General features: G+C 45.9%; 8 protein-coding genes and 2 long non-coding RNA genes across 22 annotated transcripts; 6 read left to right on the top strand and 4 right to left on the bottom strand.

Annotated features, from left to right (window-relative positions):
* The first annotated feature begins 4,285 nt into the window (after positions 1–4,285).
* On the top strand, positions 4,286–13,380 carry LOC148162566 (GTPase IMAP family member 7-like). Its single transcript, XM_088018371.1, has 2 exons — positions 4,286–4,393; positions 11,901–13,380. Exon 2 carries the CDS (start codon positions 11,941–11,943, stop codon positions 12,814–12,816), a length of 876 nt encoding a protein of 291 aa, XP_087874497.1. The 5' UTR covers positions 4,286–4,393; positions 11,901–11,940; the 3' UTR covers positions 12,817–13,380.
* A 98-nt stretch (positions 13,381–13,478) lies between these two features.
* Positions 13,479–25,341, top strand: LOC148162565 (GTPase IMAP family member 4-like). 2 transcript variants are annotated; one of them, XM_088018366.1, is made up of 3 exons: positions 13,479–16,880; positions 21,523–21,585; positions 23,568–25,341. In XM_088018366.1, the coding sequence occupies exons 2-3, from the start codon at positions 21,537–21,539 to the stop codon at positions 24,497–24,499; spliced, it is 981 nt and encodes a 326-aa protein (XP_087874492.1). In that variant the 5' UTR covers positions 13,479–16,880; positions 21,523–21,536; the 3' UTR covers positions 24,500–25,341. The 2 variants fall into 2 exon arrangements, with proteins under 2 accessions (XP_087874492.1, XP_087874491.1); XM_088018365.1 differs by lacking the exon at positions 13,479–16,880 and adding an exon at positions 17,104–18,923.
* Positions 25,342–36,970: 11,629 nt separating this feature from the next.
* On the bottom strand, positions 36,971–43,082 carry LOC114202943 (GTPase IMAP family member 6). 2 transcript variants are annotated; one of them, XM_028096333.2, is made up of 3 exons: positions 42,779–43,082; positions 41,015–41,099; positions 36,971–38,951 (listed from the first exon to the last, which is right to left on the bottom strand). In XM_028096333.2, the coding sequence occupies exons 1-3, from the start codon at positions 42,950–42,952 to the stop codon at positions 38,158–38,160; spliced, it is 1,053 nt and encodes a 350-aa protein (XP_027952134.2). In that variant the 5' UTR covers positions 42,953–43,082; the 3' UTR covers positions 36,971–38,157. The 2 variants fall into 2 exon arrangements, with proteins under 2 accessions (XP_027952134.2, XP_027952135.1); XM_028096334.2 differs by lacking the exons at positions 41,015–41,099; positions 42,779–43,082 and adding an exon at positions 39,945–40,331.
* Positions 43,083–51,569: 8,487 nt separating this feature from the next.
* LOC114204224 (GTPase IMAP family member 2-like) lies at positions 51,570–63,366 on the top strand. 4 transcript variants are annotated; one of them, XM_088018352.1, is made up of 4 exons: positions 51,570–51,672; positions 58,224–58,384; positions 59,727–59,762; positions 60,627–63,366. In XM_088018352.1, the coding sequence occupies exons 2-4, from the start codon at positions 58,348–58,350 to the stop codon at positions 61,691–61,693; spliced, it is 1,140 nt and encodes a 379-aa protein (XP_087874478.1). In that variant the 5' UTR covers positions 51,570–51,672; positions 58,224–58,347; the 3' UTR covers positions 61,694–63,366. The 4 variants fall into 4 exon arrangements, with proteins under 4 accessions (XP_087874478.1, XP_087874479.1, XP_087874480.1 ...); XM_088018354.1 differs by lacking the exons at positions 51,570–51,672; positions 58,224–58,384 and adding an exon at positions 58,014–58,188; XM_088018351.1 differs by lacking the exon at positions 51,570–51,672 and having other exon boundaries at positions 58,015–58,384.
* A 10,204-nt stretch (positions 63,367–73,570) lies between these two features.
* On the bottom strand, positions 73,571–80,511 carry LOC148162564 (GTPase IMAP family member 5-like). 3 transcript variants are annotated; one of them, XM_088018358.1, is made up of 3 exons: positions 80,350–80,511; positions 76,083–76,128; positions 73,571–74,629 (listed from the first exon to the last, which is right to left on the bottom strand). In XM_088018358.1, exons 2-3 carry the CDS (start codon positions 76,123–76,125, stop codon positions 73,743–73,745), a joined length of 930 nt encoding a protein of 309 aa, XP_087874484.1. In that variant the 5' UTR covers positions 76,126–76,128; positions 80,350–80,511; the 3' UTR covers positions 73,571–73,742. The 3 variants fall into 3 exon arrangements, with proteins under 3 accessions (XP_087874484.1, XP_087874483.1, XP_087874485.1); XM_088018357.1 differs by having other exon boundaries at positions 76,083–76,131; positions 80,350–80,510; XM_088018359.1 differs by lacking the exon at positions 80,350–80,511 and adding an exon at positions 80,109–80,172 and having other exon boundaries at positions 76,083–76,131.
* Positions 80,512–80,554: 43 nt separating this feature from the next.
* On the top strand, positions 80,555–118,119 carry LOC148162560 (uncharacterized). 2 transcript variants are annotated; one of them, XR_015766725.1, is made up of 4 exons: positions 80,555–80,868; positions 81,309–81,454; positions 82,092–82,232; positions 117,896–118,119. It is a non-coding gene; the product is annotated as an uncharacterized LOC148162560 (long non-coding RNA). The 2 variants fall into 2 exon arrangements; XR_015766724.1 differs by lacking the exon at positions 117,896–118,119 and having other exon boundaries at positions 80,556–80,868; positions 82,092–84,414.
* On the bottom strand, positions 86,399–91,188 carry LOC148162563 (GTPase IMAP family member 1-like). Its single transcript, XM_088018355.1, has 3 exons — positions 90,744–91,188; positions 89,834–89,880; positions 86,399–88,823 (listed from the first exon to the last, which is right to left on the bottom strand). Exons 1-3 carry the CDS (start codon positions 90,812–90,814, stop codon positions 87,955–87,957), a joined length of 987 nt encoding a protein of 328 aa, XP_087874481.1. The 5' UTR covers positions 90,815–91,188; the 3' UTR covers positions 86,399–87,954.
* On the top strand, positions 100,053–107,809 carry LOC148162562 (uncharacterized). Its single transcript, XR_015766711.1, has 2 exons — positions 100,053–104,454; positions 107,246–107,809. It is a non-coding gene; the product is annotated as an uncharacterized LOC148162562 (long non-coding RNA).
* LOC148162561 (GTPase IMAP family member 2-like) lies at positions 100,444–110,852 on the bottom strand. Of its 4 annotated transcripts, XM_088018234.1 has the most exons (4): positions 110,749–110,852; positions 104,042–104,202; positions 102,664–102,699; positions 100,444–101,799 (listed from the first exon to the last, which is right to left on the bottom strand). In XM_088018234.1, the coding sequence occupies exons 2-4, from the start codon at positions 104,076–104,078 to the stop codon at positions 100,733–100,735; spliced, it is 1,140 nt and encodes a 379-aa protein (XP_087874360.1). In that variant the 5' UTR covers positions 104,079–104,202; positions 110,749–110,852; the 3' UTR covers positions 100,444–100,732. The 4 variants fall into 4 exon arrangements, with proteins under 4 accessions (XP_087874360.1, XP_087874362.1, XP_087874359.1 ...); XM_088018236.1 differs by lacking the exons at positions 104,042–104,202; positions 110,749–110,852 and adding an exon at positions 104,238–104,418; XM_088018233.1 differs by lacking the exon at positions 110,749–110,852 and having other exon boundaries at positions 104,042–104,417.
* Positions 118,120–119,312: 1,193 nt separating the features above from the next.
* On the top strand, positions 119,313–125,423 carry LOC148162559 (GTPase IMAP family member 6-like). 2 transcript variants are annotated; one of them, XM_088018349.1, is made up of 3 exons: positions 119,313–119,615; positions 121,295–121,379; positions 123,443–125,423. In XM_088018349.1, exons 1-3 carry the CDS (start codon positions 119,442–119,444, stop codon positions 124,234–124,236), a joined length of 1,053 nt encoding a protein of 350 aa, XP_087874475.1. In that variant the 5' UTR covers positions 119,313–119,441; the 3' UTR covers positions 124,237–125,423. The 2 variants fall into 2 exon arrangements, with proteins under 2 accessions (XP_087874475.1, XP_087874476.1); XM_088018350.1 differs by lacking the exons at positions 119,313–119,615; positions 121,295–121,379 and adding an exon at positions 121,386–122,449.
* Positions 125,424–127,748: the final 2,325 nt, after the last annotated feature.

Here is a 127,748-nt window from a genome sequence, read left to right as displayed (position 1 = left end):
ACTGCCAGGGAGTGGACTTTATTTCCTGAGAGACAGGGATCCTGGAAGTCAGATGTCATGTTTTCTTGGGAAGGTTTTGTAGGCATTTGCTCCGTATACAACACCAACCATTGCTCCTTAGTAGTGGTCTGGTTGTCCTTGGTTAAATAAAAATCACTCTCAGATATCACACTTGTAGGGGTCCCTGGGTGGCTCAGTCAGTTAAGCATCTGACTCTTGATTTCGGCTCAGGTCATGATCTCTGGGGTCTTGAGATTGAGCCCCACAACGGGCTCCACCCTGGATGTGGAGTCTGCTTAGGATTCTCTCTCTCCCCCTCCCTCTGCCCCTCCTCCACTTAAAAAAAAAACCACACTGTACATATGATCTTCATGCAGAATTGGTTTTTCCAATTGTATCTTTGTAAAATGAGAGATTTTTACTGACTCTATACAAATGATTCTATCATCATCAAAGTGAACGAGTCTCAGCAGAAGCATTTGTTTGGGAAATGCTGAGGGTAAGTGAAGATCAGATAACATTTTAAAACGGTTGGGGGGGGGTGAGGCGATTGGGTGGCTGGGTGATGGACATTGGGGAGGGTATGTAGTTTGGTGAGCGCTGTGTATTGTGTAAGACTAAGGAATCACATACCTATATCCCTGAAACAAATAATACATTATATGTTAATAATAATAAAATAGTAAAAATAAAAATAAATCACTAATTTAATAGGCAAAAAAACCAAAAATAAAAACAAAATAGTCCCTTAATGTTAGTCTTGTGACTAGGTGGATTTTGCCTTGATTTTATTATTTTAATAACTTTATGTTTTCGGGCGCCTGGGTGGCTCAGATGGTTAAGCGTCTGCCTTCGGCTCAGGTCACGATCCCAGAGTCCTGGGATCGAGTCCCACATCGGGCTCCCTGCTCCTTGGGAGCCTGCTTCTCCCTCTGCCTCTCTGTCTCTCATGAATAAATAAATACAATCTTTAAAAAAAATAACTTTATGTTTTCTAAATTCACTTTTTACAATTAAAACGATTTTTCACTCATTTGGTTTGGTATAAAAAAGTTTGAAAAAAAATGGTTGATATCAGTTGACAAATTCATAGTCTACTAAATTGTGGATTAGATGTAGTTTAAGGAGAAAGAAATCAGGTTTCCTCGTATATCCATACAAGTAGAACATTGAAAATAATGCCATCAATATTCAAAACAAATAACCACAATGAATTTCCTTAATCCATTCGTTCAGTCCTACGTAATTAATTCTCACTCTGCTGGATCTTGAGTCAGTCGTCTGATTTCATGAGGGACATATGCTTCCAGAGTGAGAGTCTCAGCAGTCCTGGTTCTGCTCACTGGCCCAGTCTGAGCGTTGACTAAGTGCTGCCATCTTGGAAACCTGCTCTGAAGAGTCTACTTGGAGTAACAATAGTTGGGAGTACCTCCTACAGTCCTCCCCTCCCCAGAAGCTCTGAGGCTGTGTTTCTCTTTTGAAGATACAAATTCTGAACAGTAGCTTTGGGCAGAGCCTTCAGGCAAGGCTTAGAAGGAAATGGAGACCTGTTTGATAGCAGGACTGAGTGGTCATGGTTAGTTTATTAGAATAACCGAATATATCAGAGTGGAAGAGAGCAAAAGTTTCTAGGGGGCTGGTCTGTATTTCACCAGGCTTTGATCAGTGTTTCCTTTGAGGGATCCAGCCCCAAGCACACTGGCACACCTAACACCTGTATGTCTTTTGTGACAAGGCTGACCTCAGACTGCCGGAGGCAGCTCTTCTTGCCAGTCCTTGGAGCCGGAAGACCATTTCCTTAAAGACGTATAAGTGCAGGGATAGAGATAGTCCAGGTCCCTCGCCCCGGTAGACAGGCTGTGGAGGTGCTGAGTCTTCTTTCTCAGGCAGTGCCCTTTGGGGGAGGAGTGAGTGGGGAGAACCCAGAAAGCTTGAGAGATAGCTAACAATTCACTTAAAGGGGATTCTTAGAAAGGGGAGTTAACTAATTTTATTTGGTGACAAGATAGCTGGCTCCAATATCCCCGGCCGCTTTCCTCACCCATGATCTGTTTGACCTTCTTGCTAAATGACAAACTGGATCAAGCCCTGTGTCTGTCCCCAGATTGATCTCTGGCCAAAGGAAGTGGTGTTCCTGGCAGAAGTTTGTGATTTTTATTTCTTGAAGATGTAGGAAGGAAGTACTTTCAGATGTATAGACAGAGGATGAGAAGCTGGGCCAGAAGTCAGTAGAATCCTAGAACTTTCATATCTGCCATTCTCCGGGTGTGAGGACAGGCCCTCTGCAGGGACAGAAAACATGAAGTAAGGATCTGCCAAGCTCTCCTCTCCCTGAAGGGTCTTCAGTTCTGTTCATGTATTCGGGTACTGTTGTGGACTAAATTGTGTCCCTGTCCCCCATTCATATGTTGAATCCCTAACCCTCAAGGTGACGGTATTTGGGATAAGGAGTTTTGGAGGTAATTAGGTGTCCATGAGGTCATGACTGTGGGGTCCTCATGATGGGATCCTTGTAGGAAGGGATAGCAGAGAGCCGACTCCTCATGCCACCCGGTGTGCACACAGTGAGAAGGGGCCGCCTGCAAGCCAGGAAGTGGATCCTCCCCAGGGAAACGGCTTGGCTGGCGCATTGACCTTGGGCTTCCTAGACTCCAGAACTGTGGGAGATAAATGCCTGTTGCTTAAGGCCCCAGGCTGTGGTGTTACGGCAGCCCAAGCTGACGGATGCAGACCCCTACGATGTGAAATCCTACCGTAAGCCAGCTGTTGGAGGATAATCGCGGACCCGGGACTAGCATCAGGGCTTTTGTCCCTACTTTTACTTAACACTTAGTGATCACTGTGATCCAAGTGCCGATCTAACAGTACCACATGTACTAGTTTATTTAGTTTCAAACAACGCCCTGAAGTAGGTGCTCCATTTTATTTATTTATTTTTTAAATTTTATTTTATTATGTTATGTTAGTCACCGTACATAACATCATTAGTTTTTGATGTCGTGTTCCATGATTCATTGTCTGCTATAACACCCAGTGCTCCATTCACGACATGCTCTCCTTCATACCCATCACCGGGCTAACCCATCTCCCCACTCCCTCCCCTCTAGAACCCTAAGTTTGTGTCTCAGAGCCCATAGTCTCTCATGGCTTGTCTCCCCCTCCGATTTCACCCCCCTTCATTTTTCCCTTCCTACTATCTTCTTCTTTTTTTTTTTTTTAAATATATAACGTATTATTTGTTTCAGAGGTACAGGTCTGTGATTCATCAGTGTTATATGCTTCACAGCACTCACCATAGCACATACCCTCCCCAATGTCCATCACCCAGCCACCCCAACCCTCCCACCCCCCACCCCTCAGTTTGTTTCCTGAGATTAGGATTTCCTCATATCCGTGAGATCATATGATAATTGTCTTTCTCTGATTGACTTATTTCGCTTAGCATAATACCCTCTAGTTCCATCCACGTCATTGCAAATGGCAAGATTTCAGTGCTTTTTTGATGGTTGCATAATATTCCATTGTATATATACACCACATCTTTATCCACTCATCTGTCGATGGACATCTTGGCTCTTTCCATAGTTTGGCTATTGTGGACATTGCTGTTATAAACATTGGGGTGCGTGTACCCCTTCAGATCACTACATTTGTATCTTTGGGGTAAATACCGAGCAGTGCAATTGCTGGGTCGTAGGGTAGCTCTGTTTTCAACTGTTTGAGGAACCTCCATACTGTTTTCCAGAGGGGTTGCTCCAGCTTGCATTCCCACCAACAGTGTAGGAGGGGTCCCCTTTCTCCGCATCCCCGCCAACATCTGTCGTTTCCTGACTTGTTAAATTTTAGCCATTCTGACGGGTGTGAGGTGGTATCCCATTGAATGAGTAACTTGAGACCTTCATGAAAGACTATAATAAAAACCCATATCAGACAATCCCTGGGTAGTATCCCCAGGCTCTAAATTTGGAAACACAAAGCCGCATATATGAGTTCCTTCTTCCCAGAATCACCCGAAAGTCTCCCACTCTATCTGGGGAAGATGATCAGACACTGTGGCTGGCTGTGTGTGCATGATTTGGGTCATTTAATAAGGGCCTTTTGATCCACCACTATAACCCCACACAACAAATATAGCTTTGGAAATTTTGGTGTGAAAACAGGCACACGGAGAAAAAGGTTTCAACTTGGCAAAACTAAAGCAGCCCCCAAATTATGGGGCAATATTTCTGTCTCTTTAAAGGCAAACTCTTCCTTCACTAGCTCCACCCAATCAGAACTTCCTGGCTCAGAGGTTTCAAAGGGTACAAACACTTTTTCCTTACAGTTACAGCAAAAGCACCAGCTCAAACAGCTTCTTTGGAAAAAACCTGAGAACTCATCAGCTCTTCCAAAGGTGAGCCTGGCCTCAGAGCAATGGAGCTGTGAGATGCAGCGGGACACAGGGCTATGCATGGGGGTGGACTCTGGTCTGAGAGGGGACCAGGTACTGTGCCAAGCAGCCCAGCAAGGAGGATGCTGCCAGAGGGGTAGTGGTGGAGGGTAGGGTGGGAATAAAGAGACTGATTTGCCCAATGTCGCCCTGTCTCGTATTTACGGGACAAACTTGCTGAATAACACACGTTCCAGCAGTTGCTGTTGTGACAGACATTGAGTGCTGCCTGATGAGCCATCCATTTCCCTTAGTGGGAAATTAGTGTCCTCAAAGTAGGTCTTTAGGGCCGGAAGGCAATGTAAAGACCACTGGGTCCGAATCCCTCTTTTTCCTGAAAAAGGGTCTGAATCCCAGCCTTGTGTGAATGTGGTTTCATTAATCTCCCAGGGGTACCTTAGTCACTAATGGCACAGGAAGCCAAAATCAGTTTACTGAGGAAGGACTCAGCAACATTTAAGGGGCGCAGCTGTGTGACTGGCAGTGTAGCAGATGAGGTGAGGAGGGAGTGCCATGGGGGTGGAGAGGTAGCTATTCTACAGACACAGTGTGCCTGAAACCCTTTTGTTACCTTCCCTAATTCCAGGCTTGCTACCACTTCAGTGTTTCTGAAAAGAGTGTGTGCTATCTCCCTTGGTCTCCCCCGATCTATTTCTGATTCAATGTAAGTGGAAATGTAGAATCAAGGACCAGGAGCGAACCAGGAGGAGGCCATAGTGTGCAGTGGTTATTACGCATGAACATGGTGGTCAGACAGACTTTGAATTGGATCCCTCCTCTGCCCAATGCCTATTAGCACTGTGACCTTGGCAAGTCTCTGAGCATTTCTGAGCCACATCAATTTCCTCATTTAAACAATTAGAATAGGGGTGCCTGTCTGGCTCAGTCAGAAGAGCCTGTGTGTGACTTTTGATCTCGGGGATCGTGAGTTCGTGCCCCACGTTGGGTGTAGAGATTACTTAAATAAAAAATAAATAAACTTTTAAAAATTAGAATAAGAAAACTGGCTTCCTTGCAGGTAATTTTGGGGAGTAAAGAAGAGAATGTACAAAACCTATTTACCGGGGTGCTTGGTATAGAGTATACATTCGGTAGTTGCTAAACTACGAAGAAGTTAAATTTTTTATTGTGGGAAAATTTTTTTTACTTCTTTTTTTTTTAAGATTTTATTTATGTATTTGATAGAGCACAAGCAGGTGGAGGGGCAAACAGAAGGAGAGGGAGAGGGGAGGGAGAGGGAGAAGCAGGTTCCCCGCTGAGCAAGGAGCAGAAGGTGGGGCTCAAACCCAGGCCCTGGGGTCCTGACCTGAGCGGAAGGCAGACGCTTAAACGGACTGAGCCACCCAGGCATCCCCAGTTGTGGGAGATTTTTAACTCATTCAAAGATAACGAGAACTTCCATGTGCCTTCAACAATTACCAATTTGTGTAAATCTTGTTTCATCTATAAGCCCCTCCCACCCATCCCAGATTATTTTGAAGCAAATGTCAGACGCTCTATCACTTTATCAGTAAAAATTTGAGTATGTATGTCTGAAAGATAAAGTCCATTAAAAATGTGACTTTTTCAGACTTTGAAAAGGAATTAGAAACTTAAAAAAAATTACCAGATGTATTCAGATTCCCCAATGGTCTCATAATTTTAAAAATTGTTTGGAAATCAGATCCTAATAAGGTTCAGAAATTGCAATTATTTGATATCTCTTGAGTTTCGCTTAATGTGAAAGTTTCCACCTTCCTGTTTCTGTCTGGGAAATTTTTGTTGTTGTTGTTTAAGAAAGGGGCAGTCTTTTGTCCAACAGAGTTGGACAGTATACATTTTTTTGATTAAATCCTCAAGATGTCCTTTAGCATGCTCTTCTACTTTCAATGTTTTGTATGAATTTATATTTAAGGAGAGGCTTGATCAGATTAAGGTTTTCCTCGTTTTTTGGATGGGACTATTTCATAGTAGCCGTTGTAAACATACATCGGAAGGCACATTATGTTCGCTTCTCTCTCTCCCTGTGATTTAGCAGACACTAATGACAGCCTAGAGTAAAATGGTTTCATTAAGGGTCACAAATTATGATATTCTAATTCTATCATTCTTTCTTCATTTATTAGATGGAATAACCCTATAAAAAGAACTTCCCCTCAACAGTTCTTTCATTTCCATGAGGTCCAGTTATGTAACACAAAAGGCATGCTTGATTCTTTCCCTTTATTTGTCTGTGTTCAGAATGATGGACTTATTTCCTAGCATTCCCCAAAAGGCAAAACTGACTTCTTTAAACATGATGATATTGTTATGAATTCGTGGATTTCAACATATTTGATCTATTTCAATCCATTGGAAATATTATTCTATGGATCATCAAATTGCCCCATCTCTGTCAGAGCCTCTTCAAGTTGACTCTTTAGTCCTTTTGATAAGATTTGAGTAATTCTTAATTTTAATATTTTCTTAAAGATTGATTATTTATTTATTTATTTATTTGACAGAGAGAGACACATCGAGAGCGGGAACACAAGCAGGGGGAGTGGGAGAGAGAGAGGCAGGCTTCCCGCCGAGCAGGGAGCCCGATGCGGGGCTCGATCCCAGGACCCTGGGACCATGTCCTGAGCTGAAGGCAGACGCCTAAAGACTGAGCTACACAGGCGCCCCTCGAGTAATTTTTTAAAGTAATCTCTACACCCAGTATGACCCCGAGATCAAAATTGTGTGCTCTGCCAACTGAGCCAACCAGGCGCCCCATGGTCTGAGTAATTTTTGATAGCATCCTTGCTTTATAGTATGACGAGACAGCCTAGGATCCACTTGCACATTTCCTAGCCCAGACCTGCGATCAGTACTTTTTTCCTAAGAGTCCTAATGTTTTTAGTGGGAAATGGCATTTGAAGAGCACAGTGTGGGCACTCAGGATGCTCTTTGCCACTGGGCTTGTCACTGGCCTTCAAAACACACACACACACACACACACACACACACAAACACACACACAAAGCTAAGAACAAGATAGGATTCCTGAAAACAATTTCAGATTATTTTTGGTAGGTTTCTTTCCCTTTTTGGCCTCATGGTATATTCCACTATGGATGGACAATGAAATTACTGCATTCTCAAGTTTCTTTGGCCAATTTTTATGTGGTTTATCCATCACACCAAATACTATATGTGTCATTTGCTTTTTATTTTTACGAGTATTTAAAAATATATATATATTTATTTATTTATTTAAAGTAGGCTCCACGCTGGAGCCTATTGTGGGGCCTGAACTCATGACCCTGAGATTAAGACCTGAGCTGAGATCAAGAGTTGGATGCCTAACCAACTGAGCCACCCAGGTGCCCCTTACTAGTATTTTAAGATAAAGGTTTTGTTGTATAATTATATAAACTATTTACAGGTTTCCCCTACTGTCTGAAAGCAGAATGCTCCTATAAAATCTTTCATAAACCAAAATGCAGAGAAACAATTTCCATTAATTTATATGGAAAAAAATTTTGGGTATTCCCAGATCCCCCCAAGACCACCTCCCTTATGCATTTCTGATGGCTTTAGACACAACTTGCTAACAAATGCACAGAATCAATTGAGGTAAAGCCCACGTGCTCACATGGTTCAAAGCTCTGGCAGCTGGATGCTGAGATGCTGTGTGGGCTTCCTAGGGAAGGGGCTTGGCAGCATCATTCTCACGGCCCAAGATGTGTGCTGCCTCTCAAGTGGTTCATCTAAATGGAAAACAGACGCTGAACACCGTTTTTGCTTTCAGCATTTTTTGTAAAAATGAAAATCCTCTTCGAATTTACTTTGGCTAGCAAAAACAGGTCCACGTGTAGGTGTTTCATAAAAGCAAAGTGATGTAATTCGAACTTTGTTTTTTAAATTTTTAAAAAGATTTATTTATTTATTTATTTGACAGAGAGACAGAGAGCACAAGCAGGGGAAGCAGCAGAGAGAGAGGGAGAAGCAGGCTCCCCCAGAGCAGGGAGCCCAGTATGGGGCCGGAGCCCAGTGTAGGGCCAGAGCCCGATGTGGGGCCTGATTTCAGGACCCTGGGATCATGACCTGAGCTGAAGGCAGATGCTTAACCGACTGAGCCCCCCAGGTATCCAAGTAATTCAAACTTTAAAGAAGCAGGGAATACCTGTACATGCTGCATGGAGCACTGGGTGTTATACACAAACAACGAATCATGGAACACTACATCAAAAACTAATGATGTAATGTATGGTGATTAACGTAACATAAAACAATCAAATCTGTGAAATCTAAGTATATTTAAAGAAGTGTAGTTTCCAGCTTCTACCCATGTCCCCTCCACCCTGCTCTTCCCATCCCCATCAAAGAAGCTTCTTTGTTTACTTTTCAGATTTTCCTGCCATTGCTTTTTCATGTACATGAAATATGTATATTATAGTTTATACATATACTTCATGTTCCTCCTTATTAGAGAAATGGTAGTAAACCGTGCATTTTTTTTTTTTTCTTCGCTTTGCCTGTTTTCCCTAATGAAATATCCTGGAGATCTCTCCATACGGACATATAGAGGTAGTTGTCACTGCCCTCTACACTTCACGGTGTGACTATACCTTAGTTTATTCAACCAGTCCCCTATTTATGGGCATTTGATAGATTTTTGGTCTTTTCTTTTGCTATTATAAATAGTGATGCAGTGAATAGACTTATGCATGTTCTTTTCCCTGTATTTTTGTCAGCGTAGCTTTGGGATGTAGGGAAGGAAAAATTGGTCCTCTACCCTTCAAGGTCCTCCAGCTGGACTAAGAATGACATTTACTTGAGGCAGATTAAGAGGAGAAAAAAAACAGAGTGTGCAAGAAGGCCAGTAAGGAAATTGAGACCAAAAGAAATGACCAAGCCAGGCAGTTTTTATGCTTTTTAGACCAAGAGACAATGAATCTGGGAGGAATTGACAAAACAAAGAAAACTTAACTTTGGGAGCTTCAATTAGTAAGGAATTCTAAATAAACTTTGGGCTGTGGTAGTAAATGAGTAAAAAGTAACAAGAGTTGTCTGTGCAACCTTCTTGGCTCTAAATCTCCCATCTCTGGTCGTAAGGATGTCTCTTTAGCTCCTGGGACAGGGAGGGCATCCTTCACATGGGAGGTTAGTTTCCAACTTGCAGGGGGACAGAGGAGGGTCTGAGTGTCCTTCTTGCACAGGCTGTTTCTTTAGTAACTTCTATTTAAAATAATCAGCATGCCAAAGTGGCACATTTTGGGGAGGCCTGTCCTCATATACAGGCATATATCCTAAAATTGGGACTAATACTCCAAGGATACATGCACATGTACTTTTGCAAGATAATGCTAACTTCTTCTCTGTAGGTTTTGGACTGTTTTTCCATTCCTATTATCCATGGAGAAGAGGACCTACTGGGGCACCTGGGTGGCTCAGTCGTCTGCCTTTGGCTCAGGTCACGATGCCAGGGTCCTGGGATCGAGCCCCACATCGGGCTCCCTGCTCCGCGGGAAGCCCGCTTCTCCCTCTCCCACTCCCCCTGCTTGTGTTCCCTCTCTCGCTGTGTCTCTCTCCGTCAAACGAATTAATAAAAATATATTAAAAAAACAAAGAGGACTCATTTCCTCTAAACCTTTCCCAACAGAGTATACCAGCAAATTTTTCGATTTTTGCCAAACCTGTAGGTGAGAAATAGTATCTCGGTGTAATTTGAATTGTCTTAATTTAGTTATTTTGTTTTTTCTATGTTTGATTTCTTTTTCTCTAGTTTGAGGGAGTGTTAATAATCTTTTAATATATTCAAGGGACATTTACACTTTGTCCTTTGAACTCTTTATTCATATGTCTTACTCCATTTTCTATCAAGCTGTTGGTCTTTTGTTTCTCTACTTTTAGGAATTCTCTGTATAATAGGCTAATTTTCTCTTTTATTCATCATTATTCTTTGTATAGTAGGAAAATTAACCCTCTTTGATATTGGCTGAAAAAATTTTCCCTCAGTTTGACGTTTGTGTTTTAACGTCTGTAGTGTTCTTTGCCTCACATTATCTTTTAGATTTTTATGTAATCAAGTTTATGAGTCTTTTTCCTTACTCTCTTTAAAATCTTAGAAATATTTTATCCAGTCCAGGTTACAAAGAATTTACCCACATTTCTTCTAGTATTTATATGGATTGTTTTTTATATTTAGATTTCTAATCTATTTAGAATTTGAATGGCATAAGAAAGTGGATGCAGTTTTGTGTTTTTCTGTATGGTTTTATAGTTATCTCAGTGCTGGTTATTAGTCTGTCTTCCCCCATCCTCCCGCCATTGATGTGAGATGCTGCCTTATTGAATATAAATGTAACGTAATATAATTGAATTGAATATTCATGAATCTAGTATGATCAATTTGGTCTGTTTCTGAATTTTCTGGTTTGGTTTCACTGTTCTGACTCTCTGTTCATGCACTGACATCATAGCGCCTTAATTATAGAGGCTACAATGCTTTGTCACCTGGTAGAGCCTGTCCTCCCTCATGGTTCTTATCTTTCTTGATTGTCCAGGATAATTTTCTTTTTCATTCATCCAAATGAATTTTGTTTTTTTTCTTAAAGATTTTATTTATTTGACAGAGAGAGAGACAGCTAGAGAGGGAACACAAGCAGGGGGAGTGGGAGAGGGAGAAGCGGGCTTCCCACAGAGCAGGGAGCCCGATGCGGGGCTCGATCCCAGGACCCTGGGATCATGACCTGAGCCGAAAGCAGATGCTTAACGACTGAGCCACCCAGGCGCCCCCCCAAACGAATTTTATAATCAACTCTTCTAGCTGCAGTGGAAAATAAGTGGTGACAAAAAACTTTAAATTTATATGTATATAAAATCACATTAAAGAAGTATCTAATACCTCAAATTATGAAATGCTTTAAACACGAATTAGTATTGCATTTGGCGAAATGTTTTTTCTGCATCTAGGTATTTTTCTTCTTAATCTATTCATGAGAATGTGTCGTAACAACCCATTTTCTCCTACTGAAGCACCCTAGGATTTCTGAAATAAATCACATTTAATCATGGTGTGTTACTTTTTACTGTCTAATAATTTATTTAGGATTTTGTATTAGTATTCACAAATCAGACAGGCCTGTAGCTTTATTTATTGGTGAAATCTGTGTTAGTCTTCGGGATCAGTATCATACCTATGTCATAGAAAGAATCAAAAGTTTTCCTTCTTTTTAAATCATCAGGAATAGCTTAAGATGCACGGAGATTCTTAGATCTTTAAGGGTAGAAGTGAGTTCCCCATGAAACCATCTGGACCTGGTACTCTTTGGTGTGGAAACTCTTTATCTATTTTATTATTGCTTCCATGGTGATTGAACTGTTTCATCTTTCTGTCTTTATGGGATCAACTTGGATAGTAGACTACTACACATTTTCAACGAGGAACAGAAAAGAGAAAAGAGGAGGTAATGTTTTCCACTTACTTCCATTGACCCTTTTTCTTCTCCTTGCCTTCCTTAAGGTCTGCGGATACCTAAGCCCCGGAGCCTCGTGATACTGACATGGCTCACTTGCCCGACAGGACTCTGAGGATTGTTCTGGTAGGGAAAACAGGAAATGGGAAGAGCGCAACAGGAAACACCATCCTTGGGAGAAAAGAATTTGAATCCAGAATTGCTGCTCACGCTGTTACCAAAGAGTGTCAAAAAGCATCCCAGGAATGGAACGGGAGGAATCTTCTTGTTGTTGACACCCCGGGGCTCTTTGACACCAGGGAGACCCTGGAAACCACCTGCAAGGAAATCAGCCTTTGTGTCCTCTACTCCTGCCCCGGGCCGCACGCCATCCTCCTGGTTCTGCAGCTGGGCCGCTATACAGAAGAAGAGCAGAAGACCGTGGCATTGATCAAGGCTGTCTTTGGGAAGGCAGCCTTGAAGCACATGATCATTTTGTTCACTCGCAAAGATAACTTGGAGGGTCAGAGCCTAAGTGACTATATAGCAGGTGCAGATGTAGCCCTCAGGAACATCATCCAGGAATGTGGGAACCGCTACTGTGCCTTCAACAATAAAGCCACGGAAGCCGAGAGGGAAGCTCAAGTGCTGGAGCTGATAGCGCTGATAGAGGACATGGTGTGGAGCAAGGTCGGGGCTTACTTTTCTGATGCCATTTACAGGGATACAGACGAAAAGCTGAAACAAAAGGCAGAAGTCCTGAAGAAAATCTACACTGATCAATTAAGTAATGAAATTAAACTGGTAGAAATGGAATATGCTCATCAATCACAGCAAGAACGGGAGGGAAAAATAAAAGCGCTGAAGATGAAGTATGATGAAAAACTAAAAAATCTAAGGGAAGAAGCTGAGAAGGGTATACTTGCAGAGGTTTTAGATAGGATTATGAAGGTGCTTTCAAAAATATGGCATATGTTTTGGTAGTCATGTCAATTTCACTTTTGCTCCTGAATTTACTATGATTTGTAATAGTGCTAGACTGTATTTTCCAAAGATGGCTTTGACAATAGATTCTATCCTCCTCATTCTTCTTACAATCTGACTTCGTTACTTCTCCCACTAAGTTGCGGGGTCTATGTCCCCTACCTTGGAATTGAAATTGGATGGACTCTGTGACTGTTTTGGTAAATAGCAGATGGCTGAAGCAACCCCTTGGGACTCTAAGGCTAGACGCGGAAAATGCCCCCCTGCCCTGCTGGGGTGCTTGCCCTTGGAAATGGGCCATCATGGTGTGAGAAAGGCCATGTTGCCCATTGAGAGGCCCCCAGCTTGACGTCGCTGGCCAGCTCCCCTTTTATCTTCTTTTATCTTTTATCTTCCAGCTGGACCAACTTGCTAGCCCTACAAGCAAGGTGACTTGGAAGCAGGTTCTCCAGCTGCCCCACCCCCTCGGACAGAGTTGCCAAGAGCAAAGATGAGCAATCCCCACTGAGTCCTGCCCAAACTGCAGATTGATGAGAAAAAAATAAATGATGGTTGCTCTTTTAAGCCACCGAGCTTCAGAATGGTTTGTTATGCAGTGACAGCTAACCAGAATGAGACCTCTTCCCAGCTTGGTCCCCACCACCTCCCATTCCGTGCCCCGCCCCGTCCCTCTTCACAGTGCCGACAAATTTAAGAAGTTACAAAATTGGCATTCTCAGGCAATGATGTATAGACTTGAAGGACTCAGTTTAGGAAAATTCAAATACGAAATCCTGCCTACATTACGTGGGCGCGCCACTGGTGGCATGTGCTGCTGCAGGGCTGGTCTATGAGTAATTTGTTAGTGAAGCATCGGGTTTCTCTAGAAAGCTGCTTCTGTCGTTCACGGAGATCTCGAAGATGGTAGATTCTCTTAATGCTTTTCTCTCTTTTCTTTTTTAGGTCCCATCCTAACTGAAAATGTATCTGACTGTAACTAAAAATCTCTTCTGTGCCAAATATTTTTCACTGGCCTCTGCAGACCCACGCTTCCGCCTTCTTCACCCTAGCTCTCTGCCCCAGGAGGCTGATCTCTATGGACTACATTGGTGGGATGTCTCGCTCTCTGACTTCTGCTTGGCCTGGCCAGTGGGAAGTCCAAGTAGGAGACCCCGGGGGAGTAGAAAAGCAAGACTGGGTCTTCGTTCTCCTGCCTCTCTCCCTGCAGGGCCATCTCTGACCAGCCACAACCCCAAGCCAATGGTGAGAGCTCCTCCTAAGACAGCCTCTCTACCCAACTCACCCTCTGGGTTCCAGTCTTTGTTCACCCCCTTAGGGTTGGGATATCATCTTCTCACCGTTACTAGCACTCCCCCTTGTCATTCCCAAAGCCCTGAATCCAGAGTTTGTAGGAAGTCCCTTCTCTGAACTTTCCCCCTGGGACCCGATGAGAGTAGGCCATCTTTTTGCTGCTAGAGTTCTGATGGATAAATCTTAAGATTCCCACTTTTCTTTCAGAGCATGCCCTGATCTTTATGGCTGTTGTTGGTTTGAAATTCCCTCTAGTCTTTTCTGCCACCAGAAAAAGCTCTTCCTTCCCCTTCCAAGCTGTGACATTGGCAGTGAGTATTTGAAAGGTTGTGTCTTGCTAAAACAATTGAGAAACTTCGAAGTTGGAGGAGTGACTTTCTATCACGTACAGTGATTGCAGACATCCCAAATTCAAATCATTAGAATTTTTTAAAAAAGATTTTATTTATTTATTTGAGAAAGTGAGAGCCAGAGAGCAGAAGTGGGGTGAGAGAGCACGAGCAGGGTGAAGGGCAGAGGGAGACGTGGACTGCCCACTGAGCAGGGAGCCCAGTGTGGGGCTCGATCCTCTGACTCCAGGATTAGGATGTGAGCTGAAGGCGGATGCTTAACGACTGAGCCACCCAGGTGCCCCCAAATCATTGGAATTTTTACAGTCGTCTTTGTTTTGACTATGAACACGACTAAGAGTATTTACTGTATCCATGAATTTTAGGGAGACGGATTAGAGATTACGTCTGGAAAAAATAAGATCCTAAATCTCTGCTCATTCTAAGGTTCATCACAAGTATTAGGAAGGGAGTAAAAACAACACGGAAGAAAAAAACTCTCATAAAGCAAACATATTCATAACATATGTCAAATAACACCGCTGGACCAAACTGCTCTTTGCCTTCATGCGATTCTTATATTCAAAAATACTTCCTTGTGAGCGACTCATCTGTGCAGTAGTATTCATGCCGTGTCCTGATGTTTTTCATTTAAAAACCATTTAAAAGGCATTTTCCCTCCGAGATGTGCAGAAGCATTATGAATTCGATTAACCTGTGTTAAGGCCTATTGAACATGCAACTTCTGTGAGCTGATTTCTTTTCTCTCAGCCCTATATTCTATTTTGGAAGGTAAGACATACTCAGCGGAAAAAAGGAGTAAATCAAATAAATCATTGTCTTTTTACTTGACAAATGAAATATTGCTCACTCATCTGAACATATTTTATATCCGAGTTTTCTGAGTGCTGAGGACTCTGGAAGTTCCAGACTTTAATGTGTGCATGATCCCCGTTATTGAAATATGTGCTAGTCATGATCCATAATGCAGAATTTAAACTAGGATTTATAGAGGAAGACCTGAGGAAGAATTCAGGGCTTGAAGTCTACTGTGAAGGATGTGTGGGATGCGTCCACGTGGGTGATGGGTCCGACGATCATGCTTCTTTTCAGAAATAGGAAAGTTAAGGGTGACAGGTAAGGTTGTCGGGGGAAGGGTAGAGTCAGGAGCAATAGCGTTCAGTTAGGTTTGTGACAAGTTGAATATCATTTGTCAAAGGTAGGGTCCAATGTAAATGATCTGCATTAACTTGAAATTTGGGTCTGAAGATTATGTGAAAGGCTTGGGGTGAATGTGGCAGGATAGCAACATAAATATCTCCCTCAACTGCAGCTGAGTCTTCAATAATTGCCAATATCCCCACCGTCCAAAGCTATAGGCTAGAAGATCCGTACAGGACTTGCAAAGGAAGGAGCGAGAACCAGTTTTGTGAGGTTTAGTTCTTCAACTAATTTGATAGGTATTTGAAGGGGTCAAGAGGAAAAGTTTGTTTGTTTGTTTGTTTGTTTAAAGATTTACTTCATTGAGAGAGAGAGAGAAAGGGAGAGAGAGAGACGGTGTGCGGTGCCCAAGTTGGGGGAGGGGCACCGGGAGAGGGAGAATCCGGAAGCAGTGCCTGCCGAGCAGGGAGCCCGACTTGGGACTTGATCCCAAGACCCTGAGATCACGACCTGAGCCAAAATCAAGAGTCAGACACTCAACTGACTGAATCATCCAGGTGCCCCGGATTTTTTTTTTTTTTTAAGTTTTAAAAAACAGAAAGAGAGAGTGTCTACGGTCTACAATGTCTATGAATCCCCTTTCTACAATGATTAGCCTATGGCCAGTTTGCCATCTTGAATTTGAAATCCCCGGTCTCTTGTTAAATAGAAATAAAATATAGTAAGAATGTGCAAACTACTTTTACATATTTATATTCACACACCATCACTTGTGGCCGTTCACAACTTGTAAAAAGAAATTCTAATTCAAAGTACAAGTTGTTAATACTTCAAATAAGCAATAATAAAATTAATAAAAAAATCAACGTCCGAAGTTTTCTGTAAACAGTCTGGGCTTTTGAAGCTCCACCGTCAGGACTCTGAAGATCAGAGTCAGGCAGGACAGCCTGCGCTGGCCATTTCGCTCAGCTCAGGTCGGAGCTGGGACGGTCCTTCACTAGGCAGCCGTGGCAGGGCTGGGTAGGGGGCATGCACCTTGCACCTTAACCTCATATCCTGTGAAGTGCCCGCAACCCCATGTGACGGGTGAGATGAGAACAGGGCAGGATATGGTTGTGGGGAAGACAGAAAAGAGGTGCGGTCGTGCACAGGTAAATTTACAACAAATTTGTGTTCTTGTGAGAAGTTCTTGTGAGAAGCTTGTGGGTGTTCTTGTGAGAGGCTTCTGAGAACCGGGCTGACATCGACTGTGGACCACACACTTCCTGGGGGCTGTTCTGTGAGGTGTGTAGGAATCATCCTCCGCTCTCTGTCCTATGTAATTTCTCTTTTTCCCCCAATATTTTTGTGCACTCCACCAACTGTGCCGGCCGGGTGCCCACTGATTTCTTTCTTTTCCTTTAAAAATTTTATTTATTTATTTATTTATTTATTTATTTATTTATTTATTTGAGAGAGAGAGAGAGAGAGAGAGAGAGAGAGAGTGCGAGCAGGGGGTGGGGTGCAGGGGCAGATGGAGAAGCAGACTCTCTGCTACGAGCCCAGGGATCCTAACCTGAGCTGAAGGCAGACGCTTAACCGGCTGAACCACACAAGCGTCCGTCCACTGACTTCTTCACAGTCAGGAGGAAGCCAGGAAAACAGTGGAGGCAGATTTTCAGTGTGCTGAGAGAAAAGAACAGCTAGCCTGAAATCCTGCACTCAGGGAAAATAGCCGTCAAAAATGAGAGCAAAGTACACATATTTCAGGGGCGCCTGGGTGGCTCAGCGGGTTAAGCATCTGACTTCGGCTCAGGTCGTGAACCTGGGTGTCGTTAACAAATGTCAGCCATAACAGAGAATTCCCTATGTATGTAGGGAACATATGTAGTGATCCTTGTAACCCCAATAAGGAATCTCTAAGTAATGGCTTGGGGGTTTAATAGTACTTAAAATTTCAATTGGATCATATTGTACATCAATCTCTGCTCTCACTCCCACACTTAAATAAACAATGATACAAACCTTCTGGCTGGGCTTACGCTTAGTAACAAAATATCATCCTACCCGTTCTCTCTTTAAATCACTTCGGAATCACAGACATGTGTTTACACCCTGCCTGTTCTTTTGACTTGCTTTTTTTGCCTATCTCACCCAAGGGCTGAGTCGTCCTTGTTATTTGGGTTATATTGTTCTAGAATGTTCTTTATCCCCACTCCTAGTGCACACTTTATTCCATTGCCCCGTATCCTGTTTAGGAGTAGTTACCCTGTGCTTGTATGCACAAGGCCGACCACATACTATCCTCGGAGATATTTATGTCTTCTATTTTATCTCTTTGGATTTGTTAGCAGTTTGTATAATTACTCAAGTGTTATGCAACTTGAAATAAAGTCTCAGTTATGGGGTATGATTGTAAATTGGCACCTCTTTCATAATGGAATCCATGTCTCTAGAGAACTGGGATCCATGCTGCTCACCACCCCCCTAATAGTCTCACAGTTTACATTTTCATGACAGATAGTGTCAGATGCCAAGGATTAGCCTATTGCAAATGGTCTGAGCACCATCTCGCAGGGTGACTCTGGACCCGTCTCATTAGTTAAAAGCAGATCAGTTACCCTCACTTGCTTCAAGCAGAGGAGACCTTGGAAATTGCAGCTGTCTCTCCCCCAGTGACTGGGAGGGAGGAGAGGAGGTAGGACTGCCTATGCTGATACAGGCCTAAAGCTCCAGGGGCAGGTGTTGGGCTGGAAGGCCTGATGTGCTGAAACGTGGGGTCCGGGACCGCAGGCTTTTCGCAATAGCTGGCAGCCTCTGGTTTCGACTCAGCGGTTTTTCCAGAATGTCACAGCATAACCCATATTTTATCCCTCACGGTAGAGTGTTTGCATGGCAGAATATGGTAGCTAATAGGCAGATGCAGCTATTTAACTTTAAATTAATTCAAATGGGGTGCCTGGCTGATTCCATCAGTGGAGCTTGCAACTCTTGATCTCGGGGTCGTGCGTTTGAGCTCCCCGTTGGGTGTAGAGATTACTTAAAAATAGAATCTTTAAAAAAATTAATTCAAATGAAGTAAAATTAAGAATTCGGTTCTGCAATCACACTTAGATCACATTTCATGTGTCAACAGCCCATGTGGTTAGTGGCTACCCTATTGGACTGCACGAATCAAATCCATGATTGAGAAAGTTCTATTTCCGGGCTAGATGCTGAAGCGGGCAGGTCTCTTACATGAAGATGTTTGAACAGCTCCTCCCCTCACTTCCTCTCTCCTTTTTCTCAACATTGCGGCTTAGCATTGCCTTCAAAGTTAGAGAAGGGAGCAGGACTCAGATTTTCCAGGTAAGAGAAAAGGGGTATTTGGGGGAGGGGACAGAGTGTAACATGTGATTTGGTGGAGAGAGGACCCCTGCCCTGGGTGTAGATCTTAAACCTACCGGCATACTTGTTCTCAGAAAGTATATTTCTTGTTGGTTCCTATTTCCAGTATTTGCTGACGTTAAGCTGTAGATTTGGTGGTTTTTTTTTTTTTTAAGATCTTATTTATTTGCGAGAGAGAGGGAGTGAGCTCATGTGGGCTCGTGAGAGAGCACCAATGGCGGGGAATGGCAGAAATAGAGAGAGAAGCTGGTTCCCCACTGAGCAGGGAGCCCGATGTGGGGCTGGATCCTAGGACCCCGGATCATGACCTGAGCCGAAGGCAGACGCTTAACCAACTGAGGCCCTCAGGAGCCCTGTTTTTTATGTTTTGTTTGGTTTTGTTTTTTTGTTTTTAAAGCAGGAGGGGGCAGGTAGAGACAGAGGGAGAAGGAGAAAGAGAATCAGAACATTAAACAGGCTCCATGTCCAGTGTGGAGCCCAACTGGGCCCTGAGATTATGACCTGAGCCAAAATCAAAGAGTAGGCCACTTAGCCGACTGGCATGAGCCAAGCTACTCATGCTGTTTGACAAAGTCCAAGTATGGGGGACAATCCTGAAAATCAAGAGACTCCACCGCTGGCTCCTGCTACTTCCTTTCATTTTATTTGAGGCAATCTTTATAATCATGGGATTTTTTCTGGGGTTTCATGATAAAATGATTTATAAATTTAGTTATGCCTATGTAAGCAATCACAATGAAACTGATTCCAAAGGGGCTGACGATGGGCCAAGAAGTAAAAATACCCAACGTCCTCTAATCCGTAATTCATCTAACATGAGCAACGCGGAGTTCTTTAATAAGTTTCGCTTAAGGGAGCTGTTGGATCCAGGCCTAGTAAAAGTCCCTATTGATGAGATTCCTCGGGCACCTCTGAAACATCAGAGTTCTAGGAAAGGAAAATCTCATGTCATTCCCACAGCACAGGGACCTCCCTATGTTATTTGATAGGATAGGGTGCACACATTGTAAGTTGCCTTGGGAGCAAGAATAAACTTTAGATAATCTTTAAGCAAGAGTAAAAATATAACTTTTTCCGCATTAGCACACAATAGCAGATAGGTAACGCTTCGCCTCACACGGTCACGCTCTGTCTAGTACCTTTGTTTTTAAATCCAAAATGATTTAAGATGATTGTAATAAGATGTAAAAAATAAAATCACATGTTATGAAAGAATGGAAAAAACAAGGAAATATTCTAATGTATAAATAAAGTCCCTCCGAGGCTATCGGGAGGAGATGCTCGCAGCCTGATCCTGTGTCCGTGTCTCCTCACTCGCCGACGCCGTCCTTTCCTTCAAGGACCCTTTCCCTGCTGGAGCTGGACTCTGGCAGCCGACTGAGCCCCCCAGGGGCCCCTGGATACTTGTTCTTCAGGCAGTGGAAGGACTCAGCCACCAGGGCCAGTACCACAGAAGTGCAGTCCTCTGTTTTTACATCTAAACTGGGAGAAACAGCACATCATTGCAGAATGAAGAGAGGGCCCAGGGGCATCACAGTGGCTCAGTCTGTTGAGTGTCTGACTCTTGACTAGGGCTTGGGTCATGATCTCAGGGTCCTGAGTCTAGCCCCACATCGAGATCTGGGCTGGGCATGAAGCCTGCTTAAGATTCTCTCTCCCTTCCTCTCTGCACCTCCCCCAACTCACTTAAGTAAGATCTTTAAAAAAGAGAGAGAGAGAGAGAAAGCCCACATGCTGGAACAAGGACCTTAAGAAACACCCCAAACCCTTTTGTTTTCCTATTTCTGTTCTCCTACTTACTCCCTAACACCCATCACCAACACCAACTTTGTGGCCAAAGCTGACTTTGAAAAAGTCTGTGATTTCTCTTCTCAGTTTACAAGAAGGTGTTTCTTACTCCCTATGCATAAAGGATAAAGAAATAACTCTTCCTACAAAAGGAGTGTCTGTCTTCCTAATACTGTTTTAAATGTTTTTGGATGGCTTCTTATCAGATGAACCTGTCCCTAACAACTAGTATTTTCAGCCAGTCCTAACCAAAGTCTGCTCCAGTGAGAGTTCTTTGTTAGGAAACAAAATTCAACCAAGCAAATTGGAAGATCCAGTTGGTTTTATGGAGCATTCATGAATCAGGCAGCAGCCCACCCTGCAAGGAGAGGGGCCCTCCACAGAGCCACACAAAAGAAAGGCATAAAGGCACAGAGAGGACATTAAAAAAGAAGAAGCAGAAAGGAATTTATTAGCAAGGAATGCATTGTTTAGGCACACTGGCTTCCATAAGGGGGGCGGGTGTATGGGGTCTGTCAGTAAATCCCTAGGATTGCTGGGGAAGGGTGCCCAGAAGCAGTACCAACAAAGCCCTCCAAGCATCTGTTTGTGTAGAGAAAAAGGAACAATCTGAAGATGAGCCATTCTGGAGAGTGGAGAAGCTTTGGGAAATACGGGAGGAGAAAGCAAGCAGCAAGTTTACAGGAAAAAGCAATTCCTGGCCCCGGAAGGCTGAGGTTTCCACTTACTTTCCATGTCCCTAAAATGACTAGTTGTGTTCCTTTCTGTGCAGGAGTTCCCGCTACAATGTCAGCCCTGAAGTGTGGTGGATACTCCAGCAAACCTGGGAGCCTTGGTGAGAGGATGTTGGGGGGGGCGTTGCCTGTGTGTGTGGGGGGGAAGGAAGGAGAGATAGCAGCCAGCCCTCATCCTTGCTGGAGCAAAATATCCCACCCCCATATCAGATTTCCTTTCCATTTACTTCCTCTAGACCCCCTGCACCTTCTCCTGCTACAGGGCCTTTCTGTGTCTCTTCCCCTGACTTGCTGCTCCCTCTCACTAGGCTTACAGATGCCCTAGGGATGTCCCCAGGTTGGAGTCTTCCATTGTCCTGCTAACTGAATAATCATCTGAACTCCCATCCACATTTTTCCCTTAGATAATCCTCACCATCCTGTATTCAGTGCTCTTGGTTTCTGGAAATCTCCTTCTCTCACCCAGGATTCTGGTGATCAGATGTGAGAAACTGCATCAGGGATGGTTTTGCTAATGCTCAGAAGCGATGGGGGTGATACCTACAGATTTTGTGGAAGGCAGAGTTGGGGGTTCTGCAATAGCTCTCCTCTGTTTGCTCTTTTTAAAAGAATATTCCAATTTACAGAGTAGAACGAAGGGGACAAAATGGAAGCAGAGAGACCAACTGGGAGCCTCCTCCGGAGGCATGGATGCCGATGGTAGCTTGAGCCAGTGTGCTGGGCTTCACAGTGGAGAGAAGCAGACAGATTTGCAGGTGGAGCCAAGAGAGGTTGCTGATGGGCTGGATGGGGAAAGGAAGGGAAAGAGAAGAATCAAGAGCAATGCCTAGATTTTTGGTCTGGGCACCTGGGTAAACGGCGATACCCTCTCTGAGAAATAAAACGGAGTTTATAATAGTGTCTGGAGTTGTGAGTGTGGGAACGTATGCATCACCTTCAAGCCGAAATGGATGGTTGTAATACAGGATTCCTCATGCAGGAACCAGACTCACTCGAGGGCCGGGCCAGCAGGGTCTGCCTTCTCGGAGAAACAGGCTCCCAAATGAAATTGCCCATTGTCTTCCATCCCGGGGTTCCCAGTTCTACGCTTAACAAATCCTGAAGCCCAGGACCCTGTAGACACAGGAAGGAGATATGCAGAGAAATAGTGAAGACAAATGTAGAAGAGCTGTATGGATGATTTGGTGTTTCACTCAAGGCTCGGTCATTCTGAGAACAGAGTTTCTATTGCTAAGCCGTGCTGTGCTGGGATTAGCTGACCACTTTCCTAGGAAGGAGAATGCGCTTCATCTAGTGGAACTAAGAAAGGATAACTCCACCGGCACTAACCTGTATGGGTTTCTTTCTTTCATTTTTTAATGTATCAAGGGATTTTAAAGTCACTTCAGCAAACTGTCAGCATTTTCTGGCTAGCATTCTTTAATGTATTGATTTCGAATGTAAAAAATGTCACCAGATTCGAAGCTAAGGTCTTTAATTTTAAATGGAGGAATGTTGTCCTCTCTCGCGTCACACTCCCTGACAGGGTGGTCCCGCACAGGAACTAGAAAGGGACGCTTGGTCTTTCTGCCCAGGCATCCCTATTGTACCCTGCCAGGATGGGATGGGCTGTAGAACCCCCTACCTGGCTTCTTAACGGGAAGAAGAAAAGTCCCATTTTGACTACAAACTGGGGGAGGAGCGCCCACAGAGACGTCCCAAAGTCGGATTTCGAGTTACTTCCTGCATTGCTCTTATGGGGAAGAGCTACCTGCAGCAGCTCAGAATTCTCCTCTTGAGCTCTTTTGTTTCCTCTTCTGTGGGCTACTTAGCTACAAAAGGTAAGAGTAAGAAGCCCGACGGAATCCTGGAAAGTCCTTGGGCCTTCCCCACGTGCGGCAAGAGGAACATCAGGCTTTCTATAGACTTTCAATAGGGCTTCTGCAGAAGGGCCTTCTGTAGCGTTCCTGCGAGTGCAGAGGTCACTCACGGGCGGGGAGCCTAGGGCAAGAGAGGAGGAGTGTGTGAGTGGAACAGGAGCCCTGCTGGGGAAGGGGCCAGAGGTCCATCCTGATGCCTTGGCTTTTGTTTCCTGATGTCCCAGGGCTTGGAAGCCAAGACCACAGAGATTCACAGCTGAGACTTGTCTTAGTGGGTAAGACTGGAGCAGGAAAAAGTGCAACGGGCAACAGCATCCTTGGAGAGAAAGTGTTTCTTTCCAGCCATGCAACACAATCAGTCACCAAGGTCTGTCAGAAAGGAGCCAGCCGGTGGCAAGGGCGAGAACTTGTCGTCGTGGATACGCCTGGCATTTTCGACACCGAGGTACGGGATGCTGACACTGGCAAGGAGATCGCTCACTGCATCCTCCTGACCTCCCCGGGGCCTCACGTTCTGCTCCTGGTCGTCTCACTGGGCCGGTACACGCTGGAAGAGTACAGGGCCACGAAGAAGGTTCTGGAAATGTTTGGAACCCAAGCTAGGAGATACATGATTCTCTTATTCACCCGGAAAGATGAGTTGGAGGGCATGAGTTTCCATAAATTCTTAGAGGACGCTCCAGACGGCATCCGAGAGCTGGTGGATGAGTTTGGGGATCGCTACTGCCTGTTCAACAATCGGGCGACAGGAGCTGAGCAGGAGGCCCAGAGAACGCAGCTGCTGGCCCTGGTCCAGCGCGTCGTGGTGGAGAACAAAGGAAAATGCTTCACCAATAAGATGTACCGAAAGGCCGAAGAGGAGATTCAGAAACAAGTCCAAGTGACACAAGAATTTTACAGAGCAGAGCTAGAGAGACGGATGGTGCAGATCAGAGAGGAGTTCGAAGAGAAAATCAGAAAGCTGGAGGACAGACTGGAGCAGCGGAAACAAAAGGAAGAAATGGAGCGAGAATTAGCAGAGAAGGAGGCTCTCTATGCTCTAAAGCAGCAAAATGCCAGAGATGAAGTTGAGAGTCAAGCTGGGATACTTGACTTAATCATGCAAGCATTGCAGATTGCTCGATTTGTTTTCTCACTTCTGTTTAAGGAAGATTAAAAGGAATGCAAAGATCTATTTCCTGCATGTTTCCTGGTGATCCTACCCCCACACTCATTCACCAAAGTCAGAGTGCTCTCAGCTGCGTCTCCCAGGCTCTCCCAACTAAGCGATGTAATAAAGTTCACCGTTAGCGATTGGCAGAGGTCTGGTTGACTTAACAGGGGAGGGCCAACTTGTCAATTTGTGGAACTCCAAAGCAGAAAGTATGGATGCTCTCTACCTTGTGAATTCTTCAAAGAAGATGACCCCAAACTTTCTCTTTTGCTCCCTAGTAAAAGTTTCTCCTCTAGATTCTTTTTAGATTGCTGGATCATCTGCCTCTGTGACTTCTACTCTCTTATTTTTGCCTTTAGGACACAGCGATCACCTCACCCATATGGTTTATTAGAAAGATTGGTTTTGTGTTGGGTAATCTATAGATGGAGAGGCTTATAGAATTCTTTCCAGATGATTGGAAATTTGTTTAATTACAATTTTGCAGAAGGACTCAAATTGATCCTTATCGTCTGCGCGTTGAAGAACAAAGGGTCATCTGGAAAATAGATCTCTCGGAACTCAACTAAGTGAAATGCCAGAAAGAGTGGATGACAGACAGAAATTGAACACATAAGGGAACAATGTTTGCTGTGTTCAGACACATCTATAGCAGCTCTTTGACTAAATTCAATGCAATATATTTGCTGAATTAACCAGTTCTCTCCTTTTCTTGTGACACTAACTGTTGCTACCACACCTTGATTACTTGCTGCTTTTTGTAGGTCATCTGCACACTACCACCCCCCACCCAGCTGAATTGCTTGCTTCTTGTTATGAGAATAAAACTTTTCTGTTCTCTCATACTTGTACAGAATTGGAGTCCACTTTTTCTTGGAAAATACCACTGCTCCTTCTTCTAAGAACACAGGGCAAGTTTCACTTTTGGGTAAAAGTTCAAGATGATTTGGGAGCTGGTCTTGGTCAACCCTCAAGACATCTCTCCTCCTTTTCCCGGGAAGATTCTAGCCACATTCCCAACCCCTCCGCCAGTCAACCACCACATCTCCTTGGATTCATTCATTCTGCCCTGATAGAAAGCTTGTGTAACCAAGGTTCCAGAAATCATGTGTAACGAAGGTTTCATGTGTAACCAAGGTTTCATTCTTCACTGATAGAAATCGTGTGACCTTTCTGGTTTTCCCGGGGCAAAAATTCCCCTTTAAGGTATGGGTAACAGTAGGAGGTGTCTCTCTCCCTTTTCTACTGGGTACTTCTCACCTAATCATTTCCAGAGCTTCCCGAAGCACATTTTCATGTTCTACGAACATGCCCTGGTGGTCATATGTGACTTATGCCAACTCTCCTTGCTCTGCCATCTTGAAATGGGCTTCTCCATGCTCCAAGCCATTTTGCCCCAAGGGACATTTATCTCTCCTTCATTTTCCCAAAACGCATATGAGTTTAGACTGTACATTTAAAAAAAAGCTTTTATTTCTTTATTTGAGAGAGAGAGAAAGTGAGAGACGGAGCACGAGTGGAGGGGGAGGGGCAGAAGGAGAGGGAGAAGCAGACGCCCCATTGAGGAAGGAGCCCCATATAGGGCTCCATCCCAGGACCCTGCTATCATGACCTGAGCTGAAGGCACACACTTAACTGACTGAGCCAGCCAGGCCCCCTAGACTGTACATTTAATAAAAGTTAGCAAAGCCTTGAGGATAAGAGAAGCACAGCACAAAAAAGCTGACAATTCCTTTCAAAATCGTCACTCTGAGTGAGGCAGATTTGATTTCACACTCTAGAATGTGGGTGCGCTTTGAATCTACTGTTTTTATCATTGGAGTTTCAGCCAAAATTCCATTATGAATTTAAGATCCTATTGCGTTATGGCTTTCTGTAAGTAAATATTTAATCAAAGAGCCACATCTACCTCCTAAGAAAAAGGAAATACAGGGTCATGACATGGGAGGCCCACATGAAGTACCCTGAGAGCAGCGTTGCCCACTTGTCTCCCAGGGCAGAAGGCAGATAGAAGGTCCTTGATAAATACTACCCATTGTGGTTCATACAACAGGAGGATGAAACATGTGGCATATTCCCATCTCTGGAGGTTTAGGAGCTTATATCTATTCATCCATTCATTAACATTCATAGATTGTTTGACTTCAGGGTAGATTTCATACCATAAGAAAATGCGGAGCATCTAGAGCTAAGTAAAACAAAGTCCCTTTGGAGACTGGTTTCACTCAGTATAAAGATTCTGAGAATCGTCCAAGTGGTGTGTATCCGTAGCTTGTCCTCTTTTACTGCTGGCTAGGATTCCATCTCATGGATGAACCACACTGTCACTTCTTCTGTACTTAGTCTTACGTCCCTAATTGTCTTCTCTCATCTCATTGTATTGGCTCAAACCTCCATCTCGATATTGAATGGTAGTGGATAGACACACTTGCTTGGTTCCCAATATGTCCCAGTGAAGTAAGTGAGATACTCAACTACAGTAGTCTATAATTTGTGTGTGTGTCATTTTCAGCAAGTATTCTCCAGCCACTTTCTTCTCGAGTGAACAGCTATTCTATTATTTATCGTAAATAGCTAATACATTCTGTCAAAGGCTTTCAAAAATCATCTATGGGAATAACCTTATGGTTCCTTTTCCTTCTACCTATGAATAAGGTGAATGATATTAATAGATTTTCTAATAACAAACCGATTTTTCATTTCTGTTTAAATTCTATTTGGTCAGGATGTATCACACTTGACAATGTGGTGCTGGAGTCTATTTGCTAATAATTTATTGGATATTTTTTGTATGGATACTTATGATAGATACTGGTTTATAGTTTTATCCTTTCGTACATTGTTTGTCAGGCTTAGGTATTGATGCTATACTTCCTTTTAAAAAGCAATTAGGGAAATTTCCCTTCATTTCCAATATTCTGGAACAATTTAAAGAGCACTGGGGCTATCTGGACTTAGGAGGTTTGGAAGAATTTCCATGCAAAACCATCTGGCCCTTGTGCTTATGTTTTGGCATGGTTCCTGAATGGCTTTCTCTATTTTTTTCCATGTAAATTGGTCGATTTCAACTTTATCTCTCTGGTGGAGACAGTTTTGGTGATCTGTATTTCTCTAGGAAATTATCCATTTCATCTAGGTCTTCACATTTATTTGCAAAGAGGTCTTAAATTTTATTTTATTTTTTTAAAGATTTATTTTTATTTTGAGAGAGTGAGAATGAGAGAGAGAGAGAGAGAGAGAGTACATGAGAGGGGGGAGGGTTAGAGGGAGAAGCAGGCTCCTCGCTGAGCAGGGAGCCCGATGCGGGACTCGATCCCGGGACTCCAGAATCATGACCTGAGCCGAAGACAGTTGCTTAACCAACCGAGCCACCCAGGCGCCCGAGGTCTTAAATTTTAAAAAATTTTCTCTAATTCAGGGGTCATTATCTCTTATCATTTTGAAAATTTTATTTGTGCCCCTTTCCCTTTTTTTCTCGAAAAAGTAGTTTAATTTTTTTCAACAAACAAGAATTTTAATGTGTTAACTAAATCTAGTGTTTTGTATTCTCTACTATATCAACTCTTGTTTTAATCCTTATTATTTCCATATTTGTGCTTTCCTTTTGGTTTCCTTCATTGTACTTCTCCAGTTTTCTCTTGAGGAGGGATTTGAATTGATTCATTTCCATTATTCTTATTGAAGAAGTCTCAGGTGCTGTGCATTTTCCTTTCCTGGTTTCTTTTTTTTTTTTTTCTTAGATACTCGTTTATTTGAGAGAGCGAGCACAAGTGGGGTGGGGGCAGAGGAAGAGGGAGAGCCAGACTCCCCACTGAGCTTGGAGCTTGACATGGGGCTTGAGCCCACGACCCTGAGATCATGACCTGAGCCGAAATTAAGAGTCGATTGCTTAACCAAGTGCACCCCCAGGAGCCCCAGTGTGCACATTTTCTTAAGCATTATATCTCCGATATAGATTTGTGAGTAGGGACATGAGATAGGGAACTTGTAATTTTATTTTTAATTCCGTTTGAGTTAGTAGTTGCTTTTATAGGAAAGATGCTTGGAGCAAGCTTATGGAAATGAGTCCCCTAAGACTTTAAGTCCATTGGTTCTTGTGGAGTAGTGTGGATAGCATTGGAAACAGCCTACATAGCGAAATTAAATGTAAACTACACTTAATAGAAAGAGAAATTGTAAAAATTTTACTGTTACTTTTAATTTTTCTAGGCTTTCCTAGCTCCTATCCATTACTTCTAGGGAAAGACTATAACTAAATGTTTAATCTTGTTTAAAGCAGTCCAATCTGATCTGTTAAAGAGACCCTTTAGACAGGGTTCAGTCTCTCTATGTAGGTGACTTCAATAACTATCCCCCAGCCACGGTGTTCCTCTCCTTCGGTGGGGGATAGATGCCTACGTGACATTGGAATTTGTTGAGAAATCTGTTGTTTGACAGAATTTGGGACACACCTCTCATTGCTTTATTCCCCTTTCTTCCTCTCTGGTTTCTTTCCCCTGTAAGATGATGGAGTATTCCCAACTCCACTTATCTGGACACCTACTGCATAAAATGTTACTGCACAGCAAATGAGACCTGGACCTTGTCATGCCAGTTGGAGGAGTGATAGAATATAGACAATCCATTCTAAAGAAACACCCTGGATTACGAGGCCGCCACCTTTTAACAAAACCCTATTACTATTTTTTACTATCAGAAGCTGATTCTTCAAAATGGGTGCATTCCTAGAGATGTATCAACTACCAAAATTGAACCAGGAAGAAATAGAAACCTGAACAGGCTATAACCACTAAGGAAATTGAAGGAGTCATCAAAAATCTCCCAACAAACCAAAGCCCAGGGCCAGATGGCTTCCTAGGGGAATTGTACCAAACATTTAAAGAAGAATTTAATACCTATTCTCCTCAAACTGTTCCAAAAAAATAGAAATGGAAGAAAAACTTCCAAACTCATTTTATGAGGCCACCATTACCTTCATCCCAAAACCAGACAAAGACCCCATCAAAAAGGAGAATTACAGACCAATATCCTTGATGAACATGGATGCGAAAATTCTCACCAAAATACTAGCCAATAGGATCCAACAGTACATTAAAAGGATTATTCACCAGGACCAAGTGGGATTTATCCCTGGGCTGCAAGCCTGGTTCAACATCTGCAAATCAATCAACGTGATACAATACATTAACAAAAGAAAGAAGAAGAATCATATGATCCTCTCAATAGATGCAGAAAAAGCATTTGACAAAGTACAGCACCCTTTCTTGATCAAAACTCTTCAGAGTACAGGGATAGAGGGTACGTACCTCAATATCATAAAAGCCATCTACGAAAAACCTACAGCGAATATCATTCTCAATGGGGAAAAGCTGAGAGCTTTGCCCCTAAGGTCAGGAACGCGGCAGGGATGTCCACTCTCACCACTGCTATTCAACATAGTATTAGAAGTCCTAGCCACAGCAATCAGACAACAAAAAGAAATCAAAGGCATCCAAATCGGCAAAGAGGAAGTCAAACTCTCACTCTTTGCAGATGATATGATACTGTATGTGGAAAACCCAAAAGACTCCACCCCAAAACTGCTAGAACTCATCCAGGAGTTCAGTCAAGTAGCAGGCTCTAAAATCAATGCACAGAAATCAGTGGCATTCCTATACACCAACAACAAGACAAAAGAGAGACAAATGAAGGACTCGATCCCATTTACAACTGCACTCAAAACCATAAGATACCTAGGAATGAATTTAACCAAAGAGGCAAAGGATCTGTACTCAGAAAACTATAAAATACTCATGAAAGAAATTGAGGAAGACACAGAGAAATGGAAAAACGTTCCATGCTCATGGATTGGAAGAACAAACATTGTGAAGATGTCAAGGCTACCTAGAGCAGTCTACACATTCAGTGCAATCCCCATCAAAATACCATCCACTTTTTTCAAAGAAATGGAACAAATCATCCTAACATTTGTATGGCACCAAAAGAGACCCCCGAATAGCCAGAGGAATATTGAAAAAGAAAAGCAAAGCTGGCGGCATCACAATTCCAGACTTCCAGCTCTATTACAAAGCTGTCATCATCAAGACAGTATGGTACTGGCACAAAAACAGACACATCGATCAGTGGAACAGAATCGAGAGCCCAGAAATGGACCCTCAACTCTATGGTCAACTCATCTTTGACAAAGCAGGAGAGAATGTCCAATGGAAAAAAGACAGTCTCTTCAACAAATGGTGCTGGGGAAAATTGGACAGCCGCATGCAGAAGAATGAAACTGGACCATTTCCTTACACCACACACAAAAATAGACTCCAAGTGGTTGAAAGACCTAAACGTGAGACAGGAGTCCATCCAAATCCTAAAGGAGAACACAGGTAGCAACCTCTTCGACCTCAGCCGCAGCAACTTCTTTCTAGAAACGTCGCCAAAGGCAAGGGAAGCAAGGACAAAACTGAACTATTGGGATTTCATCAAGATAAAAAGCTTTTGCACAGCAAAAGAAACAGTCCACAAAACCAAAAGAGAACCGACAGAATGGGAGAAAACATTTGCAAATGACATATCAGATAAAGGGCTAGTATCCAAAATCTATAAAGAACTTATCAAACTCAACACCCAAAGAACAAATAATCCAATCAAGAAACGGGCAGAAGACATGAACAGACATTTTTCCAAAGGAGACGTCCAAATGGCCAACAGACACATGAAAAAGTGCTCAACATCGTCCGGCATCAGGGAAATCCGAATCAAAACCTCAATGAGATAGCACCTCACACCAGTCAGAATGGCTAAGATTAACAAGTCAGGAAACGACAGATGTTGGCGGGGATGCGGAGAAAGGGGAACCCTTCTACAGTGTTGGTGGGAATGCAAGCTGGTGCAACCCCTCTGGAAAACAGTATGGAGGTTCCTCCAACAGTTGAAAATAGAGCTACCCTACGATCCAGCAATTGCACTACTGGGTATTTACCACAGAGATACAAAGGTAGGGACCCGAAGGGGTACGTGCACCCCAATGTTTATAGCAGCAATGTCCACAATAGCCAAACTGTGGAAAGAGCCAAGATGTCTGTCGACAGATGAATGGATAAAGAAGATGTGGAATATATACACGAGGGAATATTATGCAGCCATCAAAAGGAATGAGATCTTGCCATTTGCAACGACGTGGATAGAACTGGAGGGTGTTATGCTGAGTGAAATAAGTCAATCAGAGAAAGACATGTATCATATGACCTCACTGATATGAGGAATTCTTAATCTCAGGAAACAAACTGAGGGTTGCTGGAGTGGTGGGGGGTGGGAGGGACGGGGTGGCTGGGTGATAGACATTGGGGAGGGTATGTGCTATGGTGAGCGCTGTGAATTGTGCAAGACTGTTGAATCACGGATCTGTACTTCTGAAACAAATAATGCAATATATGTTAAGAAAAAAAAAAGAAGAAGAAGAAGATAGCAGGAGGGGAAGAATGAAGGGGAGAAAGTCGGAGGGGGAGACGAACCATGAGAGACGATGGACTCTGAAAAACAAACTGAGGGTTCTAGCGGGGAGGGGGTGGGGGGATGGGTTAGCCTGGTGATGGGTATTAAAGAGGGCACATTCTGCGTGGAGCACTGGGTGTTATGCACAAACAATGAATCATGGAACACCGCATCAAAAACTAATGATGTAATGTATGGTGATTAACATACCAATAAAAAAATTAAAAAAAAAGAAGCTGATTCTTCAGGTTTTTCTCTGTATTTTGTGAAGCATTCGCATGCGTCAGAGCCGGCGGGAAGGCATGCTAAAGGACAAAGTTTCTGAGAATCTGCATTCCCAACATGCTCCCAGGTGCTGCTGAAGTGCTGGCCTGGGACCACCATACTTTGAGAGTGACTGCCCTGGAGCAAAGATTCTGTGATTGAATGGGAAAAAGGCAAAGTCACTTCAATAATGTTCAAGGCATTTCCCTCGTTCCAAATGTGACCCGCTGGATTCGGGGCACCAAAGACTCCTCCTCTCCGAGATTCTGATGGAAAAGCATATACACAAAGAACTAAACCAAATAGGGCAGAATACCGGATTTCTACCAGAAGTCTAGGACTCCCGAGTCAAGAGAACTGGAGACTGTAGCAGGGACCAGAATCCAAAGTTAGAAGCCTTCCTTCTTCTCCCTGAATGGAAGAGAGCTAGTTGCATCTAATGGGGCCACCTGACCACCGAAGAGTTACAGTCCGAGATGACTCAGCTGGACCTGCCAGAAAGAGAACTTCTTTGGTGTGCATATAGGATGGAACAAGGAACCAAAAGTGAGGGTCATGTCTGGTCACAGCAGGTTAAGAGGAAGAGAATACCATCTGTTTCCTGTTCTTGAAAAATAAAAATATTCAGCAAGTGCCTCAGGGATGCGGGGAATTTGGTGCACAGCCGTGAACAAGGAAGTTTGCCGCCGCCCACTACTGTGACACCGTGTGTCAGCCGACTGAGACCCAAGTAACTAAAATACCAGATATTAAATTAATTCTTTGTCCCAGGCATACCCAGCATGAAAGAGGTATAAGTGTTTGGGGTTTGGTTTTGTCTTGTTTGAGAGAGAGAAAGAGAGAGAGCGCGGGCCGGTGTGCTGGGGAGGGGCAGAGGGAGAGAGAGAGACTCTTAAGCAGGCTCCAACCTCGGGCTCATCTCCGGACCCTGAGATCAGGAAAACAGGTATAACTCTTATTCGATGTCTTGGATGCGATAGGAAACGTTCCCATAAGATTGGATAGAAGGTGAACCTTTCCCTATGAATTTTTCACTGTGCTGAGTCCTCTCTTGTCACTGTGGCACCACTGATGCTCCCCGAGGCTCCCTTCTCTGCATCCCGGGGAAGGAGCCTAGAAGGACATTCCCTATCATCCCTTCTCCCTTAGGTCCTGGTTAGCGTCTGCCAAAGAGAGGCACTCCCTCGAGATTCGGAACGTGGATGAGAAGGAGCACCATTGTCCGGAAGCCTTTGCAAACACACAGCGGTTGTGCTTCGGGGCTGACGACATGAGAACCGCCTGGCTCAACGCCCCAGTTCGCTCCCCGGACGCTTGCATCCCCAGCCCTCCCGGGCTTGGGCAAGCCTCTCATTTCCTAGGTGGACTTCAGTTTTCCTAATCAAATACTCTGTATAAGTGATGGGAGCTGCAATATTTCTGGAAACAATCGAAGCAAGATGAAGGAGGATCCAGAGGTGGAAAAGAGCACGGTCCAGCAATTCTGGGGCGTACGGGATGAGGCTCAGACTGGCGTCCTGTGCAGGTGTTTCCATCACAAGAGGTTTGTGCCAAATATCTATGAAAATTCTCATCTGACAGGCTTAAAAGATTCTGAGATAGCCATCCCACCAACCTGACTTTTTGCCCTGAATTTACAGCATGTCTTCATAGATTTGGGAATGTGTTAAGACACACTCAGAATATTATTTGGGCAGTGCCTTATATCACACCTCTCCTATAGCTCTAAAGAAAAATACTTGCAGCTTTTCAAATTTCAAATTGATTCATCTTTGGTATCATTAAACAGATCTTGTCTTTTATGGACGATGGTTTGCTGTCTTAATATGTCTTTCTTATTTTGATACTTTAAAATTCTTGGGCTTTTCTGAAAAATTTCCACCAAAACTTTTCATACCCACAGTAGTTATTTATTTATTTTTCTCTCTCTCCAACTAAAAGTGTTGTTTTTTGTGTGTGCAATAATCCAAGCTGCTTTTAAGTGGCCCAGGTTACAAGCTCAGACCCTGCTAAAAATTGTTTAGAATGGTTTTGTTGGACGTTTAATTCTGGCTCCAGTTACTCGTTTTATCAACTTTGTTTCTGATTGTTGAGAGGAAACATTTTATCAGAATTCTTATGTGTATGCTGAAAATGTCTCTAACCACTTTTTCTCTGGCCTTGCTGGACTGCAGGAAATTGCAATTGTTACCGGTCAAGAATTTTGTAACGTATCTTCTTCTAGTCTCTTTCTCTCTCTCCATTTCTGTCATAGCGCTTGCCCGGTCATCTCCGTTTGTTCTGCATCGGTGTTATGCATTCATTTTGTAAAATATTTGATTTATTTAGAGCGAGGGCACGAGCAGGGGGAGGGGCAGAGGAAGACGGAGAGAGAGAGACTCCCAAGCCGACTCCATGCTCTGCTCTACCCCAGGACCCTGAGAACCACGACTTGAGCCATCCAGGTGCTCCTGCCTTCATTTTAAAGTTAAAAATCTGTCCCTATTTATTTTTAAGCTAAAAATCAATTTAAGTATATTATGAATAAAATAATAATCAGTCTTTAAGCTGAATTGCCAAGTACAATGTAGGTAGGCGTTACTGTGACTCATCCTGTCTATATCAAGTATTCAGACAAAAGTATTGCATCAGTGAAAAAGGATTATTCGAACAGAATCGATCTATTGACATGACTAGCTCAATGACGGGCTTATGTGTAACACTAAAAACAGTGCACATGGCCAACATTTGCATTGCATCACAGCAATAACATGTGATAGGACAGTTGGAGGGAAATTTATTTCTACTTGAACAACAAAGCTGTGTTTCATGGTGAAGTATCTTACACTGCTTCTGTTTTGAAATTTCAGTTAAAGCTCATTATAATTATGTAAAATGCTACACTTCTTCTCAGGTGTGCCAGCTACATTTCAAGTGCTCCGTAGCCCCATGTGGCTAGTGGCTGCCATATTGAATACTACAGCTTCTAGAAAATATTCAAATATTTGGAAATCAAATACATACTCCTAAATAATCCATGAATGAAAAAAGACATCACAAAGAATATAGAAAATATTCTAAACTGAATGATAGTGAAAACAGGATATACAAAAGTTTGTGAGACATAGATACGCGTGTGTAGAGGAAATTTCTTTTTTCAAAAAAATAAAGATGTATTTGTTTATTTTAGAGACGAGGGGGAAGGGCAGAGGGAGAGGGAGAGAAAGAATCTCAAGCAGACTCCCCACCAAACCCAAGAGCCTGAGACCATGACCCGAGTCCTAATCAAGAGCGGGCCACTTAACTGAATGAGCCAGCCAGGAGCCCCGAGAGGAAAATTTCATAGATTTCTATCCTTACGTTAGAAAAGAAGAAATTTTAACAATCTATAGGTATTGTGGATAACATGCTGTAGAGACTCAGGATATTACTACCTTCTGAAGAATATTGAGTTTGTTTTAGCAGGCACTTAAAGTACTGGCAGATCACTTTGACTTTGGGAAGGCTTGGTTTTAGCCATCACTCGCAAGGGATTACTTCAACCTTGTTCTTCTTTTAGGGCAAATCTGTTTGTCCTGATATGGTTTTCACACCTAAAATATGACCCGTTCAGTATTCCAGTGGAATGTTTGATGAACTAGAACCTCAGATTCTGTCTTTGCTGCCATGGGCAACTGCGGACATCTGTCACATCTCTTTCAGGCTTCCAGAAAAAAATTCCTCCTGGACCCTTTGGGGATGACAGTTCCTTATCGCGTCTGCCTGCATTTGGTCACTTCCCTGGGCCTTCGAACAGTTGTTGTAAAATTGTTATTATTTTGTATTTTCTACATAGGTTATCAAGTGTTATTACAGGAGCGCTGGGAGCTGGAAACTCAGCCCTGAGATTTCAAACAGCTGTTCTGACCCAGCAGGGAGGAAACAGCCTTGTAGGCACTGACCCCTTCTAGTTGCCCAAATCCCCATCTTTCATGCTTTGCTCCAGTGTAGAGATGTTTCTAGAAAGGCACAAATTGTAAAGTTGGCTATTTTCATAGCCTTGGCCAAGACAACCCTGCGTCCTCAGCCCACCCCCACCTCCACCCACATCACATCTTTCTTACTGGTACGTAGACTGGAGTTTCCAGAACATACCCACGCATGCCTTCCCCATTCTGTGAGGCTCAGGCAGTGATGGTGGTGCAAGAACTATCCCTCCCCCTGAAATGTGGTGGGAGTTTTCTCCCTTGATCTTTCATCATAAAGGAGAAAAAACAAACAAACAAACAAAAAAACCCCACTGCATTTGATGCAATTAAAACCAATCCCTTTAGGGTTTTGAATGACTGACAACGTTTTGAGTGACTTGCCATTGAGAGTCACTGAAAGGCTATCATTTGGTCAATGCTTATATTTTCTGTTATGAAACTTAACGAAACTAACCGTCAAAACAAGATCACTCAAATTACAGAAATTAATCTTGTAATGGAAATGCAAATGATTTTAGCTTTTACTCCATAGCTCTGAAGTTGGGAGTCTACTCACTTGGAGGTATGACGGCCTTGATCCATTTACCCTTGGCGTGTTTACCAATCGTCCCAAACCCAATGGAAGACAATTCCAACTGGAATGCCCGTTGTTTCTTTTCTGATAATGAAACAAGTGATTTTAACTCTCACACAGAAGAATAAACGCCTGAGAATAACAAAGGAAATATAACCATGTAGACTGAGGAGGAAATCGGGTGTGCCGTACTACACTCCAAGCCTCTGTAATCAAATCAGCATTTTATTCATAACAAAGGAAAAAAGTCGAAGACCAAAACAGAATTGAAAATCCTGACATGGATCTTTGGGAATATGAAAACTTCTTACATGATGAATGTTGTGTTTCAGTTCAGCGGGGAATGGGCATATGTAATAAATGGCTCTGGCACAAGGACTATCTCTTTTTTTTTATTGAGAGGAGATTTTTATTGATTTGAGAGAGACAGAGATAGGGAGAGAGATAGCGAGAGAGCGGGAGTGAGGGGAGGGAGAGGGAGAAGCAGGCTCCCCCGCTGAGCAGGGAGCCCGACGCGGGGCTCAATCCCAGGACCCCGGGATCATGACCTGAGCCAAAGGCAGCCGCTTAACCCTCTGAGCCCCCCCAGGCGCCCCCACAAGGACTATCCTAAGTATACACTCAAAATAAGTCTCTGTGGTGCCTTGAGACCCTTTTCTGAACCTCCCAGCAGAAGAAATGCTCCAGCTTTCTTAGGAGTCCATTGAGTCTGGGGAAGGTGGGTGTCATGGATTGTAGAGAATCTCCAACCAGAGGGCAGGTGTCCAGACAGACCTGAGGCCGTGTCTTCTGATTTCGGATTGCCCTCCCGCACTGTCTCCCCCACCTCCAGTTCCCACCTCTCCCGGAAGAAGGTAGCTGGAGGCCCTCGGCCCCACAGCTGCAGGAAAGGAAAAGAGGAGCATATTGGGAGGCATTTTGCCCCGGTCTGCTCCTATTCGGTTTCCATCAGTTGGTCAGACTCCCCAGAAGCCCCTAGAACCTCGAAGAAGCTGAGGGGCCCCTGAGGCGCCTCCATGTCCTTATGCAGTCAGGTGGCCAGAGCCAGACACCCCCCCGAAATCCTGCCGTCCTCCCCAATCGCAGGTGGCTTCTGAGGGACCCTGTCTGTAGGAGCAGCCCTCCAAAAGGACACCCCCGTGTTGCAGAGGTCTCCCCCCTCCAGCCGGCAGGCTACTCCCTGCAGCGTTTAAGTCATTCAACTGCTTCCTTTGCAGGTTGCCTGGAAGGGCTGATGAGGGCCCCGGGGTGCGAGCGGGGAACTGGGGAACGCACCCGCCTCTCGACGCATCAGACACCCCCCAGGAGCCTGGGGTGGCCAGCGACCCCCGGGGATGGAGAGAGCAGGGGACGGGGCTGGCAGCCGGCTCCAGGGGCCGCGGTCCAGCGTAAGCTCAGATGGGCGCGCTCTTGAGCAGCTGTCTGTGAGCCTTCTCGAATTCCTTCTGCAACCGGCACAGTCCCTCCAGCAGGGGCTCCTGGAGGGGCGCCCCTTCGGAGCCCTGCCCGCGGCTGATCGGCGTCTCCCGCGCGGCCCGCAGCAGGCCGCGCTGCTGGGAGTCCCGGTAGGCCGGGTACCTGTAGGAGCGGCCCTCGTTTTCCCACAGGACGCCGTCCACCAGCTGCAGCAGCTCCCGCAGCTGCGCCTCCTGCCGGGCGCCGGCCGCCGCGTTGTCGAAGGCGCAGTGGCGCCGCGCGCACAGCGCGTCCAGCTGGGCCAGGTGCTGGTTGTCGGTGGCCCGCACGTACTCGTCCAGGGAGCCGCCCTCCAGGTCCTCCTTGCGCGTGAACACCAGCACCGTGTGCGCCAGGACGCCCACCCCGAAGGCCTCCTGCAGGCGCCGCACGGCCCGCCGGTCCTCGTCGGTGAAGCGGCCCAGCTGCGTCACCAGCAGCAGGGCGTGCGGCCCGGGCGCCGAGAAGGCCACCGCCTCGCAGATGGCCCTTGCCGCCGCCTCCGGCCCGGCCCGCGGGGACAGGATGTCGGGGGTGTCGATCACCTCGAGCTCCCGCCCGGCCCAGTCGCGGCTGCCCCGCTGGAGGGTCAGGGTGACCGGTCGAGGGCTGAGTTTAGACTCGAACTCTCTCCGGCCCAGGATGCTGTTTCCGGTGGCGCTTTTCCCGCTGCCCGTTTTGCCCACCAGGAGCAGCCTCAGTGTCCGCGGGCTCCGTGGGTCCTCCCCGAGGCCTAGAAGCACCGAGACAAAGCACAGGGGGCTGGGGTTAGAGCCGTGCCGGGTGGGGGTGGGAGAGGCGAAGACCCGGGTCTGCACCCGAGACCGGCGGGGGCTCACGTCCTGTCTTGCCTTTTTTTTTTTAATTGTGGTAAATACACGATATAAAAAATATATACTATGACATAAAATTTATCACTGTACTCACTTTTAGGCGTGCAACTCAGTGGCGCTCAGGACATTCACAGTGTTGTGCAATCATCTCCACCGAGCATCTCAAGAACGTTTTCCTCACCCCAAGTTGTAATTGCATTTGCTTTTCTGTGTCTGGCTTATTTCGCTTAGCATAGTGTTTCCCAGTTCATTCATGTCGTAGCACGGGTTAGAATTTCCTTCCTTTTGAAGGCTGAATACTACCCCGTTGTAGGGAGAGAGCACTTTTTGTTGATTCATATCCACACATGAACATTTGGGCTGTTTCCGCCCTTTGTTACTGTGAATTGTGCGGCCCTGAACATCAGGGTACAAATGTCTCTGAGTCCCCGCTCTCCATTCTGTTGGGTATCTACCCCGAAGGGAGACTGCCGGCTGGTGAGGTTTTCGAACTCCTTCTCAGGGCCGTCTCTTCCCACCCAGGTGGGAGATTAGCCCAGCATGAATATGGGACCCTGAGCTTTGCCGAAGATCCCTGACTGAAGATCCTTCTCGGTAAGAGAAGGAAGAGAAGAAGTATGTGGCCTCTGTGTCTAGGTCCTCCCTCTGAGGCAACTGACCGCGTCACCTTCTTCAGCTTTTCCCACTGGGAAGGTTGGGAGTGGGGGACCACCTCAGCCAGACCCCAGGCTCCAAGCGCAGAGGCATGCTGGCTCCACATTGTTGGGCAACAACCTGAAAGTTTGGGCTGGACGTTCTCACCCCGCAGAATATCAGAACCATGAGCAGAGAGAAAAGACCGGGAGATGCCCCCTTAATATGGAGAAGCCCAGGGTGAGGATTCTCAGACACACCTGGGGCCGAGGGCAGGAGGGGAGTTCCTTTCGGGCCTTTCCGATCCCAGACCCAGAGCACACAGAGCAATGCCACATCATAGCTGGTTTCCAGGTCTGTTCCCCACTGAAGAGACTGACGTGTCTCCGTGTCAGAGCCCTCGGCCTCCTGAAGGCGGGATGGGCCTGTCTTCCTGACTCTCCTGAGCAACGGCATGCTTTTCTGCTGTCGCCCCGCTGCCTATCAGGACTGAGTGGCTTTGGCTCCCTCTGGCTTCCCCCGGCGGGCTTGAAAGGAATGTGGGTGAGTGGGTGGGAGCTTCCAGGAAGCACGCAGAAATTTCTGGCAAATTTCTTATGTGGCTTATTAAAAAGGCTCTCTCCCGGTGCCTCAGGCCATGGAGGTTCATAGAGTAAAAAAAAAAAAAAAAAAGCCATTTGTGTTAAAATACACAACGAATCACAAATAATTTCTGCTGGCCAGGAAAATGGATGGATTTCCAGCATTCCCAGATTCCGTCTCCCCAGGTGAGATGGCCATGTTGAGCCCTCGGAAGTGGCGTGCCTGACCGTGATGCAATAGCTTTTGGGGGGACAGAGCCCCGTGAGAAGGCTAGGCCCGGTTCTGAGGCAGCAGTCGGCCGAGGACACTCTGCTTGTCCCCAGGGTGCTCTGCAGCCCGTAGGACCCCAGGAGCTCTCACATGGGCTCCGGCCAACAGGGTCTGTTGCTTTCAGAGCCTCAGGCCCGGGTGAGCCGTTTGGTCACCCTGAGCATCGGCACATGCCTCCTGGGGACGAAAGCCCAGAACGCACGGACCCTTTCCCTTGGGCCTGGCACAGAGACTTCGTAAAGGGGGCAACGAGCACTGTGTCTCCCCTTCCTTTCGCCTGCTCCGCCTCTCGGGGACCTTTCCCTCTTACTTGGCTGCAGTAGAGAAGGGCCCCGACCCAAAGGCCCTCTGACGGCGGCCCGGGTGGGCACATCTCTGACCGGGTTGAGCCCCGCTGCCTGTCCCAGCGCACCACCCGCTCTCCGAACGTCCCCATCCACACCCCGCTCACGTTCATTTCTGCCAGGGAGTAGTTTACCTCCTAGAATGTCTCGTCTAGGATCCTGACACAGCACTCCTGCAGGATTGTCCTCGAGAGTCTGTTCGTGTTCTTCTTCCTCTGGCTAGAGAAGATCATAATATGTCTCAGTAGTCTTTCAACAGAGTTTAAGAGGCACCTGACTTTTGCCTTTCTCTTGCCAGAAGCATTGGTTTGAGGGGGAGCAGCCTGAATGGGGGGCTGGAGGGGGTCGGAGGGGACCCCACTTCCCTTGCTCTCCTCTCTCCCCGCCCCCCACCACTGTGGTCTCTACTGTCACTCTAAGAGACTTCATGGAGAAAGGTGAGTGGCCCTGCCGGCTCAGGAGTGGGTGACATTTGGATAGACAGGGACCTGGAGCTGTTCTGTGAGGACAGAAAGGAGCAGAGGGCAGAGGCAGGTCTGATCCTGGGTCCTGAGAGCGGTCGAAAGATCTGGAGGGCACGAGCAGGGAGTTGTGGCGGGGGACTGGCCTGGCGTGGCGGGGGGGAGTCCCAGGGGTGTCTTGGGCCAAAAAGAACCGTCCAGGCCTGACCTGTGGGGAAGGCTCGGCAGTGAGGCTTGCAGAGGGCAAGAGGTGGGTGGCCGGGTTCTGCGGTGAGGACGACAGGGAAGGGGCCTTCGGGCTGGGGGGCGGAGTCCCGCTGAGAGCCAGGGGACCTCAGTGCTCCTCTCCAACCACCATCATTACGAGGGCCACACTGCCTGGGCCCTAGTGTTCCCGTAAGTGTGAGTGCGGGGCCTGAGCTAAACGTCCCTGAGATCTCCTCCCCTGTGAGGTTCCAACACACTTTATGACATCTGCTAGAGCAACTCCTAGTCCTCCTTGCAAAGTAGGGCCATGTCCTTCCGACCAGGACCGCAACACACACCCATGCTCACAAACACACACACCCACACTCACATATACACACAAACCCAACACACACCCACACACTCACAAACCCAACACACACCCCACTAAAACACAACACACACCCACACTCACAAACATATACCCACAAACACACTCACAAACATGCAAACACACATTCACAAACACAACACACATTCACAAGCAAACACACACAAACCCAACACGTACACCCACACACTCACATACACACACTCACAAACAGAACACACATCCACACATTCACAAACACAACACACACCTACACACTCACAAACACAATACTCACCCACACTCACAAACATACAAACACACACTCACAAACATATACACATAATCACAACACACACCCACACACTCACAAACACAACAGACACCTACACACCCACAAACACAACACAATCCCACGCTCACAAACATACGCAGTCACAAACACAACACACACACTCACAAACACAACACACACCCGCACAGTCACAAACATACAGACTCACAAACATACACTCAAAGCATTACCACACACGTACTCGCAAACCTATAAACACATATACACATAAACACAAACATAACACATGCACATAAGCTCACATACACACAAACATAGCACACACACACAAACATAAATATACAGCACGCATATCTACACAAACACACACATCCACACACACACACCCACATAAACACACACATTCCCACACACGCATCACACACACTGCACCCAAACACTCCCAAACACGACACATACTCACACAAACACAAAAACACAGCACACACGGAAGCATACATACTCTTCACATGTACACAAACAACACATACGAACACACACACAGCACACAGGCGCACAGACACAGTCCCCTCCCACTCGGACTTACCACTCTGTCAGCTGCGGGGCAAGAGGAATGGCGGTGTTTTCTGTCTCCTGGGGCCATGTGCTCATGTGAATTCTTTGTTTTTCCTTTTGGGGCCGACACATCGTAGGCTTCTGCGGACCTTGAGGGGAAGAGGTAGAGGAAAGTGTCCACCGCGTAGGAACAGAGAAAGGACATGGCTTCTCTTTCTCAGCAAACTGGGATGAGAAAGCTCAGCTCCAGAACTGCCCTGAAAGAGCAGCTGTGGGCTGTGGGGGGAACAGGAAGTGAATGGGAAGACGCAGGCCAGGCCCTCCTCAGTCAGAAGACGTGCCGTTTGCATCTTGTCTGCGGTTTTGGTAGTAGGAACAGGAAAAACAAGAACACCGGTGTCGTTAGTATTTTGATCCTGCACGAGGACAACTAGATCTCGGAGGCTTAGGGAGAAGCAGCAGATGCTCCAGGAAATTTTGTGCCAGGGGAACGATTTTTCACGGATCTCCCTTTTGTGCGAGTTCCCACTTCCCACAGAGAGCCCATGGCTTCACCATCGTGGCAGCTGCCTGCCATCTCTTCCTCCCTCCTTAATTCCAACTTCCTTTAAGTATTTTCTCTCAGGACAAGGACTGGAACGGAAGCACCAGCCCTTCCCGGGGCCTCAGTCTCCCGTCCTCAGATTGGAGCTGCCCCACCAGCTCCCCTGGGCCTCCCGCCCCTGGCACTGGGGGCCTTGGGACTCGTCAGCTGCACAGCGGTTGAGCCAATCCCTTAGAATAAATCATGTAGCCAATTCTTTTTTCTAAAGTGATTTTCTTTCCTTTTTTTTAAGATTTTATTTATTTATTTGAGAGAGAGGTTGAGATAGAGAGAGCATGAGAGGGGGGAGGGTCAGAGGGAGAAGCAGACTCCCTGCTGAGCAGGGAGCCCAGTGCGGGACTCGATCCCGGGACTCCAGGATCATGACCTGAGCCGAAGGCAGTCGCGTAACCAACTGAGCCACCCAGGCGCCCGCCAATTCTTTATAATAAATCTCTTTATGCATGTGTACACACACACACACACACACACACACATGTCTGACAATTCCAAAATCTGAGTCATATCTGAGTCTGGTTTGCTCTGTGTCTAGACTGTGCTTCTGGCTTCTTAGCACGCCATGTGCTGACGTGCCAGGCTGGACGCGATCTATGGGATATCAGGAAGTGATGTAACTAGGGCTATAGCACGAGGTTGTGTGTTCATCTGTCTAGGAGGCAGGCTGCATTCATGTTTGCTGTAGTTGTAGGTGCAGAGTTTTCGGTTTCCTCTGGCACTCTAGTCTCATTTCACTGTTGTCTGTGGGTTTCCCTAAGAAGCCCTTCTTAAATAGAGTTTGTGCTACGCCGTTCTTTTGGCTTTAATTCACTGTGTTTACACCAAAGCCCTGTCGATGTGGTGGCGGGAATGGGTGGGGGGAGCATGATCTTGAAATTAAATCACCCTCTCTTAGTGGGTCTGTGATGGGCTGTGATCATCACAATTTATTTACCTTTTCCTCCACTGTGCCTGCTCTGAGTGAATCAGGTGATCTCGTCACTTTCCACCTTTTTCTCCCCATTTGATTCCAGCCTCTCTCTTCTTCCCTCTTCTCCGGCCTTGAGGGACTTCCTTTACGTACTTGATGCTTCATCCCACCTTTTTTCTCTGGAGCTGCTGTGAAGAACTGGAACCAAAATGTTTCTCCGGGAAGGTGTTCTCTTAATAAAAAGATTTCGATAAGCATTTTGGAGGTTTAATGGAGATTTGGAGGTTTAAAATGTTCACTATTAACACTATTTTCAATGTTTAGAGGAAATATACACAAAGACCGTAAAAGACAAATAAATTTCATGTATAAAAAACATAAGGTGGATGTAAAATTATCATTATTTGTAAATGTTATGATTTTATATCTGGCAAAACCAAGAGAATAAACCAAGGGGCGCCTGGGTAGCTCAGTCAGTTAAGCATCCAACTCTTGATTTCGAGCCAAGTCATGATCTCAGGGTCCTGGGATCGAGGCTCGTATCAGGATCCCTGCACATGCTGGAGTCTCCTTGAGATTTTCTCTCTCCCTCTCCCTCTGCCACCCCCCCGTTCACATGCACACACACACACACTCTCTCTCTCTCAAATAACTAAATAAATCTTTAAAAAAAATAAGCTTCTATAAACAATAAGAGAACTTAATAAATTGATGAATGCAAAATCAAATACAAACCATAAGAATTGACTAACATACAAACAGTGGCCAATTAGATATAACTTGTGATTTAAAAAATAACAAAAAGTGAAATGCCTAAGAACAGACTTGAAAACTGTGCAAACGTTCGGTATAAAGGAAACTTCTGAAGCTATGGAGCAAAGAGAACTCTCGCGTGACGTTTGGTGAAAATATAAATTGGTAGAACCCCTTTGGAAAAATCTGTAGTACCCAGGAAACCTGAATATTACACGGAGTCAGTACTGAGCTCTCCTCCCCGGAGGCACACACCCAGCAGACATTGTACCTCTTTTCCATGCAAGGGAACGCCTGTGGTATTTAGAGTGGTGGCACTCAGAAGAGCAAACCAGTAGGAAAAATGTTAGTGCCCACCAAGAGGTAAGTGTTCTCACGAAGAAGGAAAGAAGGAAACATGGTAACTGTGTGAGGAGGTGGATAGGTTAATTAGCTTGATTGGGGTGCATATTTCACAATGTCCGCCTATATCAAATCATCAAGTTGTGTACCTTAAACAGATATAATTTTTATTTGCCAATTTATTTTATTTGTCAAGGTTATACCTCAGTAAAGCTGGAAAATAAAATAAAGTAAAATGCAATCCCTATCAAAATACCATCGACTTTTTTCACAGAGCTGGAACAAATAATCCTAAAAATTTATGGAACCACAAAAGACCCCAAATAGCTAAAGGAATGTTGAAAAAGAAAACCAAAGCTGGTGGCATCACAATTACGGACTTCAAGCTCTATTACAAAGCTGTCATCATCAAGACAGTATGGTACTGGCACAAGAACAGACACATAGATCAGTGGAACAGAAGAGAGAACCCAGAAATGAACCCTCAACTCTATAGCCAACTAATCTTAGACAAAGCAGGAAAGAAGACCGTTTCTTCGACGAATGATGTTGGGACAATTGGACAGCCACATGCAGAAGAATGAAACTGGACCGTTTTCATGCACCATGCATGAAAATAGACTCCAAATGGATGAAAGACCTAAATGTAAGACAGGAACCCATCAAAATCCTAGAGGAGAACACAGGCAGTAACCTCCTTGACCTCAGCCTCAGCAACTTCTTGCTACACACGTCTCCAAAGGCAAGGAAAACAAAGCAAAAATGAACTTTTGGGACTTCATCAAGATAAAAATCTTTTGCACAGCAAAGAAAACAGTCAACAAAATCAAAAGACGACCGGCGGAATGGGACAAGATATTTGCAAATGACGTATCAGATAAAGGGCTAGTATCCAAAATCTATAAAGAATTTATCAAACTCCACACCCAAAGAACAAACAATCCAGTCAAGAAATGGGCAGAAGACATGAACAGACATTTCTCCAAAAAAGACAACAAATGGCCAACAGACGCATCACTCGGCATCGGGGGAATACAAATCAAAACCACAATGAAATACCACCTCACACCAGTCAGAATGGCTAAAATTAACAAGACAGGAAACGCCAGATGTTGGCGAGGATGCAGAGAAAGGGGGACCCTCTTACACTCTTGGTGGGAATGCAGGCTGGTACAGGCACTCTGGAAAACAGTATGGAGGTTCCTCAAGAAGTTAAAAATAGAGCTACCCTATGACGCAGCAATTGCACTACTGGGTATTTACCCCAAAGATACAAATGGAGTGAAGCTAAGGGGCACCTGCACCCCAATGTTCATAGCAGCGGCGTCCACAATAGCCAAACTACGGAAAGATGTCCATCCACAGATCAATGGCTCATGAAGATGTGGTATATACATATATCGGCCAACAAAAAAATGAAATCTTCTCATTTGCAATGACATTGATGGAACCAGAGGGTATTATGCTAAGTGAAATAATCAATCAGGGAAAGACAACTATCATATGATCTGACTCATATGTGGAACTTAAGAAACAAAACAGGATCATAGGGGAAGAGAAGAAAAAATAAAACAAGATGAAATCAGAGAGTGAGACAAACTATAAGAGACTCTTAATCATAGGAAACAAACTGAAGGTGGCTGGAGGGGAGGTGGGTGGGGGGGATGGGGTAACTGGGGGATGGGCATTAAGGAGGGCACGTGATGTAATCAGCACTGGGTTATTATACAAGATTGATGAATCACTGACCTCTACCTCTGAAAGTAAAAATACATTATATGTTAATGAATTGAATTTAAATAAAAAAATTTTAAAAATAAATTAAAATAGCTGAGAAATGTTTGTAAAATGAAAACACAAAAACAACACAGCCTACATAATTGGATTAATTATACAGATTACATATTCATTCATAAATTATAAATTATACATGTATTATAAATTAAGTTATATTCACACCATAGAATACTAATAGCAGTGAGAATGCACAATTTATTGCTACACATGGGTAAATCTCAAACATAATGGTAAGCAAGAAACAAAAACAGAAAGCAGATGCAAAGGAAGGAATAGTACATAATTCCATTCATATAAAGTACAAGAATGGCTAAAACCAATCTATGCTATTGGAAGTTCAGTTAGAGGTCACCCTGGAGAGCAGTAGGGGGACTTCTGGGATTTTCTTTCTTTATCTGAGGGCTGGTTACACCTTATCTTATGATAGAACATGAGGGACCCATTATTGTTTTTAAATATTGGAGTATTTTTAAAATAATGACATCAAATCGATCTCCCTTCTTCTGTGCAGCTTGGGATATTACGACTAACTCGAGCTTCTATTTTTCATATGTTCTCTTAATTCTCTGCAGGAAAAACTCTTCTTCTAAGTAATATTTGCCATGAGACATCCTAAGGCCAGGAAACAAAATGGCAAGCTAGAACCATGCACTAAAACCAGCTGGATATGGGGCGCCTCGGTGGCTCAGTAGCTTAAGTGTCTGCCTTTGGCTCGGTCATGATCCCAGGGTCCTGGGACCAAGTGCCATGTTGGGGCTCCCTGCTGAGCAGGGAGACTGCTTCTCCCTCTCCTCCCTGCTCTTCCTCTCTCTTGGTATCTTTGTCTCTCTCTCTCTCTCTCTCACATAAAAAAACAAGTAAAATCTTTAAAAAAGCTGGATAATTATTTTGAAAATTCTTAAATGATAGTTCTTCCCTAAATAAATTTTAGAAGATCAGACTGCAGGTGTTCTAACTGAATAATTTCAGTAGAAAAGAAATTGGAGCTCTTAGTGGAGCTCAAACTCAATATGAACCAACGGTGCAAAAAAGCAGCCGCCAAAAGAAACCCCTTTAACTCAGGCTTTATTGACAGAAGTCCGGGGTCTCTGAGTTGAACCAGCAACAGCCACAAGCTTATGACCAATTCCAGAGACTAGCTTTGGGGGGTATTGCCCATGTGGAGTGTTCAGAGGGGTGTAGCAAAGAATATGAAAGAAGCGCGTAAAATAATTACAGAGAAAAGGAGGAAGGAACTGACTGGAAGTTTCAGGACAAAACGTGCTTGGCAATTACACAGATGGGAGAAGTTTACTGTCGGTTGAGGTGCAAATGCAGGAGACAGACAAATGGGCACGTATTTCGGGGTTTCTTCACCACAAAGGAAAATCTAACCAAGGTGTTCAAAAATAGAAGAGGGACCCCCCAAGGGGAGGAGACTAGAGTTGGAACAGAGAGCTTGTACCCCTGGGTGATTTTAACCACGAGCGAGAAGCGGTGAGCGTTTCTGTAGGAGAGCAAGGGGAACCACTGCTAATGGACTTGGCCTGCTCGCTAGTTGATGATTCTGGCTTCAGTCTAAAGGCGCGTCATTTATGCGGGACAGGAGAGCCAACTTTTTAAATCTCCCCCCTCTACCCTCAGAAGCATCTCCTCGATGAATCTGCTCCGGTGCTTCGGTTTCCAGCTCTTAGCAATCACTCATGTGGGGTTTTATTAATTAGGACTGCAGAGAAGCGCTGGTTCGGCACACGGGAAGTTGCTTAAGGCCCCCCTGGGACGTGGTTGTAGGGCAGGGGGGCCGGTCTGAGCGCAGCCAGCAAGGGCAGGGATGGGGGCGCCCCAGTGGCTGGGAGGCTGGCGGCAACCCCTCCGGGTAATCTGGACACGGAGAGCCAAGGGTTGAATAGTGAGGCGTCGGGTGGGGAAAACTGTGCAGGAAAGCACCGCCTGACAATTAGGGATTGCCTTTTCCGGTCTTCCAGGGGCATTTGCCAGCTTTGCTCCCATTTTCCGTGTTTGCCTCCTTTTGCGTTGTGTCATTTCATGAAGATCAAATGGGACATGGAAAGGGCAATTGCCCACCGTGAAGCGAGAACAGAAACAGAAACAAACACATGGCAAAGACACGGTTATGTCCCTCACTTCCAGCAGGCACTCATCCCCGGGAGCTTCATTGACGGAGTCACCCCAGTGCTTATCACTGATTGGTTGAGGGTGCCCCTGGGCCGGAGTTGGCTCACCTGCTCAGTGTGCTTGCTCACACCTCAGGCTCCCTTCACTGGAGCCCACACCTTGGGCTCAGGCTGGAAGGCAGAGTAAGGGCAGGAAAACTTGTGCCCACTAAGTGGTCTCTTGTTTGCTCACAAGAGAGTCAAAAGTGCTCTTTGTCTCTTCTGCTTGAGGCCCTGGGGTGGGTTTGAGACTGAGGGGAAAAATGCTCCTGCTTCACCCTCGCCAGCCCAGCCAGGGGGTTCAGGGCGGTCTCTGTGGGGCCATCTCTCCTGGTCCCTGTGCACCCCCTCTAACCTGTTCCCAGCGCCAACCCCCATACCGGGTTGGGGTCATGGGTCCAACATTCCAGCTCTGTCCTGTGAGGTGACCACGACGTTATGTGACAGGGAAGACCAACTGTGGAGGAGGTGAGGCAGGAAGTGGCGGTGAGAAGACACCAGGAGTGTTGCCGCACAAACAGCTGAATTTAGAGCAAACAGTCTCGTTCTTATCATTTGAGAAGTTTCTGGGAAATGGGCCGACATCGAGTGTATACCACAGACTTCCTGGAGATGCACAAGAGCAAAAACCCCATCGTCTTAAGTAGAACACACAAGACCTGCTTGGCCATTCTCTGGGAGAGACTAAACAAACCAGCCACACAAACAGAGCTTCATTTGCCTTATTTCGCAAGACTGCTTGACGTGGGTCAGTTCTTGCTTCTGCCTCTGGAAATCACAAGCAAAACCTAAACTCTTGCCCAGAATTGGTACCAGGGAACCAGTTGCCAAGTCCCTACCATCTAAGAAAACTCTCATATGACAAGCCATCACCGTGAAGAACACCCAGCTCTGCGGTCTCCCTGTCCCGGCTCCTTTAGAACCACACACCCTCGGTCCGCGTTTGGTTTGACTGCTCCTGTTTGCAATCTGTCTTTTTGGTGCGTGCACCATAAACTTGTACTAAGTCCCACTGCTGCGATTCACTGGGTTTCCTTCTGTGATTTCTGAACTTCTGGCGATATCTAATAAAGGGCTACACACTTCGGTGAGTGATGGAGAACATGTGTAAAGACACGATGTTACGTGGCAAAGAGGAGATCCCCATGTTTGGGGGACATTGCGCAGACCAGCCACGAGCCTGCGCTTTTCCCCACTGCGCATGCTCTCCCGCCGGCTGTGCCCCCGCCACTGAGGCTGGGGAGTAGGGCAGTACTCAGGGCTCTGAAGGGCACCGTCTGTTTGTGGTGAGCTGAGAAAGGGTCTGAGAATACTAGGAAGGGGCAGTGCGCACCCGGCCTCCTTGACTGTTTTGTGCCAAGAGGTGGCTAGAGCTGACTTCATTTACCCTTAAATGTCTCCCACTCAACACTTCTCCGATGAACCTAGAAGTCAAAACCCCGGACCAGCGGACCAGTGGGCTTTTACCGGTGTTGCCCTGACAGGACGCTTTCTTCCAAACCTCCAGTTTTGTCATTGTCCGTCCCCTGATCTGGTCACTACCTATGGTGTCCCATTAGGAATCACTAGTCACAGGCATGTGCCACGGGACTCTCTGCGAATCCGGTCAGCCCTGAAGGGGGTTGGTGGGCTGGGTCTCTCATGCCCACTGGGGAAGGCCCAAGTAGCAGGCAGCTCTAATGCAGTCGTAGGAAAAGGCCTTCGATCACCTGCCACAACCCTCATTTTAACCATAAAACACATGAAGGGAGCCTCAGAGCCTCTGTGAGTCCAGCCCACCGCCATAAAACACACGCAGCCTAAGGCCTATAACCTGCACCTCCTGTTCCTCAAACCTGTGCTCTTTCCACTCTGCTTGTGGGTCAACGCGAGGCACAAATGCCTAGGTGACAATGGGAAAGTTCCATGCGGGAAAACCAGCGCCTCTGTGCTGAGGAAGAGTCCTCTTGTCACTACGTGATCACACTCAGGGCCATGGCGCCGCTCAGAGAAGGCGGGCCCTGATGGATCGATGGGAAGGGGTGGAGCTGATTGTAGAGGAAGGCTTGAAAAAAGTCCCATTGTGTTCATGCAGTAGAACACAGATGTGGGGGTCCATACACTCCCCTTTGTTAACATCCGTACAAATCTCTTGTTAGAAATTCAAATTCCTGTCATCGTGTGAAAATGTCTCATGGCCAGTGAGTCACGCTTAGAGGAAAAGGGGACCCTGCAACCACCTCCCACCACCCTGCCGAATGTTCGGCCTGCACCCTGAAACTTCCTCTGTCTCTTGGGGAGGAAATCATTGCTTAGTCTCCAGATTAAATGAACTTCTGAAGCAAATTCCCCCATAAAGGTGCTCAACTCAGAAAGGATAAAACCTAAAGGTAGAGGTTGGGAATGGGCAGGGGGGCTGTATGTGTGTGTGTGTGGGGGGGGAGGGTTGTATTTTGGTTGTGGCAGTATCTGAGAAGCAGCTTGGGCAGAGTCTAGAGTGGCCTTTCCAGAGGAGCCTGTGCTTCTGTCTGCTCTTTGTGAGCATCAGGACCCGTCAGTTCTGGAATCTGTTCAGGACTGCAAGCCAGGATTGAGGGGAACAGTGTTCTAGCAGGGTGGGATAGCTCAGAGTCCCTGGTATAGGCGTCCCCTGGTACTGGGACTTAGTGGGACCAACACTGCCAAAGGGGCACTGTGCAAGAAAGAGAGAAATGCAGTGAGGTGGGACAGAGAGGCACAGACAAGAGTGGAGGATGCGGGATTTGGGGACTAAGAGAGAGGAGAGAAGGGACAGAAAAGGGGGAGTTTATGTAGATAGCAGGAAATTCCCTCTTGTCCTGGTTTCACTTCTTTCATTTAATCTGCGTGTACAAAGTCAAGATTACGCAATTCAGATGTAGTCTGTTGCTCAAGAAACCATCATCGCTGTAGACCCTATCACCGTCGGTCAATGACCACAGATCACTGGAGGATGTGTTTTGGCCACACGTGGTTGCTGATGAACTCTGGGCAACTAAAAATATTGGTGGGGGTGGGGGTGGTGTTTGGGGGCAAGGAGGGAGAGGGCAAGTTAGAAACAGACCAAAGAGATCAATGTCTACCATTTCAGTGGATAACAGTCAGCCTGGGGATCTGGTCACAAGTTAGACCTGCAGAGCTCATCTCTTCTAAGATGCTGCCCTTCTGAGGGCTCTGGGCCACAGACTACACCAAACGCACCTTCTGGCTGCTATCTGAGCATTTCAATCTTCAGCTCTGCTTGAATGGCTTTGACCTCCTCAATCTCTTCCCTGTGTGTTGTTTTGTTTACCTCCCCACTATCCCGGGGAAAATCTTTCCTCCTTGGAGAGGAACGATAGCTCTAGGGTGGTGGGCTGCCGGCAGGTGTTTGGACAGAGGAGTTTCAGTCACTTGTCATCACACCAGATGAGATGGGTCTCTGCTCCCTCGGAGGACAGAGCTTGCCTCAGGAGCACCTTTGCGCTTGTGGTTTTCATCCACTAAACCACAAAGTCATTTTTCAGTCTTGGCTAAAACACCCAGAAAGCAGGTTCTTTTCAAGATACAGTTGAACGCAGCAAGAACAAGAAGTAAACACGAAAAGCTTTTATACAGAAATGTTGGTGAGGAAATGAAGGCAGGCAGGGTCCGGAGCACAGGGGAAGGTGTCAGGAGATAGATGGGGGCCAAGACTCAGAGTGCTCACCTCCGAGGTCACGGCCAGGGCTCCTCTCCAGCTAGCTTTCACCGCACCTGTTCTGTGTCTGGGCCCTAAGGCGGGGGGAGGGATAGGGAGGCAGAGGAAGTGAAGCAGGACTCCAGTAAGGTTACCCAAATGCAGATCACGTCAAGCACAATGAGGGACAGGGCTTTCGAATCCATTCTTCGCACAGCCCACCGTACATCTGACTGTGGCATGACCCCAAGGCAATCCTGCAGCGATTTTCCACTTTTCGTAAGGGAACATTCGGGATCCAAACTCGATGACAAGTCCCCATACGAATGGTCTACCTCCAAACTCCCGCCTCACTTCCCCACAATCAGACTTCCTGCCTCTGGGTTCTAGACATCCTGGCTTCCTTGGAATAGCCAAGAGAGCTCCATGCTTTGACTTGCCTCAAAATACACTGTGTCTTTTTCCTTCAATCCCTCCAGCTTCTACTCAGTCTTCGACTTCAGCTCACACGATGTTACTTCTAAGAAGTTTTTCCCGATTACCTCTCTCCCATCAGGGTAGCTTATCACCCAGTGCACCCTACATTCTCCTTAAGAACACTCACCACGCTGAAGTTTCTGTTCAGCGTCAGGCTTGCCTAAGAAAGGATGTCGTGATGGGGGAAGGGTGGTGATGGTAAAAATCTTGTTTTCTTAAAAGATAGAACCAGAATTCCTCTGGAGCGGAAGAATCTGTTCAGAGAAACAACATGGCTATTACGTTTGGAAGGAAGAGGGGAGCCTGAAACCTGATACAGCTGGAACCTGGGCAATGGGGCAATCAGAGAGAGAGGAGCTACTCTCTTCTAGAGATGGATAAGATCACGATGAAGCAATGCAAAATTCTAATGTAGCCATTAACAAATCCAGCAACACCTTAACTGCTAGGCAAAGAAGGATCAATATCAGGAAATACTTCTGTATAACTTGATGAATTATAAAGCTATGAGGCCACATAATCTGATAATCCCTTTAGCTATTGAAAGGTAAGTTGTTAAAATTCAGCATCTCATAACCGGTTATGTTTTTAACATAGTAGAATTTTCCATCTGAACCTCGAAGCATCTTGCTCAATGAGAATCACTGAAGTATTGCCACAAAAGTTAGGAACAGCATAAGGACGCCTCCTGTCACTGTGATCATTTGACATTCTTCTAGATACTAGCCATGATAAAAGTGAACCAGATTGGAAGTTGAAAAGAAAAAAGCCAAGAAGAAGAGAAAAAACGATCATCTGGGACCCCAGAAAGAACTTTAACAAACCAATATCAAAATGATTAGCATGGGCAACAAATAGATAAGACGGATGTCAATGAAGAAAAAGACGGTTCCTATACATATGAAAAATAGTCACCCACGCTCATGTGGAGTAATGCATGAAAATCACTAAGATACAGTTTTTCAGTGATCAGATTGGCAGATGAAATCATGAGGAAGGATATGCGGAAACGAATACAATGTTGGTGTAAGTAATTTGATTAACATTTTACTGTGGGCAACCCAGTAGTATCTATCAAAATTACAAATACGTGTACCAATAGTCTAGCAATGCTACTTCCAGGAATCTATTCAGGTGACCCAACTTTCTCTTGCTGTGCAACAAACCACTCCACACTCAGTGGCATAAAACAATTTTATGACGTTCATGATGTCATGTGCTAGGAATTCAGGCAGAGAAGGAGGGTATGACTTGTTTCTCCTACATGGCAGGCCGGGGCTTTAGTTGCGGTGGCTGAAATGGCTGCAGGTAGCTGGGACACCGCTAGATGAGAGCCACATGGCTGTGGCTTCCTGGTGGTCAACTGTGTTCCTAGGTTCTTCTCCACGTTGCGCCTGCTGGGGCTGGAACATCCAAGATGGCTTCTCCACTCCTTCACCAGGGGGACAGCGCTCTTCTCCTGGTTGTTTGGATTACTAGTTCCTCACAGTGAAGTCAAGGCAGGAATTTAAAGGGAGTATTGGTCAGCTTTAAGCCCTGGGAGAGCAGGGAGTTTGAAGGGCAGCCACAGTGGCCGTTCAGAGGGGTTGAGCTGGTGTGGGGGTGAACTGGTGAAGGAGGGAGTGGAAGGACCCGTGCCTGAGGCTTGTCCATGTCCCATTCCCCAAGGAACGGGGAACTGTCTTCACATCATGGGACTTGATGCTCCCAAAGGGGATGATGGTGATCCATCCTCTGAGACTATAAACAAAGCAGTGGAATAAAATTCAAAAGGGACGTCTCTGCGCTCCCTCACTTGGCAGGATATAGCTGTCGGTGATGTGACACTGCTGCTAAGTGTATCGTTTAGTGGAATGCTTCTGTTGATGTCTTTTGTGGGGAGCTATTCTTAGAAAATGTACTGTAAACCCTAAGGAGCGATTGTGGAAGCAGCTGAAAAGTCAGCAGCATTCCTGTTCTCGGGCTATTGATCGCAATGGCCCCGTAGAGCAGGATCCCGTGATCCCCAGGGGCAGGGCATAGGTTAGGAGCTGTGAAAGAATGTGACCCTCAGTCCCCCTTCCTGCACCTGGGGATTGCTAGCCCAAACGTCCCCCTCCTCCCTTATCCCATGACTGCCTCCATGTGGGTGGGCGCCTAGGGGAGGATGCAAGCCTGCCTTAGGGCTTCGAGGGAGTTGCCATCCCTTTGTACTCCTTTCCCATGCCTCTGTCCTTGCTTGTCTGATAAAAAAATAAAATAAAAGCTATGTGCAGAATTTAGCTGCCGCTGCTCTCCCTTGCAAAGGCAGCCCTACACGGCCGCTCAGATGGGTGTCTGAGAACACTATTTCGGTGCGTGACGACACTCTTGTGGGACTTAAAATGTATTTAAGACTTTTTAATTTAAAAGTTTAGTTATTATTCGTTATGATTATACTGTGAGATTGGCCCTTTTTTACAACTATGGGTGTCAATTTTAACCAATTCCTTGGTGGCAGATCCTATGCTTTGTTAAGCTAACAGTTCTCCACACTTTTCAATGGACAAGTCACTAAATCTAACCTCTTTCAAAAGACCCGATTTGGTATTTTGTTTGTTTATCAAAGTTTGTCCGTTGTGTTGCGTCTCTGCTTTGTTTTGGTTTGCACATAGCTCTTCCATGAAACGTTGGAAGTCAGCAACAAACCTCAGGTGTGGATTGTTCTACACACTACCCCAGCCTTTGCTAGTTCACGTCAAACACTCTCAGCGCACTTCTTTATATGTGTGGTGAGGATGCTTCAGATCGGCCGTCTCAACAACTCTCAAGTGTACAATCCAGAATTATACCTATAGGTGCCATGCTGTGGGTTAGATCCCCAGAACTTAGTCATCTTATAATTGAAGGCTTTTACCTTTTGGCCAGCAACTCCCCATCTCCCCAAATCCCTAGCCCCTGGTAATCACCATTATAACTCCCTGTTTCTATGAGTTCCATTTCTTATTAGGTTCCGCATATAAGTGAGATTATACGGTATTTGTCTTTCGCTGTCCGATTTTTTTTAACTTAGCATAATGACCTAAGGTTTATCCATGTTGTTGCAAACGGCAGGATTTCCTTCTTTCCCGTGTCTGAACAATATTCCATTGTGTACACCTATCACATCTTCTTTATCCATTCATCCACTGACAAACAGACATTGTTTCCATAACTTGGCTATTGTGAATAATGCTGCAGTGAACACGGGAGTGCAGGTATCTCCTCAAGATCCTGATTTTGTCTCCTTTGGCTATATACCCAGGAGAGGGATTGCTGGATCGTATGGTAGTTCTATTTGTAATTTTTGAAGGAATCTCCATCTGTCTTCCATAATGGCTGCACCAGTTGCATTCCCACTAGCACTGTACAAGGGTTTCCCTTTTCTCCACATCCTCCCCAACACTTGTTATTGCTTGTCTTTTTGGTCATAGTCATTCTGACAGGTGTGAGAAAACTCACTGTAGTTTTGATTTGCATTTCCCTGATACTTAGTGATGCTGAGCACTTTTTCATGCGCCTGTTGGCTATTTGTATGTCTTCTTTGGAAAAAACATCTCTTCAGGTCCTTTGCCCATTTTTAAATTGGGCTCTTTGACATGATACTTACATTCGCCCGTGGCTTTCTTTTATTAAGCCCAAGATATTTTTTGTATTCAGAAAATCAATGTCTTAAGATTTTATTATTTAAACAATTTTATATGGAGGTGATTTACTGAATTTTATCTATGAATTAGAAAAGTGTTGGGCTTTGGATTTGATGTAGGTTGCATTGTATTTGTTTTACATATACAACAACAGGAAATAGGTCCCTGTTAGCGCTTTGCCACAGACTGTTGTATTTTTAGGAAAAGATTACTGATACGAAGCAGGAGCTGCTCATATAGTCTTGCTCTTTAAGGGCACTTAAGGAACTGCCAGTGAAGGAGCTGGAAGAATACAGAACAAACTGATAATAGTTTGTCACAAGGTAGTGATGTTCACCCAAGTCCCATGGCTCCCCTGCATTTCCCAGCCTCCCTTAGAGTGAGCTCAGAGCCGTGGATTATTCCTCATCAGTGGGTTGGGAGAGAAAGCCACACGTGGTCACTAGGAATCTGGGATGAAGGCAACGTAAACTCCATATTCTCTCTCCCGCCCCCCCCCCCCCCCCCGTCCCCCGTTCTGCTGACCTTCACATAAATAAGGAGAAAGAGCACTTGAACGATTTCGACTTTAACTCTTTGGGTTGTTCTTCCGGAAAGTGGACACTCCCGATTATTACTGTAGACACTACTAGATCATTGCTCCCTAGAGGTGTTTTCCCCGAACTGACAGAGCTGGATAGGAAAGAAAAGCAGGGGGACCGTGGGAGCCATCGGGAGTTATTTCAAAATCCTTTCAAGGTTAATGACTGTTAACTCCCAGTCTGACTCAAGAAACGGGCTTCTCACAGGTTCCCCTTTCTACATACCTTTTCCTTCTGCACAGTGCCCCGCTAGAGGTGCCCCCCCACCTCCCAGACCCACACACTTGCCCCCCACCCCAAATGGTACTTGCCTTTAGAACAGTCACTGCCACCAGTGAGAATGAGGCTTAACTCCTGGGCGGGCTTTGCATTTGGGCAAACTTGTGACCCGGAGGACACAGCCCGGGCAGGAAGAGACCAAACCTACCAGCTACCCTGACGTGCCTGCCTTTCTCCCCTGTCCAGCTGAAATCATTCCAACACTGCTTTTTCACTACAGGCAAGAAAACGTGGTCCACACGATAGCAAGTAACTACTGATTCAATTTTCCCATTTTAACACAGGCATAAGGAGGGGCTCTTTGCAGCAGGGAAGCTCTGCGGACATTAAGGAGAGGAAGACGACAGGCTGGGCTTTTGTTTTATTTTCTCTTTCTCTTTGAGCTGAGCTGGCAAGTCTCAGGTTTGAATGGGAGTCATCTGGGTTTCTTTGGACAGTAAATCAGGTAAGCCCACATTCATGAAAAGTTCCACAGTGTTGATTTCTAATTAGCAGGTTATGCTTGGGGGAAAAAATATCTTTTGTAGAACAAATTTTCCCTGTTTTAAGGGAAGCGATTTAGACTGGCTGCCTTTGGCTGAAGTACAGCCAGTTTACAAGACTGTAAACTTTGTAGACTTTCGTTTATACGTTACTGGCAAACAGCTTCCTTACCATGAAGCCAATAAAGAGTGCTAACTGGGAAGAATGTGGGCATTCACATGTGTTCGTGAGTCTTCTGTGCCTTGTCGCTTTGGTGTACGCTGCCAGACTTAAGCAAGAGAGAAAAACCATCTGATGAAAATGAACTGATGTTTCTCACTGCACAGGGAAAGGGAATGGGTCCCAAGTTTTCTTCAAGTTGGCTGTTGAGGATCGAGGAAAACTCAAGTAATTGATGGATTGAATGAAATGTATTTCAGGCTTCAAGGATAGTGTACTTAATTCACTGAGTCTCTCACAAGAATTTCAAACGAAGGGCGAGGTTTGGAGAGAGGGCAGAGGACGGGAGAGGAGGGAGCAAGGTGGGGAAAGCAGGAGAGAAGGAAAGAGAAGACTGAGCCTCGCATCAGGGCAGGCCAACAAGAAGGAAGGCGAGAGAAGGAATGGGTGAGGCCAAGGAGAGCAAGAGTGAGGCTGAGGGGCCATGGGAGGAAGGAGGAAGGACACAGAGAAGAGGTGGGCATGGAGACCAGAAACAGCAGGGGCGTACAAAGGAAACCTACTTCTCCACTCACTGACTCACCACCGGGTGACTCTGGGCAAATGACTATGTCTCTGTAAGACAGGATAATTCTCTCCCCCATCAGCTATGTGTAAGCAAACGAGGCATGGGTGTGACAGTGCTGTAGGAATACAAGGGTCTTTCCTGATTCAGAACTAAAAAAATTATCTATATATGTGGTATCTAAAATATATCTAGGGCGCCTGGGTGGCTCAGTCGGTTAAGCGCCTGCCTTCGGCTCAGGTCATGGTCCTGGAGTCCCGGGCTCGAGTCCCGCATCGGGCTCCCCGCTCAGCGGGGAGTCTGCTTCTCCCTCCAACCCTCCCCCCTCTCATGTGCGCTCTCTCCATCTCTCATTCTCGCTCTCTCAAATAAATAAATAAAAATCTTTAAAAAAATAAAATAAAACATATCTCTATTCCCTGAAATTGCAGAGCTGGATAGGAAAGAAAAGGAGGGGGCCACGGAAGCCAGGAGAGAGTTATTTCAAAATCCCTTAAGGGTTAATGACTGTTAACTCCAGTCTGGCTCAGGAATATATATATTATATATATAATTGGTCTCTGGTCTCTCTGTGCCTCAGGAACGACAATGGACCAACACGAATGCGGTCACCCTGGTAAGTGACTTCTTCTGTGTGTGATTGTTTTACCAATTTCTGTGTCAATTTTACATAAAAATCATGCAACCTTCTCTAAGCAAAGTATAAGCTATCAGATATTTCTTCAGAGAGAATAATTTTACTTTGCTTATTCCAGTATTTCCCCAGTCCAGGCTTTACACTGGTGGTCCAGACCACAGCCCAGCCCAGCGAGGTCAGAAGAGCCATCTCTGGCCTTAGAATAGAGTCAAGTTACCTAAGCCATGTGGAGATCGAACCCACAGTCGTGGCTACACATCTCTGATCTTCAGAAAATTTATCTTTTACACAGCCAGACCTGGCTGAGTCAAGCAAGCCTAGCATGACTAGATATGTTTCTAAATCCATATCGTCCCCCAAGTATGTTTTTCTACGATCCAACATGGCAGCATCCTGTAGTCCTAGAGAAACTGAGTTTGTTTTTTTTAATAAACATTTATTTATTGATTTCAGAGAGAGAGAGAGAGAGAGAGAGAGAATGAGCATGGGAAAGCGAGCAGGGTGAGGGGCAGAGGGAGAGGGAGAGACAGAATCCTTGAGCAGACTCCCCGCTGAGCACAGAACCCTACACGGGGCTCATTTTAAGGACCCTGAGATCATGACATGAGCCAAAACCAAGAGCCGGCCTCTCAAACAACTGAACCACCCAGGTGCCCTGAGAAACAGAGATGTTTTAAAAATCACTGTTGGTTTGATTTGATTTGATAATGGAGTTAGCCTCTATTTTATAAATCCAATGTATTGGGAGACTATCTTTGCTCATAGTGTGGGAATATCTCTTATTGTTAAAAGTATTCCATTGGTATAACCAGTGGTCATAACGTAGCAAACTCGCTCTTACAGGAGCATATATGAAGAACCAACGTGCCAGAGGATCAGAGCTGAGAATCATTCTGGTGGGCAAAACAGGAACGGGCAAAAGTGCCACCGGGAACAGCATCCTTGGGAAGCAAGCATTTGGGTCCCAGCTGACTGCCCAGCCTTTCACTAAGACTTGCAGTGAGAGTCAGGGAAGCTGGGGAAAGAGAGAGATGGTCATTATCGACACACCGGATATGTTTTCTGGGGAGGACCACTCCGATGCCCTGTGCAAAGAGGTGCAGAGGTGCTACTTACTCTCTGCCCCAGGACCCCATGTGCTGCTCCTGGTGACCCAGCTGGGCCGATTCACCGCCCAGGACCAGCAGGCTGTGCAGAGGATGAAGGAGATCTTTGGAGAAGATGCCATGAGTCACACAATTGTCCTCTTCACCCACAAAGAAGACCTCGAGCGAGAATCCTTGACGGATTACCTCCAGGACACAGATAACAAAGCCCTACGCAAGCTGGTGGCAGCATGTGGGGGGCGAGTGTGTGCCTTTAACAACTGTGCTACAGGGAGGGATCGGGATGGCCAAGCGAAGGAGCTCATGGACTTGATGGAAGGCCTGGTGTTGGAGAAAAGGGGTGACCACTACACCAATGGGCTCTACAGCCTTGTAACAGCGTCAGCATGTGGACCTGTGTGCGAAGAGGAAGGGTTAAAGGATTTCAAAAGAGATCTTAGGAAGTACATGGAAAATCAGAGACGATACTCCACCATGGCCAAAGCAAATGACCTGAAACAAGCCCTAATCAAGACACCAGTCTTTATTTTTTCAGTTTTTATTCATTTCTTTCTCAAATTGCCTGTTCTGTTATTTTGTGTATTGTATAGAATGTGCGTCTCGTTTTGCTGCTTTCTTTTCAGTGTATGCTGTTTGTTCTGTAGCTTACTGTTAATGATAGCCAAAATATTGATGATAAGTTTGAGAAAGATCACTGGGCTGGAAGGCAAGACTCCTAGATTATCGTTACAGGTCAGAGATTATTCATTCACGACCAGATACCGGGTGAGTCCAAGTGCCTCCCCTGGAAAACGCAGTGCCTGACATCAGTAAATGTTTGTGGTTCTGTGAAGTGTTTAAATCTTAACATCACTCTCTTAATGACCCAAGTTATTTTAACAGTTACTGTCTGCCTTGAAATTTAATACGAAAAGCGTTTGAAAGCTGTAAACATAAAATTCCTCTCATTTGCAAACCTCTAAAGCCAGTTTTAGGTTCCTGGAAACCCCTTTTCTTCTTTATGATACTACTATTTCTACTGAATATAATAAAAACAACAATAAAGCTTCTACTCGGTAGAAGAACATAGCAAAAATAAATAAGATGTAAAGTTCCTGAGATCCCATTTCTTCTATCTAGGCAGTGGCCTGCCAGGGCTGAGCTCCCTCAAAACCTTCCCCTGGGAATTGGCCCTCCATGTGCTCTCCTTTCACTGAAGCCAAACAACCGGAGTTGCTTTTGTCTGTTTTCCCCGACCTCAGGCTGCCTTCCCCTGTCATTGGATTGTCTTCCCTCCTGTCTTTGCCCTCATGTTTCACAGACTCCCCCAAAGCCCGAGGGGGAGAGCCAACACAGAGCAGAACCTCAGTCCATCTCGTTTATTTGAGTTCAATCTGAGTTGAATAAATATAGGAAACAATCACATTGTGTTAAAGGAAATCGGTATTTCCTTTAGATGGTAAATGTTTGTTCTGCCTTATATTCTTGTTGAACAGACACTAACTCCTGTCATTCCTAACCCCGTCTGCAAAGACCATACACCCCAGTACAAACACACCCACACACATTCGGGCATGTGATCAGAAGAACAAAATACATAAAGCCTGTCCATCTACCAGTCAGGCGATGTCTCCCTGGGCATGGCCATTCCCACCCCTCTGCAGCTTGAAGGCAGATGGGTTCCTTAGGGGCCATTGAGACCCTGCAGAGACTCACCTTCTGAAGAGGAGTGTTTTCCTTGGTTTACACACTCACAGGGTAAGGTTACACTTTCCAACTCAGGGATGAATTTAAAAACATTGGAGAGGTTTGGAAATTTCTCTTTTATTTCAATCTCGAAAAAAGGAGCAGACAGTCTTGGGGCCAACTGGTGAAGTGAGGTGAGGTGCGGAGTCATCTTCTGTCCCATGTGTCTCTGGGAGGGTCAGCGCTCTGGTCCAGGTCAAATGAGCCCGGTTAGCCTGTCTCGTCCGTCCTGATTGTGCCTCCCTGTCTCTCCAGCACCTCTACCCTGACGCACAAACTCAAGCTCCTCTCTGATACTGCTGTGTATTTTCCAAATCTCCCCTCTCCCGTGCCCCCTGCCAGGTTGGCCTCTCAGTCAGCGATACGCACATGACTGATGACCTCAGATTACTCATGAGATGCTTACAAAGGGACAATCTCGCTGCAACAGCTGAGCAGAAATTACAGAGAAAGGCCCACAGTCCTGCATGGAAGCCATGCAGACACTAACAGGAACGCCGAAGCCCAGTGCCGAGATTTGAAATTCCCTCAGCTGCAAAGGTCAATTTGGTTTAAGGGTTGTGTGCAGGTCCGAGCAGGAGCCCTGATAGGGAATCTTGATTTTGGTCATGTTCACTTTTCAGTAGACTCTTGTGATGAACAAACAGAAACAAACAAAATCAAACCGAACGCTGGCATTGTCTCTCTGCTGAGAAAGAGGAAAAGGGTCACCGGAAAAATAAATACAAAAAATAAAAATGAAAAAAAGAATAGCAAGGTGTCCAGTGTGAACAATGGAAAGTTTTAACCCATGACCAAACTAGAAGAGTTGGATTCTTCTCTTTTTAGTTGGGGAGGTTGGGATCCCAGGGAGCTCCCAAGGGGCAGTGATTGAGCTGATGGAAATGTGGGAAGGAGCACTCCGGGGGTCCCACTAAGGCTGCAATCCAGGACACACTGGGAAGAGAGTGTGTTTGTGGGCAGTGTGTTACAAGCTGGGATATATGCGAAAGGATAAAGGATGCCATGAAAAATATCTGAAACATATTAGTGGGTAAAAACAGCATAGCATGCTAGGATAGCTGGACATCCGCAGGCAAAATGTGAATGTGGATCCCTGTATCATGTTATCTAGAAATAGTAGTATACAAAGGGGATCGAAGAGCTAAACATAAGAGTTAAAACGGTAAGACTCTTTTTCTTTTCTAAAGACTTATTTATTTGTTTGAGAGAGAGAGAGAACCCAAGTGGGAAGGGCAGAGGGAGAGGGAGAGAGAATCTCAAGCAGACACCGCACTGAGCACAGAGCCAGATGTGGGGCTCGATCCCATGACACTGAGATCAGGACCCAAGCCTTTGAAACTGAGAGATGGGCGCTTACTTGACTGCACCCCTCAGGCACCCCAAAACTGTAAGACTCTTAAAACACAGGTGTAAATCTTTATAACCATGAGTTAGGCAATAGTTTCCAACATATGACACCAAAATCACAATCGATCAAAGAAAAATAGAATAACTGGATTAAAACATTTGCCCACCATAGAACACCATCAAAACTGAACAGACAACCCACAGAAGGGGAGAAAATATGTGCAAATTCTATATCTGATAAAGATCTAGTACCCAGAATATATAAAGCGCTCTCACAACTCCATAGTAAAAAGATAAATAACTCAGTTTTTTAAATAGGTAAAAAAAATGGTTCAGCATTTCTCCAAAGGAGATACGCAAATAGTCAATAAACACATGAAAAGATGCTCGATATCATGAGTCAGTGGGGAAATGCAAATCAAAACCAAAATAAGATACCACTTCACATTCGCAGGATGGTTATAATTTAAAAAAAAAAGAAAGAAAAGAAAAACTAACAAATCCAAGTGAAGATGTGGAGAGATTGGACCCTGATACATTACTGGTAAGGGAACAAGCACTATGGAAAGGAGTCTGGCAGTTCCTCAAAAAGTTAGACACAGAGTTACCACATGACTCAGTAATTCCACTCCTAGGTATGTACCCAAGAGAGCTGAAAACATGTTCACACCAAAACTTGTACCTGAATGTTCATAGCAGCATGATTCATAATTGCCAAAAAAGTGGAAGCAACCCAATGTCCATGAACTGATGGATGGATGGATGGAATATTATTTATCCAGGCCACCACATGAATGAACCTTGAAAGCGTTATGCTAAGTGAAAGAAGCCAGACACACAAAAATAACATAAAGGTATGATTCCATTTGTACGGAATGTCCAAACACGAGAGTGGGCTCATGAGAGTGTCCTTGAGAGGGTTTGATCCTTAGTTCCTTGTACTCTGTCAACACTTATATTCAACTTCACTTTTTGAAATGTGTTGTTGTTTTTTTATGTAGGCTCCACGCCCAGCATGGAGCCCAACATGGGGCTTGAGCTCACGACCCTGAGATCAAGACCTGAGCTGAAACCGAGTGTCGGGAGATCAACCAACTGAGTTATTCAGGCGCCCCTCAACTTCACTTTTTAAGCTTTTCTCCCCTCCTGTGGGTTGAATTGGGTTCCCGCAAAAAAGATATGTTCAAGTCTTAACCCGCAGTACCTATGAATGTGACCTTATTTAGAAACAAGGTCTTTGCAGATTTGATTGTTAAGATAAGACCACTTGGTCATCTCAATCCACATGACTGGTATCCTTATCAGAGGAGGGCAATGTGGCCACAGACACACACAGAGGGAAGACAGTCACATAAAGATGGAGGGAGAGATGGGACTATGCTGCCAAGGAACCCCTGGGGACATCGGGACCCGGAAGAGGCAAGGAAGGAACCCCCTTCTGTCTTCACAGGGAGTATGGCCCTACCAACATTTTGATTTTGGATTTCTGGCCTCCAGAATTGTGAGAAAACAAATTTATGTCTTCATAAGCCACCCAGTTAGTGGTACTTCGTTATAGCAGCCCTAGGAAATAATAATACAGTTGATGTTTGAACAACTTGGCGGGGCGGGGGCGGGGAGGGTTAACAGCACTGACGTCGCCCTCACCCACAATTGAATATCTGAGTATAACTTTTTTTTTCCAGATACAATTTAAAACAAAATTTATTTAAATTCAATATCTGAGTATAACTTTAAACTCCCCCAAAATTTTACTAATAATGGAAATGGTTGATTAACACATATTTTGTATGTCATATGTATTCCATGCTGTAGTCTTACAATAAAGTAAACTAGAAGAAGAAAATGTTACCATAAGGCAGGGACACCTGGGTGGCTCAGGTCGGCCTTCGGCTCGGGTCATGATCCCGGGGTCCTGGGATCGAGCCCTGCATTGGGCTCCCTGCTCAGCGGGGATCCTGCTTCTCCCTCTCCCTCTGCCCCTCTCCCTGCTTGTGCTCTCTCTTTCTCTCTGACAAATAAATAAATAAAATCTTTTAAAAAATCATAATGAGGAAAAATACATTTACCGTACTCTACAGTATTTATTTAATTTTTTTAAGATTTTAGTTTTAGGTAATCTTTAGGCCCAACATGGGCCCCGAACCCACAACCCTGAGATCAAGAGCCACATGCTCCATTGACTGAGCCAGCCGGGCGCCCCACATAGTACTGTACAGTATGTACTGAAAAAAATTCACATAGAAGTGTACCCACGCAGTTCACACTCACGTTGTTCAAGAGCCAACTGAACATCCTTCATGTTGTGATTCCCTCTCGTTAACCCTGGTCAACATACGAGGATTACATGTTTGTGCCATTGAAGGAGATGAAATGGCAGGTCGCACATAGATGTGAGTAGGCAGGGCAGTAAGGGAATGCAGGCTGCCCCAGTATCACTCTCCTCTGAGGATGTCCCAGTGGTGGCAGTAATGACCTAGGGAGGACATCAGTCCCAAAGGGGTAGCTGTGGATCAAAACTGAAGCGAGCTGAGCCCCACTGTGGAGCTGGGTGACATTCAAGCACAAGGTGATCATACATGTGGACAAATTGGAAGTTCCTGGAAAGATACCTGCCCTAACCCTAAACACATAGTGGGATGGGGGCTAGGTGCCTGGTTCCTACCGTTCTGTAGACAGGGGCTGTGGAAGTGGCAGACCCTGGAGAGGTACAGGGTCATCTCCAGAGTTCTCATCAGGAACCATGAACATCAGAAGGAAGTGACAAAGCATTTTTCAAGTGTTGAAAGAAAAGGACTGACAACCCAGAACTCTGTTGCCAGAGAATATGTTCTTCAAGAATAAAAGGGGAATCATGACATTCTCAGGTGAAGGAAAACTAATTAAGGGAATTTGTCACCAGGAGACCTTCTCGAAAAGACTAAGGAAGATTTGAAACAGAAAGAAACAATAAAAAGGAACTTGGAACGTCAGGAAGAAAGAAAGTAGCAAAAATGTAGGTGAATGGACTCTCCTTCTCCTTGAGTTCTAATTATGGTTGATGATTGAGGAATATATTACAACACTGTCTGATATGGTTCTAAATTTATGTAGAAGAAATAAATTCAACACAATTACATTGTAGGGCGCCTGGGTGGCTCAGTCGTTGGGCGTCTGCCTTCGGCTCAGGTCATGATCCCAGGGTCCTGGGATCGAGCCCCGCATCGAGCTCCCTGCTCCACAGGAAGCCTGCTTCTCCCTCTACCACTCCCCCTGCTTGTGTTCCCTCTCTCGCTTTGTCTCTCTCTGGCAAATAAATACATAAAAATCTTTAAAAAAGGACAATTACATTGTAGACAGGGGAGTTTCAATGTTCTGAAGAGGGGTTAAGTTCATATACTTCACCCTGGCTGGTAAAATGATAATACCAATGGACGGTGGTACCTAGAACAACCACTAAACCACTAAATAGCTATTCAGAAAGGAACACTTTAAAACAGTGTTTTTTAAACAGTGTTTCTAAAGTGTTCTTTTCTGAATAACTATTTTAGTGGTTGTTCTAAGTATTATGGTACAAAATCAGACACACAGATCAACAGAACAGAAGAGAAAACCCAGAAATGAACCCACAACTATATGGTCAAGTCATCTTTGACAAAGCAGGGAAGAATATTCAATGGGGAAAAGATAGTCTCTTCAACAAATGCTCTTGGGAAAATTGGACAGCAAAATGCAAAAACATGAAACTGGACTACTTCTTACTACCATACACAAAAATAAATTCAAAATGGATGAAAGACCTAATGTGAGACAGGAAACCATTAAAATCCTAGAGGAGAGCACCGGCATCAACCCCTTTCACATTGGCCATAACAACTTCTTACTAGATCTGTCTCCCGAGGCAAGGGAAACAAAAGCAATAATATACTATTGGGGACTTCCTCAAAATAAAAAGCTTCTGCACAGCAAAGGAAACAATCAATAAAACTAAAGGGTAACTGACAGAATGGGAGAAAATATTTGCAAGTGACATATATCTGATAAAGGGATAGCATCCAAATTATAAAGAACTTATAAAACTCAACACCCCAAAAATGAATAATCCCATTAGAAAACAGGCAACAGGCATGAATAGACATTTTCCCAAAGAAGACAGATGGCCAACAGACCCGTGAAAAGATGCTCAACATCACTCATCATCACGGAACTACAAATCAAAACTACAATGAGATATCACCTCACACCAGTCAGAATGGCTAAAATCAACAACACAGGAATCAGCAGGTGTTGGCGAGGATGTGGAGAAAGGGGAATCCTCTTGCACTATTGTTGAGCATGCAAACTGGTGCAGCCACTCTGGAAAACAGTATGGAGATTCCTCAAAAAGTTAAAAATACAACTACCCTATGACCCAGCAATTGCACTGCTAGGTATTGACCCAAAGAATACAAAAATACTATTCAAAGGGGTACGTGCACCCCGATGTTTATAGCAGCATTATCAACAATAGCCAAATTATGAAAAGAGCCCATATATGTAATAGAATATTACTCAGCCATCAGAAAGAATGAAATCTTGCCATTTGCAACAACATGGTTGGAGCTAGATAGTATTATGCTAAGTAAAAGTCAGAGTCAGTCTCACTCAGAGAAAGACAAATACCATATGATTTCACTCATATATGGAATTTAAGAAACAAAACAAAGGATCAGAGGGGGGAAAAAAGAGAGAGGAAAACCAAAAAACAGACTCCTAACTATAGACAACAAACTGATGGTTACCGGAGGGGAGATGGGGGGTAGGGAGTTGGGTGAAATAGGTGATGGGGATTAAGGAGGGCGGATGAGCTCCCGGTGTCATATGGAAGTGTTGAATCACTAAACTGTACACCTGAAACTCATAATACACCGTATGTTAACTCGTTGGAATTTAAATAAAAACTAAAATGAATGAATAAATATAAAAACACTATATTAAAATCAGAATAGAATTACGAAATTGTTCAAGTGACCCACAAGAATGTAGAGGAGAAAATAGAGAAGTGAAAACTGGAGAGAACAAAGGAAAAAACAAAATAAAAATGGCAGACTTATGCACTAACGCCTCGATGATTAATTCTATTAAATGTAGGGATCTAAATTAAAAGATAGAAACTGGAGAGTAGATTCAACCATGTGACCCAAGTATATGCTGCTTCCCAGAAAATAATTTCAGATGTTACGGTAGAAACCAGTTGAAAAGAAAAGGGTGAGAAAACATAAAGAGTGCAAATGTTAAACATGCAAAGGAAAGAAGGAATGGGTATAGTAATATCAAATAAAGTGGACTTCAGAGCAAAGAAAGTTACCAAAACCAGAGAGGGACATTATGCAGTGATGGAAAGGTCATTCCAGCAAGAAGACAAAGCAATCCTAAATGTGTATTCCCAAAAACAGAACTACAAAGCGTGTGAGGCAAGAACTGAAAGAATCGAAAGGAGAATTGAGGAATCCACCATTCCATTTGGAGACTGCATATCCCTCTCTCAACCACTGATAGTGCAATTTTGAGAAAATGAGCAAGGTTATGGGAGAATTGACCCCATAACACCATCAATCAACAGGATCTAACTGATATTGATAGAAACAAGCGGAGCCGACACATCCTTCTCAAGTGCACATGGAACACGGACCTAGATAGACCACATCCTGGGCTCCAAGACAAATGTCAACAAATGTAAGAGAGTTGAAATCGTATGGAGTGTGTTCTCCGACCACAGTGGAATCCAGCTAGAAATCAGTAATAGAGAGGTACCAGAAATGTCTTCTTCTCTGCCCTAGCAGCCTCATGATTCCCTAAACCATCATCGGAATCTGAGCAAAGGCCTTATTGATGGCCCTCCAGTGTCGAATTCTAAGGCTGAAAAGGGGATTTTCTGGGCTTGGAAAACACTCAAGACTCTGTCACTGAAGGATGGAAAAGTAAGTGGTAAAGACCCATTTCCTCTTTTTTTTCTACCCATTGCTAAAGCCAACCTCCTTTGCTATTGAAGAGAAGAGGGGAGAATACTTTCCCTACTGCATGTCTGTCCCCGGCCCCAATACTCACTCCTTTTCCACTTTGAGCACAGATGACTTTGCTCAAGAATGGACAAACCCAGTGTCGACTCACCCTGGGCCAGCCTCTGCCCATGCTCCGGCTTGGCCAACCCTCTGGGCATGATCAGCTCAGCTATGTAATTTAGCCCCTTGGTGGAAATTCTGATGGCAGCTGCCTGGTCGGGCCAGACACCTTCCAGGCTGTGTGAGAACAGGCCTTCCAGGATGCTGGGCACACCACGGCTCACAGCCCTGGGGCACTGGCAACAGTCTCTTCCATCCACTCACGGCGATGTCAGGGACTCCAACTCCACTCACACAGGAGAAAAACGACTCCCTTTTTTTGACAAGAGAGAACCCTGAGGCCCAGAAAGCTTAGATAGCATGCACCAGGCCACCCTGCCTACCAGACCTGGAACCATCATCTGAGTCCTACAGTTCACCTTCCGTCTGTCCCTCCACACTCCTCTCCAGACCCCATCCCATCCACTCAACGATGAGACTGTGGGAAATGTGGAAGTGAAATCTCAAGTCAGAGTTCAATGGGAAGAAATCTGAATTATGAAACACGATTTCTCTTCCCTTATCTTGCTCAGTTTTCAGGAGAAAAGGAAATAATACACCCTGTTGCAAAAGGACTGTTGAAATCTCCAGCTATAACCATGGATGTGTCTGTTTCTCCATTCACTTCTGCCAGTTTTACTTCTTTAATTTTGAAGTTTTCTTGTTTTTCTGAAACTCGGTTACTTATGAGGTGCATGCGATGAAGGACAGTTGAAGAAAGGCAGGCAGGGACAAGGGGCCCCCCGCCCTAAGAGGAAACCACTTGTAAGAGGATTTTACACCACCCTGGAAGGAGCCCTCCACCCTTTCCTGCGTGATAGATAGATGACGGAAACCTGATTGGATGACAGGCACAGGGATTTAATCAGATTAAACCATCGAGCCAACAAGCCCATAAAACCCCCTAGACTTAGAAATTCCGGTGGCAAGCCTCTCGGGTCCCCTCCCTCTTTGAGAGCTTGTACTATTGCTAAACTCAATAAACCCTTGCTCTGCTGTCCACCACTCTGCCTGGTCTCCCTCTTCATTCTTCGAAGGGGCGTGACCGAGAACCGCGGGCACCGAAGGAGAAAATCCTGTCTGATAGCAATATAGCCACTGCAGGCTTCGTATACTTCATGTACGCTCTATCTTTTCCAGTTCGTCGACTTTAACCTATCTGTGTCTTTATATTTAAACCCAGACCTTTTGAGTTTCTGTGCAGGCTTCGATGCATAGTCCTGATAGACCTAGTCATTAGCCATTGGTTGATTCAACCTCCACCCCTCACCTCTCTGGTCCTGGGAAGTCTGGCTGGGACTGAGAGTTCCAATCCTCTAATCACCTTGTTGGTCCTCTGGACAACCAGTGCCCCACCTTGGTGGGTCTGAAAGTCGCCTTCATTAACATAACAAAGACACCTTTATCACCAGTATGACAGAAAATTTCAAGGGGTTTAGGAGCTGTGAGCCATGAACCACGGACAAAAACCAAATACATATGAAAAATATATTTTGGTCATTTGATCAAATACATATGTCTTATAATTCACAGTATTACAGGATGGGTGGTTCAGTATTTTTGGCAATGTTACTCGTAAACAGTGCCCTGTGTTTCCATCAGGGGGAACTTAGTGATGATCACTGAGTAAACCATTATTTAAATAAGTGTTGCAAAATGGTCATATTCTATTCTCCTATTTCCTTTCCAATATGTAGCTAGAATATTTGTATTAGGATATTCTTTCCCTCTTCACTTACTTAGTAACCTGAAGTATAGTCTATGCTAGAAAGGCAGGATCAGTGCTTGATAAACACCAAGATAAATTACAAATGAATAAAAGATTTAAATGTTAGCACAAAGAAAATAAAAAAGGTCCAGAAGGCAACAGAAAAAGTATTCCACCATAATTGATGCATGTGGAAATTCTTTCTAAGTATGACTCAAAAACCAGAGCACACAAATTTATGGATTCATATGCCTACATAATAGCAATACACATCTACATTTAAAAAACAAAGTAAAGGGGCGCCTGCCTGGCTCAGTTAATGGAGTGTGAGACTCTGGATCTCGGGGTTGTGAGTTCGAGCCCCGCACTGGGTGCAGAGATTACTTAAAAATAAAATCATTAAAAACAAACAACAACAACAACAACAAAAACAAAGTAATTGTTTGAATAACAAACTAGAAAATAATGTTTATAACCCATAAAATAGACACATGACTAATCTGCCTAATAAGTAAAGTTTCTAGGAAATTGAAAGGTAAGGGAGCAGCAACCCATTGTAAAAATGGACGCAAGAAAAGAAGACAGCAGAAAAAAAACTGATACTAAACATATGAAAAGATGCTTAATTGCACACATATGGAAAGAAATGCATATCAAATTGCATTCAGATATGATTCCTCTTCCATCCAGTGTGTAAACCCCAAAAGTATACCTCTGGCAGATTTTAGCCATGGTCATACGCTTAGAAAGACAAAAGAGTAAGTGTATTAATAATTTTTGAACTGCTATTCCAGATGTCACTGTTTCCATTCAGAATGGCAAGGAGCCCCTTCTTTCCTCCATAGTTCTGAATAAAAGCATATACATACAAAGAATGGAGTCATTTGGGTAAACTATCACCTTTTCATCCAAAGCACAGCACCCCTAGTATGCTGCAGTAGAGAGTGTAGCAGGAATCAAGATCAAAATGGAGCTCCCCAAACCCTCTCCATGAATGGAGGGCAACTGGGGCCAGAGTGGACCCCTAGTCAGGCCACACCACATGAGACCGAGAAGGGTAAACCTGAAGAGGAAGACTCACCTGAGTCAGCCAGAGACAGGCCTTCTTTGGTCAGCTGAGAGTGTGGACACAGGAAGCCCCAGGCAGGAGATGCATGGGTCCAGGGAGACGGGGAACTGAAGCGAGGGGACATGGAACCCGTTTCCTGCTTTGAGGCAAGGAAACTCTACTCCAGTGTCTGGAAACAGTGGATGTCAGGCTTTCCGCCAACTTCTTTCCCCCAAATTACTTCTGTTTCTATGAGAAGGAGTGAATATTATTCTCTTCCTTTATTTCCAACCACTGAGAATTTCCAAGTGACTGCTTTTCCTAAGGCTCAGCCCCCACCCTGTTGCACTGACCCCTTTCTCTCCTTCCCCACCATGGTAGGCCCCCTCCTGCACCTGTTCCCCGGCCTCTTCTCACCTCGGGATCTCTCCCCCACCTCCATCCTCATCATTCTCTCTCGCAGGGGTGGGGTTGGGGGTGGGCATCAGCTCTTATGACCAACTCTGATGAAATCAGGTAGGTTTCTGAATAAAATAAGGAAGATGCCACCGGCTTTTCATAAAACACCTGTCGCCCCTCAACAGCCTGACGGCACAAAGGTGGGACCAGAGCTGGGGCATCCCCACGGCTTCACCCCCCACCGCCTGCCTCCCAGCACGTCCCCAAACACTTCCGGACAGTTAGTTTCTCGTGTACCGTCACAATTTTTAACAAAAAAAAAAAAAGAAAAATAGTTTTTCCTTTGGATTTTATTGACCTAAGAGCACTTGAAGAAGATGGACAGTATGTCTGATGTGACGAAGAGCAAAAGAACGTGAAATCATGTAAAAAACAAAGAATCTGACACAGACATGGCGACTCTGAAAAGATAAGTCAGCTGATTGCAGAAATCACTGAAAATGCTCAGTGTCCATGAGTAATACACAAGTTAATTAAAGCGGCAAGAAAAATCAAAATGCATATAATGAGGACAACAGTTATCCCACTGCAAGAAAACATCCCTCTTGTGACTCTGAGCAGCGCCCCGCAGGCCCACTTACTCCTGGGGTCTCTCAGGTGTCGCCTTTGCTTTCCCAGCTGCGCCCGCACCCTGTCCAGGTAGCGCCTGTGCTCTTCCCCGCGGGCACAGCCGCCCCCTCGCCGCAGCCTCTGGGCTTCAAAGAAGAGGTCATTGCTGTGGAAGGCGCCCTCATTCTCCCTCTCCAGCCTCCCCACCACAGCCATCAGCTCGACCAGCTGCGCCTTCTGCTCCTCCCCGGTGGCCATGTTGTTGAAGCCACAGTACCTCCTCCCACACTCCCCCACCAGGCTCCTCAGGCTCTGGTTTTCCGTGTGTGTGACGTAATCGTGCAAGGACTCGCCGTCCAGGTCCTCCTTGTGGGTGAAGAGGACCACCACGTGCTTCATGGCTCCTGCCCCGAAGACCTCCTTCACCCTCCTCACGGCCACCGTGTCCTGGGCAGTGAAGCGCCCCAGCTGGGTCACCAGCAGCAGTACATGGGGCCCCGGGGCAGAGAGCAGGTAGCAGTCCCCGATGTCCTTGTACATCTCTTGGGTCTGAGCCTCTGCCTCAAAGATGGAGGGCGTGTCAACCACCAGGAGTTTCCTTCCGTTCCAGGTCCCTGTCTCACCCTGGCAGGTTTTGGTCACAGGCTGGGTCCCCAGCCTGGACTCAAACACTGGCTGGCGGAGAATGCTGTTCCCTGTGGCACTCTTCCCAGTGCCCGTCTTGCCCACCAGGATGATCCTCAGTGAGGTGGATGTTGCAAACCAGTTATCTTCCTCTCTGCCTATAAAAACAAATTTTTTGTGTCCCACTAAGTTAGTGATTCTTACGGTTTTCGGGCCTTGGACCTTCATGATACCTCATGAAACTTGTGGACCTCCCTCCCCCAAATCAATCCTATCTAAATACATACAAAAGTGTGTATACAACTTTCGGATGCCCGTGGATCACAGAAAACCTACGTTAGAAGCTCATGCTTCGACCCACAGCCCAGGGAGGAAGCGCCCTGGGATCTCCAAGCACTTCCTCTAGAGCAGGGAAAACAGGGCTTTTTGGGGAAAAGGACTGTGGTCCCCATGCTTTTCCACAGATGGTGCTTTGGCCAATTTCACGCTACATAAATATAAGTTTAGAAGGAGGCAGGGGACGAGAAGCCACAAGTGAGAAAATATTATCCCCTCTTCTCCACCCCCACATCCCCATCATACCCCCACAGCAGCGCTCAACACATGCATCCGAACCTCAGGGGAAAAGGACAGCTCAGAGGTCAGAGGTGCAGTGACCTCCCACCAAGGACCAGCTGACTGTTCCGGGTCTCTGCTCTTGGGGTGGGCACTTGGATCTTAAAAAGTGAGATGACAGAAGATTGTGAATGTCAAGGACAAAGTCTGGGAGATGTCCCCGGATGGGAGGCTAGTGAAGAGTGAGGAGCATTAGAAGCACAGGGGTTGGAGGGATCTGGCCGACTGAATCGCAGGAGATGTCTATAGAATGGTGTTGGGGAGGGTGACGCTGAGCCGAGAGTAAAATCTTCAACGGGTGAAGGCAGGTGAGAACCCCAGGACTTTTAGAGTTCTTATGAGTTCAAATGAATTAAGTTCATTTCAGCCTCCTAAAATCTCTTAGTTTATTCCTTCTACTCTGTGTTGGTACTTCCTTTCCTTAAGTATTGGTAACAAGGGTGATTCCTAAATCTCTACGGGAACTTTTCCTCTTTCCTGTTGGGAGCAGACCAGGAAAGAGAAATTGTTCTCACAGTCGGGTTCCAAATCCTTCAGACTCTGACTTGGGAGTTTCACTTCCACATTTCCCACCAATCACGTGTGGGTGACAGTGGATGGGGTGATGACCACAGGGAAGGTAGAGAGCAAGTGATTTTTGCCTCTTTCTTCTTCACTTTTTTTTAATTTTTATTTTTTAAAGATTTTATTTATTTATTTTAGAGAGAGAGAGAGAGAAATAGCATGATTATGAGGGGTAGGAGACAGAGAGAGTATGAAGGAGACTCCGTACCGAGCATGGAGCATGACACGGGGCTCGATCCCAGGACCCTGAGATCATGACCCGAGCTGAAACCAAGAGTCAGACGCTCAACCGACTGAGCCACCCAGATGCCCCTCTTCTTCACTTTAAAATAACAGGGTTTCTATCCCTGTGTTTGAGGTGGGGGTCGATGGAGAGAGAACGGCGACTCTCCCGGGTGCCCGGAGCTCCTGAGAATGTCCGGGCTTCCTTACCTTCAGCCATCGTTCCGTATCTGCCCCTCTGAAGCCCTTCCATCGTCTTCTGGAATAGAAAACAGGAAAGGAATAAAAGCAAGTATTCATATAGGAGTTGCTAAGGCCTGAGAACACTTTTAATGCAGACATCTAAGAATAATTATCCTAGGATAAGCCATTTCCATTGCTAGTTTTTGAACTCATATTATACTTTCAAATACCTATGACTAATTTTGGGCAAACCCCAGGCGAAGCTAGCTTATGTTGACGCAATGCACTTGTTGCTTTTGTTTTTGCAACTTACAGGAAATTAGGAAATATTTTAAAACAAATCAGTTGATTCTCTTTCTCCAACTTGAAGTGAAATGAAAAAAACCATTCTTCTGTGGAACCAGGAGTGGGACATTATTATTAGTGTTTGCGATCAAAGTAGGTGAACTCGCTAGAATACAGAGAAAAAACCTGCCTTGCTGTAAATGGCATTGGTTTGTCTGAAGTACTGAGAATTTCCAGTCCCAGAAGCTGTGTCAGATGGACATTCCAGGGGCAAAGAGGAAAGCACAAGGTTCCTTCCAGTGGGAGGGCAGAGTGGGAACAAGGACTCCTTCAGGGACTGACAGCAGAGGAAAGAGTGGTAGAGAGCCGGGCACTGACACCTTCCTTACCCCTTCCAACCCCCACCCCACACACCCATCAGGGAGAAGGTGGTGCCATAACTGAAGGGAAAGAATCAACATTCAGGACAAATTCAAGATAACCTCATCGCCTGCTCAGATTTTAATCCAGCTTCTTTCCTGGTGGGCTCTGGGTCCTCTGAGGTCTCCCAATATCATCATTTTTGTATCCCAGCAGATTTAACCAGAAATCGGCACAACCATTGATTGGCATGAAAGTTTCATTGCAATGAGACAGAATATTGGGTCTTTCTTCTTGGGGTTAGAAAAGGCAAGGGTGCACGAGACACGCAACGGTAATTAAGATGAGCTCTGAGGCTGCATTGCATTTATTCAGTTTTAAAGGTGATGTGGTTGTGAAACCCCCTTATTAAGTGGTGAAGTCCACAAAGTTATACAACAAATGGCCACCGTTTACCATGAACGAATGTAAATAGTTCGGCATCTGCTGCAGCTGCTCTGTTTGACCGAGAAGTGGAAACATTACACATACAGCTCCATCTACATTTTTCGGCTCCCCAGTGTCAGTCCCCCTCCCTCCTTCCTTCAGAGGGAGCCAATATTCTGAGGATTTTAAGGATCATACTCGTTTGTCTATTTATACTTCTACATACACATGTCTCTATAGATAGTGTATAGTACTGTGTTCTATTTGCAATTTTTTATGTAAATGATGTTATGTATGTAACGTTTTATCAATTTTTTTAAAGATTTTATTTATTTATTTAGAGAGAGCACGAGTGGGGAGAGGGGCAGAGGGAGAGACTCTCAAGCCGACTCCACACTGAGCGTGGAGCCCTTCCTGGGGCTCGATCCCACAACCCTGAGATCATGCCCTGAGCCGAAATCAAGATCGGACGCTTAATGGACTGAGCCACCCAGGTGCCCCTCAATTATTTATTAGCAGACGTTTAAGCTGTTTCAAACTACCTGCTTGCTTCTACAAACAATGCTGCAGAATAATCCCATCTCTGTCCCCCGGCGCACACGTGCAACAAATTACCTGGGGCAGACAGCTGCCGCCTGACTAGATATTGCCAAGTACGACCCCAGGATGGTTGGGCGAACTCCCACTGGCACCGGCCACAGAGGAGAATTCCCAAACCTGCACTTGAACTTGGTGACGTTAGACTTAATTTTTTGTCACTCTTAAGGGCGTAAGTAAGGACATCTGAATTGGTTTAAACTTGCATTTTACTAATTACCATTGAATGAAAAATGTTTTTCATAGTTTATTTGTTATTCGGGTTGCTTCTGTTATAATGAAATAACTTTTGCTCCTTCTTCCATTCATGCAGTGGATGTTTTTGGCCCTCCTTGGGGGAAACCATCCACTTCCAGGTTATCAGAATGTACGAAGATAACTTCCTTCCTTTGTTTCCTTTCTTCCTTTCCTTCTCCCTCCTTTCCCCTGCTCCCTCCTTTCCTTAAGCCCTGAGAAGAGCATTTTCCTCACCCTTTTCCATGGGCTGTCCTAGCTTCCGGTCAATTATCTGGCTTCTGCTAAAACTGCTCAAATTCTCTGACATCTTTTGTACTTTAGATGGCATTTTCTGAGGTTTGGGAACCTCAGAAAATATGCTGGAATCCATCAATTCATGTGATAAAGACCGTGATAGAGGTGAGGATGTTGACAATGGGCTTCATCATCAGAAGCATCCTCTCTGCAGCCATCTGTAACCTTCAGAGTTCCTTCCTGTCCGCGATTCTAATTGTCCTTCTAAATTCCCTGTGATGTGATCAAAATAGGTGTTGAACTGTCAACAATATTTGCATATTAGGAAATTGAACATCAAATGACCTGCCCAAGGTCACCAGATTGCCACACAATTAAGATTAAAAAAAGGGCAGGTGCTCCTTGGCCTGCAAATTCTCCTTGATTCCACAGGGGGTAAAAGAGATTCTTCTAAACAAATCCACCAGCCTCTCGGAACACCACATACAATGTTACCATCCCGCAGTCAGGACATAAACTGATGTTGACAGGCTGGAAGCCTGCCTTAAAATGAACACAGAGAATTGTATGGCAAAACCTCGAGTGCACGTTTTTCTTCTTTTTTTTTTGAAAGATTATTCAAAAATAAAATTGCAGGAGGAAGGGGTTGCTCTGAATTGAAGCATTTCAGTTTAAAACAATCTGATGTTTTGACTTAAGTGAGACCCAAATGGAGTAATGTGGCTGACACAAAATGCCAGTGAACCTCAGGTTACATTAGCTGAGATGCAGCCCAGGTGGTTCTCCTGAGCCACCTTCTGAGTGGTCAGACTGCAGGGGGAGACATACGTTCCCCCTGAGGGATAGATTTTTAGGCAGATATTAACAGATAAGAAAGTGTCCAGGGCCGCCCGGGTGGCTTAGTTAGTTAAGGGTCCGACTCTTGATTTTGGCTCAGGTCATGATCTCAGGGTCGTGAGATCAAGCCCCCTGCCTGACCCGGTACTCAGTGTGGTGTCTGCTTGAGATTCTCTCCCTCATCCTCCCAACCCTGCCTGGGTGCATGCTCTCTCTACAACAAAACAAATAAATGAAATCTTAAAAAAGAACGTGTCCAGAGGTGAGTCCGAAATGATACTGACAGAAAAGACAAAATGAGTCATAGACAAAAGAGTAACAGGATGGTAAAGCATCAGAAAAGACTGGAGGAAGCACGTATAGCTGCAGGAATGCAGTATGTGTCAATCTCAGAGTAGGCAAAAGTGAGACAACGGGGAATGGAGGCAGATTTCTCCTCCAAAGGAAAATTCTGCCTAATCTCCTCCAAAACGGGACCAGGTGTCAGCAGAGAGTGGCAAGCAGCGAGCAAGCGGAGATGATGACAGCATCGGACAGGGATAGTAGGAGGGTGTAGCTTAGGTAAGAGTTTAAGGCAAAGAAACATAATGTACATTCTGATTTTTAAATTATATGAGCCTGATTTTATTTTTTATTTTATCAAACTTGAGAAAGCAAGCTCTCTAATGCTGTTCTGGGAAGGATAAAAATATTTCTTGTGTGCCTTATTCATAAATATCTCCTTCACTCAACTGCCCAGTCCCTATATTTCCTGGTATGAGTGTCACTTGTTGGGTACTTTAGTCTTTGTGAGGTTGTGATGTGTCTTTCACTGAAGGGTTAACAGACAAAAGGATTGTTCCCATATGCCCTGAGCATAGTCTGTTTGCCTTAGAATAGAGTCCCTCCTCCTGTCACAGGAAATGCGGGGGGGAGGGAGATTTGGGAGAGAATGGAATGGCTTCCAGAGCAAAGTCATGAGACAATGTCCCCTGGGGAGTCTCCTTTGAAAGGCTGGGTTCACGGGTGGTGAGAAAATAATGATTCCATATTTGCCATTTGGAACCCTGAGAATCCATCTTCCTCTTCCAGACAGACCTTTTGGACGAAGACTCGGTCATGAAATCGCTGGGTTGTGAGCACAGGGTCAGAGGTTCCCACCCTGTTTCCCGGCCACCCGAGTCCACAGTGCACGAAACTCTGACCATCACCGGCCGGGTCCAGTGCGGGGCGAACCCACAAGGGCGGTAGCCTGGGTGAGATCACAGCAGAGTCACCAGCCAGACCCGGGGCCCTCAGACCCCCAAAGACGCTGGGACCTGCACCGGGTTCCCCTTACCAGGCTCAGCGCTGCGGGCTCCGTGCTGGACGGCGGCTCCCCAGGCTACTCTCAGGGCGCAGGCCAGCTCTGGGCGGTGGGGAGCGGGCGGCTCTCCCCGAGGCTCTCGGGGCGCAGGCGGCTCTGGGGGGCGGGCGGGCGCCTCTGGGGCGGCTGCAGGTTCTCGGGGCCGCTCTCCAGGCGGAGAGGGCGCCGCAGGAAGTGGGGGTGGGGGTGTGGCTGGGGAGGAGCTGCGAGTGAAGCCTTAGGTTCCAGGGCTGGGCCTGGGGGCCAGAAGGCAAAGGGGCTTAGCGAGCGCGGCCCCCGCTCCGACCAGGACAGACCCCCGGGGTCCGCGGCGGAACTGCTGCCCTCAGCACCGGGAGAGCAGGGAGCAAGGGGCATGTGGCTCCCTTAACGGGTCGACTCCTGCCCCAGCCTGCCAGGGTCGCCATGCCTCCTCCCATTTGCTTTTTAGGACTCGTTGAAATAAGCAGAGCGTGGAAGTAGAGGCTCTGAAGGCAGTGATGGACCCCCCAGGTTAAGAAACGCCCCCATGACCTAGTGGGGCGCCAGCCACTCCCCTCAGCCCCTATGGCAGGAGCACCTGCTCCGCGGGACTCCCCAGACCCCTGGTCAAGGCTCTGTTTCTAGAATGCATGCTCCTGCCTACCAGGGACAGAAAGGCTGTGCTGGTCCACGGAGGGGCTGAAAGAACAGCTCTAAGGACGGGATTTGAAGGACTTGCCAGACCCCTTGTGCTGGCTGTCCCTTCTCTGTCCTCTGACAAACCAGCCCTGAGGGGCTTTAGGGGTCTGGAGCTTCTGGGTCCATTTATTGGGGGTGGGGGTGGGGGTGGGGGTGGGTGGGGAGGGGAGGGTTGGGAGGCTGTGGCTCTTCTCTTTGTCTACTGATTGCACAGTTAAGGCTACAGTTATGAATCTAGAGCAATTACTTTGCTTTTGTTTCTCTTGCCATAGGAAGCTGTTGGGGCCGCATCAAAATACAAAGCTTCTGCACAGCAAAGGCAACAATCCACAAAACTAAAAGACAACCTACTGTATTTGCAGCATCATTTAAAGAGCCACACTATGGAAGCAATAGATGAATGGATAGAGAAGATCTGGTATATATGCAATGGATTATTATTTAGCCATAAAAACGAAATCTTGCCATTTGCAACCTGGACAGATGTAAAGGGTGTAAGGCAAATAAGATCAGTCAGAGAAAGACAAATACCCTATGATTTCACTCATATGTGGAATTTAAGAAAGGAAACAAATGAACAGAGAAAGCAAAGAGATAACCCAAGAAACAGACTCTTAACCATAGAGAACAAACTGATGGTTACCAGAGGGGAGGTGGGTGGAGAGTGGGTGAACCAGGTCATGGGGATTCGGGGTACATTTAACATGATGAGCAGTAGTGAGTAACGTTTAGAACTGTTGAATCACTATATTGAACACCTGAAACTCACACAGCACTGTGTATTAACTACACTGGAATTAGAATTAAACAAATAAGCCAAAACCTGTTACGTTGCAAAGCAAGATCAGAACACAATACGTGCTTAGGCAGGGCCCGGTCTTGTCCTAGAGAATCTCCAGATTCCTTTCTGTTGCTATTGGAAGGTAGGCTTAGAATCACCTAATCATCATCGTCTGAGATTTTGGGGGGAATATAATTTAAAACAATCTCTTGCCAACTTGGAAAACCTCTCCATTAACATGGAAGAGAAAAAAACCAGTTTTATCTTTGAACAGGCATGAAACCAGAATGCGATGTGTATCACAGGTGGTCCTCCGAGAGATTGCAAAGACGAGGAGGTTGTAGGCTGCTGTGTAGCCAAGCGGATGCAGCCCACTACTTCCGTGCTCTCAGGAGAAAGTGCGACTACTCCTCAGGTAAGAAGCCCTGACAATACTATTTGTTACACACAGTTATGAGGAGTGTAGATTTATAGTAAACCTTGCAATCAGGGAGTATGAATCCTCCAACTTTTTCTTGTTCAAAATAGTTGTAGTTCTTTGTTTTCTTTGTATAAATTTTAGAAGAAGCTTGTGAATATCTACCAAAAATCCCACTCGGATTTTGACTGAGATTGCGTTGCTCTGTTGATGAAATTAGGGGAGAATTGACATCTTAATAATATTGAATTTTCTTATCCACAAACATAGGCTATCTTTCCATTTATTTAGGTCTTCTTTGATTTTTCTCATCAACATTTGTAGTTTTCAGCATTAAAATCTTAGATTTATCCCAAAGTAGTTCATGGTTTTTAATGCTACTATAAGAGTGCTGATGATTTAATTCCAATTTCCAATGGTTCACTGCTGATAATGGATCCTTGCATGTTGACCTTGCATTCTCCTACCTTGCTAAGCCAATTTCTTAGTTCTGGAATATTTTTTCCCTTTTGGGGATTTTCTGCATAAATAATCATGTCATCTCTGAATAAAGAGAACTTTATTATTTCCTTTACACTTTTTATGACTTGTTTTTTTTGGTGGTGGTGGTGGTCGTGGTGGTTGTTTTCCCTTTCCTCATTTCACTGGCTGGATGTCCAATAGGATGCTGAACTGGAATGATAGGGTGGACATCCTGGCCTTTTCCCGACCTTAAGGGGAAAGTCTCCAGCCTTATGCTTCCTGTATTCTTACTGATTTTCTGTCTTTGTGTTTTACTGAATACTAAGAAAGGAGGTTAAAGTCTCCAAGTACACTTTTGGGTTTATCTGTCCTTTTGATTAGTTTAGGTTTTGCTTCATGTATTTTGAAGAAGTTTTAGGTGCACACATTTTTAGGATTATGAAGTCCTCCTGGTAAGTCGACATATTTATCTTTCTGTAATTGTCTGTCTTTATCTTTTTCTTAAAGAAAGATTTATTTATTTATTCGAGAGAGAGAGAGAGACAGACAGAGCATGAGCAAGTGGGGCAGAGGGAGAGAGAATCTCAAGCAGATTTCGTGCTGAGTCAGAGCCCGATGCGGGGCTCCATCTCACGACCCTGAGATCACGACCTGAGCTGAAACTAACAGTCCCGGTTGCTTAACTGACTGAGCCAGCCAGGCGCGCTTTCCTTTGATCATATTCCTTGTTTGTAACCTATTTTTCTATTAATATAGTGATTCAGCTTTCTTTTCATTAGGGTTTTCATGGTATTTCTTTACCCATCCTTTGACTTTTAACCCATCTATATGGTTGTGGTAGACACAATTCTAAGATGGGCCCCAAGCTCCGTTTGTTCCTGGTGTACGTGCCCTGGACTATCCCCTCCCCTTGAGCATGGGCAGACCTGTGAATAGGATGGAGGCCACTTCCCATGGCAAAGGTGAAGGGACTCTGCCATGGAATTAAGGTCCCTAAATGCTGGTTTTAGGTTAGTCAAAGGGGGATTATACCAGGTGGGCCTGACGTAATCAGAAAAGTTTGAAAAGCAAGAGCTTCTCCTGCTGGCTTTGAAGAAAGCAAATATTCCTTATTGGGAACCCCCTATCAAGAGGGGCAGCCTGGGACCCTCCAGGAGGACTGCAGTCCTACAACCACAAGCCACTCAATTCCGCCCACAACTTGAACGAATTTGGAAAACGATCCTGAACTCCCGATGAGAACGGTTGCATGGCTGACACCTTGATTGAAGCTTTGTGGACTCTGAGCTGAGGACCCAGTTAGGCCATGCCTGGACTCCTGACCCACAGGAACTGTGAGCTAATAAGCGTGTGTTATTTCAAGCTGCCACGTTTGGGGTAATTTGTGAGGCACCGAAAGAAAATGAATACATTGGTTCTATATATAGTGAGTTTCTTTTAAGTAACGTATGGTTGGTCTTGCTTTTTAATCCAGTCTGGCAGTCCCTGTCTTTTCAGGGGTGTTTAGACCATTTATCACAGTCTACATGTCAGTAATACTAGGCCACTTCACATGTGTTTAAGAAACCTACACTAGGATACTTACAATTTCTCCCTCCTGCGTGTCCTCCTATGTTATATGTTTGACTTTTACATACGTTGTAAGTTCCTCAAAACACTATGACTCGTTTTGTTTTTGACCGTTATCTTTTAGAGCTATAAAATGTAAGAAAATGGACTTTCTATTTATCTTCTTTTTTGCCACTTCTGGAGCTTTTTATTTCTTTCGGTAACTACAGATTTCTGTCTGGTATCACATTCACTCCTTTGGCCCGAAGAACTTCTTCCAATATTTGTTGTCCTGCCCGTGGGCCGACAGGAAATCAGCTAAGCTCCTGTGAGACAGCCTTTAGCTCTCCTTCACATCTGAACGCTATTTTTATTGTTCATAGAAATCTGGGATGACACTTTTGTTCTTTCGGTGATATACCAATATCACTCAGTGGTGTTCTGGACTGCAGGGTCTGACAAGAAATCATCTGTTCTTACACTCTTTATTCCTCTAATATAATCTGTCTTCCCCCCCGCCCCCGAGTTATTTTTAAGTTTCTCTCTTTATCTTTGGGTTTTAACAGTTTGAATGTGAAGTGCCTAGATTTTTATTTGTTTGTTTCTGTATTTATCCTGCCTGAACTTCCCTGGGATTCTTGAATCTGAGTCTTGGTGTCTTTCATTGTTTTTAGAACAGTCTCAACCATTATCTCTTCACTATTTCTTCTGCTCGTTCTCTCTCTTTTTCTTCTTCTGGTACTTTGGATACACCTGTTACCTGTTTGAATTTTTCACAGCTCTGGGACCCTGTTCTGTTTTTCTTCTTCTCACTCGTTTTTAACTGTTGTTTTCGTTTGGAGAATTTCTATTCTCTTATCTTCAAATTCACTGACTCCTTCATCAGCTGTGTTGAAGAAACTGTGTTGCTGTGCCTTCGAAGGACCACTTCATCTGTCTTAGTGCTTTTTATTTCTACCACTTATATTTGATTCCTGTGGTTTTCCCCTGTCTGTTGAAATTTCCCCATCTTTTAGTTCATGTTGTCCAGTTTTTGTTCAATCCTCGTTATTTTAAAATCCCTGTCCAGCTTCAGGACTATTTCTGCATCTGTTCTGTTGATTCTTTTTCATTATTTTTGCCTGCTTTATGAAAAAAAGTTTCATAATTTTATTACATTGTGGACATCATACGTAGAAGGAAAGTAGGAAATGAAATCAATAGTACTTATGCCTGGATACTGACCCCCTTTTTCTTCTGCCAGGCTGTTAGTGTGGGGTTTGAGTCAGCCGCCCAGGAGTTGGACTGGGTTGGGATGTTGCTGTAATTACCGTGGGAGCAGCTTAGGCCCTGTGTTTCTCTGGAGTTGCCTTGAGCTTAGGGTGGGCACTCAAATGCCACATGGTTTTACTGAGTGTTCTCATCCTGTCCACCTTCAGCTTCTAGTCACATCTACACAACTGTGCCTCCCAGTGTTCCTCCAGGCCCGTCGTGGACGGCTAGTGCTTATTACTCAGTGCTCACGTGGCAGGTGCTGGCATGGGTGTGGTGGTGGCTGGGCGGTGGCATCTCTTGTCCTGGTCCGGCTTCGGGCCTAGGCGTGGCTTGTGCACCTGAACCTGGGGACTGGGACTTTCTCAGTAGGTCTGCCTGTATTAGGTTCTCTAGAGAAACGGAACCTATTGGATATATATCTTTTCACTTTTGCACCTTGTAAGTCTCTGGCAACTCATCCTACCCTACTTTATATTACCGCCAGCTCCCAGCTCTACACACACATAATGTGCAGTGTTTATTATCATGAATAAGAAATGTACTTATGGGTGTGAAATGGATCTTTCTATGAAATTTATTTATTTGTAAGTATGTATTGTTATGAAAAGATTCCTCTTGGAATTTTTGATTCTGTACCCCAGTCTTATAGAATTTAACCTATGAAGTGCTCACCATATTGTTTCATCCTACATGAAAACTATAAAGATTAATATTAATATCAACATCTCAAGAAAAAACTGAATGCCCTTGGGCATAAGGTCATGGAGCAGGTAAACAGGGGACGGCTCTGAAACACAAGCCCCCAGGCACATGCCACATCCTTACGATGCCCCAAGTGGCATTTTACCCATAGATGTCGAAGCCTTCCTTTGATTCAAGCGTATATTTGTATATGAGAATTTAAAAGTCATAATACTTCTATTTATTTTAAAATCACATTTCCATCTGCAAACAAGACAGACAGTAGGTAACGACATGTGGACACATGTATGTAAGAGAGTAGAAACATGAAAGAGAAACAGGTTAAAAATCAGCCCCACTGGTCAGCAGCCTTGGCCAATAGTGGGAGCTCATGCACACGTGGCCCCGGAAGGCCAAGCTGGGGATGCCGGCCATCCCCTCAACCCCAGCCCCTTCTCTGCTGCCTCTTGGGTTGCCAAGTTGCTCCTTCAACTTGTTAGAGCTGTTCGAATCCCTAGCTCAGAGCCCCTGTGTGAACCTGGCAGGGCTGCTGAGGATGCCAAAGAGGGGGATCACTAATAGAATTTTGCCCAGCCACGCATCATAGAGCCCAGCTCACTGCCACAGGGGCCTGAGGCCTCATGACTGCCGCTCACCCCGATGTCTATCCTGCTACCCCATTAAACGGGGGCATCTGAGCACAGGTGTGTAAGCCCCTCGTTCTCCAGGTGGAGCTGGGATGGCTCTAGGGCCCCTTTCACAACCACCTTCTCTCCCCACCCCTGAACCCTGGGCCAGGTGAGGAGGTGCCTCCTCTGGCGTCCAATCTTGACTAGAGCTTGGCTGATTTAAAGAGAAGGACTTCCTTTAAAGTGTTTTGTCACATTCTGAAGTAGAAATAAGGAAATCCTATCAGTTGGTGACACAACCCAAGGATGGCGTCTGATTTTCTAATGATGTGGCGTTCAAGCACTTTCCTGGGCTGGCCCACCCGGACAAAACTCTACAGGACCAGCATACCCTCCTAATTTCAGCTGCTCTGAGGCTTGTGTGGGTGGGCCTGTGGCTCCCTCTCCTCTGCATTGTCTGAGAAGAGCCTGTTTTGTTTGTTTGTTTGTTTGTTTTGCATAAAAGTCCAGGTCAATAACCACGTTGAAGACATTACCCAAACTTCTACTTCACTTTGGTAAGACAGGAACCATAATCAGTACTAGAAAATTGGAAAACATTATTTTCAGTATAGTTACATTTGTCTTTTTGGCAGTACATTACTGTAAATAGACTGATTAATCAGAAGGAAACATTAACATGCATGAACCTGACATCTCTTTCACAGGGAATAATAAAACCCAGAAGGATTCCAAAGGCGGACGTGCAGCTGTATGTAAGAGCTAGATAGGCAGTAGGGAGGGTCGTGTCTGCTTTGGTCTGTTGGTGTGCCCCCAGTATGTTTCATATGCTGAAACCTCAGTGCCCAAGGGGATGGTTGTAGGAGGTGTGGTGTTTGGGAGCTGAGTAGGTGGGAAAGAGATTTTACTCCTCCTCAGCGCCAAGTACTTCGTGCCTTACCGGCCAGGCTCCCACTCCTTGGAAGGGCGGCCCCTGGGAGGGCCACGTCCCAGCGGAAGGTTTTGCGGGAGCCGGGGCCCGGCGGGACGCTGCCTAGGTAATCCCCGCCAGGGAAGGAGGAAAGAAGAGCCTGTGGGCCCCGAAGGCACACCGCACGAGCGGCGAAGTGATCATCAGTCGACGGGCCGAAGTCGTCCTTGGACTGTCAGTCGGGACTGACCTCCTGCAAGGCCTTTGGTCTCAGGCGCCAGAGCAGCAGGCCGAGGAGCAGCGCGCCCCCGAGCAGCACGAGCGCCCGCCGCCACCCGCGCGGCGCCACCTCCAGCCAGCGCCGCCCCCGCCCCCGCGCCCGCGCCGAGCCGCCGGCCGCCAGCAGCTGGGCCACCCGCCGGAGCCTGAGGTCGGGGGGCGCGTGGCGCAGGGCCTCCGCCAGGCCGTACACGGCGTTGGTGAAGGGCGCGCCCGCGTGCTCCCGCGCCAGCCGCTCCACCAGCGCCAGCAGCTCCTCCACCTGCGCCTCGCGCGCCGCGCCCGCGGCCCGGTTGCTCAGGGCGCACACGCGGCCGCCGCACTCGGCCACCAGGGCCCGCAGCGCGCGGTTGTCGGTGTCGCGCACGTAGTCGTGCAGCGAGGCCCCCTCCAGGTTCTCCCGGCGGGTGAGGACGAGCACGGCCCGCGCCAGGACGCCGGCCCCGAAGAGCTCGCGGACGCCGCGCACGGCCTGCTCGTCCTGGGCGGTGAAGCGGCCCAGCTGGGTGACCAGCAGCAGCGCGTGCGGCCCGGGCGCCGACAGCAGGTAGCAGCGGCCCCGCTCGGCGCAGTCCGGGTCGGCGCGGCGGCCGTCGGCGCTGAAGAGGTCCTGGGTGTCGGTGACCTCGACGCGCCAGCGGGCCCAGCGGCGGCTCCCCAGGGCGCAGGTCCTGGTCACCGGGGTGGACGCGAGCCTGGACGGGAAGCGCCCGTGGCCCAGGATGCTGTTGCCCGTAGCGCTCTTGCCCGCGCCGGTCTTGCCGGCCAGGATGAGCCTGAGCCGGGGCTCGTGCGCGGGCGGCGCGTCGTCCGGGTCCTCGGAACCTGTGAGGACACAGCAGGCGTGGGCTGCCCGCCTCGGACCCGCCTCCCGCTCCCCGGGGCCCCGGGGGCGCCTGTGGAACACGGCAGAGCACCAGGCCTTGGGCTTCTGCTTCTCCGACCGAGCCTTTCCTAGGGGGTCTGGTCAGAGCTTGTTCCGCCCCGGGGCGTCTGTCCCCATGTCTCTTGCCTCTTTGGCCTCAGCACAGGCCCCTGGCCCCGCTCCAGCAGCTGGTGCGCATCTCTCTGGAGGGCACCGCTCCGTGATGGCAGGCCCTGACTCCGCGGACGTGCTGTCTGGGCCCGCACGCGGTGCAGACCTGTTGCTGCTTGACACCTGCCCTGGCCTCTGGGATGCTTCTCCGGGGCGCCGTCCCCGCGTCCCAGCCAGGAGAGGCGGGAGGGCACGGAGGCCTGGGAGTGAGGGGCTGTGTGCAGTCCCGGCCACCGCGCGTTGGAATCACAGCCGCAGCGTGTGCCCGCCGTGTAACCGTGGGGAAGTTGCTCCATCTGAGTGTTAAACGTCTTCCGCACAGATGGGAGTGGTGACAGAGAGTTGTTTCTCCCGGGGTTGCTCAGAGGATTAGGGGGCTGGTCTCTTTCCTTCTTCCCTCCTTCCCAATTGCCCTCCTCCTCCCCAGCTCTCACACCTGCTGCCAGGAAGATACCTGTTAAGCCCCCATCCTTGTTCTCTAGCACATTCTACCTGGTAAATCGTGTTCCCTCTAGTCCATGGTCTCATTCCCTCCACCTCCTCTTGTGTGGGGGTCAGAGTAGATTTCTCATCCGCGGTTTACCCTCTGGGTTGGGAGGCACAGACTAGTCAAAGCACTTAATATCTCACAGTAGGGCGGGGCGGAGATGCAGCACAAAGGCAAATCTGGGCTCTTGCTGTTTGAGCCCAGCATGGAGACACCTCTGGGACTTGTGTCTGTTCAGTCTTGAGTTGGCACGTCCCCTTGTTCCCCAGAGCTGACCCCCGAGGCCAGTATACACCGCGAGGCAATTCTTACCATAGACATTTTCTTCATCTCTTGCCATCTTCCGTCCTCCCATTTGCCTGAAAGAGCCCCGAAGACAATTTGTTCATTCATTCATTCATTCATTCATCCATCCATCAAATAGGTATAACTACCTACGTGGGTCAGGCAAGGTCCAAAACGCTGGTGGTACCCCAGTGAAAAGGTCAAGGCTCCTGCCTTCCCCTGACATCAGCATATGGGGAAGAACCACCCTGGGAGGACCTGGCTGGCGTTGGCCCGGTACCGGGAGAGCATTTGGTGACTTTTCAGGGACCTCGAATGGAAAAAGCAGAGGGCAGATGATAGCAGCTCCTCTGTATCAGAGAGTGAGCTTTAGATGCTAATGTTTTCCCAGGTGATTCTGTGTCAGTGACATAAGCTGTAGGTTCTGAGTTTTCCCAGGAGATTCCACAGCCAGGGGAGACTTTGGAAAACCCTGAGCATCGGAAAGTTTGCTCAGCGACTTAGGAACCACCTTAGGGCAGTCGGCCTGGGGCAAAAACAAGAAGAGAATTTGCATTTTGTTTTTGGAAATTGGAAAGAAAACATCCCTCCCAAGCTGATCTGAAGAGCCCGTGGTCTGCTCTCAGCAAACCGAGTAACTGGGCTTGTGTCATTTGTCCAAATTTGATCTGTGCACCTGGGGAGACGGGCCACTGCCCTCCAGCTCCTGATGGTCTTGCCCCAAATCTGAGGCCTCTCCGACTAAGTGATTATACCCAATTCCCACGTGGTTTAATACAGTGAAACACTTCGCGATGACGTTTGTCTGAGCACACGAGAGCCTGGACACAGGCGCGCAGCCCGTCCCCCGTCCGCCTCCCCGGCCCCCTGTCCCGCTCGCCCCCTACTCGGTGGGCTGCTCCGCAGAGAGCGGGATTCGGCACCTTTCCTTTCCCACCTGTGTGCTTGCTCCTCTGACCACTGATTCTCTCCCACGTGTCTGAGTCCTGTCTGTGCCTCACCATCCATTTCACGTCTACCTCTTCATGGCGACACCTGCTTACTGTGGGTGACCGTGTTCTGTCCCGTGGGCACCACATGAGGAAAAGCAGAGGCAGGGGCTGCTGGATAACTTGTCTCTGGCCAGAGGACTCAGGTGACAGGTTTGCCTGCTACTCAGTCCAAAGTGTTTTGTGTTTCTGCAGCAACACCCTGCCACCCCCCCAAAGCCCTCAGTAAAGGTCACCCCACACGCCTTAGGTGAGGAGTGGTCTTGTGCATACAAATCAGCGAACTCCCATAACTGACCCCAGAGCAGAAGTGAAGAAACAGCCAGAAGATTCAGTGCAAAGAATAAGCATTTAGCTAAAGCCAGAAGCCCTTGTCCATGCTGGAAATGAGAGATTGTGGTATAGAATATTCACGGAACCGCTGAGTAGGTCATTAGAATTTTCCATATAGTTTGAAAAGGGTGTTGATATGATTTTTCCTAGTTTTTAAGTGGGAATTAAGCCCCAGCTGACATATAGGTTAATAAATATCATCAACTGTTGCGGTGTATAATACATACAGAATCCCATATTCGTAACACTCTGAGTCCTCAAAGTTCATCTAGTTGAGTGTCTTCCAAACTTGCTGCTTTTCACAATTACTTGAGTGTTTTTAAAAGTACACATTTTGGGGTACCATCTTCAGAGATTCTGATTCTTGATCTGATCTTGCTGATGTAATCACTCCACCAACCAGAGTGTGGAAACCAGTTATTTAGTCAAACTCTTGCATTGCACAGACGAGGAAATTAAGGTTTCCTTGCAGCTCGGAGGGGAAGCTTGACTTGGGGAGCAGAAGACCTCTTTTAAGGGGCTGGAGACCAAGTTCCTAAGCTCAGATGTCTCCCGAGGGCCCCCTACTGTGGGCAGTGAGGAGAAAGAGTATGGGGGTGGGAGTAAATTCATATGTATCTAGATTTGCCACATTGTAACCAGCTCTGAGGTTAGATTATTTACAGTCCACAGAAATATCTTTTTCTTTTGCTGAGTATATCATTTGGACAATCTTCAATGCCTTTTAAACTGTATTCTTTTCCTGGAAGGGCTTCTAGCACCCACTGCTCTTATTGTATTAAGAGAATGTGGAAGGAACAGGTTTTGCCACTAAGCAGGTGTGTGTGTCTTCCTAGCAGGAGACCATGCTTGCAAAACTTCCTCTGAGCTTACTCAATTTGAAACTCAGAACATCTTTAAACGGCTGGAGGTGAGATCTTGACTGCTCTGCCTCTTGTTCACCCTCATGGTGTTGGGTGGAATGTAGGTGTTCAGGCAGAACCATGTTCCTGCTGGTGGATCACAGCTCCCTTCTGTGGAGGGGCAGCCCCTTTCCCCGTGGGCTCACCTTTCCCCCAGCAGAGGTGATTCTAGAAGCCCCTGCCCTCGTATTTTCCCTTCAGTTAAGCGTGCAGAGGGCTGTTCCTCCCAGTGCAGGGAGGAAGTCTCCGAACCTCTCAGAGCACAGAGCCCAGGGAGAGATGGTGACAATTTAAAGGGACAGAAATGTTTCTCTTGAGTTATGGGTTTGCAGTGTTTCTCCTACAAAACCTGCTCCATGCTGTGACTAAGATGGTATGTGAATCCAGCAGGGCCCCCAATACCAAATATTTTACTGTAGCCGAAGAAGGGAGGGTGTTATAAACCTCCATGGTTTGACTCTACTTCTTCTTCTTTTTTTTTTTTTTAAGTAGGCTCCACGCTCTCACTGAGCGCAGCGTGGGGCTTGAACTCACAACCATGAGCTTGAGACCTGAGCCAAGCTCCAGTGTCAGACGCTTAACCAACTGAGCCACCCAGGTGCCCAGGTCTGAATCTACTTCTAGAATTGGTTACTGATCTAATCTTTAATTACTTTTCACTCTCTAGGGATCTTTCTTTCTTTCTTTCTTTCTTTTTTCTTTCTTTCTTTCTTTCTTTCTTTCTTCTTTCTTTCTTTCTTTCTTTCTTTCTTTCTTTCTTTCTTTCTTTCTTTCTTTCTTTCTTTCTTTCTTTCTTTCTTTCTTTCTTTCTTTTCTTCCTTTCTTCCTTTCTTCCTTTCTTCCTTTCTTCCTTTCTTCCTTTCTTCCTTTCTTCCTTTCTTCCTTTCTTCCTTTCTTCCTTTCTTCCTTTCTTCCTTTCTTCCTTTCTTCCTTTCTTCCTTTCTTCCTTTCTTCCTTTCTTCCTTTCTTCCTTTCTTCCTTTCTTCCTTTCTTCCTTTCTTTCTTTCTTTCTTTCTTTCTTCTTTCTTTCTTTCTTTCTTTCTTTCTTTCTTTCTTTCGTTTAAATATATTTTAGGGCGCCTGGGTGGCTCAGATGGTTGAGCATCTGCCTTCAGCTAGGGTAGTGATCCCGGGATCCTGGGATCAAGCCCCGCCATCGGGCTCCCTGCTGAGCGGGGAGCCTGCTTCCCCCCCTGCTTCTGCCTCTGCCTGCCACTCCCCCTGATTGTGCTCTCTCTCTGTCAAATAAAAAAAAATAAAAAATCTTTTAAAAATAAACAAATATATTTTAAATATATTTAAATATATTTTATACAAATATATATATATATATGTGTGTAAATATGCCCAGAGAGTCTTCTGCCCCAGAACAGAGAATGTGATAGTTGTTCTCAACAACTGTCTATTGATTGGACATTCATGTGGCCAGAGCTACTCTGGGGTCCAGTCTGTCAGAAGAGTCTGGAAACAGAATCTCATCATCCTCTAAGGAATGAAGGCTTCCCAGCTATTGAAAGCCCAAGGGTACATTGAGTATGTAGACGTTTACACAGTTCTTAAATTAGCCTTATTACAAGGCTTGTTCTAGTTATCCGTGTTGATATCACCAAGTCTAGTCCTTCTCTCTTTTCTCAAGAGGGCCGTGAGAGTAAGATGAGCAAAAGAGCCAATCATTACATGGTGAACAGGCTACAAAAGACTGGGTATAGACCCAGTAAGGTCACTAACCAGTTGTGTGATCTGACCTAACTCCCATAAAATTCTGAAGTTGACTGTCCTGATGGGGAGGCTAACCTGAGCACCAGTCTATTGACTGGGAGCTGCTTTTTATCTCTTTCTTGCCGGCCCATTTTTTTCAGGTAGGGAAGAGACTCAACTTCCAGTATTTTCTATCCTTTTTGGGAGACAGAGTTTCTTGGATGATAGACACCCTTACTGTTTCTATTCAGCATTGCTGAAGCAGTTCTCCCACTAGATCAGCGGGACCAGGACTAGTGCAACTGTGGTGTCCAGGGCACAAAATTTAAGGAGGCACCCACTCCTACAGTCACTCAAGTGCCGACCCTGAAAGTGAGTGCTTCCTTAAGAGTAAGGTGCCTGTTCCTCCCCAAATCTCTATCAACTGATGAATGAATAAAGAAGAAGTGGTGTATATATACAATGGAATATTACTCAGCCATAAAAAGAATGAAATCTTACCATTTGCAATGGTGTGGATGGAACTAGAGAGTATTAGGCTAAGTAAAATAAGACAGAGAAAGACAAATACCATATGATTTCAGTCGTATGTGGAATTTAAGAAACAAAACAGATGAAAATAAGGGGGGAAAAGAGAGAGAGGCAAACCATAAAACAATCTCCTAACTATAGAGAACAAAGTGAGGGTTGCTAGGGGGAGGTGGGTGGAGGATGGGTTAAATGCGTGATGGGGATTAAGGAGGGCACTTGTGATGAGTGCTGGGTGTTGTATGTAAGTGATGAATCACTAACTTCTACACCTGAAACTAATACTACACTGTATGTTAGTTAACTGGAATTTAAATAACTACTTGAAAAAGAAAAAATAATCCTCCACAAAGCAGGAAAGAATATCCAGTGGAAAAAAAGACAGTCGCTTCAACAAATGGTGCTGGAAAATTGGACAGCCACATGCAGAAGAATGAACCTGGGCCATTTTCTTACACCATACACAAAGATAACCTCAAAATGGATGAAAGACCTAATGTGAGACAGGAATCCATCAAAATCCTAGAGGAGAACACAGGCAGTAATCTCCTTGACCTCAGCCCCAGCAACTTCTCGCTAGACACGTCTCTAAAGGCAAGGGAAACAAAAGCAAACATGAACTATTGGGACTTAATGATGATAAAACACTTCTGCACAGGAAAGGAAATAGTCAACAAAACTAAAAGGCACCTATGGAATGGGAGAAGATATTTGCAAATGACATACTAGATAAAAGGGCTGGTATCCAAAATCTATAAAGACCTTATCAAACTCAACACCCAAAGAACAAATGATCCAGTTAAGAAATGGGCAGAAGACATGAACAGGTATTTCTCCAAGGAAGACATACAAATGGCCAAGAGACACATGAAAAAATGATCAACATCACTCGGCATCGGGGAAATACAGATCAACACCAGAATGAGAAACCACCTCACACCAGTCAGAATGGCTAAGATTAACAAGACAGGAAACAATAGATGTTGGTGGGGATGCAGAGGAAGGAGGACCCTCTTACACTGTTGGTGGGAATGCAGGCTGGTACAGGCACTCTGGAAAACTTTATGGAGGTTTCTCAAGAAGTTAAAAATAGAGCTACCCTATGACGCAGCAATTGCACTACTGGGTATTTACCCCAAAGATACAAATGGAATGAAACTAAGGGGCACCTGCACCCCAATGTTCATAGCAGCAAAGTCCACGGCATCCAAGCTTGTAGAGGGAGCCAAGATGTCCTTCAACAGATGAATGGATAAAGAAGATGTGGTTCATATATACGATGGAATGTTACTCAGCCAACAGAAAGGATGAATACCTACCATTTACATCGATGTGGAGGGAACTGGAGGGTATTATGCTAGTGAAATAAGTCCATCAGAGAAAGACAATTATATGGTTTCATTCATATGTGGAATATAAGAAATAGCACACAGGATCATATGGGAAGGGAAGGAAAATTGAATGGGAAGAAATCAGAGAGGGAGACCAACCATGAGAGACGCCTGACTCTGGGAAACACACAGGGTTGCAGAAGGGGAGGTGGGTGGGGGAATAGGGTGACTGGATGAGGGGCATTAAGGAGGGCACATGATGTGATGAGCACTGCGTGTTATACGCAACTGATGAATCATTGAACACTACATCAGAAACTAATGATGTATGATATGTTGGCTAACTGAATTTAAATTAAAAAAAAAAAGAAAGAAAGAAAAGAAAAAAGGTGCCATTGGCTCCTCACCAGCCTCATCTTACTCCAAACCATGCAGATCAGCCTTCACTAAATCTTTGAAGTTTGACATGTTCCTTTCCTGAAGGTACTTCAGTGCTTCTGTGATAACTCCTTACCATTCACTCCTTATCATTTCCATGAATGCATAGGATGTCTTACTTCAGTCACTTATAACTCTCTGTTTGAGGGTTTATCTGGCTGCAAGAACTGCTTAGCTAGTGCATGGAACAAGCTGAAATTGTCAGAGAGCTGGTGTTTCCCAAAGCAGAGCTTATCAATGGCAGTCAGAAGTGAGTGATTAGATATCTCAGTGTCCTTGCTTATTAAATTGTTTACTCCTCACCAAGTAAGGTAACTCTGAGGTGTATTTCACACAAATTGCTGAGTTCCCCAGCAGGACCAAGACCCAGTTTTCTACAGTGGGAACATGCTCATTGGTGCAACCCAAATTGGTTCTTTTCCCCTTCCCTGTCTCATATTCCCACCTCCCTACTAGTGCTTTCTGGGATTACCTTCTTCTACAAAAGCAATTATCTCTGTCTCCATTTTCCTTTACATTCCTGTTAGCTTTTGATTATTTCTCACTGTGTCTTGGTCTCCTATTATTCACTGACTTGCCATCAATTGTGGAACCCATCTGAGGTCTATGGCCATGAGACTCCTGAGACTCCGAACTATCCAGGACCTCTGCTTCCTCTCCTGTCCTCCTCCAGTTCTTCTCTCCTTTTTCAATATCTGCATGTTCACTGTTTACTTCTCTGTCCTTATGAAGTCAGGAAAGATGACATGGAAAGCATTGAATTCATGAGTTTTAAGGAAAACATCCTTCCTGAACAGATCTCCAATGAGAAGTTCAAATGTTCTGGGATCATTCTTCAGCCCTGATGTTGCCCTGTCTTTTTTTGGTGTGCCCAGAGCTCAATTATCAGCATCCCTGGGGTTACAAAAGAATAAAGTAATCCAAATATCATCTCAGCAGAGGAGGTTATAAGGAAATAACTCCTTCAATAAAATACTGACTATGTGAAAGACATTGGCCCACTGTGCCCCAGCATTTAGAAGCACTCTTTCAGCATCATGTAGATACTACTTTCCTTTCTTGTGGGGAGAGGGAAGTTGTGGTAATCAAGGTTTAATTGTTAGAAGTACCAACCAAGGCAGTTCTAATAGCCAAGGAGGTGGTAGTATCTAGGATTCAGTTTCACAGGACAAGAACCAGGTCATGCTTCTTAGTTTGACAGCATAACATAAAAGGGGGTAGAAGTTTGTAAGCCAAATCAGAAGCTAAAATGTCATGTATTTCACCTCCAAATATTATGTACGATGGGTCACTGACGTCAAAGGTAAAAAATAAAGGTTCTGGGAGGAACACAAATATTATAATAAACTGAGACTTGTGTAAGAACCCAGGATAAGTTTCAGTTAGTAAAGGACCAGGAGGAAGGACTTAGGTGGAAGTATATTTGAAGAAGTATCAGCATGCCATAAGACACAAATGGATGGGGGGGAAATCACTCAGAGAAAATGTGTTGGGTATGAAGAAAAAAGGACTGAGTACAGAACTCCAAAGACCCTTATAATTCTGGAACCATCAAGGGGAAAGCAGTGCAAATATTTGAGAATTGGGGTGATAGCTGAAAATTATGTTGTTATTAAAGACAAGTTGAAAGAAGTTTAAAAGAGAAAAAAGTCAGTGAAATGAAGGATTTTTTTTCTTCTGGTTAGATCAGAGAGAGATGCAAAAGTCTTTAGTCTCCATATTGACAAAAGGAATTATATGGAGTAAAAACATACTTCTCTGTGTCTAGTGAAGGATGTGGATGCCAAGCAGAACTGAGGAATTGAATTCTTTGTAGAAAAAAAGCTCTTCATAGGTGAGCAGAGAGACGGGGGGCCCTCTATACCTGGAGTAGGGACTTGGTTTGGATAGAAACAAATGAAGTTATTGGCTTGCCAGAGAAAGTAGACTTTGCAGAGTGGAGGAGAAATTAGATGATCATTTGACAATGTGGGCTATTAAAATATATTGGAATCTATATGATCCTGGGGGGGAAACGAAATTGCTTAACTTGATAGCTCCTGTCCTTCCCATCACACATTTTTCCCAAGAAAGCAGCAGTGTAGAAGGGCCAAGAAAACAGATAGAAGTGATTCAATATCATTAGGCCCTATTAGTGAAATAAAACCATTTTCAGTTAGAGGCTGACACTATCCCATTTCCAATGCTGACTAGATAAAAAAGCTGGTAGTGGTTGTATAGGAGATGATTGTGGGTTGCATGAACCAGAGGTAAACTCAATCTGTTTTTTTTTTTTTTGAAGATTTTATTTATTTCTTTATTTGTCATAGAGAGAGAGAGCACATACAGGGGACTGGTAGGCAGAGGGAGAAGGAGGCTCCCTGCTGAGCAAGGAGCCTGATGTGGGACTCCATCCCAGGACCCTGTGATCATGACCTGAGTCAAAGGCAGATGCTTAACCAACTGAGCCACCCAGGCATCCCAAACTCAATCTATTTAAAGTGGCAGCTCATTCTCAGTTCAACTCAAATTTAGGAGCCAATGATATGATCATTCTAACCAACAGACAGACCAGTGAACTTGTACTCTTCAGGAAATAAACAAAACCAGGGTAAACATACTTGTCCGGAATAGAATACAAATTTACATGACACATGAAGAATCAGGAAAATACGACTCATAATAAGAAGATTAAACAGCTAGTAGAAACAGAACCACAGATGACTCATTCATTGGAATTATGGTAAGGATTTTTTAAAGATTTTATTTATTTATTTATTTGAGAGAAGGACAGAGCAGGAGTGGGGGGAAAGGGGCAGAGGGAAAAGAGGCTCCCTGCTAAGCAAGGAACCCAATGTGGGGCTCGATCCCAGGACCCCGGGATCATGACCTGATCGGAAGGCAGATGCTTAACTGACTGAGCTACCCAGGGGCCCCTTAGTTAAGGCTTTGAAATAACAATTATAAATGTGCTGAAGACTTATAGAAAAAGAAATATAATGACTTAAGAATTTCAGGAGAGAAATATAAACTCTAAAAAGAACTAGAAAATAAAATCTCTGAATTTTAAAAAAGAACAACTTAAGTGGATGGACCTACAAGCATAATGGGACATTGAAGAAGGGATCTATAAACTTGAAGACAGGTTAAGAGAAATTATTGAGACTGAAGCACAAAAAGGAAAGAAAATATTGAAAAAAGAAATGAATATGGCACTAATGATCAGTGGAATAGTATCAAGAAGTCTAAAGCAATTAGAATCCAAGAAGGAGAAGATAAGACTGAACTAGGTAGCATAAAAACAAATTGAGATGATAATGACCACAATTTTAAAAATTTGAAGAAAAACTTTAACTCTTAAATCCAAAAATCTTAATCAACCTTAAGTAGAAAATACAAAGAGAAACAAACGATTGAAAACCAAAGAAAATGAAAAATTTCAAATCAATCATAGGAGGAGCAAAGACCACTATATATATATATTCTTATATATATATAAGAATATAAGAATGACAGCTGCTTTCTTATGAGAAACAATGTAAACCAGGAAACACTGGAATATGTTTAAAGTGCTGAAGAAAAATAAAAGAACAGCCTAGAATTCATTACTCAGTAAAAGTATCCCTCAAGAATGAAGATTTAAAAAAATACATTTGAAGACAGTGCAAAACCAGAGAGAATTTGTCCCACTAGGGCTTGTATAATGGAAATGCACAATGATGTTAGGTAAAAAAAACAAAACAAAACCCAAAACTTGGATCCACAAGAAAAGGCAAAGTTTTCCAGAAATGTAAAATATGGTGGAAATGTGAAAAGACTACTAGGCCTTAAGTAGTCAGTTAAAAAATGAATTTGTAATATTAGTTCCCCGAGGAGGTCCTGACATAACAGCGAAGCCTCAGAGTCAGTTCTTCCACTACCCGACCACCCAAGGCTGGTTTTTTTGATCTCCAGATTGATAGTGGCATTTGTCTGTTGGTCAACCCTGCCTTCTATGTGTGCATCTTCCTAATGACTCTCAACTCGTTTTAGCCCCACATTCTTTTTATGTGTATTGTTTGCTTCACCCTTGGAGTTTTCCTGATTTTCTAGTGAGCTCATCAAACACAAAGATTCTGTTATTTTAATACTTTCTGCTTCTATTTGCATCGAACAGGACAGTGCTGCTGAATACCCAGCAGACCACCTTGTCTGAAGTGTAAGCCTCTATGTGTGTTTTAATACTAAACAGGACTGGGACCAAAGATAAAATCTGGCTCAGCCCGTTTCAATATTAAGCAAATTTGACACACATAAAACAGACGACTGATGTGTGAGTGTGTCTGTGTGTGGTTGCTGCACATGGATTCCTTCCATTCTAGAGTAAATAAGCCCTGTGTTCACTTATCAATTTCTGAGGATAAAACTACAGAACAGAATGAAAGACATGGAATCTCAGGAACTTTACATCTTATTTATTATTGCTATGTTCTTCTACCGAGTAGAAGCTTTATTGTTGTTTTTATTATATTCAGTAGAAATAGTGGTATCATAAAGAAGAAAAGGGGTTTCCAGGAACCTAAAACTGGCTTTAGAGGTTTGCAAATGAGAGGAATTTTATGTTTACAGCTTTCAAACGCTTTTCGTATTAAATTTCAAGGCAGACGGTAACTGTTAAAATAACTTGGGTCATTAAGAGAGTGATGTTAAGATTTAAACACTTCACAGAACCACAAACATTTACTGATGTCAGGCACTGCGTTTTCCAGGGGAGGCACTTGGACTCACCCGGTATCTGGTCGTGAATGAATAATCTCTGACCTGTAACGATAATCTAGGAGTCTTGCCTTCCAGCCCAGTGATCTTTCTCAAACTTATCATCAATATTTTGGCTATCATTAACAGTAAGCTACAGAACAAACAGCATACACTGAAAAGAAAGCAGCAAAACGAGACGCACATTCTATACAATACACAAAATAACAGAACAGGCAATTTGAGAAAGAAATGAATAAAAACTGAAAAAATAAAGACTGGTGTCTTGATTAGGGCTTGTTTCAGGTCATTTGCTTTGGCCATGGTGGAGTATCGTCTCTGATTTTCCATGTACTTCCTAAGATCTCTTTTGAAATCCTTTAACCCTTCCTCTTCGCACACAGGTCCACATGCTGACGCTGTTACAAGGCTGTAGAGCCCATTGGTGTAGTGGTCACCCCTTTTCTCCAACACCAGGCCTTCCATCAAGTCCATGAGCTCCTTCGCTTGGCCATCCCGATCCCTCCCTGTAGCACAGTTGTTAAAGGCACACACTCGCCCCCCACATGCTGCCACCAGCTTGCGTAGGGCTTTGTTATCTGTGTCCTGGAGGTAATCCGTCAAGGATTCTCGCTCGAGGTCTTCTTTGTGGGTGAAGAGGACAATTGTGTGACTCATGGCATCTTCTCCAAAGATCTCCTTCATCCTCTGCACAGCCTGCTGGTCCTGGGCGGTGAATCGGCCCAGCTGGGTCACCAGGAGCAGCACATGGGGTCCTGGGGCAGAGAGTAAGTAGCACCTCTGCACCTCTTTGCACAGGGCATCGGAGTGGTCCTCCCCAGAAAACATATCCGGTGTGTCGATAATGACCATCTCTCTCTTTCCCCAGCTTCCCTGACTCTCACTGCAAGTCTTAGTGAAAGGCTGGGCAGTCAGCTGGGACCCAAATGCTTGCTTCCCAAGGATGCTGTTCCCGGTGGCACTTTTGCCCGTTCCTGTTTTGCCCACCAGAATGATTCTCAGCTCTGATCCTCTGGCACGTTGGTTCTTCATATATGCTCCTGTAAGAGCGAGTTTGCTACGTTATGACCACTGGTTATACCAATGGAATACTTTTAACAATAAGAGATATTCCCACACTATGAGCAAAGATAGTCTCCCAATACATTGGATTTATAAAATAGAGGCTAACTCCATTATCAAATCAAATCAAACCAACAGTGATTTTTAAAACATCTCTGTTTCTCAGGGCACCTGGGTGGTTCAGTTGTTTGAGAGGCCGGCTCTTGGTTTTGGCTCATGTCATGATCTCAGGGTCCTTAAAATGAGCCCCGTGTAGGGTTCTGTGCTCAGCGGGGAGTCTGCTCAAGGATTCTGTCTCTCCCTCTCCCTCTGCCCCTCACCCTGCTCGCTTTCCCATGCTCATTCTCTCTCTCTCTCTCTCTCTCTCTCTGAAATCAATAAATAAATGTTTATTAAAAAAAACAAACTCAGTTTCTCTAGGACTACAGGATGCTGCCATGTTGGATCGTAGAAAAACATACTTGGGGGACGATATGGATTTAGAAACATATCTAGTCATGCTAGGCTTGCTTGACTCAGCCAGGTCTGGCTGTGTAAAAGATAAATTTTCTGAAGATCAGAGATGTGTAGCCACGACTGTGGGTTCGATCTCCACATGGCTTAGGTAACTTGACTCTATTCTAAGGCCAGAGATGGCTCTTCTGACCTCGCTGGGCTGGGCTGTGGTCTGGACCACCAGTGTAAAGCCTGGACTGGGGAAATACTGGAATAAGCAAAGTAAAATTATTCTCTCTGAAGAAATATCTGATAGCTTATACTTTGCTTAGAGAAGGTTGCATGATTTTTATGTAAAATTGACACAGAAATTGGTAAAACAATCACACACAGAAGAAGTCACTTACCAGGGTGACCGCATTCGTGTTGGTCCATTGTCGTTCCTGAGGCACAGAGAGACCAGAGACCAATTATATATATAATATATATATTCCTGAGCCAGACTGGAGTTAACAGTCATTAACCCTTAAGGGATTTTGAAATAACTCTCTCCTGGCTTCCGTGGCCCCCTCCTTTTCTTTCCTATCCAGCTCTGCAATTTCAGGGAATAGAGATATGTTTTATTTTATTTTTTTAAAGATTTTTATTTATTTATTTGAGAGAGCGAGAATGAGAGATGGAGAGAGCGCACATGAGAGGGGGGAGGGTTGGAGGGAGAAGCAGACTCCCCGCTGAGCGGGGAGCCCGATGCGGGACTCGAGCCCGGGACTCCAGGACCATGACCTGAGCCGAAGGCAGGCGCTTAACCGACTGAGCCACCCAGGCGCCCTAGATATATTTTAGATACCACATATATAGATAATTTTTTTAGTTCTGAATCAGGAAAGACCCTTGTATTCCTACAGCACTGTCACACCCATGCCTCGTTTGCTTACACATAGCTGATGGGGGAGAGAATTATCCTGTCTTACAGAGACATAGTCATTTGCCCAGAGTCACCCGGTGGTGAGTCAGTGAGTGGAGAAGTAGGTTTCCTTTGTACGCCCCTGCTGTTTCTGGTCTCCATGCCCACCTCTTCTCTGTGTCCTTCCTCCTTCCTCCCATGGCCCCTCAGCCTCACTCTTGCTCTCCTTGGCCTCACCCATTCCTTCTCTCGCCTTCCTTCTTGTTGGCCTGCCCTGATGCGAGGCTCAGTCTTCTCTTTCCTTCTCTCCTGCTTTCCCCACCTTGCTCCCTCCTCTCCCGTCCTCTGCCCTCTCTCCAAACCTCGCCCTTCGTTTGAAATTCTTGTGAGAGACTCAGTGAATTAAGTACACTATCCTTGAAGCCTGAAATACATTTCATTCAATCCATCAATTACTTGAGTTTTCCTCGATCCTCAACAGCCAACTTGAAGAAAACTTGGGACCCATTCCCTTTCCCTGTGCAGTGAGAAACATCAGTTCATTTTCATCAGATGGTTTTTCTCTCTTGCTTAAGTCTGGCAGCGTACACCAAAGCGACAAGGCACAGAAGACTCACGAACACATGTGAATGCCCACATTCTTCCCAGTTAGCACTCTTTATTGGCTTCATGGTAAGGAAGCTGTTTGCCAGTAACGTATAAACGAAAGTCTACAAAGTTTACAGTCTTGTAAACTGGCTGTACTTCAGCCAAAGGCAGCCAGTCTAAATCGCTTCCCTTAAAACAGGGAAAATTTGTTCTACAAAAGATATTTTTTCCCCCAAGCATAACCTGCTAATTAGAAATCAACACTGTGGAACTTTTCATGAATGTGGGCTTACCTGATTTACTGTCCAAAGAAACCCAGATGACTCCCATTCAAACCTGAGACTTGCCAGCTCAGCTCAAAGAGAAAGAGAAAATAAAACAAAAGCCCAGCCTGTCGTCTTCCTCTCCTTAATGTCCGCAGAGCTTCCCTGCTGCAAAGAGCCCCTCCTTATGCCTGTGTTAAAATGGGAAAATTGAATCAGTAGTTACTTGCTATCGTGTGGACCACGTTTTCTTGCCTGTAGTGAAAAAGCAGTGTTGGAATGATTTCAGCTGGACAGGGGAGAAAGGCAGGCACGTCAGGGTAGCTGGTAGGTTTGGTCTCTTCCTGCCCGGGCTGTGTCCTCCGGGTCACAAGTTTGCCCAAATGCAAAGCCCGCCCAGGAGTTAAGCCTCATTCTCACTGGTGGCAGTGACTGTTCTAAAGGCAAGTACCATTTGGGGTGGGGGGCAAGTGTGTGGGTCTGGGAGGTGGGGGGGCACCTCTAGCGGGGCACTGTGCAGAAGGAAAAGGTATGTAGAAAGGGGAACCTGTGAGAAGCCCGTTTCTTGAGTCAGACTGGGAGTTAACAGTCATTAACCTTGAAAGGATTTTGAAATAACTCCCGATGGCTCCCACGGTCCCCCTGCTTTTCTTTCCTATCCAGCTCTGTCAGTTCGGGGAAAACACCTCTAGGGAGCAATGATCTAGTAGTGTCTACAGTAATAATCGGGAGTGTCCACTTTCCGGAAGAACAACCCAAAGAGTTAAAGTCGAAATCGTTCAAGTGCTCTTTCTCCTTATTTATGTGAAGGTCAGCAGAACGGGGGACGGGGGGGGGGGGCGGGAGAGAGAATATGGAGTTTACGTTGCCTTCATCCCAGATTCCTAGTGACCACGTGTGGCTTTCTCTCCCAACCCACTGATGAGGAATAATCCACGGCTCTGAGCTCACTCTAAGGGAGGCTGGGAAATGCAGGGGAGCCATGGGACTTGGGTGAACATCACTACCTTGTGACAAACTATTATCAGTTTGTTCTGTATTCTTCCAGCTCCTTCACTGGCAGTTCCTTAAGTGCCCTTAAAGAGCAAGACTATATGAGCAGCTCCTGCTTCGTATCAGTAATCTTTTCCTAAAAATACAACAGTCTGTGGCAAAGCGCTAACAGGGACCTATTTCCTGTTGTTGTATATGTAAAACAAATACAATGCAACCTACATCAAATCCAAAGCCCAACACTTTTCTAATTCATAGATAAAATTCAGTAAATCACCTCCATATAAAATTGTTTAAATAATAAAATCTTAAGACATTGATTTTCTGAATACAAAAAATATCTTGGGCTTAATAAAAGAAAGCCACGGGCGAATGTAAGTATCATGTCAAAGAGCCCAATTTAAAAATGGGCAAAGGACCTGAAGAGATGTTTTTTCCAAAGAAGACATACAAATAGCCAACAGGCGCATGAAAAAGTGCTCAGCATCACTAAGTATCAGGGAAATGCAAATCAAAACTACAGTGAGTTTTCTCACACCTGTCAGAATGACTATGACCAAAAAGACAAGCAATAACAAGTGTTGGGGAGGATGTGGAGAAAAGGGAAACCCTTGTACAGTGCTAGTGGGAATGCAACTGGTGCAGCCATTATGGAAGACAGATGGAGATTCCTTCAAAAATTACAAATAGAACTACCATACGATCCAGCAATCCCTCTCCTGGGTATATAGCCAAAGGAGACAAAATCAGGATCTTGAGGAGATACCTGCACTCCCGTGTTCACTGCAGCATTATTCACAATAGCCAAGTTATGGAAACAATGTCTGTTTGTCAGTGGATGAATGGATAAAGAAGATGTGATAGGTGTACACAATGGAATATTGTTCAGACACGGGAAAGAAGGAAATCCTGCCGTTTGCAACAACATGGATAAACCTTAGGTCATTATGCTAAGTTAAAAAAAATCGGACAGCGAAAGACAAATACCGTATAATCTCACTTATATGCGGAACCTAATAAGAAATGGAACTCATAGAAACAGGGAGTTATAATGGTGATTACCAGGGGCTAGGGATTTGGGGAGATGGGGAGTTGCTGGCCAAAAGGTAAAAGCCTTCAATTATAAGATGACTAAGTTCTGGGGATCTAACCCACAGCATGGCACCTATAGGTATAATTCTGGATTGTACACTTGAGAGTTGTTGAGACGGCCGATCTGAAGCATCCTCACCACACATATAAAGAAGTGCGCTGAGAGTGTTTGACGTGAACTAGCAAAGGCTGGGGTAGTGTGTAGAACAATCCACACCTGAGGTTTGTTGCTGACTTCCAACGTTTCATGGAAGAGCTATGTGCAAACCAAAACAAAGCAGAGACGCAACACAACGGACAAACTTTGATAAACAAACAAAATACCAAATCGGGTCTTTTGAAAGAGGTTAGATTTAGTGACTTGTCCATTGAAAAGTGTGGAGAACTGTTAGCTTAACAAAGCATAGGATCTGCCACCAAGGAATTGGTTAAAATTGACACCCATAGTTGTAAAAAAGGGCCAATCTCACAGTATAATCATAACGAATAATAACTAAACTTTTAAATTAAAAAGTCTTAAATACATTTTAAGTCCCACAAGAGTGTCGTCACGCACCGAAATAGTGTTCTCAGACACCCATCTGAGCGGCCGTGTAGGGCTGCCTTTGCAAGGGAGAGCAGCGGCAGCTAAATTCTGCACATAGCTTTTATTTTATTTTTTTATCAGACAAGCAAGGACAGAGGCATGGGAAAGGAGTACAAAGGGATGGCAACTCCCTCGAAGCCCTAAGGCAGGCTTGCATCCTCCCCTAGGCGCCCACCCACATGGAGGCAGTCATGGGATAAGGGAGGAGGGGGACGTTTGGGCTAGCAATCCCCAGGTGCAGGAAGGGGGACTGAGGGTCACATTCTTTCACAGCTCCTAACCTATGCCCTGCCCCTGGGGATCACGGGATCCTGCTCTACGGGGCCATTGCGATCAATAGCCCGAGAACAGGAACGCTGCTGACTTTTCAGCTGCTTCCACAATCGCTCCTTAGGGTTTACAGTACATTTTCTAAGAATAGCTCCCCACAAAAGACATCAACAGAAGCATTCCACTAAACGATACACTTAGCAGCAGTGTCACATCACCGACAGCTATATCCTGCCAAGTGAGGGAGCGCAGAGACGTCCCTTTTGAATTTTATTCCACTGCTTTGTTTATAGTCTCAGAGGATGGATCACCATCATCCCCTTTGGGAGCATCAAGTCCCATGATGTGAAGACAGTTCCCCGTTCCTTGGGGAATGGGACATGGACAAGCCTCAGGCACGGGTCCTTCCACTCCCTCCTTCACCAGTTCACCCCCACACCAGCTCAACCCCTCTGAACGGCCACTGTGGCTGCCCTTCAAACTCCCTGCTCTCCCAGGGCTTAAAGCTGACCAATACTCCCTTTAAATTCCTGCCTTGACTTCACTGTGAGGAACTAGTAATCCAAACAACCAGGAGAAGAGCGCTGTCCCCCTGGTGAAGGAGTGGAGAAGCCATCTTGGATGTTCCAGCCCCAGCAGGCGCAACGTGGAGAAGAACCTAGGAACACAGTTGACCACCAGGAAGCCACAGCCATGTGGCTCTCATCTAGCGGTGTCCCAGCTACCTGCAGCCATTTCAGCCACCGCAACTAAAGCCCCGGCCTGCCATGTAGGAGAAACAAGTCATACCCTCCTTCTCTGCCTGAATTCCTAGCACATGACATCATGAACGTCATAAAATTGTTTTATGCCACTGAGTGTGGAGTGGTTTGTTGCACAGCAAGAGAAAGTTGGGTCACCTGAATAGATTCCTGGAAGTAGCATTGCTAGACTATTGGTACACGTATTTGTAATTTTGATAGATACTACTGGGTTGCCCACAGTAAAATGTTAATCAAATTACTTACACCAACATTGTATTCGTTTCCGCATATCCTTCCTCATGATTTCATCTGCCAATCTGATCACTGAAAAACTGTATCTTAGTGATTTTCATGCATTACTCCACATGAGCGTGGGTGACTATTTTTCATATGTATAGGAACCGTCTTTTTCTTCATTGACATCCGTCTTATCTATTTGTTGCCCATGCTAATCATTTTGATATTGGTTTGTTAAAGTTCTTTCTGGGGTCCCAGATGATCGTTTTTCCTCTTCTTCTTGGCTTTTTTCTTTTCAACTTCCAATCTGGTTCACTTTTATCATGGCTAGTATCTAGAAGAATGTCAAATGATCACAGTGACAGGAGGCGTCCTTATGCTGTTCCTAACTTTTGTGGCAATACTTCAGTGATTCTCATTGAGCAAGATGCTTCGAGGTTCAGATGGAAAATTCTACTATGTTAAAAACATAACCGGTTATGAGATGCTGAATTTTAACAACTTACCTTTCAATAGCTAAAGGGATTATCAGATTATGTGGCCTCATAGCTTTATAATTCATCAAGTTATACAGAAGTATTTCCTGATATTGATCCTTCTTTGCCTAGCAGTTAAGGTGTTGCTGGATTTGTTAATGGCTACATTAGAATTTTGCATTGCTTCATCGTGATCTTATCCATCTCTAGAAGAGAGTAGCTCCTCTCTCTCTGATTGCCCCATTGCCCAGGTTCCAGCTGTATCAGGTTTCAGGCTCCCCTCTTCCTTCCAAACGTAATAGCCATGTTGTTTCTCTGAACAGATTCTTCCGCTCCAGAGGAATTCTGGTTCTATCTTTTAAGAAAACAAGATTTTTACCATCACCACCCTTCCCCCATCACGACATCCTTTCTTAGGCAAGCCTGACGCTGAACAGAAACTTCAGCGTGGTGAGTGTTCTTAAGGAGAATGTAGGGTGCACTGGGTGATAAGCTACCCTGATGGGAGAGAGGTAATCGGGAAAAACTTCTTAGAAGTAACATCGTGTGAGCTGAAGTCGAAGACTGAGTAGAAGCTGGAGGGATTGAAGGAAAAAGACACAGTGTATTTTGAGGCAAGTCAAAGCATGGAGCTCTCTTGGCTATTCCAAGGAAGCCAGGATGTCTAGAACCCAGAGGCAGGAAGTCTGATTGTGGGGAAGTGAGGCGGGAGTTTGGAGGTAGACCATTCGTATGGGGACTTGTCATCGAGTTTGGATCCCGAATGTTCCCTTACGAAAAGTGGAAAATCGCTGCAGGATTGCCTTGGGGTCATGCCACAGTCAGATGTACGGTGGGCTGTGCGAAGAATGGATTCGAAAGCCCTGTCCCTCATTGTGCTTGACGTGATCTGCATTTGGGTAACCTTACTGGAGTCCTGCTTCACTTCCTCTGCCTCCCTATCCCTCCCCCCGCCTTAGGGCCCAGACACAGAACAGGTGCGGTGAAAGCTAGCTGGAGAGGAGCCCTGGCCGTGACCTCGGAGGTGAGCACTCTGAGTCTTGGCCCCCATCTATCTCCTGACACCTTCCCCTGTGCTCCGGACCCTGCCTGCCTTCATTTCCTCACCAACATTTCTGTATAAAAGCTTTTCGTGTTTACTTCTTGTTCTTGCTGCGTTCAACTGTATCTTGAAAAGAACCTGCTTTCTGGGTGTTTTAGCCAAGACTGAAAAATGACTTTGTGGTTTAGTGGATGAAAACCACAAGCGCAAAGGTGCTCCTGAGGCAAGCTCTGTCCTCCGAGGGAGCAGAGACCCATCTCATCTGGTGTGATGACAAGTGACTGAAACTCCTCTGTCCAAACACCTGCCGGCAGCCCACCACCCTAGAGCTATCGTTCCTCTCCAAGGAGGAAAGATTTTCCCCGGGATAGTGGGGAGGTAAACAAAACAACACACAGGGAAGAGATTGAGGAGGTCAAAGCCATTCAAGCAGAGCTGAAGATTGAAATGCTCAGATAGCAGCCAGAAGGTGCGTTTGGTGTAGTCTGTGGCCCAGAGCCCTCAGAAGGGCAGCATCTTAGAAGAGATGAGCTCTGCAGGTCTAACTTGTGACCAGATCCCCAGGCTGACTGTTATCCACTGAAATGGTAGACATTGATCTCTTTGGTCTGTTTCTAACTTGCCCTCTCCCTCCTTGCCCCCAAACACCACCCCCACCCCCACCAATATTTTTAGTTGCCCAGAGTTCATCAGCAACCACGTGTGGCCAAAACACATCCTCCAGTGATCTGTGGTCATTGACCGACGGTGATAGGGTCTACAGCGATGATGGTTTCTTGAGCAACAGACTACATCTGAATTGCGTAATCTTGACTTTGTACACGCAGATTAAATGAAAGAAGTGAAACCAGGACAAGAGGGAATTTCCTGCTATCTACATAAACTCCCCCTTTTCTGTCCCTTCTCTCCTCTCTCTTAGTCCCCAAATCCCGCATCCTCCACTCTTGTCTGTGCCTCTCTGTCCCACCTCACTGCATTTCTCTCTTTCTTGCACAGTGCCCCTTTGGCAGTGTTGGTCCCACTAAGTCCCAGTACCAGGGGACGCCTATACCAGGGACTCTGAGCTATCCCACCCTGCTAGAACACTGTTCCCCTCAATCCTGGCTTGCAGTCCTGAACAGATTCCAGAACTGACGGGTCCTGATGCTCACAAAGAGCAGACAGAAGCACAGGCTCCTCTGGAAAGGCCACTCTAGACTCTGCCCAAGCTGCTTCTCAGATACTGCCACAACCAAAATACAACCCTCCCCCCCCACACACACACACATACAGCCCCCCTGCCCATTCCCAACCTCTACCTTTAGGTTTTATCCTTTCTGAGTTGAGCACCTTTATGGGGGAATTTGCTTCAGAAGTTCATTTAATCTGGAGACTAAGCAATGATTTCCTCCCCAAGAGACAGAGGAAGTTTCAGGGTGCAGGCCGAACATTCGGCAGGGTGGTGGGAGGTGGTTGCAGGGTCCCCTTTTCCTCTAAGCGTGACTCACTGGCCATGAGACATTTTCACACGATGACAGGAATTTGAATTTCTAACAAGAGATTTGTACGGATGTTAACAAAGGGGAGTGTATGGACCCCCACATCTGTGTTCTACTGCATGAACACAATGGGACTTTTTTCAAGCCTTCCTCTACAATCAGCTCCACCCCTTCCCATCGATCCATCAGGGCCCGCCTTCTCTGAGCGGCGCCATGGCCCTGAGTGTGATCACGTAGTGACAAGAGGACTCTTCCTCAGCACAGAGGCGCTGGTTTTCCCGCATGGAACTTTCCCATTGTCACCTAGGCATTTGTGCCTCGCGTTGACCCACAAGCAGAGTGGAAAGAGCACAGGTTTGAGGAACAGGAGGTGCAGGTTATAGGCCTTAGGCTGCGTGTGTTTTATGGCGGTGGGCTGGACTCACAGAGGCTCTGAGGCTCCCTTCATGTGTTTTATGGTTAAAATGAGGGTTGTGGCAGGTGATCGAAGGCCTTTTCCTACGACTGCATTAGAGCTGCCTGCTACTTGGGCCTTCCCCAGTGGGCATGAGAGACCCAGCCCACCAACCCCCTTCAGGGCTGACCGGATTCGCAGAGAGTCCCGTGGCACATGCCTGTGACTAGTGATTCCTAATGGGACACCATAGGTAGTGACCAGATCAGGGGACGGACAATGACAAAACTGGAGGTTTGGAAGAAAGCGTCCTGTCAGGGCAACACCGGTAAAAGCCCACTGGTCCGCTGGTCCGGGGTTTTGACTTCTAGGTTCATCGGAGAAGTGTTGAGTGGGAGACATTTAAGGGTAAATGAAGTCAGCTCTAGCCACCTCTTGGCACAAAACAGTCAAGGAGGCCGGGTGCGCACTGCCCCTTCCTAGTATTCTCAGACCCTTTCTCAGCTCACCACAAACAGACGGTGCCCTTCAGAGCCCTGAGTACTGCCCTACTCCCCAGCCTCAGTGGCGGGGGCACAGCCGGCGGGAGAGCATGCGCAGTGGGGAAAAGCGCAGGCTCGTGGCTGGTCTGCGCAATGTCCCCCAAACATGGGGATCTCCTCTTTGCCACGTAACATCGTGTCTTTACACATGTTCTCCATCACTCACCGAAGTGTGTAGCCCTTTATTAGATATCGCCAGAAGTTCAGAAATCACAGAAGGAAACCCAGTGAATCGCAGCAGTGGGACTTAGTACAAGTTTATGGTGCACGCACCAAAAAGACAGATTGCAAACAGGAGCAGTCAAACCAAACGCGGACCGAGGGTGTGTGGTTCTAAAGGAGCCGGGACAGGGAGACCGCAGAGCTGGGTGTTCTTCACGGTGATGGCTTATCATATGAGAGTTTTCTTAGATGGTAGGGACTTGGCAACTGGTTCCCTGGTACCAATTCTGGGCAAGAGTTTAGGTTTTGCTTGTGATTTCCAGAGGCAGAAGCAAGAACTGACCCACGTCAAGCAGTCTTGCGAAATAAGGCAAATGAAGCTCTGTTTGTGTGGCTGGTTTGTTTAGTCTCTCCCAGAGAATGGCCAAGCAGGTCTTGTGTGTTCTACTTAAGACGATGGGGTTTTTGCTCTTGTGCATCTCCAGGAAGTCTGTGGTATACACTCGATGTCGGCCCATTTCCCAGAAACTTCTCAAATGATAAGAACGAGACTGTTTGCTCTAAATTCAGCTGTTTGTGCGGCAACACTCCTGGTGTCTTCTCACCGCCACTTCCTGCCTCACCTCCTCCACAGTTGGTCTTCCCTGTCACATAACGTCGTGGTCACCTCACAGGACAGAGCTGGAATGTTGGACCCATGACCCCAACCCGGTATGGGGGTTGGCGCTGGGAACAGGTTAGAGGGGGTGCACAGGGACCAGGAGAGATGGCCCCACAGAGACCGCCCTGAACCCCCTGGCTGGGCTGGCGAGGGTGAAGCAGGAGCATTTTTCCCCTCAGTCTCAAACCCACCCCAGGGCCTCAAGCAGAAGAGACAAAGAGCACTTTTGACTCTCTTGTGAGCAAACAAGAGACCACTTAGTGGGCACAAGTTTTCCTGCCCTTACTCTGCCTTCCAGCCTGAGCCCAAGGTGTGGGCTCCAGTGAAGGGAGCCTGAGGTGTGAGCAAGCACACTGAGCAGGTGAGCCAACTCCGGCCCAGGGGCACCCTCAACCAATCAGTGATAAGCACTGGGGTGACTCCGTCAATGAAGCTCCCGGGGATGAGTGCCTGCTGGAAGTGAGGGACATAACCGTGTCTTTGCCATGTGTTTGTTTCTGTTTCTGTTCTCGCTTCACGGTGGGCAATTGCCCTTTCCATGTCCCATTTGATCTTCATGAAATGACACAACGCAAAAGGAGGCAAACACGGAAAATGGGAGCAAAGCTGGCAAATGCCCCTGGAAGACCGGAAAAGGCAATCCCTAATTGTCAGGCGGTGCTTTCCTGCACAGTTTTCCCCACCCGACGCCTCACTATTCAACCCTTGGCTCTCCGTGTCCAGATTACCCGGAGGGGTTGCCGCCAGCCTCCCAGCCACTGGGGCGCCCCCATCCCTGCCCTTGCTGGCTGCGCTCAGACCGGCCCCCCTGCCCTACAACCACGTCCCAGGGGGGCCTTAAGCAACTTCCCGTGTGCCGAACCAGCGCTTCTCTGCAGTCCTAATTAATAAAACCCCACATGAGTGATTGCTAAGAGCTGGAAACCGAAGCACCGGAGCAGATTCATCGAGGAGATGCTTCTGAGGGTAGAGGGGGGAGATTTAAAAAGTTGGCTCTCCTGTCCCGCATAAATGACGCGCCTTTAGACTGAAGCCAGAATCATCAACTAGCGAGCAGGCCAAGTCCATTAGCAGTGGTTCCCCTTGCTCTCCTACAGAAACGCTCACCGCTTCTCGCTCGTGGTTAAAATCACCCAGGGGTACAAGCTCTCTGTTCCAACTCTAGTCTCCTCCCCTTGGGGGGTCCCTCTTCTATTTTTGAACACCTTGGTTAGATTTTCCTTTGTGGTGAAGAAACCCCGAAATACGTGCCCATTTGTCTGTCTCCTGCATTTGCACCTCAACCGACAGTAAACTTCTCCCATCTGTGTAATTGCCAAGCACGTTTTGTCCTGAAACTTCCAGTCAGTTCCTTCCTCCTTTTCTCTGTAATTATTTTACGCGCTTCTTTCATATTCTTTGCTACACCCCTCTGAACACTCCACATGGGCAATACCCCCCAAAGCTAGTCTCTGGAATTGGTCATAAGCTTGTGGCTGTTGCTGGTTCAACTCAGAGACCCCGGACTTCTGTCAATAAAGCCTGAGTTAAAGGGGTTTCTTTTGGCGGCTGCTTTTTTGCACCATTGGTTCATATTGAGTTTGAGCTCCACTAAGAGCTCCAATTTCTTTTCTACTGAAATTATTCAGTTAGAACACCTGCAGTCTGATCTTCTAAAATTTATTTAGGGAAGAACTATCATTTAAGAATTTTCAAAATAATTATCCAGCTTTTTTAAAGATTTTACTTGTTTTTTTATGTGAGAGAGAGAGAGAGAGAGACAAAGATACCAAGAGAGAGGAAGAGCAGGGAGGAGAGGGAGAAGCAGTCTCCCTGCTCAGCAGGGAGCCCCAACATGGCACTTGGTCCCAGGACCCTGGGATCATGACCGAGCCAAAGGCAGACACTTAAGCTACTGAGCCACCGAGGCGCCCCATATCCAGCTGGTTTTAGTGCATGGTTCTAGCTTGCCATTTTGTTTCCTGGCCTTAGGATGTCTCATGGCAAATATTACTTAGAAGAAGAGTTTTTCCTGCAGAGAATTAAGAGAACACATGAAAAATAGAAGCTCGAGTTAGTCGTAATATCCCAAGCTGCACAGAAGAAGGGAGATCGATTTGATGTCATTATTTTAAAAATACTCCAATATTTAAAAACAATAATGGGTCCCTCATGTTCTATCATAAGATAAGGTGTAACCAGCCCTCAGATAAAGAAAGAAAATCCCAGAAGTCCCCCTACTGCTCTCCAGGGTGACCTCTAACTGAACTTCCAATAGCATAGATTGGTTTTAGCCATTCTTGTACTTTATATGAATGGAATTATGTACTATTCCTTCCTTTGCATCTGCTTTCTGTTTTTGTTTCTTGCTTACCATTATGTTTGAGATTTACCCATGTGTAGCAATAAATTGTGCATTCTCACTGCTATTAGTATTCTATGGTGTGAATATAACTTAATTTATAATACATGTATAATTTATAATTTATGAATGAATATGTAATCTGTATAATTAATCCAATTATGTAGGCTGTGTTGTTTTTGTGTTTTCATTTTACAAACATTTCTCAGCTATTTTAATTTATTTTTAAAATTTTTTTATTTAAATTCAATTCATTAACATATAATGTATTTTTACTTTCAGAGGTAGAGGTCAGTGATTCATCAATCTTGTATAATAACCCAGTGCTGATTACATCACGTGCCCTCCTTAATGCCCATCCCCCAGTTACCCCATCCCCCCCACCCACCTCCCCTCCAGCCACCTTCAGTTTGTTTCCTATGATTAAGAGTCTCTTATAGTTTGTCTCACTCTCTGATTTCATCTTGTTTTATTTTTTCTTCTCTTCCCCTATGATCCTGTTTTGTTTCTTAAGTTCCACATATGAGTCAGATCATATGATAGTTGTCTTTCCCTGATTGATTATTTCACTTAGCATAATACCCTCTGGTTCCATCAATGCCATTGCAAATGACAAGATTTCATTTTTTTGTTGGCCGATATATGTATATACCACATCTTCATGAGCCATTGATCTGTGGATGGACATCTTTCCGTAGTTTGGCTATTGTGGACGCCGCTGCTATGAACATTGGGGTGCAGGTGCCCCTTAGTTTCACTCCATTTGTATCTTTGGGGTAAATACCCAGTAGTGCAATTGCTGCGTCATAGGGTAGCTCTATTTTTAACTTCTTGAGGAACCTCCATACTGTTTTCCAGAGTGCCTGTACCAGCCTGCATTCCCACCAAGAGTGTAAGAGGGTCCCCCTTTCTCTGCATCCTCGCCAACATCTGGCGTTTCCTGTCTTGTTAATTGTAGCCATTCTGACTGATGTGAGGTGGTATTTCATTGTGGTTTTGATTTGTATTCCCCCGATGCCGAGTGATGCGTCTGTTGGCCATTTGTTGTCTTTTTTGGAGAAATGTCTGTTCATGTCTTCTGCCCATTTCTTGACTGGATTGTTTGTTCTTTGGGTGTGGAGTTTGATAAATTCTTTATAGATTTTGGATACTAGCCCTTTATCTGATACGTCATTTGCAAATATCTTGTCCCATTCCGTCGGTCGTCTTTTGATTTTGTTGACTGTTTCCTTTGCTGTGCAAAAGCTTTTTATCTTGATGAAGTCCCAAAAGTTCATTTTTGCTTTGTTTTCCTTGCCTTTGGAGACGTGTGTAGCAAGAAGTTGCTGAGGCTGAGGTCAAGGAGGTTACTGCCTGTGTTCTCCTCTAGGATTTTGATGGATTCCTGTCTTACATTTAGGTCTTTCATCCATTTGGAGTCTATTTTCATGCATGGTGCATGAAAACGGTCCAGTTTCATTCTTCTGCATGTGGCTGTCCAATTGTCCCAACATCATTTGTCGAAGAAACGGTCTTCTTTCCTGCTTTGTCTAAGATTAGTTGGCTATAGAGTTGAGGGTTCATTTCTGGGTTCTCTCTTCTGTTCCACTGATCTATGTGTCTGTTCTTGTGCCAGTACCATACTGTCTTGATGATGACAGCTTTGTAATAGAGCTTGAAGTCCATAATTGTGATGCCACCAGCTTTGGTTTTCTTTTTCAACATTCCTTTAGCTATTTGGGGTCTTTTGTGGTTCCATAAATTTTTAGGATTATTTGTTCCAGCTCTGTGAAAAAAGTCGATGGTATTTTGATAGGGATTGCATTTTACTTTATTTTATTTTCCAGCTTTACTGAGGTATAACCTTGACAAATAAAATAAATTGGCAAATAAAAATTATATCTGTTTAAGGTACACAACTTGATGATTTGATATAGGCGAACATTGTGAAATATGCACCCCAATCAAGCTAATTAACCTATCCACCTCCTCACACAGTTACCATGTTTCCTTCTTTCCTTCTTCGTGAGAACACTTACCTCTTGGTGGGCACTAACATTTTTCCTACTGGTTTGCTCTTCTGAGTGCCACCACTCTAAATACCACAGGCGTTCCCTTGCATGGAAAAGAGGTACAATGTCTGCTGGGTGTGTGCCTCCGGGGAGGAGAGCTCAGTACTGACTCCGTGTAATATTCAGGATTCCTGGGTACTACAGATTTTTCCAAAGGGGTTCTACCAATTTATATTTTCACCAAACGTCACGCGAGAGTTCTCTTTGCTCCATAGCTTCAGAAGTTTCCTTTATACCGAACGTTTGCACAGTTTTCAAGTCTGTTCTTAGGCATTTCACTTTTTGTTATTTTTTAAATCACAAGTTATATCTAATTGGCCACTGTTTGTATGTTAGTCAATTCTTATGGTTTGTATTTGATTTTGCATTCATCAATTTATTAAGTTCTCTTATTGTTTATAGAAGCTTATTTTTTTTAAAGATTTATTTAGTTATTTGAGAGAGAGAGAGAGTGTGTGTGTGTGCATGTGAACGGGGGGGTGGCAGAGGGAGAGGGAGAGAGAAAATCTCAAGGAGACTCCCAGGACCCTGAGATCATGACTTGGCTCGAAATCAAGAGTTGGATGCTTAACTGACTGAGCTACCCAGGCGCCCCTTGGTTTATTCTCTTGGTTTTGCCAGATATAAAATCATAACATTTACAAATAATGATAATTTTACATCCACCTTATGTTTTTTATACATGAAATTTATTTGTCTTTTATGGTCTTTGTGTATATTTCCTCTAAACATTGAAAATAGTGTTAATAGTGAACATTTTAAACCTCCAAATCTCCATTAAACCTCCAAAATGCTTATCGAAATCTTTTTATTAAGAGAACACCTTCCCGGAGAAACATTTTGGTTCCAGTTCTTCACAGCAGCTCCAGAGAAAAAAGGTGGGATGAAGCATCAAGTACGTAAAGGAAGTCCCTCAAGGCCGGAGAAGAGGGAAGAAGAGAGAGGCTGGAATCAAATGGGGAGAAAAAGGTGGAAAGTGACGAGATCACCTGATTCACTCAGAGCAGGCACAGTGGAGGAAAAGGTAAATAAATTGTGATGATCACAGCCCATCACAGACCCACTAAGAGAGGGTGATTTAATTTCAAGATCATGCTCCCCCCACCCATTCCCGCCACCACATCGACAGGGCTTTGATGTAAACACAGTGAATTAAAGCCAAAAGAACGGCGTAGCACAAACTCTATTTAAGAAGGGCTTCTTAGGGAAACCCACAGACAACAGTGAAATGAGACTAGAGTGCCAGAGGAAACCGAAAACTCTGCACCTACAACTACAGCAAACATGAATGCAGCCTGCCTCCTAGACAGATGAACACACAACCTCGTGCTATAGCCCTAGTTACATCACTTCCTGATATCCCATAGATCGCGTCCAGCCTGGCACGTCAGCACATGGCGTGCTAAGAAGCCAGAAGCACAGTCTAGACACAGAGCAAACCAGACTCAGATATGACTCAGATTTTGGAATTGTCAGACATGTATGTGTGTGTGTGTGTGTGTGTGTGTGTGTACACATGCATAAAGAGATTTATTATAAAGAATTGGCGGGCGCCTGGGTGGCTCAGTTGGTTACGCGACTGCCTTCGGCTCAGGTCATGATCCTGGAGTCCCGGGATCGAGTCCCGCACTGGGCTCCCTGCTCAGCAGGGAGTCTGCTTCTCCCTCTGACCCTCCCCCCTCTCATGCTCTCTCTATCTCAACCTCTCTCTCAAATAAATAAATAAAATCTTAAAAAAAAAAGGAAAGAAAATCACTTTAGAAAAAAGAATTGGCTACATGATTTATTCTAAGGGATTGGCTCAACCGCTGTGCAGCTGACGAGTCCCAAGGCCCCCAGTGCCAGGGGCGGGAGGCCCAGGGGAGCTGGTGGGGCAGCTCCAATCTGAGGACGGGAGACTGAGGCCCCGGGAAGGGCTGGTGCTTCCGTTCCAGTCCTTGTCCTGAGAGAAAATACTTAAAGGAAGTTGGAATTAAGGAGGGAGGAAGAGATGGCAGGCAGCTGCCACGATGGTGAAGCCATGGGCTCTCTGTGGGAAGTGGGAACTCGCACAAAAGGGAGATCCGTGAAAAATCGTTCCCCTGGCACAAAATTTCCTGGAGCATCTGCTGCTTCTCCCTAAGCCTCCGAGATCTAGTTGTCCTCGTGCAGGATCAAAATACTAACGACACCGGTGTTCTTGTTTTTCCTGTTCCTACTACCAAAACCGCAGACAAGATGCAAACGGCACGTCTTCTGACTGAGGAGGGCCTGGCCTGCGTCTTCCCATTCACTTCCTGTTCCCCCCACAGCCCACAGCTGCTCTTTCAGGGCAGTTCTGGAGCTGAGCTTTCTCATCCCAGTTTGCTGAGAAAGAGAAGCCATGTCCTTTCTCTGTTCCTACGCGGTGGACACTTTCCTCTACCTCTTCCCCTCAAGGTCCGCAGAAGCCTACGATGTGTCGGCCCCAAAAGGAAAAACAAAGAATTCACATGAGCACATGGCCCCAGGAGACAGAAAACACCGCCATTCCTCTTGCCCCGCAGCTGACAGAGTGGTAAGTCCGAGTGGGAGGGGACTGTGTCTGTGCGCCTGTGTGCTGTGTGTGTGTTCGTATGTGTTGTTTGTGTACATGTGAAGAGTATGTATGCTTCCGTGTGTGCTGTGTTTTTGTGTTTGTGTGAGTATGTGTCGTGTTTGGGAGTGTTTGGGTGCAGTGTGTGTGATGCGTGTGTGGGAATGTGTGTGTTTATGTGGGTGTGTGTGTGTGGATGTGTGTGTTTGTGTAGATATGCGTGCTGTATATTTATGTTTGTGTGTGTGTGCTATGTTTGTGTGTATGTGAGCTTATGTGCATGTGTTATGTTTGTGTTTATGTGTATATGTGTTTATAGGTTTGCGAGTACGTGTGTGGTAATGCTTTGAGTGTATGTTTGTGAGTCTGTATGTTTGTGACTGTGCGGGTGTGTGTTGTGTTTGTGAGTGTGTGTGTTGTGTTTGTGACTGCGTATGTTTGTGAGCGTGGGATTGTGTTGTGTTTGTGGGTGTGTAGGTGTCTGTTGTGTTTGTGAGTGTGTGGGTGTGTGTTGTGATTATGTGTATATGTTTGTGAGTGTGTGTTTGTATGTTTGTGAGTGTGGGTGAGTATTGTGTTTGTGAGTGTGTAGGTGTGTGTTGTGTTTGTGAATGTGTGGATGTGTGTTCTGTTTGTGAGTGTGTGTATGTGAGTGTGTGGGTGTACGTGTTGGGTTTGTGTGTGTTTGCTTGTGAATGTGTGTTGTGTTTGTGAATGTGTGTTTGCATGTTTGTGAGTGTGTTTGTGGGTATATGTTTGTGAGTGTGGGTGTGTGTTGTGTTTTAGTGGGGTGTGTGTTGGGTTTGTGAGTGTGTGGGTGTGTGTTGGGTTTGTGTGTATATGTGAGTGTGGGTGTGTGTGTTTGTGAGCATGGGTGTGTGTTGCGGTCCTGGTCGGAAGGACATGGCCCTACTTTGCAAGGAGGACTAGGAGTTGCTCTAGCAGATGTCATAAAGTGTGTTGGAACCTCACAGGGGAGGAGATCTCAGGGACGTTTAGCTCAGGCCCCGCACTCACACTTACGGGAACACTAGGGCCCAGGCAGTGTGGCCCTCGTAATGATGGTGGTTGGAGAGGAGCACTGAGGTCCCCTGGCTCTCAGCGGGACTCCGCCCCCCAGCCCGAAGGCCCCTTCCCTGTCGTCCTCACCGCAGAACCCGGCCACCCACCTCTTGCCCTCTGCAAGCCTCACTGCCGAGCCTTCCCCACAGGTCAGGCCTGGACGGTTCTTTTTGGCCCAAGACACCCCTGGGACTCCCCCCCGCCACGCCAGGCCAGTCCCCCGCCACAACTCCCTGCTCGTGCCCTCCAGATCTTTCGACCGCTCTCAGGACCCAGGATCAGACCTGCCTCTGCCCTCTGCTCCTTTCTGTCCTCACAGAACAGCTCCAGGTCCCTGTCTATCCAAATGTCACCCACTCCTGAGCCGGCAGGGCCACTCACCTTTCTCCATGAAGTCTCTTAGAGTGACAGTAGAGACCACAGTGGTGGGGGGCGGGGAGAGAGGAGAGCAAGGGAAGTGGGGTCCCCTCCGACCCCCTCCAGCCCCCCATTCAGGCTGCTCCCCCTCAAACCAATGCTTCTGGCAAGAGAAAGGCAAAAGTCAGGTGCCTCTTAAACTCTGTTGAAAGACTACTGAGACATATTATGATCTTCTCTAGCCAGAGGAAGAAGAACACGAACAGACTCTCGAGGACAATCCTGCAGGAGTGCTGTGTCAGGATCCTAGACGAGACATTCTAGGAGGTAAACTACTCCCTGGCAGAAATGAACGTGAGCGGGGTGTGGATGGGGACGTTCGGAGAGCGGGTGGTGCGCTGGGACAGGCAGCGGGGCTCAACCCGGTCAGAGATGTGCCCACCCGGGCCGCCGTCAGAGGGCCTTTGGGTCGGGGCCCTTCTCTACTGCAGCCAAGTAAGAGGGAAAGGTCCCCGAGAGGCGGAGCAGGCGAAAGGAAGGGGAGACACAGTGCTCGTTGCCCCCTTTACGAAGTCTCTGTGCCAGGCCCAAGGGAAAGGGTCCGTGCGTTCTGGGCTTTCGTCCCCAGGAGGCATGTGCCGATGCTCAGGGTGACCAAACGGCTCACCCGGGCCTGAGGCTCTGAAAGCAACAGACCCTGTTGGCCGGAGCCCATGTGAGAGCTCCTGGGGTCCTACGGGCTGCAGAGCACCCTGGGGACAAGCAGAGTGTCCTCGGCCGACTGCTGCCTCAGAACCGGGCCTAGCCTTCTCACGGGGCTCTGTCCCCCCAAAAGCTATTGCATCACGGTCAGGCACGCCACTTCCGAGGGCTCAACATGGCCATCTCACCTGGGGAGACGGAATCTGGGAATGCTGGAAATCCATCCATTTTCCTGGCCAGCAGAAATTATTTGTGATTCGTTGTGTATTTTAACACAAATGGCTTTTTTTTTTTTTTTTTTACTCTATGAACCTCCATGGCCTGAGGCACCGGGAGAGAGCCTTTTTAATAAGCCACATAAGAAATTTGCCAGAAATTTCTGCGTGCTTCCTGGAAGCTCCCACCCACTCACCCACATTCCTTTCAAGCCCGCCGGGGGAAGCCAGAGGGAGCCAAAGCCACTCAGTCCTGATAGGCAGCGGGGCGACAGCAGAAAAGCATGCCGTTGCTCAGGAGAGTCAGGAAGACAGGCCCATCCCGCCTTCAGGAGGCCGAGGGCTCTGACACGGAGACACGTCAGTCTCTTCAGTGGGGAACAGACCTGGAAACCAGCTATGATGTGGCATTGCTCTGTGTGCTCTGGGTCTGGGATCGGAAAGGCCCGAAAGGAACTCCCCTCCTGCCCTCGGCCCCAGGTGTGTCTGAGAATCCTCACCCTGGGCTTCTCCATATTAAGGGGGCATCTCCCGGTCTTTTCTCTCTGCTCATGGTTCTGATATTCTGCGGGGTGAGAACGTCCAGCCCAAACTTTCAGGTTGTTGCCCAACAATGTGGAGCCAGCATGCCTCTGCGCTTGGAGCCTGGGGTCTGGCTGAGGTGGTCCCCCACTCCCAACCTTCCCAGTGGGAAAAGCTGAAGAAGGTGACGCGGTCAGTTGCCTCAGAGGGAGGACCTAGACACAGAGGCCACATACTTCTTCTCTTCCTTCTCTTACCGAGAAGGATCTTCAGTCAGGGATCTTCGGCAAAGCTCAGGGTCCCATATTCATGCTGGGCTAATCTCCCACCTGGGTGGGAAGAGACGGCCCTGAGAAGGAGTTCGAAAACCTCACCAGCCGGCAGTCTCCCTTCGGGGTAGATACCCAACAGAATGGAGAGCGGGGACTCAGAGACATTTGTACCCTGATGTTCAGGGCCGCACAATTCACAGTAACAAAGGGCGGAAACAGCCCAAATGTTCATGTGTGGATATGAATCAACAAAAAGTGCTCTCTCCCTACAACGGGGTAGTATTCAGCCTTCAAAAGGAAGGAAATTCTAACCCGTGCTACGACATGAATGAACTGGGAAACACTATGCTAAGCGAAATAAGCCAGACACAGAAAAGCAAATGCAATTACAACTTGGGGTGAGGAAAACGTTCTTGAGATGCTCGGTGGAGATGATTGCACAACACTGTGAATGTCCTGAGCGCCACTGAGTTGCACGCCTAAAAGTGAGTACAGTGATAAATTTTATGTCATAGTATATATTTTTTATATCGTGTATTTACCACAATTAAAAAAAAAAAGGCAAGACAGGACGTGAGCCCCCGCCGGTCTCGGGTGCAGACCCGGGTCTTCGCCTCTCCCACCCCCACCCGGCACGGCTCTAACCCCAGCCCCCTGTGCTTTGTCTCGGTGCTTCTAGGCCTCGGGGAGGACCCACGGAGCCCGCGGACACTGAGGCTGCTCCTGGTGGGCAAAACGGGCAGCGGGAAAAGCGCCACCGGAAACAGCATCCTGGGCCGGAGAGAGTTCGAGTCTAAACTCAGCCCTCGACCGGTCACCCTGACCCTCCAGCGGGGCAGCCGCGACTGGGCCGGGCGGGAGCTCGAGGTGATCGACACCCCCGACATCCTGTCCCCGCGGGCCGGGCCGGAGGCGGCGGCAAGGGCCATCTGCGAGGCGGTGGCCTTCTCGGCGCCCGGGCCGCACGCCCTGCTGCTGGTGACGCAGCTGGGCCGCTTCACCGACGAGGACCGGCGGGCCGTGCGGCGCCTGCAGGAGGCCTTCGGGGTGGGCGTCCTGGCGCACACGGTGCTGGTGTTCACGCGCAAGGAGGACCTGGAGGGCGGCTCCCTGGACGAGTACGTGCGGGCCACCGACAACCAGCACCTGGCCCAGCTGGACGCGCTGTGCGCGCGGCGCCACTGCGCCTTCGACAACGCGGCGGCCGGCGCCCGGCAGGAGGCGCAGCTGCGGGAGCTGCTGCAGCTGGTGGACGGCGTCCTGTGGGAAAACGAGGGCCGCTCCTACAGGTACCCGGCCTACCGGGACTCCCAGCAGCGCGGCCTGCTGCGGGCCGCGCGGGAGACGCCGATCAGCCGCGGGCAGGGCTCCGAAGGGGCGCCCCTCCAGGAGCCCCTGCTGGAGGGACTGTGCCGGTTGCAGAAGGAATTCGAGAAGGCTCACAGACAGCTGCTCAAGAGCGCGCCCATCTGAGCTTACGCTGGACCGCGGCCCCTGGAGCCGGCTGCCAGCCCCGTCCCCTGCTCTCTCCATCCCCGGGGGTCGCTGGCCACCCCAGGCTCCTGGGGGGTGTCTGATGCGTCGAGAGGCGGGTGCGTTCCCCAGTTCCCCGCTCGCACCCCGGGGCCCTCATCAGCCCTTCCAGGCAACCTGCAAAGGAAGCAGTTGAATGACTTAAACGCTGCAGGGAGTAGCCTGCCGGCTGGAGGGGGGAGACCTCTGCAACACGGGGGTGTCCTTTTGGAGGGCTGCTCCTACAGACAGGGTCCCTCAGAAGCCACCTGCGATTGGGGAGGACGGCAGGATTTCGGGGGGGTGTCTGGCTCTGGCCACCTGACTGCATAAGGACATGGAGGCGCCTCAGGGGCCCCTCAGCTTCTTCGAGGTTCTAGGGGCTTCTGGGGAGTCTGACCAACTGATGGAAACCGAATAGGAGCAGACCGGGGCAAAATGCCTCCCAATATGCTCCTCTTTTCCTTTCCTGCAGCTGTGGGGCCGAGGGCCTCCAGCTACCTTCTTCCGGGAGAGGTGGGAACTGGAGGTGGGGGAGACAGTGCGGGAGGGCAATCCGAAATCAGAAGACACGGCCTCAGGTCTGTCTGGACACCTGCCCTCTGGTTGGAGATTCTCTACAATCCATGACACCCACCTTCCCCAGACTCAATGGACTCCTAAGAAAGCTGGAGCATTTCTTCTGCTGGGAGGTTCAGAAAAGGGTCTCAAGGCACCACAGAGACTTATTTTGAGTGTATACTTAGGATAGTCCTTGTGGGGGCGCCTGGGGGGGCTCAGAGGGTTAAGCGGCTGCCTTTGGCTCAGGTCATGATCCCGGGGTCCTGGGATTGAGCCCCGCGTCGGGCTCCCTGCTCAGCGGGGGAGCCTGCTTCTCCCTCTCCCTCCCCTCACTCCCGCTCTCTCGCTATCTCTCTCCCTATCTCTGTCTCTCTCAAATCAATAAAAATCTCCTCTCAATAAAAAAAAAGAGATAGTCCTTGTGCCAGAGCCATTTATTACATATGCCCATTCCCCGCTGAACTGAAACACAACATTCATCATGTAAGAAGTTTTCATATTCCCAAAGATCCATGTCAGGATTTTCAATTCTGTTTTGGTCTTCGACTTTTTTCCTTTGTTATGAATAAAATGCTGATTTGATTACAGAGGCTTGGAGTGTAGTACGGCACACCCGATTTCCTCCTCAGTCTACATGGTTATATTTCCTTTGTTATTCTCAGGCGTTTATTCTTCTGTGTGAGAGTTAAAATCACTTGTTTCATTATCAGAAAAGAAACAACGGGCATTCCAGTTGGAATTGTCTTCCATTGGGTTTGGGACGATTGGTAAACACGCCAAGGGTAAATGGATCAAGGCCGTCATACCTCCAAGTGAGTAGACTCCCAACTTCAGAGCTATGGAGTAAAAGCTAAAATCATTTGCATTTCCATTACAAGATTAATTTCTGTAATTTGAGTGATCTTGTTTTGACGGTTAGTTTCGTTAAGTTTCATAACAGAAAATATAAGCATTGACCAAATGATAGCCTTTCAGTGACTCTCAATGGCAAGTCACTCAAAACGTTGTCAGTCATTCAAAACCCTAAAGGGATTGGTTTTAATTGCATCAAATGCAGTGGGGTTTTTTTGTTTGTTTGTTTGTTTTTTCTCCTTTATGATGAAAGATCAAGGGAGAAAACTCCCACCACATTTCAGGGGGAGGGATAGTTCTTGCACCACCATCACTGCCTGAGCCTCACAGAATGGGGAAGGCATGCGTGGGTATGTTCTGGAAACTCCAGTCTACGTACCAGTAAGAAAGATGTGATGTGGGTGGAGGTGGGGGTGGGCTGAGGACGCAGGGTTGTCTTGGCCAAGGCTATGAAAATAGCCAACTTTACAATTTGTGCCTTTCTAGAAACATCTCTACACTGGAGCAAAGCATGAAAGATGGGGATTTGGGCAACTAGAAGGGGTCAGTGCCTACAAGGCTGTTTCCTCCCTGCTGGGTCAGAACAGCTGTTTGAAATCTCAGGGCTGAGTTTCCAGCTCCCAGCGCTCCTGTAATAACACTTGATAACCTATGTAGAAAATACAAAATAATAACAATTTTACAACAACTGTTCGAAGGCCCAGGGAAGTGACCAAATGCAGGCAGACGCGATAAGGAACTGTCATCCCCAAAGGGTCCAGGAGGAATTTTTTTCTGGAAGCCTGAAAGAGATGTGACAGATGTCCGCAGTTGCCCATGGCAGCAAAGACAGAATCTGAGGTTCTAGTTCATCAAACATTCCACTGGAATACTGAACGGGTCATATTTTAGGTGTGAAAACCATATCAGGACAAACAGATTTGCCCTAAAAGAAGAACAAGGTTGAAGTAATCCCTTGCGAGTGATGGCTAAAACCAAGCCTTCCCAAAGTCAAAGTGATCTGCCAGTACTTTAAGTGCCTGCTAAAACAAACTCAATATTCTTCAGAAGGTAGTAATATCCTGAGTCTCTACAGCATGTTATCCACAATACCTATAGATTGTTAAAATTTCTTCTTTTCTAACGTAAGGATAGAAATCTATGAAATTTTCCTCTCGGGGCTCCTGGCTGGCTCATTCAGTTAAGTGGCCCGCTCTTGATTAGGACTCGGGTCATGGTCTCAGGCTCTTGGGTTTGGTGGGGAGTCTGCTTGAGATTCTTTCTCTCCCTCTCCCTCTGCCCTTCCCCCTCGTCTCTAAAATAAACAAATACATCTTTATTTTTTTGAAAAAAGAAATTTCCTCTACACACGCGTATCTATGTCTCACAAACTTTTGTATATCCTGTTTTCACTATCATTCAGTTTAGAATATTTTCTATATTCTTTGTGATGTCTTTTTTCATTCATGGATTATTTAGGAGTATGTATTTGATTTCCAAATATTTGAATATTTTCTAGAAGCTGTAGTATTCAATATGGCAGCCACTAGCCACATGGGGCTACGGAGCACTTGAAATGTAGCTGGCACACCTGAGAAGAAGTGTAGCATTTTACATAATTATAATGAGCTTTAACTGAAATTTCAAAACAGAAGCAGTGTAAGATACTTCACCATGAAACACAGCTTTGTTGTTCAAGTAGAAATAAATTTCCCTCCAACTGTCCTATCACATGTTATTGCTGTGATGCAATGCAAATGTTGGCCATGTGCACTGTTTTTAGTGTTACACATAAGCCCGTCATTGAGCTAGTCATGTCAATAGATCGATTCTGTTCGAATAATCCTTTTTCACTGATGCAATACTTTTGTCTGAATACTTGATATAGACAGGATGAGTCACAGTAACGCCTACCTACATTGTACTTGGCAATTCAGCTTAAAGACTGATTATTATTTTATTCATAATATACTTAAATTGATTTTTAGCTTAAAAATAAATAGGGACAGATTTTTAACTTTAAAATGAAGGCAGGAGCACCTGGATGGCTCAAGTCGTGGTTCTCAGGGTCCTGGGGTAGA

The sequence above is a fragment of the Eumetopias jubatus genome, unplaced genomic scaffold (genome assembly GCF_037043125.1).
Source record: "Eumetopias jubatus isolate StellerSeaLion01/CBP00866 unplaced genomic scaffold, mEumJub1_p1.0 scaffold_14, whole genome shotgun sequence".
NCBI classification, from domain to species: domain Eukaryota; kingdom Metazoa; phylum Chordata; class Mammalia; order Carnivora; family Otariidae; genus Eumetopias; species Eumetopias jubatus.
This window is presented reverse-complemented; position numbering and strand designations above follow the sequence as displayed.

Bases quoted from the DNA above. Each gene is read 5' to 3' on its own strand.
- LOC148162566 (XM_088018371.1), top strand. From the start codon at position 11,941: ATGGCTCACTTGCCCGACAGGACTCTGAGGATTGTTCTGGTAGGGAAA.
- LOC148162565 (XM_088018366.1), top strand. From the start codon at position 21,537: ATGTCAGCCCTGAAGTGTGGTGGATACTCCAGCAAACCTGGGAGCCTT. The intron at 21,586-23,567 runs GTGAGAGGATGT...CTGATGTCCCAG, and splicing joins CAGCAAACCTGGGAGCCTTG to GGCTTGGAAGCCAAGACCAC.
- LOC114202943 (XM_028096333.2), bottom strand. From the start codon at position 42,952: ATGTCCTTTCTCTGTTCCTACGCGGTGGACACTTTCCTCTACCTCTTC. The intron at 41,100-42,778 runs GTAAGTCCGAGT...GATCTTCTCTAG, and splicing joins GCCCCGCAGCTGACAGAGTG to CCAGAGGAAGAAGAACACGA. The intron at 38,952-41,014 runs GTAAACTACTCC...CGGTGCTTCTAG, and splicing joins TAGACGAGACATTCTAGGAG to GCCTCGGGGAGGACCCACGG.
- LOC114204224 (XM_088018352.1), top strand. From the start codon at position 58,348: ATGGGAGTCATCTGGGTTTCTTTGGACAGTAAATCAG. The intron at 58,385-59,726 runs GTAAGCCCACAT...TCTGTGCCTCAG, and splicing joins TTCTTTGGACAGTAAATCAG to GAACGACAATGGACCAACAC. The intron at 59,763-60,626 runs GTAAGTGACTTC...TCGCTCTTACAG, and splicing joins ACACGAATGCGGTCACCCTG to GAGCATATATGAAGAACCAA.
- LOC148162564 (XM_088018358.1), bottom strand. From the start codon at position 76,125: ATGGAAGGGCTTCAGAGGGGCAGATACGGAACGATGGCTGAAG. The intron at 74,630-76,082 runs GTAAGGAAGCCC...TTGTTTTTATAG, and splicing joins ATACGGAACGATGGCTGAAG to GCAGAGAGGAAGATAACTGG.
- LOC148162563 (XM_088018355.1), bottom strand. From the start codon at position 90,814: ATGGATGGTGAGGCACAGACAGGACTCAGACACGTGGGAGAGAATCAG. The intron at 89,881-90,743 runs GTGGGAAAGGAA...GGGCTCTTTCAG, and splicing joins TCAGAGGAGCAAGCACACAG to GCAAATGGGAGGACGGAAGA. The intron at 88,824-89,833 runs GTAAGAATTGCC...GTGTCCTCACAG, and splicing joins AGATGAAGAAAATGTCTATG to GTTCCGAGGACCCGGACGAC.
- LOC148162561 (XM_088018234.1), bottom strand. From the start codon at position 104,078: ATGGGAGTCATCTGGGTTTCTTTGGACAGTAAATCAG. The intron at 102,700-104,041 runs GTAAGCCCACAT...TCTGTGCCTCAG, and splicing joins TTCTTTGGACAGTAAATCAG to GAACGACAATGGACCAACAC. The intron at 101,800-102,663 runs GTAAGTGACTTC...TCGCTCTTACAG, and splicing joins ACACGAATGCGGTCACCCTG to GAGCATATATGAAGAACCAA.
- LOC148162559 (XM_088018349.1), top strand. From the start codon at position 119,442: ATGTCCTTTCTCTGTTCCTACGCGGTGGACACTTTCCTCTACCTCTTC. The intron at 119,616-121,294 runs GTAAGTCCGAGT...GATCTTCTCTAG, and splicing joins GCCCCGCAGCTGACAGAGTG to CCAGAGGAAGAAGAACACGA. The intron at 121,380-123,442 runs GTAAACTACTCC...CGGTGCTTCTAG, and splicing joins TAGACGAGACATTCTAGGAG to GCCTCGGGGAGGACCCACGG.